Source organism: Choloepus didactylus, chromosome 9 (assembly GCF_015220235.1).
Source record: "Choloepus didactylus isolate mChoDid1 chromosome 9, mChoDid1.pri, whole genome shotgun sequence".
Taxonomy (NCBI): domain Eukaryota; kingdom Metazoa; phylum Chordata; class Mammalia; order Pilosa; family Megalonychidae; genus Choloepus; species Choloepus didactylus.
Window position 1 is genome coordinate 132,941,740 of NC_051315.1, and position 144,179 is coordinate 133,085,918.

Sequence of the window (144,179 nt, forward strand, 5' to 3'; positions counted from 1 at the left end):
CGAGTGCCTGCAGGCTGGGACCATGGCTGCAGCATCTCTGGGTTCACATCATCACACTGATTTGCAAATAAGAGTCATGGGGATGCAGGCTTGGGCAGCGACTGACACCCTAGAGGTGGTCCAAAATGGACGCGGGAGGACAAGCCTCCATCTCTCCCCTGGCCCTGGTAAAAACAGGCAACATGCCCATGCTGAACTTCTAACTGGAGTCCTAGGCTGGGGGCTCACGGAATTGGTTGCCAATCACCCAGAAGACTGGAACATTTGCTCTCCAAGGTCCGAGACCTGGACACTGCTGAAGCCAACCGACATGGGTGGGGCTGCCGATGTCACTCAACGCACAGCTGAGCAATTAGGGTTGGAGGGAGGGAGGGGGCAGCAGACCCCCAGACAGGGGGCGGAAGGGAAGGTCTGATGGTGACACTTCCAGATCCATCGAGAACAAAATGACAGTCTTAGTACTGGAAGCAAGGCAAATTACTTCCAGTCAGTGTCATTAAACAAGCCACTTCTCCAGTAATTAATTCATGAATTAAACAAGCATTATTACTATTATAAAAGTAAACGACACAAGAATATGTTGCTGAAGTTGCATAAGAAGATGGAAGATTTGATATTTCAAGACTGGAATGTACATTGTAAATTCAGTGAATTAGTAGTAAAAGAGGTGTAGAAATTAGTTGAGAATTACAAAAAGGCTGTGGAAGAAGAGAACACTGAACAGCTGGAAGTAAAGAAGGTGGGAAAGCAGATCACATCTTTCATTTGGAGGAACCACTGGATGTAGATTTTACTTCAAAATATCAACCAGTGGTTCCCAGCCATGTCAAAGACCCTCACATTTAAATAGAGCAGAGCAAAGAGGCTGCTGTGAACCTCTGGTTTATGTTCTTGGGCTGTTCCTGAAGTTCACAAAAATCTCGTGTCTGTTTACTGTCTCAAGCATTGTTGGCAGCAGCGACTTCAGTTTCTGTTGGGAAATCATTTGTACCTCTTTGGATAGAACTTTTATAGATTCCAGAGTTGATCAAGAGCCCATCAAAGTGAATGGATTTTGTCAAGTTCCCATTTAATGTTTGAAGAAAGCAGAAGCGCACCTGTATTTGATTGTTACTTATAAAACAAATAAGCTTAGTGCCTTTGAAAATGTCCCTGATAGGTCTCATCCAGTGGTTGAAGAAAGCTGTTCCACTGCAGCGAGCGCTGACACCAAGATTCTGTGATGAAAACAGGGGCTCTTAGTGTGGGGTCCAGGAGCCCCTTGCAATTATATACAAATTTGCTGTTGAAAATACTAGATCAGATCATTACTTCTTTCAATCTTCACATGAACCATAACTTCCATTATTAGTCAACATTCTTTTGTTTACCCAAAGCTCATGTTTGGCCAGGACAAAACCAAAGGCATGCGGAGACTTCTGGTCGACCAATATGGCCGCAGGGTGCCATGGTTCCCCACAGAATCTTTGAACAAGCAAAAGCTGCCGGAGCCATCTTCCTCAAAGCTCCATAAAACAATTAAATAGTGTGGAAACAAGGCAACTGCAGTGTCAACAAACCCCAGCTTTAAAGAACAGTAGGAGAAGCTTATGCCCCTCTTGCTGGCCCGCCCTACCCCCAGCCCCTGCCCAGCAGAGTGTGGAGCCAGCCTGAGCTCCCCTCGTGGGGAGCTGCGTAATCCCTACGCACACACCATGGTGCCTGTGTGGTGGGCCAGTCTCTCAGGGGGCAGCCTAAGGGCCTGGACCAGGTACCTCGGCTCTGGATGTACCTGAGATTGCAAGTGGGTGGAAGGTGCAGGAGAGAACGCACAGGTGCCTCCTAGAAATTCCACTAAAAGTCGCCCCCACTCAGAAACATGCCAGCCTGGCCCAACTCTCCTGCCATTTTGCAACCTGTTTTTTCTTTCTGTAAACTCTTAACCTCCCTGTGTTTTTCACACATGTGCCCCTTCTCCGGGGGCCACGGCCCAGAGCCAGAGTCCTTCCGGCCAGGCTCTGTGAATGACACCTTCCTAACAGGACCTGGAATCAACATTTTGTAGGGTGCTATCTTTGTGGAAAAGTCAACAGCTAGAAGGGAGGGAAAATCCTCCTGTTTTTGTTTTTGAAAATATAGTCTGAATCTTCACTGGAAGATTTTGTGCTGTATCGTGATGCATCAGGAGTTTTGGTTGCATGAAATAGAATGACCCAGGCCATTGTGCAGGGGCTCCTGGAATAGCCTGTAACCCCAAGGACTGGGGCAGACAGGACGGGCTGGGGGCCGGGAAGGGCATGCTGTGGGGGCTGTGGAATGTCTCTCCCCACTATGTGTCTCCTTCACAACCCACCTGAGCCACCCAGAGGACCCGCTCAGCTCTGCCTCCCAGACCAAGGCTGGCCTCTCTCTCTCGGCTCCAGTTCACAGTTCCCATGGGGGATCAGGGTCCCCAGCAATCAGATGGCAAATAAGAGTTTAATAAAGAGATGGGAATAAAGTACTTTCCCCAGGCGAGTAGCAGCAGGGCTGGCAGTACCTCAGTCCTGAGGGGGTGAGGGCAGAGAGCCACGGGAGAGCCGCCTGGAGGGGACCTGTGGGCTGAAGGAGTGAAATGCCAGCTGGGGAGACCAGAAGGAATGGAGCTAACAACAACAAAAACAACCTCCACCTGGGCACACTCTTTCCCCTGTGGTCTCCTGCTGGGGCTCCCAATGGCCAAACCCAACCAGAAGCCAGGAGGCAAGGACACCCAGTGACGTTGTCCAAACAGGTCAGCTTCCCAGGGCAGAGAGCAGAGAGGGCCTGCGGGGGCACAGGGAACCCTCTGGCACAGCAGAACCCCACTGGCCCGGCTTGGATCAGGTGCCTGCCTCTGAACCAACCGGCTGAGCCCAGGGCAGGAGGCCTGGTGTGCCATGGCAGCTCTGGGTGAGGATGTGGATGCCGGGGTGGCAGAGGGCAGGGCAGGGAAAGTTCCTAGACTCAGGAAAGTGGTTCTGGGCACCGCCATCCAATAACAACACCTTCTCGCTGCCTCCCCTCCTCTGCTCCCAGCCACTGCCTCTCCCTAACTCCCCCTACCCCACAGGCACCAAGCAAGGCTGGAGTAACCCACCCAACCCAACGCCCACAGACTGATCACAGACTGATCACAGAGTGATCTCGTCACTCTGCTGGGCAGACAGGGACCTCAGAGGCACAGTTTGGCTCCTGAACATGCCATCCTGTCTTAGGATGAGACAGGATAGTCTCTCTACTGAGGAATCTGATGACGAGAACGCTGATTCTTTCTCTCCATGCTGCTCTCATAGACCACCTGATGTTTTCTGTTCTGATAGGCAAGAACCAGTTATTCCTTCTGATGTAGAAGCATATTTAACAGAACTTTTATCTAAAAACACTCAAGTACAATTTCCAAATGATAATAAATGGAAAGGCCTCACTATAATAGCTGGGACAGATGATTCATATCCTGCAACTCCCATATTAGAAAATTATACTGAAGGAGATGCTAAACAGTCTAAAAAGCTGTGAATATTTTTAAGAAAGCAGAAAGGCCCTCTCAACCTTCTTAGATGTGGATAACATGTAACCACCTGGTCTTCTGTGAAAACAGGATGGGCTGCAGCTGTTACTTTAATCATAGAGAAGTTGTAAATAATGTAGCAATACAGTCCAAATCAAACGTATGTTTATCGATATGATGTAATGGCTAAACTAATCAATAGAATAAAATAAGAAAAACTATATTAACAAGTTAGAGACAAGTAATAGTAATCTCGTTTCTAATTTTTAGTCTTTATACAAGTAAAACTATGTTATATTGCTCTTACAAAAATTATAGCTTAACTAATAAAAATATTATCAGTAGAGTTTTACAGGCATTGAAGGCTAAGTCTCTGATAACGTGGATCTCTTCCTTTGATCTGGAGCCACTCATGGATTGAGATGCTTCGCTTTGTAAGACATTCGTACCCATAAATCATCATTTAATGTAAAAATAGAATGATTTAATTGAATGTAACTCAAAAGTGCTATAACTTCTCTGTAACTCAGACAGGAGGGAGCTCTCTGATCTCATGTTCAGCTATGTCTGGAGGACTGGGGGCTCCCAGGCTCGGTAATGTATCAATTAATTTTTACCTTGTAAACTTGCTCCTTTTGCCTTAAGTGCTCCTTTAGTCAAAATGTGTTGAAGCTGAATTCTTGTCTTGAGAACTCTTTACTTTTAAACTACTGTCTGTCCCTACACTCTTAATTGAGTGGGAGGTTGCTTGAAAGGAGCCCAAACCCATTGAATCACGACCTGATTAGGCTCAGGCCTTTTCTAACGGAGATCACAGGTTTGAGGTGTAAAGAGGTGAACCTGTGACACTCAAAGGAAGCTGGGAGCAAATAATTGATTTGGAAGGTGACCCTAGGAATCACAGAAGGAAGGGAAGCAGGACAGTGCTTGAGCAACGCTACAAACCAGCTGGACCTGAGAGGCGTCTGTACAACACTCCACCCACCCACAGCTGGGCATACTCCTCCTCAGGGGCGCGGGATTGTCCTCCAGGTACACCCTCTGCCAGGCCACCAAACAGGCTCAATAACTGTAGAGGGATTAATGTAACGTGAAATATGTTCTCCAACCACATGGGAGTAAAACTGGAAGTCAAGAACAGAAAGAAATTTTGGAAACTCACAAATATGTGGATATTAAACAACACACTCCTAAATAATCAATAAGCCAAAAAAAATGAGAAAATACTTTGCAATGAATAAAAATGAAGACCCAACCTACTAAAACAAATGGGATACAGCTAAAGCAGGGCTTATAGGGGGAATTTATAGCTGTAAATGCCTGTATTTAAAAAAGAGGAAAGATCTCCAATCAATAACCTAAACTTCTACCTTAAGATACCAAAAAAAAAGAGCAAATTGAACCTAAAGCAAGTAGAGGGAAATAATAAAGATTACAGTGAAAATTAATGAAATGCAGAATACAGAATATAAAAACAATAGAGAAATTCAATGAAACGAAAAGCTGGTTCTTTGAAAAAAGTCAACAAAATTGATGAGCTTTTTACTAGATTGACCAAAAAAAAAAAAAAGAGAGAAAATGGAAATTGCCAGAATCAGAAATAAAAGAGGGTTATTACTACCACTTTAAAAAAGGATTATAAAAGAATACTTTGAACAATTGCATACTAATAAATAAAATAACTTGGATGAAATGGGTAAATTCATAGAAAGACACAAACTACAAAAACTGAAGAAACAGACAATCTGGAAAGACCAAAATCAAATAAGAGATTGAATTAGTCATTTTAAACTATCCACAAAGAAATGCCCAGATCCAGATGACTTCGCTGCTGAATTCAATCAAACATTAAAAGAAGAATTAATACCAGTTCTTCACAAATTCTTCCAAATAATAGAAGAGGAGGGAATTGTTCCCAACTCATTCTATGAAGCCAGTACTATCCTCTAGCAAAACCAGATAAAGAAATCACAAAGAAAGAAAACTACAAACCAATAACCCTTATGAATATGAGGTAAAAAATCATCAACAAAATACTAGCAAAGGAAATCCAGCAAGCAAAAAGATTTATATACCATGGTCAAGTGGGATTTGTCCCAGGAATGCAAGGCTGGTTTACCGTCCTAGAATCAGTTCATAAGACACCATAACAATTGAATAAAGAACAGAAACCACGTTATCGACTTAATAATGCAGAGAAAGCATTTTACACAATCCAACAACCTGTCATCACAAAAACACCCAATGAAACAGTAATAGAAGGAAACTTCCTTGGCCTGGTAAAGACCGTCTGTGAAATACCCACAGCTAACACCGTACCCAATGGTGAAGGATGGAGCTATGTGCTTTCCCTCTAAGCTCAGGATCAAGACAAGGATATCTTCTCTTGAGACATCTATTCAACATTACTGGAAGTTCTATTCAAGGCAATTAAGCAATAAAGAGAAACAAAATGTATCCAGATTGGACAGGAAAAAGTATAACTATCCTTACTTGCAGGTGAATTGATCTTGTATATAGAAAATCCTCAGAAACCCACTAAAAACTATTAGAAGTAATGAGTGAGTTCAGTGAGGCTGCAGGATACAAGATCAATACATAAAAATCAATTGTATTTCAATGTATTTGCAATGAACAATCTGAAAATGAAATTAAGAAAACAATTCTATTTGTAATAGCATTGAAAAGAATAAAATACTTAGGAATAAATTTGTAATTGAATTGAGAGTTCAGAAATAAACCCTCAAATGTATGGCCAATTGATTTGTAACAAAGCTGCCTAGTCCATTCAATTGAGAAAGAATAGTCTCTTCAACAAATGGTGCTGGGAGAATTGGATATCCATAAGAAAAGAGTGAAAGAGGACCCTACTTCACACCATATACAAAAATTAACTCCAAATGGGTCAAAGACCTACATACAAAAAACAGGACCATAAAAGTCCTAGAAGAAAATGTAGGGTCAGGATCTTGTATTAGGCAATGGTTTCTTAGATTTTACACCCAAAGTGCGAGGAACAAAAGGAAAAATAGGTAAATGGGACCTCCTCAAAATTAAAAACTTTTGTGCATCAAAAGACTTTGTCACTAAAGTGAAAAGACGATCTACTCAACGGGAGAAAATATTTGGAAACCACATATCCAATAAGGGTTTAATATCCAGAATGTACAAAGAAATCTTCGGCTCAACAATAAAAAGACAAACAGCCCAATTTTTAAAAAGGCAAAAGACACAAATAGACATGTCTCCAAAGAGGATATACAAATGTCTAAACAGCACATGAAAAGATACACAACATCACTAGCTATTAGGAGAATGCATATCAAAACTGCAATGAGATATCATTTCACACACACTAGAATGGCCTCTATTGAAAAAAAAAACAGAAAACTACAAGTGCTGGAGAGGATGAGGAGAAATTGGAACCCTTATTCACTGCTGGTGGGAAAGTAAAATGGTGCAGCCGCTGTGGAAGACAGTTTGTCAGTTCCTCAGGAGCTAACTGTAGAACTGCCATATGACCCAGCAGCCCTGCTACTAGGTATGTCCCAGAAGAACGGAAAGCAGGGGCTCAAATAGATATTTGTACATTAACATTCATAGCAGCATTATTCCCATTGCCAAAAGATGGAAGCAAACCAAGTGTCCATCAATAACGGATGGATAAACAAATGTAGTATATTATATTATATGATAGAACTTAATTCAGGCATAGAAAGGAATGAAGTCCTGAGGCATGCGATAACATGGATAAACCTTGGGGACACTATGCAGAATGAAATAAGTCACACATAAAAGGACAAATATTTTATGATCTCACTGATATGAACTAATTATAATAAGCAAATTCATTGAGTTAGAATCGAGAATATAGGTTACCAGGAGATAGATTGGGGTTAGAGAATGGAGAGCTGATTTGTGCAGAATTTCTGTCTAGGTTGATTGTAAAGGTTTGGAAATGGATAGTGGTGATGTAGCACATTATTGTGAGTATAATTAAACAGCACTGAATTATATAGGTGAATGTGGTTAAAAGGGGAAAATTTAGATTGTGTATGTGACTAGAATAAAAATTCAATGATAAAGTATAAGGCAGTATAACCCAGTGAACTCTATTGTAGACAGTGGACTAGTTTATAGTACAGGTATAAGAATGTTCTTTCAGGAATTACAACAAATGCACAACACTAATTCAAGGTGCTAATGTGGTGGAATATGGAAAAAATACACCCAATGTGAACTATGGATGTCAGCTAATAGCACTATTTAATAATTTTTCATCAATTGTAATAAAGGTAACTAATGTTTAAAAAATCAGTACAATTACAAAAAAGTGCTATCATCAATTGTAACAAATGTTCCACACCAATGCAAGGTGTTGGGGGGTGGTGGTGGTGTAATTGAAGCTGTCTGTACCCCAGAAAAGATCATGTTCTTAAGATAATCCATTCCTGTGGGTGTGGACCTATTGTGGGTGGGACTGTTGATTAGTGATTTCAGTTGAGGCTGCCCCAGGTGGGTCTTAACCCTCTTACTGAGTCCCTTAGAAGAGGATGAAACACAGAAGCTGAGAGGAGAAGCCAGAAGTTGACAGCAACAAAACCCAGGAGAGAAGAACCAGCAGATGCTGCCATGTGCCTTCCCATGTGACAGAGGTGTCCTGGATGCCGTCAGCCTTTCTTTGGGAAGAAGGTATCGTCCTGTTGGTGCCTTGATTCGGACACTTTCACAGCCTCAGAACTGTAAACTTGTAAGCTGTTAAATCCCTACTGTAAAAGCCAACCCATTTCATCAGCTTTAACAAACTAAAATGGATTTTGGTACCAGGAGAGTGGGGTGCTGACATTGCAAATACCAAAAATGCTGGAATGGCTTTGTGAATGGATAATGAGAGGATTCGGGAAGAACTGTGAGGAGCTTGATAGAAAAGGCCTAGGCTGCTTTGAAGAGACTGTAGTTAGAAATATGGACTCTCAAGATACTTCCATTGAGGCTTTAGAATGATGAATGTGTCATTGCCAACTGGAAGAAGGGCAACCCTTGTTTTAAAGTGGCAGAGAATTTGGCAAAATTGAGTCCTGAGGTTGGATGGAAGGGGGAATTTGAAAGTGATGAGCTCAGATACTTAGCTAAGGAGATTTCCATACTAAACATGGAAAGTGCAGCCTGGATTCTCCTTGCAGCTTGAATCTTTTCCCTTTTCCTTGAGCTTTTCTGGGGCAGTTATGTGGGAAAGTCTCCTGCATACTTGTTGGGGGAATTCCAGGGAGAGGGGCTCTGGGGAAATTTATGCCACAAGGAAAGCACAGGGTAGCCTCCAGAGGAAAAGTCAGGGATTTCCTTGGACCCCAGGGGGAAAGGTTCAGGCTCAAGGGCAATCTGGGAATGAGGTAGTCCCAGGCAGGGGGTCCCACCTGGGGCCCCGTGGGCACTGGCTGGGGAGCTCACTAAGAATTCCAGAGTCCGAGACACACCCACACGATTCTGGAGTCATTGATCTGGGCTGAATCCTGGCCCCATGAATTCAAAGAGCCCCTGGAGGTTCTCAGGAGCACCCTGGGGCAGTGGAGACCCCTGCCAGGGATTCAGGGGCCCTCAACACAGCCTGGGGCAGACAGGCATAAGTGCCCAGCCCTGAGGATGCTCGGCATCTCCTCTCGACTCTTCAGACTTCAGGACACCCACAAGGCCTGATTTTAGCAAGAGCCCCTGGCCCTCCAGCTTGTTGGCTAACATTATCTAGGAAGGTAGTACCTAATTAAAAGTCATTTGATTGCCTACTGCGCAGGCTTTTAGCAGAATTGATGAGCTCTGATGCACCCTTGCTGGCTCCCGAAGGCTCTTGAAGCTCAGGCCATCAACTCCATCCACCCAGGGCTGCCCCATAAAAACTGAACCACAGGGGTTCATAGAACACCCTGAGATCATGAGACACAATTGAGCAGACAGGCTGCATCTGGGACTCTCAACACAGCGCGGACCCACAGGGCTTTGCACGCTGAGTGTGGGTGCAGGAAGGAGAGTTCCTGAAGGCTCTGTCTTAAAAGCCTTTCTATTGGACTCTGCTCCTTTCACAGAGAAAGCAGCAAGAAAGTGTTTAACTCCAACAACAACTAAGATGGCAGAGTTCAGATCAACACGCTGTTATAACAATAAATACAAATGGGACAATCTTCCCATTAACAAATCTCTCTGTATATTCTGGTTTGAGTTTCCCCAGAAGCAGACCCTGGTCAGAAAATTGAGTTAAATAACTCAATTATTCTTCATGGTAAAACCAACTCAATTATCTGCCGAGAATGAGGTACAGAGCACGAGCACAAATGTGGCACCTGCTCTCCCCTCTGAAGCCGACCCCAGGCTGCTGAGCCCACTTTGCCCTTTGCAAAGTGCTGGGGGTGAGCTCCCTAGGAGACACCCTCAAGAACCGACTGCAGGAGTCAGTGGTTCTATCCCCAGCTCACTCACCAGCCCCTATGGGATAGCTCTGGGGCTCAGGTCTTCACTGGCTCCTGCCCAGGGCTGGCCACTCCCCTTCCCCGCCTCTCTGCCCCTCCTCTTGCTGCACCTCCCAGGTAACTACAGGCACTCGAATCCTCGATTTAGGGTCTGCTTCCAGAGAAACACAAACCAAAACTGATGGGCACTAGAGAGATCTAACAAAAACAAAGTGAGCTCTTAATATCAGTGCAAGAGAAGACCAGTGACACTATCATGAGATACAAATGTTGATGCATGTAGTTTTCCAAACAAGCAAGCAAACTCCTTTGTGTCTACTTGCCCAATATGGCAGGAAGGCCTTTATCTCCTTCCTGATGTCTCCCACCTCCTTCCCCAAGAGATGCCTGAAAATCAGAGGTGACTCTGTCCTGAGGGGCAGATACTGCCCTCCAAGGCCAGGTGAGAGTCTGGGAAGGCTGCAAACCCATCAATTCTGCCTGACCACCCAGCCTCTGTTGGAAACCAGATCTGTGCAGTCCAATGGGAGTTTGTCCTCTGCCCCCACCCCCTCCATGGCAGGTGGCCTTGCCAGCTTCTCTGGGCTCTGGCCAGTGAGCTCAGCTGTTCCCCATCCCTGAGTGGACCACTAGGGTGGGCAGACAGACCAGCAGGTGGGAGAACCCCACCCCCATGCACTCCTTCTATTAAGCAAAGAGGACATTTTTCTTCATCCACCTATTAATGTATTAGCATCTGCATTACCTCCGAACAGACAGAAGTCAGAATATCGTGAAACCCTGGGCTTGGCAAGATGTGAGAAATGTTTACCAAAAGAAAACCAGAAGAGAGGTGGGGCAAGAGGGCAGCATAGACAGGTGTGGAATTTAGTTAGTCTCCTGGAGCAACTAATAAACAACTGGGAACAACTAGTAAATAATCTGGAACAACTGCTTGGGGACAACCGTAACTGTCCACACATCGTATGGCAACCTGGTTTGGGTGGAATGGCTGATAACACAGCATAAAATCTGTACAGAACCATGCCAGGAACCCCCTCCCCTATGGCAGGCTGAGCTGCAAGACCTCACTGTAGGAGAAAGCAGCAGTCCCAGAACAAACGAATATAGTCCAGCTCAGCTCCAACTGAGGTTTCAGTTAACAAACGTTGATTGCTGAATACAAGCCACAAACATAGACAAACCCTAACAAGCAGCAAAGTACCCTGAGATCGCTGCCAGGCTCCCAGTGGAAAGGAGGTGGAGCTGACAGAAAAAAAATGGTCAAAAAAAAGAAGGAAAAATATAGAGGCTTTTAGAGACAACTGACCTTAAAGAGCCAGAAAACACCTGTGCCCCAGGAAAGGGAGCCCAGAAGATCAGGTACTCTCTCTGACCCATGGGCGAAACTGGACAGCCATGGACTGGCTCTGAAAAGGGGCTTTCTTTCCCTTTTTCTCTCTGTCATCCTGAGTGGCTCAGTGGAGAGAGCCTCAGCAATTTTTGGTTTGCAGTGCTCTGATCACACAGGGGTGGAGACAATAGAGTCAGAGAGACAAAGGAGCTATTTAAATGTAAATGATAACTCCCTAGGAGGAAGGAGGTGGGGCCAGTTCTAGTGCCAGCCCACCCTTCAGAACTCAGATCCCAGGGCCTTGGGGAAAACAGTCAAAACAGAAACAATTTAAATTGAGAAGTTAATGGGCCACACCTCTTTACACCAGTCGGGAGTGACAGGCTGACAGGCGTCACCTGATGGACAGGTTAGGAAAAGCACAGCAGCTGGAAGTCTCACAGAAAAGTCTGTCAATCTTCTAAGATACACCCTCAGGGAAATTCAAAATGGAATGTAACCCCATTCTGAGACCTGAGTCTGTTCTGGTCTGGGAAAATCTGATTGGGGTAACCAAGCAAACCAGATGCCTAGATAACAGAAAACTACAAAATACACTAGGAAAAATGAAGATATGGCCCAGTCAAAGGAACAAACGTACACCTCAATTAAGATACAATTGAGATATTGTTTCACTTTAATGAAACAATCAATTAAAGATTTTCAAAGAAATATGCTAAATCATATAAAAAACCAAATCAATGAGTTCAGGGAAGATGTGGCAAAAGAGATGAAGGCTATAAAGAAAACACTGGGCAAACATAAGGTAGAAAACAAAAGTTTGAAATAACAACTGGCAGAATCTATGGAAATGAAAGGCACAACAAGAGATTAAAAACACAATGGAGACATACAACAGCAGATCTCAAGAGGCAGAAGAAAACACTCAGGAACTGGAGAACAAGACACCTGAAATTCTACACATAAAAGAACAGATGGGAAAAACAATGGAAAAATATGAGCAATGTCTCAGGGAATTGAATGACAACATGAAGCACATGAATGTACATGTCATGGGTGTCCCAGAAGGAGGAGAGACGGGAAAGAATCAATAATAGAGGAAATAATCAAAGAAAATTTCCCATCTCTTATGAAAGACAAAAAAATTACAGACCCAAGAAGTGCAGCATACCCCAAACAGAATAGATCTGAATAGACCTACTCCAAGACACTTAAAAATCAGATTATCAAATGTCAGAGACAAAGAGAGAATCCTGAAAGCAGCAAGAGAAAAATGATCCATCACATACAAAGGAAACTTGATAAGACTCTGCACGGATTTCTCAGTAGATACCATGGAAGCAAGAAGGAAGTGGTGTGATATATTTAAGATACAGAAAGAGAAAAATCACCAACCAAGAATCCTATATCCAGCAAAACTCTCCTTCAAGTATGTGGGAGAGTTTAAAATATTCTCTAACAAATAGACAATGAGAGAGTTTGTGAACAAGATACCTGCTCTACAGGAAACACTAAAGGAAGCACTACAGACAGATAGGAAAAGACAGGAGTGAGAGGTTTGGAATACAATTTGGGGTGATGGTAGCACAGCAATGTAAGTACACTGAACAAAGATGACTATGAGTACGGTTGAAAGAGGAAGGCTAGTAGTTTATGGGACACCAGAAGGAAAGAGGAAAGATAAAGACTGGGACTGTAAAACTCAGTGAAACCTAGAGTGCTCAACAATTGTGATAAAATGCACAAATATGTTTTCACATGAAGGAGCACAAATGAATGTCAACCTTGCAAGGTGTTAAAAATGGGGTGGTATTGGGGAAAAAATACAATCAATGCAAACTAGAGACTATAGTTAACAGAAGCATTGCATTATGCTTCCTTTGATGTAACAAAGGCAATTTACCAAAGCTAAATGCCTGTAAGAGGGGGACATAAGGGAGGGGTACGGAACTTTCAGCATTGGTGATGTTGTCTGACTCTTTTATTCTACTTTAATTTAATTCTATCTTTCCTTTTGTTTTTTAGCTGTCATTTTTTTCTTTCTTTTTCCTTTCCTTTTATCCCTCTACCTTCTTTCACTTTTCTCCTTCTTTGTGGAAGAAATGGAGATGTCCTTATATAGATAGTGGTGATGGTGGTGAACACATAAATATGTGATTATACAGGGAACCATCAATTGTTTACTTAGGACAGAATGTATGGTGGATGAACAAAACCATCAAAGAAAAAAAAGGGGGGTTGATGAAGAAACTTGAGGGCACTATATTGAGTGAAATAAGTCAGACACACAAGGACAAATATTGTATGGTCTCACTGATATGAACTAATTTTAATATGTAAACTCATAGACATGAAATATAAGTTAACAGGATATAGAATGAGGCTAAAGAATGGGGAGCGGTTGCTAATTACGAGCAGAATGTTTAACTAGGTTGAACTTAAGTGTTTGGAAATGGACAGAGGTGATGGTCACATGTTATTGTGAGAATAACGAACAGTGCTTAATGATGTGTGAATGAGGTGGAAAGGGGAAGCTTAGAGTCACACATGTCACCAGAAGGAAAGCTGGAGGTTAAAAGATGGGAATGTATAAAACAGTGAATCTTGTAGTGGACAATGTCTGTGATTAACTGTACAAATGTTAGAAATTTCTTTCATGAACTAGAACAAATATATGACATATAACTAGAAGTTAATAATAGAGGGGTAGATAGGGAAAAACATACCTATTGCAAACTGTGTACTATAGTTAGTAGTGTTTTAACATTCTTTCATCAACAGTAACAAATGTACTATACCAAAACTATGAATCAGTAATGGAGGGGGAGGGGGGTTAGGGATATGGGAGGATTTTTCTTTCTTGTCTTTATTTCTTTTCTGGAGTAATGAAAATGTTCTAAAAATTGAAAAAAAAATTGTGATGGATGCACAGCTCTATGATGGTGCTGTGGACAACTGATTGTGCACTTTGGATTTTTGGATGATTGTAGGGTAGGTGAACAATCTCAATAAAATTGAATTAAAGAAAAAAGAAAACCAGAAGAAACCAAGTTGACATAGATACAAACACACACACAACACGTGCACGCACACATATACTATCAAATCCTGGAGAAGGAGCCAAAACGCACAGCGAGTCCACCCCGTGGTGGCTCAGCTCAGTCCTTGGCTTGTAATGGACCAGCAGAGACAGTTCAGCGTAGCTGCTCAGGTGTGTTGTGGAGCCCAAGGAGGAGAAAAAGGAGCAGAAAGGGCAGCGAACAGAACACAAGTCCACCCACTTGCAGAATGGAACTGCCTCGATCCCCCGTTTTCTAGGTGCCCCATTTCCCTCCTTGCTGCCCCCCCCCACCCCAGCATAAACCCCACTCCAGCCCCCCACGTCTGTTCTCGGCAGGGGGCTTGTTTTCCATTCGGGGGCCCCTTCTCTCGGTGACTCTGGCCTCTGGGGGCAGGAGGGGCTCCCCGGGCCTCCCAGGAAACGCTCCTCCTGGGCCGGCAAGTTGGGTTTCAGGTCTGGGCTTTGTCACCCTGGGTCCACGGTGATGGCTCCCGGTCCTGAGCTGACGGTGGCAGCAGGGAGGGGCCTCCCGCCAGGTACGGAGGGGCCTGAAGACGGCGTTGGCAGGTGTGGGCCCTGCTTCCCGACAGGACACTGCACTTCTCAAAGCACCAGCCTCCAACGTGGGGCAGACGAGACCCCAGCCGTCAAGAAACCCGCGGCCCCCGAACAGAGGGAGCTGGGGACGAGAAGCCGCCCTCCCCAGCCCTGTGGCCGTCCTCCTCCCAGGGCGGCTCCATCTGTGCTCGCTGAGCCTCTCTCTGCCCAGGGCCCCCTAATGACGGGGAACCGGGCCCAGGGACCCGAGGGGGCCCCTCCTGTCTTCCCACGTGGAAGCATGGATAGTACTTTTTTGACCTTGTCAATGGTTGCGCTGAATTTCTCCCTCTTCCCCCGTGCTCCATTGCTTTCCAGTTGTCACTTTCTCCCCTGGAGTCTGGAAATTCTCACTTAAAACTGTTTCTGGAAAATGCCATCCTGTTCCCATGTCCATCCCAGCCCCCAACCTCTTCTGAGGATTCAGGGTTTTCTCCTGAAGACGTCTCGTGCTAAGCCAGGCCCCCCCGGCCCTGTGTTCCTTGGGCTTCCGGTCGGGGGCGGGGGACAGGTTTGGGGACGGGGCTGGTGCCTTCTCTTGGTCCCCCAGCCCCTGGCAGCCGTGGGGCACGGCCAGACGCGACACCGCAGGCTTGGGCCACTGCCCCGCCCAGCTGTCCTTCGGAGGGCTCACGTGGCCCGGACCGAGTCCTGTACAGTCCTTTCACAGGAGAGGGAGTGAGGGGCAGGGGCCGAGGGGCTCGCCTGCAGTCACAGCCAAGAAGAGGCAGAACCCGAACTTGACGCCCCAACGCTGAGCACCACGGGGCACAGCGATGTCGGGGGACTGCACGGTACAGGGGCGCGCAAGGCGGACACGATGCCCAGAGAGGAACCAGAGACCTGTCACAGGCTCCTGAGCAAGATGGGGTCAGAGTAAGACCAGGGGTGAGAGGACAGGCGGCTGGGGCAGTACGTCAGGGCAGGGTCCGCGGTAAGAGCGGCTTGCGGAGGGGGCTACAATCGGATGGGGGAACGCCTTGGAGCCGGGTCTGCAGTCAGGGCCGTCACACCTTGGGCCTGGGTCTTCAGGTCAGTCGTCAGGAGGCTCAGCAGGGGACAGCCAGGAGAGCTGCAGGAGGCTGAGCCTTGGGGACGGGTCAGGGCACTGCGGAAGGTGATGGAGGGATGGGTCCAGCAGGGTGGCCAGGGCCCTGGGCTGGCTGGATGGGAAAGGGCGAGGGGTCTGCAGCTGGCCAGTGAGGAGGCACCCTGGGAAGATTTAGGCCAAGGAGTGACATGCCCTGATTTGGGGCTACAGCACAGATGGAGGCAGCCTGAACTCAATGGGGTGGGAAGGGGAGATCTGGAATGTTCTGGGGGCGTTCATTCCTTGCTGCTAGTTTGGGACTGAACCACCAGGTCTTGTCCCTCTTTCAGTCTGCTCTGGGCATGTGGCATCCTTGCTCTGAGGAGCGGGCTCCTTAAAGAACTTCCACGGAGAGAGCTCGCTCATTCCCCCACACGGGGTCGAATGCCCGGGACACGGGAAAAACACAGCCGTGAACGTGCTGCCCCTGAGCTTCCAGAAGGGCCCTGAGCCTGGCAGGTGGTGGAGGCCACCGGGAAGGTGACTCAAAGCCACACAGGTGCAGACGCAGCCCCCACCCACCTTGCTCCTGTCCTCAGGGAGCCCCTCCTGGCCCAGCCCCCCCTACAGGCCCTGGCACTGGTGCTCCAGGCACAGGCTGCCCCGGGCCATGAGCCTCCTGCTTCCACCCCACACCATCGGCCACTCCTCCTGCCACCAGCCCATCCCCCAGGGGCCGGCCGAGGTGACAATGAAGGAGCCTCAGGCTTTATTTTCCTCCCAGCTGAAGCAGCAGCTTTGCCCTCAGGGCCCTGGGAGAGCGCCACTCTCCTGAGAGTTCCTTTCCTTGTCCCTCGCCTTGGCAGGGGACGGAGGTGCTGTGTCCCCTTGGGACAGGGGCGGTGTCAGAGCCCACCGGACACGCTGACCGGCCAGCTGCCCGAGCACAACCAAGTCTCCTCCTTCTAACACCTGCGTCCTCGCCACCCGCATGGAGGGGCCTCCAGAGTCACCCCTCCCCAGCTGGGGACTGTCCTGTGGGCTCCCCCTGCTCCCCGAGAGGGCAGACAGCAGGGACCACAAGAACAACCCTGACTGCTCGAGGTCACGTGCAGGGACCCCCTGACCCCACCGTTCTGCAGCAGAGTGAAACAAGCCGGAGGCCTGGGACCCGGACGCCGAATGTCCCTCGTCGGAGCCCAGACACCTACACCTGGGACACTCGTGTCTGCACCGGTGAGAGCGGGTGTCACACCCGGGCAACAAGGCTCATCCTGGGCCCAGATGCCAGCACAGGCTGGGGACATCTGGGACTCGGAAAAGCCAGTGTCCACAGTGCTGCAGACAGCCTTGGGGGGACAAGGACAGGGCCACGTCTGGGAAGGGTATTTCCTCCGGGCCCCTTCCTCCCCCCAGCCTGCTCCGGCTCTGCCCACTGGCCCGTCCACCCCTGCCCACCCTTCCCCAGGGTCACTGGTGGTGGGGCCTTCTCCAGCACCTGCTGAAGCCCAGCCTGCCCCTCTCCCGCTCCCCTCCCCCCGCCAGTCTTTCCTCTAGGGCGCTTTAATACGCCACTTCTGTCTCCTCCTTCCAGAACGTGAGCTCCCAGGGTCAGGAAAATGTCCTCTGTTTCGTTCTATTTCCAGCATCCAGAACAGTCTCTGAGGCCTAATAGGTGTGCAGTGTTGGTTGAACGAATGGAAAAATAAATGAACATGGTCCTAACTGGACACAGTTCTAAGGATTGTACAAACCATAATTCACCAAACTATCAGCAGTGATCGCCGCTGGGTATTGGGCTGCAGGTGTTTTTTTCTATGTTTTCTTACTGCAATCCAAACAGTCCCCGTGAGCTGCAAGCCCAGTCCTGAGAGAGCGTGGCCTCGCAGGAACTCTGTACAGCAACTCCAAATGAGTCCCAGTTTTAATTTGGTCTCAAGAAGATATCTTTCCCCCTGCTGCCCCTCTCTACAAACTTCCCTCTTCCCCACAAACATCTTTTTTTTTAAAGCACTCTGAATTCTCACGCCGTTTGGAGGGAGATGTTGGCTGGAGACTGTTCTTGCAGGAGAGGAACACGGAGCAGACAGGTGGGTAGGTGTGGGGACCAGGCCTCCCGCCGGCCCCAGCCCCTCGCCCGGCCCCTGAGGACAGTGGCCACTAGCAGAGATGCTGGCAAGGCCTCCCAGGTCCTACGAGAGGACCCCAGTCCACGAGGAGAAAGGAGGCAGACGACGGTTCGGCTCACGTGCGCTGGGCCGGGAACCACATGCAGCTCCGTCCAACACGTGTGGGCGAATTCGGAGGCCGAGACTCACGGGAGGCATCAGAGGGAGAGAAAAAGGAACAGGCTTTGGCAGGCAGACAAATCCAACTTGGGGCTGCCGCTGCAGGTTATTTTTAACGTGTTCTCTTCTGAGCAATCCCTAAATAGAACCCCCGTTTGTCAAAAGGAGTTGAGGTCTCCTTAACTTCCCCCGAAGACAGTCTCCAAGTACCGCCCGGTTTCCGGGAGGAAGCCATTCTGAAGCGAAAGCGAGCGAAACAGGCCTGGGAAGAGAAGCGGCTCCGGGTTCCCTTGTGGTGAAGACGATTGAGGCGTCTTTCCCTGCAGCTTCAACCCGCAGCCACCCCCTCACTGAGTCAGCACGCGCGCCAGGAGGCAGGCCCCAGCCCCGAGGAGCAGAAAGGGGGCATTTGAGGCCACTGGTCTCGGCCAATTCCTGGGGCGTCTCCAGCAGGCAGGGGCAAGCAGGGTACCTGGAGAGAGTAATTCCAGGGGGGCAACCCCCACAGGGTTTTGTGTGCAGACAGAGGTCCATGGAGAAGTGCAGCCCCGAGTGACAAGCTGACCTGATCCTGGACAGAGCCGCCACTGGACCAGGCAACATAACGTCACCAAAACACGGGTGCTTTCCTGTCACACACCTGAGACCAGCGCGAACGGCAAGTCAGCACCGCTGGGGCAGGACAGCCAGGAAAGGGACGCGCCAAAGAGGAAAAGCAAGGAAGAGGCCTTCCCTCGTCCCCCCCTCCCTGCTGCCCCCCTCCCTCCTATTCTCCCTCCCTCCTTCCTTGCTTCCTCCATTTCTCCCTCAATTTTGAGCCATTGCTCCTAACCTGTGGCTGAATGTCTTGGGGACCCTCCAACCCCAGGTCCCATTTTTGCTCTGAAGATGCCCATTAGCTTTGAATAACTTGAAAACTGTGCTGAAGGCCAACTTGGCACCTCAGAGGTTGACCCAAGGCTGCAGGATGTGCCAGTCATCCTGCTGGTCACACCACCTCGGCCCGCAGCCCCCAGGCTCTGATGGCCCCAGCAGGACACACAGGCCTGAGGCAGCCGCCGGACCCAGGATGGACAGGATACTTACCGGCCACCTGTCGCTCCCAGGAGAGCTGCACAGAGACGTCTTTATCCTACCCCTGTTGTCCACGAGCCTGCTGGGCTGCCAGGCCCGCCTCAGCCCCAGTGACAGCCATTATTGGACAGCTGTGATTCCAGGAATGTGCTGGAAGAGTCTGCAAGGGCAGGTGGTGAGGGGGTGCCAGTGGCCCTGGAGCCTCAGCCTCTCCGCCCATGTGCCATGATCCCTGAGGTGGGAGGGTTTCTCACCCCACACCTTGGCAAATAGGAAAGGAGAGTGACTGGCACAAGGTTCCCAAGAGGCAGTGAGGAGAGCCTGTACTCCCCATCCAGAGGATCTGTCAGGGTGCTGCTCCTCTGGGTCACCCCACAATCCCGCTGCCCCCAGACCAGCTGTGCCCACCACCCTGTGAGGACAGAAGGGACTGCAAAAGGGCCTGGCCTGAGCCCTGAGTGTCCAAGGCCAGTGGATGGCAGGATGCAAGGGCCCTCCCAGCCTGTGGGAGATCAGATGCAGACCAGGCGTGACCTGGGCAGGAGGCAGGCCCCCGGGAGTGCACCGAGGTTAGGGGGTGGACTAGGGGTGCAGCCAGAGAGTGACATCGTCCAGTCTGGGTCAAAGAGGTGTCAGTGGAGCTGCGTCGGGGCTTGTGGAGGTGGGGTTGGAAAGGGCCACACCCCACAAACTGCTCTCCTTACCCAGGTCCTATTGCCTGGAAGACCCTGAACTCTTTCTTTCGGGCACCTCCATCCCAGGCATCCCAGAGCCTGTGACTGGGACCCTGCCGGACGAGCCTGTCCTGGGGCTGGGGGAGGAGGGAACACCCCTGAGATGGCACCCAAGGAGCACTAGTATTGCCAGGGTGGGTGTAAGGACCCCAAAGCCTGATGGCCTTCACGGGACTCACCCAAATGTGGCCCCGGCCAACCTAAGGGGGCAACAGAACAATGAGGAAAGCCTCTGGGGCCCCCAGGGGAGTTCAGCTGCCAGGCTATCCCAGGGCCCTGGCCTGGCCTGGACTCGGGTGGGGCAGGGACTGCGCTCAGGACACTGAATGACTGTGTCGCCATGGCCTGCCCAGGCCATGGGGTAATAGTTTATATTAGACTTCATTTATGTGCATGCTTTATTTTAAGGGGCGCAAGATTTGAGAGTAAACAGGCTATTTTATATCCATCATATACTGATGATAATTAATACTGAATAATTACACTCATCATTTACAGAGAGCAGTGTAAATTACAGAGAAGCCTAATGTCTCTTTTGTAATTGTGTGTTTTTATTAACTTGGTAAAATATCTTTTCTCAAATTAGTTACTCAAACCCTGATTGGTGAAACTAGATATTACATGGAGGGAAGACTGTCTGAAACTGCAGCCAATTTCCATCTGAAACCATGGAGGCCAGAAGGAATTGGCACAACTTTTTCCAAATGAGAATGACCAACTCCAAATTCTATATCCAGTGAAAAAATCCTTCAGGAATGAAGCAGAAATAAAGGAATTCTTAGATGAAGGGAAACTCAGGAAATTTGTCAGCAACAGACCTACTCTTAAAAGACATTCTCCAAGTGGAGAGGAAGTGATGACAGAGGTGGGTCAGGACTTCAAGAAGGAAGCAAGAATAATGGGACAGATAGAACTAGGAGTGAATAAAACAGACTGTACTTTAACTCGTGAATTTTCAAAATTATGTTTCATAGTTGAAGCAAAATTATGTCACTGATACGGTGCTCAATGTTTGTAGAGGAAAGATTTAAGACAATTATATTTTAAAACCATGTAGGGTATGAGATCAAAATTGAAATAAGGTTTCTACACTATACTCAAGATGGTAAAATGTTTATACCAGTAGACAATGATATATATTGTATATTGTAATATTTGAAGTAGCCACTAAAAAATTCTATGGAGAAATATACTTTAAAAAACTATAGATAAAGCAGAATAAAATTCTAAAAGTGTTCAGTTAACACTTAGGAAGGCAAGAAAAGTGAAACCTAAGAACAAGAAACAAAGGCAAGAAGAGTAAGAAAAAAATGTAAAATGGCAAACTTGGTCTAAATACCCCATTTAAAAAGGGATTGACAGATGTCATAAAAGCAACCAGACAAACAAACCAAAAACAATATAGCACAGGTATATGTTGTCTGCAAGATACTCACTAAAAATATAATAATATAGGTTAGTTGGAAGTAGAAGGATAGACACAAATGTACCATGCAGACATTAATCAAAAAAAAAAAAAAAAAAAAGAAAGAAAGAAAGAAAGAAAGAAAGAAAGAAAGAAAGAAAGAAAGAAAGCAAGCACAAGTGCCTATATAAACTATCAGATACAGTAGACTTCAGAGCAAAGAAAATTACCAGGAACAAAGAGGGACATTACATAATGATGAAAGGATCAGTATACAAGAAGGCATAGCAATGCAAAATGCATATGCACCAAACAACAGAGCTTCCAAATAAACAATGAAAAAACTGAAAGTAGAAATAGACAAATCCACAAATATCGTTTGGGACATTTCAATTGCTACAGCTACAAGACAGAAAACCAGCAAGGATGTGGAAGAACTGGATAACATCACCCACCAAAAAAATCTAACAGGCAGTTATAGAACACTCCACAGTGGCACAGAACACACATTCTGTTCAGACGCCTATGAAATAGTTACTAAGATAGACCCTGTCCCAGGTCATAAGACCAACTGCAACAAATACAAAATAATTGAAATCACACAGAGTATAGTTTCTGAACATAATGGAATCAAAGAAAAAAGTTAACAGAAAGACAACAGGAAAATTTCCAAATGCTTAAAAATTAAAGAACACATTTCCAAATAATACATGAATCTAAGAGAAAATCTAAAAATAAATAAAATAATTCTTATAACTAAAGGAAAATAAAATGCAGTATATCAAAATTTGTAGGATGCAGCTATAGCAGTGCCAAGAATGATATTTCAGAGCTAAATGCTTACATTAGAAAAGAGGAAAGGTCTCAAATTAACAAATAAATAACCTAAGTGCAATAATAATTTAATAATTTATTTTTAAAAAATCAAAATAAACCAAAAACACACAAAAGAGAGAAAATAAAGAAGGGATGCACAGAAATCAATGAAATTGAAATCTGAAAAAATAATAGAGAAAATTAAGACAAAAAATTGGTTCTTTGAAAAGATTAACAAAATTGATAATCCATTAGCAAACACAAAGAGAAAAGACACAAATTACCAACATTGGGAATAAAACAGGGCACATCACTACAGACCCTACAGCCATTATAAGAATAATGAAATATTAAAAACACTTCTGTGAACACCCTGCCCAAAAAATACCCCATCTTCTTCTTTGGTGCACACAAAACAGCTTTTTGGGACCCAAGGGCCTGTTTCCCTACAACAAGTGTAAAGATAACTATGGGAAGCCCAAAGGAGGAAAGGCTTCAACGAGGGACCCTGGGAGAGCCATAACAACCCCCATACCAGCTTCAGCACACCTCCACCAGTGAGCACCTTGGACAGTGAGGCCCTGAAGCTGACCTAGCAGGTGGCAGTGATGCCAACAAGGATGAGGAGGATGGGGGGTCATGGCCATTACAGCTGTGACCACAGCTGCCAGCAACAGGGTGGAGAGTGACATGGACTTGGACAAGAGCAATGACAACAGTGTCCTGAAGTGGAAGGCCTCAGCACTGAAGGGCCAGGACCAGGAATCTACAGCAGGAGCACAGGCCAGCTCTACTCAGAGTGGTGATGAGTGGGGAAGGAGCCAGTCCAGGCACCACCGAATCCCATCACTTTCAAGTAGCCCTTTATTGATTTGGTAAATCCCATTACTACAGTCCTTTAAATGTTTTCTGGGGCTTGGAGAAAGATGTTTTTGCTAGTTCTTTCTGGTTGTTCAAAGCTTCCATGGTGGGGCAGGAGTCCTGAATCATCTCACTCCACTGTCTTGATCAGTGGGGGATGGAACCTAGAACTAATGTCCTCAGAATTTTTGGTCACTGCTCCACTTTTCCATACCCCAGTGTTTTGCTTTATTTTTTCTCTTCTGAGTCCTTTACTGCACATGCTTCTTCTGAGCTCTTATTACAGTTTTATTTTGGCATACATTAATGGGGGGCTGTGTCTTTGCCCCTCTTGCTAGAGGCTTTCTCAAATGCCTGGTGGCCTTTTTGTGCCCATTCATGTTTCACTGAAAATTTTACTGGAAGATTTGAATCTGCATACTGGACTTTCCACTGGTGAGCTTCATTATTGAGTGGCTGAACTGAGGGATGACAGTAGTAGAAGGGGTGTCTCTGAATGTTATTTTCTCAAGGTGTTTTCTCTTGGGTGGTTTACTTTCTTCAGAGAAGAAACCTTCAGTCTTCTGATCAGTGTAAAGATGGGTGGGGATGGAGCTAGCAGCATCCTGGTTTCTAGTTTTCTTGGTGCTAAGAAACCCAAGAGAGTGGAAGGAGGGCCACTATTCACTAGATATTTGCATTTTGATTCCAATTATAACAATAAGTCATATTTGTTATAGAGAAATAGGAAGATGCAAAAAATATAAAATACCAGTAAAAAAAAATTACATGGACTGAGAGGGGGTTCTGAGCCAAGGACTGTTAACATCCTGAGATTTTTTTTTATGGTCTTAAGTGTGCTCCACTCAGAGAGTGTAAGTAAACTGCAGAATAGGCAAGACACACATGTAGTACATGTCTTGACTTTTTCACTTAACATCATATGATGAGCATGCCCTTATCATTAAATATTGTTTTAAATATTGTTTAAATAAATAAATAAGAAGAAAATAAAAACAAAAACACTTCTGCACACATAAATTTCACAACTTAGATGAGATAGATGGGTTACTTGAAAACCACAACTCACCCAATATGAAATAGGTCAATTGAACAGTCCCATAAATATTAAAGAAATTAAATTAGTAATTTAAAAGCTTCTAAATACAAACTACCCAGGCCCAGGTGGTTTCACCAGAGAATTTAACCAAATATTTAAAGAAGAATTGGTACCGATTATACACAATGGCCTCCAGAAAATAGAAGAGTAATGAACATTTCCCTCTCACTTTATGAGATCAGTATTACCTTAATACAAAAACCTGACAAAGAAAGTGCAAGAAAAGAAAAATACAAATCAATATTCTTCATTAACTTAGACACAAAAATCCCCAACAAAATATTAGCAAACCAAATCAAATAATATATAAAAAGAACCACACCCCAACCAAGGAACATCCAGGAATGCAAGGTGGGTTCAATATTTGAAAATCAGTCAATGTATTGCACTTCATAAACTGGCTAAGAAAAATTCACATGATCATATCAATTAATACAGAAAAAGCATCTGACAAAATTTAACACCCATTCAGGGTAAAAAAAGAAACTCTTAGCAATCAAGGAATAGAGGGGACTTCCTCAACTTGATAAAGAGCATCTACAGAAATCACAATTAACATAACACTTAATGATGAAAGACTAAAGATTGATAACAAGGCAAGGACAGCTGCTATCACTACTCTTCTTTAACATAGTACTGGAAGTCCTAGCCAGAGAAATAAGGCAAGAAAAGAAATCAAAAGGCATATAGATTGGAAAGGAAGAAATATAACTCTTCCTATGTGAAGATAACAAGATGGTATATGTAGAAGATCCCCCAGAATTTATGTTTATATGTTTTAATCCTCCTTGAGCTAATAAGTGATTTTATTAAGGTCACAGAATGCAATATTGTATACAAAAATCAATTGTGTTCCTATATACAGCAATGAACATGCAGAAACTGAAGTTAAAATGCAGTATCATTTACATTAACTCAAAAACAAAATGAAATTTCTAGGTGTAAATATAACAAAAAACATAAGGATCTTCATGTTAAGAACTAAAAAATTGAATGAAAGAAATAAAGGAAGATCTAAATATACAGGCATGCCATGTTCACGGAGTGCGAGCTCCAATTCTCCCTCAAATTAATCTACAGGTTTAATATAATCCCAGCAAGAAGTTTTGTATATATAGACAATCAAATTTCCTTTCCATTTATGAAGAAAGGAAAAGAAACTTAAAAAAAAATTTAAACAATTTTTGAAAAGAAGAATAAAATAGGATATTTCAGTTTGCTAAAGCTGCTGGAATGCAATATACCAGAAATGAATTGGCTTTTACAATGGGGGTTTATTTGCTCACAAATTTACAGTTCTCAGGGCATGAAAATGTCCCAATTAAGGCATCAATAGGATGATAACTTCTCTAAAGAAAGCTCGATGGCATCCAGGGTTCCTCTGTCACATGGGAAGGCACATGGCTGACTTTGCTGATCCTTCTCTCCTGGGTTTAGCTTCTGGCTTCAGTGGCTTTCTCCAAAATGTCTCTGGTCTTCTGTCTCAGCTTCTCCCAGAGGCAAACTCTGGATTACATATCTTAGCTTCTCTGAGCTCTCCCTCTCCATGAACTCTTTTAAAGGACCACAGGAAAGGATTAAGACCCAACTGAATTGGGTGGGTCACATCTCCATGGAAACAACCTAATCAAAATGTCCCACCCAGAATAGGTCTTCCCCCACAGGATTTGATTAAAAGAACATAGTCTTTTTGGGGTACATAACTGATCCAAACCAGCACATAGGAGGAATCACTCTAACTGATTTTAAGACTCAATAAACAGATGTCATCTACATGGTAACATGAACAGCTACTGAAAACTTCTCTCCAGAGATTCAATTAAAAAAAAAAAAAGGACAATTCTGAATTGTTTGAAACTCTGGAGGAAGATATAGACTGGAGAAAGACCCTGCAAATGCTGAATTGAAGAAAGAAGAAATAGCAGGTAGGAATCTTCTGTCCTGGACTAGCCAGTCCTCTTCCCTCCCCTTCCCTTGGTCTCAGTGTGGGAAAGGCACAGAATCAGCAGACAGGACCCTCTCACCAATAGCAAAGACTATAAAATCTCTCACATCAGTGAGACATAACCCCATGGTTTGAAGACCTGGGGGATGGGGTAGGACATCTCAAGGCCAAGGTCAGTGAGGGACAAAAAGGATGAGAAAATGTGGACAGAGACTGCATTTCCAGCCCTGGGTCTGAAAGCCCTTCCCCTGTCCTTAAAAGAAGCAGAAGCCAGCAGCCATTTCCTTACCTTGGGGATGGCTGGAGTATGGAGTCAGCTGAGGGAGTACTTTGCCACAGGTGGAGCCCCACATTGAGACACATTTTGGCTGACAAAGTGAGGGAATATGAATCCCGCAGTTTCAGCTCACTTGTGTATCCACAGCCTGTGCTCAGAGGCAAAGCAGCTTCTGAGGACGATTAAGTTACCAAACAGCACCATCTCCTGGATAGTCTGGAAAGTGCAAGGGAATTGAAACAGTTTTTTATAAGATGCTCCGAACCCTTTATTAGGACCACAGGAATTGGTCTACACACCCTGTATGGTAAACTGGATCTGTTTTGGCTGAGAAATACAGAAGACCCAACTGTTAAAGCCAGCAGAAAACAGAGCACCACTGGAAGTTAGCAGAGTTGTATTACCACACACAATGAGCTTTCTGAGGTTCCCAGTGCCTACCTCCTGTGGCAGGCCATGGTAGGCCCATGATTTTGAGGGAATAACTGGGGGGGGGGGCAGAGCCAATCTGACAACTGGCAAGCAAGAGAAGCAAAGAAAAGATAGAGATCAAAGACAACCAACAAGAAAACCCTAGGCAAAAGAGAGAAAGCCACTCTGGAATAAACTAATCAAGAAAATCAGATGCCTAGGTAGCAGAAAATCATGAGCCACAAAAGGAAACATGAAGATATGGCCCAGTCAAAGGAAAAAGCTAACATCTCAACTGAGACTTGGGAGTTGAAACAACTAATTAAAGATGTTCAAACAAATCTCTATATGAAATCAATGAGTTGAAAGAAAATGTGACAGAAGAGATGAAGGATATAAAGAAGATGCTGGGTGACCATAAGGAAGCTTGAAAAAACAAATGGCAGAACTTATGGGAGTGAAAGGCACAATAGAAGAGATGAAAAACATAATGGAGACATACAACAGCAGGATTGGAGAGGCAGAAGAATGAATCAGTGAACTAGAGGACAAGACATCTGAAATCCTACACAGAAAAGAACAGATAGGGAAAAGAATGGAAAAATCTGAGCAGGATCTCAGGGAACTGAATGACAACATGAAGCGCAGAATATGTGTGTTATAGGTGTCCTAGAAGGAGAAGAGAAAAGGGGCCGTACCAGTTTGAATGTATTACATCCCCCAAAACACCATTATCTTTGATGCAATCTTGTGTGGGCAGATGTATTAGTGTTGATTAGATTGTAAATCTTTGACTGTTTCTATGGAGATGCAAGCCACCCAACTATAGGTGATAACTCTGATCAGATAATGTCCATGAAGGTGTGGCCCTGCCCATTCAGCCTGGGTCTTGATTAGTTTACTAGAGCACTATATAAGCTCAGACAGAAGGAGCGAGCTTGCTACAGCCAAGAGGGACACTTTGAAGAACACACAGGAGCTGAGAGAGGAGCTGCAGCTTACAGAGATATTTTGGAAATGGCCTTTGAAAGCAGTCTTTTGCTCCTGAGAACTAAGAGAGGAAGCAACCTGGGAGAAAGCCATTTTGAAACCAGAACTCTGGAGCAGATGCCAGCCACATGCCTTCCAAGCTAACAGAGGTTTTCCGGATGTCATTGGCCATCCTCCAGTGAGGATGTTGATGACTTATCTTGGACAGTTTATGGCCTTAAGACTGTAACTTTGTAACCAAATAAACCCCCTTATAAAAGCCGATCCATTTCTGGTATTTTGCGAAAAGGCAGCATTAGTAAACTGGAACAGGGGTAGAAAAAATAATAGAGGAAATAATCAATGAAAATTTCCCAACTCTTATGAAAGATGTAAAATTACAGGTCCAAGAAGCACAGCATACCCCAAAGAGAATTGATCCAAATAGACCTACTCCAACATACTTACTAATCAGATTGTCAAATGTCAAAGACAGAGAATTCTGAAAGCAGCAAGAGAAAAGTGATCCATCACATAAGAGGGAAGCCTGATAAGACTAAGTGTGGATTTCTCAGCAGAAACCATGGAGGTGAGAAGGCAGTGGTATGATCCATTCAAGATACTGAAAGAGAAAAACTGCCAACCAAGAATCCTGTACCCAGCAAAACAGTCCTTCAAAAATGAGGGAGAGTTAAAAATATTTACAGATAAATACACACTGAGTTTGTGAACAGGAGACCTCCTCTGTAAGAAATACTAAAAGGAGTGCTACAGACAGACAGGAAAAGATAGGTGCGAGAGGTTTGAAGAAGAGTGTAGAAATGAAGATACCAGGAGATAGAAAGAGGGTAGAGATTGGGCATTTGAGGCTGAAGGAGTGTAAAACGTTCAAGAGGATTGATTATGCAGATCCAGAAAAGGATGGTACAATACTGGGTGATGGTAGCACAATAAGTAGAGTGAACAAAGATGGCTGTGAGTATGGTTGAGAGAGGAAGGTTAGAGGTATGTATGACACCAGAAGGAAAGACAGAAGGTAAAGACTGGGACTATATAACTTAGTGAAACCTAGAGTGCTCAATGATTGTGATTAAATGTACAAATATAAGAATGTTTTTACATGAGGGAGAACAAATGAATGACACGTTTGCAAGGTATTGAAAATGGGATGATATTGCGGAAAAATACAATCAATGCAAAATGGAGTCTATAGTTAACATTAACATTGTAATATGCTTTCATTATTTGTAACATAAGCAATACAACAAAGCTAAATGTCTATAAGAGGGGTTTTTAAGGGAAAAGGATGGGATTCTTGGTGTTGATGTTGTCTGACTTTTTATTGTAGTTCATTTTATTTTTATTTTTTTTGTCATTTTTGTCATTTTTGTTTTTTCTTTCTTATTTTTTTCTCCTCTTCCTCTTTATTTGTGGAAGAAATGGAAATGTCCTCACATAGATTGTGATGGTGAATGCATATCTATGTGATTATACTGGGAATGGTGTTTTAAAACTTCATCTTCTGTGTGAGACCAAAGGAAGAGATGTTTATTTGGTGCAAAATCTATATTTTCTTTATTTGGTGCAAAATCTATATTTTCTGTAGCACACTATATGATTTATCTTGCATGGTCAGTTTATTCAAACTCCTTAATTACATGGAACTTTGAATAGGGAGTGAGATCTGGTTGGTTTGTACAGGATAGTGTGAAGCCCTGATACATCCCAAAGTAATCTGGGCAGAGAATAAAAATGTATTTGCCAAACCCCCTTGAGGTGCTGGGGGAAAAAAGACTCAATAATTACAGTAATAAAGACTGAGAGAGAGACAGAATAGAGAACAGCATAAAGAACCTAGAAATAGATTCACAAGAGATCTGATTTCTTATCATGGTGCAAGAGCAATTCCATGGAGGAAAGATAACCTTTTCAGCAAATAGTGCTGGAGCAAGTGAATATCCATTGGGAAAAAAAATATTTTTTAAAGAATAACCTAAATTTCCAACCTGAAACAAAAATGAATACAAACTAGATCACAGACTGAAATGAAAATTTAAAACTATAAAATTTTTAGAAAAAAACACAGGAGAAAACCTTCTGGATCTAGTGTTAGGTTGTCAGGTGAAGAGTTCTTAAACTAGAATCCAAGTGTGATCTAAAAAAGAGAAAAGTTGAAAAAGAGAACCTTATGAAAACATAAACTTGAGTCCTGTGAAGGACCTACCAAGGGAAAGAAAGGACAAGCTGCAGACTGGGAGATCACTTGGCAATGGGCTTGTATCTAGTCTCAAATCTCAACAGGAAAAAATGTCAAATGATCCAATCAGAAAATGGGTAAAAGGCATGTAAAGACATTTCATCAGAGGATATCTGGTATGTAAAAAGATGTTCCATGCCATGAGTAACTAGGGAGACACAAATAAACCGCTCTGAGATCTCACTACACCCCTTTTAGAACAAATAAAATAAAATGCAGAGACAACACCAAATGCCGGTGAGGATGCAGAGACATGGGTCTCTCCTGCACTGCCAGTGGGAATGAAAGGCAGCACCACCACTCTAGAAAATATTTTGGAGTCTCTTAAAGAAAAAGAAGTATACATGTAAGATCACACAACCCAGCAGTCGTACTCCTGGGCATTTTATACCAAAGAAATGAAAACTTAGTCCACACGAAAACCTGCACACAAACATTCACAAGAGCTTTATTATAATCACTGAAATCTGAGAACAACCTAAATTTCTTCCAGTGGGTGAATGGTTAAACAAACTGTGGCACATCCCAAATGACAGAATACAACTCAGCAACAAAAAGGAAGAAACTGTGGGTACATCCAACAGGCTGGATCTGGGACAGTACGCTAAGTGAAAACAGCCAATTTCGAAAGGTCACTTAGTGCATGATTCCATTTATATGATGTTCTGGAAATGACAAAATTATAGAGATGGAGAAGAACTAGTGGTTGCTAGGGGTTACGGGTGAATAGAGAAGGGGAGTGGAGTGGCAACAAAAGGGCAGTGCAAGGCAGATCATTGTGTTGATGAAGCCGTTTGGATCTCGTGGCAGTGGTACATGAATTTGCACAGGTGGGAAACTTGCAAAGAATACACACACTCACACACACCACGAGTGCAGGTAAAACAGCTGAAGTGTCCATAAGGTGCATGGGTTATGTCGGTGTTAATTCCCTGGGCTCGATGTTGTGCCACAGTATACGAGACGCTACCTCTGGGGTGGGTGTGGGGTACATAGAACCTCTCTGCACTGTTGTCAACCTGTGTGACTCTGCAATCATTTCAAAATTCAGAGTGAAAACGAACAAACACCAGTACCCAGCTAACCAGGGACTGGAGTCCAGAAGGATCCAGCCACATTATTTGGGAAAACAGCAGGCCCTAATCCAACAACCCCATCAAGTGTGAGCATCGACTGAAAGGGGTCTCCACAAAGCTACTGCAGAAAGGAAACAAAGAGAAAAAAAGGCACTTAAGAATTCCACTTTGAAGAATAACATGAGTGTTCCAGAAACAGAAGAAAATTTATACCCAAACCGCTTTTATATTTTCAAAGAAATCAAAGAGTACATGAACTCTAGGAATCATGAAAGTAAAGAAGAGATAATAAGAGACGAGACAAAAATAGAGCTGCAGGAGACAAGAAAGCAGACGGGAAAAATCACGGCCACTCAGGTCTGAAAATTATGTTTATTATGTTTTGTGAGGTTGGTCCCGTCTTTGTCTTTCTGAAAATTCCCGGATGTGATGGATGAACCTGTCTGGAAGGTTCCAGAAGAAGGCCTCTCCCGGCCCCAGTAAGACCCGAGCCCCCGAAGCCCTGGATGCAGTGAGCCGGGACTCCCCCCCACCAAATGCCAGGCCCCTCCTGCCCGTCGTGAGGCCCTGCCGGGGGGGACCCTGTTGGTGTGTCCCCCTGGCTCTGCGGCTCCTGCCCCGGCCCACACCTGCCTCTAACTTCCCCCACCTGAAGGCTCAGCCGCCTCCTGGGGAGAGGAGGGTGCAGTGGATGGGAGGACAAGCTCAGTGTTCGGAGCGCCCAGAGGCCTGACGTGGGAAACGCACACCGTGTCCCACACCCCCAGCAGACACCCGTCTCCTCCCACCCTCTCCCACAGGTGACCTCACCCAGGAACCTGGGGGATGGTCTCTCTACTTCCGATGATGGCCGACTTCTCCTCCAGCCCAGCCCTGCCCCAGCTCCAGGGCTGCCTTTAGTGGTTGGCTTTATGTTTCCACTCGGTCACCTGCGGACACCTGGGAGGGCTCTCAAATTGGGCCTGCCGCCTGGGGAGCCGGGTCTTCCAGCACAGCCCGCAGTCTCCCCATCTCAGGAAACGGTGCCACCATCCTCCTCACTGAGGTCCATGGTGGCCTGTGTGTGCCCACATCGGTGAATACTTTCAGCCGTCTCCCCAAAACACGTGTCCTCTCTCATCCCCCATCACACACTGGCCCCCACCACACCCTGGTCCTCGCCTCCAGGGATGCTCCCCCAGACAAGGCCCAGGACCCCCAAATTCTTCCCATCTTCACTTTTGTCCCTCTCCAAAATTCTCCACAGTCACCCAAGAGATCTAAAGACAAAAATCAAAGGGTGCCACCCCTGCACTTCAGTCTTCCAGGTGTCTTCCCGCTGCACTCTAAAAAGTGGCCCCAGGTGCATGGCGGCCACCTGGGCCCAGCAGCAGGCCTGGAGGAGCGGCGGCTGTGCTAGCCTGGGCACCGGAACCTGCAGCGGGGTGACCGTGCCTCGGCAGAGCATTCTGGAGACAACAGAGGGTCCTCCTTCAAGGGTCGCTGTGTCATCCACTCACGGAGGCAGGGAGAACAGTATCGACGGAAACACACAGACATCAGTGACTGAGTTGAAAAGTGATTCAGAAAAGTCAGGCAGAATCTGAAGAGGTTGGGGGAAGATTTAACGACGTCGTTCGCTTGTTCAGACAGATTTGTTCTCATACATCACTCTTGTGCCTACATAAAAAGGAAAAGGTGAGTCAGAGAGAGTTCTCTTTCAGTGAGTGCAAAATAAACGATGACACAATGTTTTCCCGTCTCTCCAAATTATTTAATTGGCAGTGACGTTCCTTCTCGTTAAAGGGCTCGTGCATCTTACAAGCGGGCACCCTGGGTTCGGAGAAATAGCTAACGTCCAACACTCCTCGCCAGCGGCCTGCCCACCTCTCTGTCCCGCGCACGTGTTTTCCAGAACCTGCCCCTCCTGGGAGCGTCTGTCCTTCCCAGCTCGTGCAGATGCCACCTTTTGTGACATCCTCAGAAAGCACCCTCCTAACTGCCTGTCCCCCTCAGTCCCGTCCTGCCCTCCCCTTTGCTCTGAAAGAAATAGCCGGGTCACGGAAAAGATGGTAAACGCACTGCACGTGCAGGCGAGCTCCGTGGGGCAGGGGCCGTGATCTCCACGCACCTGCACTCCCCCCCAGCCCGCACCCCCTGGGACTCCGTGTCGCACCCACTGATGGGAAGGGCAGGTCAAGGGCAGGTCAGCGAGGGCAGCGCAAGCATCGCAGGGCACAGATGGGCTGCTCCCCTAACCCACTCTCCTCTTTGGGGAGGAAACCAACGTGCCCGTGCACAGCCAAGAAGCTGCTACGTGCCAATCAGAGCTTTCCGGCAACCACCTCAGGAGCCTCTGGTGAGCTCGCTGGTACTTACTGAAGAACGAAAGGACGTGTATTTAGCCACCTGTAAAGAACTGGAATTACTGTGTTAGAGGAAGCAGCAAACAGCCAGGTCTATGGGGTCAGCCACCCCCCAGTGGCACTTACGTAAACCTCTTTCGTGGTGGTCCACCAGACTGACCAATCCCTTCAGAAATGTGAACGCGATGGCCCGTCTCGGGCAGGTAAGGGCAGTGATGGCTGCTTCTGCTGCAAATGCTGCCTCCTCTATCCTGCTCGGTCAGCAGTGACCCCAGGGTGCCTGGGAGGAGCATCCCACGGGCAGGGGCGACAGGCTGCCAGGAGGGTGTCCAGTGGCTATTGGGAAAGAGGCAAACGACCCCAGGCCCGGCCCGGGGACCCTGGGTTTATGAACAATGCAGGGCCCCTGGGCAGCGGGTTTTGTGCAATTATTAAAATGCTAGTAGGGGCTCCAACCTTTTCCTCCTCTTCAAGAGCCCTTGTGAGGACATTGGGGATGGAGGGAACAGGGGGCTGTGCAGGTTAGGATACGGAACCCCCCACACGCACTGCACACGCAGATGTGGCGGAGAACGGGCGTCTCGTCTGGTGTCTCCGGCAGCCCTCCCCTCACGTCTCACCATCCAGACCCAGGTCATACAGCCCCTCGACTCAAACCACCAGTGGAGGGCATGGGGACCCCAGGGCCAGCTCGAAGTTGCAGCAGGAAGCAGAGGGAAGAGAAGGAAGCGGAGGCCAGCGGCAGGGAGGATGCCTCAAGAGACAACCCACTCGGCTGTGAGTTAAGACAAGGTCAGCATTTACGAACTTGAGCCCAATAACCCTCTCTCTCTCTGTCTCTTTTAGCAACTCAGCTTTTTAACATTGAGGCACACCTTATGTACTCTGAAATTTGCCCATTTTAACTGTGCAATTCAATGAGTTTTAGTAAATTTACTGCGTCATGTAACCGTCACTGCATCCAACTTTGGAACACGTGCTCTACCCCATAAAGTCCCCTTGTGCCTGATTGCCTCAAGCAGTCTATTTTCGGTCTGTTTGGAGTTGCCTATTCTGTGTATTTCCGTACGTGGAATCCCATAATACATGGTCTTTTGTGACTGGCTTCTTTCATGTAGCAAAATGTTTTCCAGGTGTGTCCCCAAGTTGTAGCATGATCAGTTCATCCCTTTTTATGGCTGAATAATATTCTATTGCATGGAGATGCCACATTTTATTTATCCATTCTTCCGTTGATGGACATTTGGGTTGTTTCCAGTCTTTGGCTGATATGAATAATGCCTCTGTGTACATTTGCTTGCAAGTTTTTGTGTGAACATGCATTTTCGTTTCTCTTGGGTAGAAGTGGAGTTGCGGGCAAATGGTACGTCTATGTTTAACTTTTTGAGAAACTGCCGGGCTGCCTTCCAAAGCGGCACCGGTCTACATTCCCCCGGCAGGGTAGGAAGGCTCCAATGACTCCACAGCCTTGTCTGGATCTTTCGTTATGGCCATTCTGCTGTAAGCCCATTAACTTTAATTGCCACAAATTGTTTGTGACACACCTCACAAGTGGCCGCAGCTGCTCACAGCACCCCAGTATGCCGCATTGTCCCAGGGGGAGCCACCAAGTCACGGCTTAAATCCCTCGAGAGCGGCAACAGACCCCCACCCCATGTTTCTTTTGTGTCTCTCCAGCTCAGAGCCCCCACATATGCAGCCCCCAATCATCACCCCAGGTTTCTGCTCAGCCTCTGTAAATGGCCTTTGTGGGGCCAGCACGCCCTGGTGGGGAGACCGGAGCCGAGTGCTGGGGTGTGGACACCAGCTACTCACTCCCCGGCGTGGCCCCCTTGCTTCTCGGGCCTCAGTCTCCCCACCTGTGGAGTGGGGAAAGGACAGCGGGTGCCCTCAGGGTCGTGTGAGGTTAGAGGCGGCAGCAGGGCTGGGGCCTCCAGAGCTGGCCCGAGCGCGCCCGGTGTGGTCCTCGCTGCGACACGACGGCTGTAGACGCACCTGGACGAACCGGCCGCTGGGACCCTCAGCCGGGCCGCACAGACACAGCCGGAGCAGCTCCTCCGCCCGCCAAGGGGCAGCTCTTCTGCGCGTGGGGGCTGAATTTCCAGTCCGTGACTTGTCGGGCAGGTCGGCCGCTCCCCACTTTGTCCGAGGTTATATAAATAATCGAAAAGGACACCCCTGACCTCGCGAGACCCGCAAAGGGAGTGGCCCTCGCAGCCCACCCTGGTTCTGCCGATGTGTAGCTGGGGCATCGCGCGCCCTCCGTGGCCTGGGCACTGCGGGTCGGCTGCCGTGGGGCGCCGTTGTGTGGGTGATGTCCAGATTCCGCGAGGCGGGCCTGCCAGATCACACCCCAACTAAACAGGGTGGCCGGGAAGGGGGTCTCAGCCACGCGGAGCCTACAGGGGCGGAGAACGGCCAACCCCGCAGAGAAGGCCACGGGGAATGCATTTTCCAGCGTCCGTTCAGAGGTATGTGAGCTTCATAAAACACACACGCCCTCGGCAGTAGGAGAGCTGCCCGCTGACAAAGTGGCTCCCGTTCAGCCAAAAAGATGGAAGAAATATTGCTAAGCGGAAAGTTTTTGCCTCATGGATGACTGATTTCTTTACAGAGCTCTCAGGCGGATGCAAGCCCTGGTATCCCCAGCATCCAGATGTTCGGGGCCGGGAACAGTGTCCCAGCTGCCGGCATTGCGTCCTCCTGGAAGGGATCACCTGACTCTTGCTGGTTCCCAAGTGAGTGGAAACAGGCAGCCGAGTCGCTCGGCACATCTGGGCTTCGGCCTCGGGGGCCCCGGGCCAGCAGCCAGGCGTCTCCCGGCCTTTTACCAAGGAGGAGATTTATTCAAATCCACCCCAGCAGCGACTGCGGGAATGTCTGTGGGTTTGGGGGAAGAAGGCAAGTGGAACTCTGTGGGATGGAAGTATGAATACGAATCAGCCAAGGGCACATATCCAGGGAAGTGTGGCCGTAGGATCCAATAGTTCCCCTGGGCGGCTGCTTACTTTTTCCAAAGTTTCTGCCATCGCTTAAAGCGCATCTGTTCCTGCCACACCTGTTGCTTGCCTGTGAATTTTTAAAGAAGAATATCATTATTGTTCTTGTAAAATTTAAACAAGCCCATTGTAAAGGACTTGAACCAGGCAGAAAAATTCAAGAAACGGGAGGAGATACTTGTGATGCCTGGAAGCCCTGGAATGGAAAAGGCACTCCTCCACCCAGCAAGGAAGGGGCAACGGTCCCGGCCAGAAAGGAGAAACGCTCACATGCAGCAGTGAGCAGGTAATGCACTGAAATGGGCTGTCCTTCCGCCTCTGATGGCGTTAGTCGGGAAGCGGGATGATGCTGAGCTGTCCGAGGGGTGCGGGCAGCGGGCTCTCTCGGAACCGGCTGGGGTGGGTCAGTGCCGCCATCCCGGAGAGCACCGCGGACTCAGTGCTGGACAGGAGGGGCCGGGCCTGCTGCGTCCCACGTCAGCCCCGACCTCCGGCTTTGCAGGCCATAGGCTCTGCCTTTCCGCACAAGAGCGGCCAGAGACAACACACGAATGAATGGGACGTGGCTGTGTTTCAATAAAACTTTATTTACAAAAACAGACGGTAGGTCAGACGTCACCTGTGGGCTGTGGTTTGCCCACAGAAACACTGCCAGTCACCATGCCAGGGAAAAGAGAGCAGGGAGCATCAAGATCTCATCGGCTCTTCTCGGCTTTGACCTGGGAATGAGATACTTTCCCTCTAGGCGTAGCCCACTGGTTAGAACGAGACCCAAAGTGCTGCCTGAAATAAGGGCACCTGGAAGAGTCCAAGGAGCTCCTGGAAGGAGAGAAGAACTGGATATTGGTGAACACCAGTTCGATCTACCCATCCAGTCATTTCATTCTTTGGTATATTTCCAAAGTAAATCCATAAGGGACATGTGTGTAAAAAAAAACTTCCAGGAAAAAGTAAAATCTTGTCTTTGATAGGAGATATAAAAAGGAACACATGTTTGAGGTTTTATTCTACTCATTAATCACTAAAGAAATCAGATAAACATTATAATGGGTAAGTGGTTCAAGAGAGAATCCAAAGAACAGACACATTTACAGATCAGGAATATTTAAATGACTGTGCAAATGGAGACAAAAGTGGGTTTTCTGCCTGGGAAGAAGGGTGTCAATTGGAATTCTACTCGACAGGACAGAAGTTGTATGTTTGTAAGACTTATTTTGCATTGCTGTTGATTACCTAGGACTTGCAGAATTATCAAATAGTTGAAAGACAATGAAAGACTAGAATCAGATAACCTCAAGGAATGGTCTAGACAGGACATGATTTTCCACTTAGGCACGCATTTTCTTCTCCACGTGTGAGGTTCTTGCAGCATTTCGGGCAATTTGGGTGTCCATCAACATGGAAGGGGTGAGTACATGAGACAACGAGGCAGAATGCCACAGAGCATCAGAAACAACCAAGCCAGAAGAATGGCAGCAAGAGAGGATCTCAACAGCTTCAGGCTGAGTAATTAAAACAAGAAACCAAAAGATATCTAGAACCCAGAATCATTTATGTACATGTTCCCATTTACTAATGCTGCCGTTATGCAAAATACCAGAAATGGATGGCTTTTATAAAGAGGTTTTATTTGGCTACAAAGTTCTAAGGCCATATAAGTGTCCAAACTAAGGCATCAACAAGAGGATACCTTCACTGAAGAAAGGCTGATGGTGTCCAGAACACCTCTGTCAGCTGGGAAGGCACGTGGCTGGTGTCTGCTGGTCCCAGGTTGTGTTTCAGCTCCTCTCTCTCACTTAACTTCTCCAGGGCAAACTCTGGGCTTTACCTCTTAGCTTAGCACTTCCAAACGTCCGCCTATCTGCATCTTCAAGTGTCTCCAACTGGGTCTGTTGTCAGCTCTTAGCTTCTCTCTTAAATACTCCAGTGAACTAATCAAGACCCACCCTGAATGAGCGGGGCCACACCTCCATGGGAATAATCTAATTAGAAGTATCACCCACAGTTGGGTGAGCCACATCTCCAGGGAAACATTTAATCAAAAGTTTCCACCTTAATCAAAAGACTAATAAATCTGCCCCCACAAGATTGCATTAAAGAACATGGCTTTTTGGAGGCCATAATATATCCAAACTGGCACAGTAAATTAAAAATACATGCACACAAAACAAAAATGCAGGATGCAAGAACACATGTAAACAAAATGATATATTAAGCCCAAGAAAATGGTTGTCTCTGTTGAGGGGAATGACAGTGGAGAAAAGGGTAAAAAATGAATATATTAACAAAGAGAGAGGAACTTGCATCACCCGATTATGACAATGTGCTAGGAACTTAGAATTGCAGTCATCTCGATCCACAAACACAACAAGGAAACAATTAAGGAAGAAAGGGAAAAAATCCCAAATTCCTCTCTTCAGAAGAACCATCAATTACACAAGTGAACATCATTCTGGGTATTTTTTAATTCACATACACAAATAGAAAGATTGGTACACTTTTAAAAAATGGAAACTTAGTGTAATGTTATGTTTATAGATGCCAATTAAAATTATATTTAATTAGCTTAACTTTAGTTTTAAATGGCGGAAAGTAAATGGAAGTAAAATTAGTGGATTTTCTAAACTTGAGATTTTTCCACACCCCAACAAATAGAAACTCCTTAATATTTCTCTAAGACTGAGAGATTTCAAAACCATGGAAAAGGTTGGTGCCATTTTGGCTCTAGGAGGACTTTGGCACTTCCTATTTCCTCTCGTCTCCCTTCTCTCAGTCTTCCAAGTTCTGATTATTTTTGCATTGTCCAGGTTTCCAGAATCAACTTTTCTATTCTGTATTCATGATTCCCACTCACTGTTACTGACTTTTGCTTTAAACGGACTAATGTTCCCCGTGATATCTCTCACTAAGGCTTGCCTTTCCTGAGTTTTAAATTTTGATCCATCTTTTAACTGGCTGGATGTCACTGATGTTTCACAAAGGCTCTGTGTTTCCTTTGTGCTTGAACGACACCTCGGCTGGGTATATCCTGTGGATCTGTTGGCTCATACTCTCTTTTCCTCAGGGCTGTGTGGCCATCGCCCCATTGCATTTTGACTCTCCTGGTGGTTGTGGAAAAGTCAGGCACTAGTCTAAATTTTCCCCCTTGTCGGTGACTTTTTTTTTCTGCCTGGATACCTGGCTTCCTTTGTCCTTGAAGCTCAGAAATTCAACCTGGGTATATCTGCTTGTTGAGCGATCTGAAGCTTTGCACGCGCGTGTGTGTGTGTGTGTGTGTGTATTTGGACATGGGGTGAGCTTTCAATGGCCACAACCAGCTGTTTCTTCATTTCAATGAATTTTTTTTGTATTTTATTTTGAACATTTTTTCTATTCCATTTGTTGGAATTGCTACTTCCAGAACACCAATTATCCTTATGTTGGAGTCTATATTCTTAATATAAACTAAGTTTATAAATGGAAAGTTCTTAATAAAAAATCTAATTGTTTTAATCTCTGTGTCCTATTTACCTTCTTTACGGTGATTATCTAAAGCCTTTGCTATAGGTCAGTGGTTCTCCCACTTTAGCATCAGAATCACCTGGAGGGCTTGTTGAAATACATATTGCTGGGACCCACCTCCAGAGTTTCTGATTCAGCAGGTCTGGGGTAGGGCCTGAGAATCTGATTTTCTCACAAGTTCCAGATGACACTGACACTGCTGTTCCAGGGATCACACTTTGAGAACCATTTCTCTTTGTTAATCATTTGATTTCAGCCTTGTCTATTTTCTCTCTTAATATTTCTAATTTACTTATTATAACTTTATTGATACAGTTTTTGTTGTGGATTTCTCTCCTGAGGTCTGGAGTCTTATTTTTCTTCCTTAGTCTTGTGATTGATTGATTGCTCTTATCAAACTATTCAGGCAAAGTAGGGTAAAGATTTTTTTCTGTCCAATGGTTATGTTTTTTCTATATTGGGTTATTTATTTATCTTTTACATGCTATGCTCCTTTCTTGTGCATTTGATCATTTATTTTTTGGTGCCATGTTTGTGCATGGCCCCTTCCCCATTTTTTTCCATCTCATTCAAGCTTGAGCAGGAGCTTCTGGGTCTTTTGGTTCTGACATACTATGGGTGAGTTTTAACCCGCTTCCCACAAAACCTAGCAAGTTTGTTTTTGCTTCTGAGCTAGTCTGTGTCTTGGCCACTTCTGGGAACCTTGAGGGCATGGTGGGGGAGTGGGGGCTTAGCTGAGGCTGGGGAGGCTTTGTTAAAAGGCCTAGGCTGTGCTCTTCCTTCTGGAATCCTGTGGAAAGATCAGGACGAGGCTCAACTTCATTAGGGGAGAAAGTTGCACCCCACCCCAGATACCAGACGACTCCCACAGGCCAGCATGCCCCTGGAGCCGTCCGAGAGGGTCAAGCCCATACTTCCTTCTCCCATTTCCCCCGAAGCTGTGGTCCCGACTTACCAGGCTCTGCATCTGACGCTCCCCCAAGGAGGCTCAAGCTCTGACCACTCACCAGCGTGGCTGTGGGGGAGCAGAGAAGCAAAGGCAGGTTGGGACCATCTAACCCAAAGGCAGGCTGTGAAAGCCCAAGTGGGACAGTGGTGGTGCTGCAGCCAGGTTGGGGCACCAGTCCAGGGCCGAGCAGAGATGGGGTAGACACTGGGGCCTCCTCTTCTGCACCCCTCAATGTGGTGGGGCACCTGCCAATCCTCGGAGGTGGTGGGATCCAAGGCAGCACCTCCTTCTCTGCAGCCGTCCCCTCGCTCCCGAGGACTCTGAATGCTTCTTCCCCTTCTCCTTCCAGTTCTGCCGGTCCCAACCAGGTCTCATCACCTTGTCCCAGACCCTCTGGTAGCCTCCCTGGCCCCCAGCTCCCAGCCTCTGCATCCTACTACCAATTGCACGGCTCCTGCAGGCTCTGAGTCACGGATAACATGCAGACCCCCTGCACCGTCCACAGGCCCTGCTGTAGGGCCCCCACCCCAGGTGGCTTCTCAGCTCTCAGATCCTGCTCACTCCAAACTTTTCATGCCTGTTCACCTACTTTCTCTACCAGGGCAGTTTCCTCCCTTCACGTTTCTTCCTGAGACTTGTCAGATCCAGGAGGCTCCTGTGGGCAGCCACGGTCTGCAGCGCCAAGCAGGCCATGTCCAGGCTGTTGCTGAGGGACCCAGCCGCTGGCCCCAACCCAGCCCTGTGCTCCTTCCTTTGTTAGGCCACGCTTAGTGCTCAGGGAGACGCCATGGGAGAGGGGTGCAAAGCTGGGCCTGTGAGGGGGTGGGTGGGCTGACAGCCCTCCCCTCCTCTTCCCCAAGTCAGGCCCTCCAGGGTGGAGGGCCCCTCAGTGAGCACCTCCCCTCCACCCAGCCTGGATTCCAGCCTCCCTCTGCCCCCATGCCTGTCTGGGGCCTCAGCAACCCCACCGCCCCAGCCACCCCTGCCTTCCGCTCCTTCTGGACCCCCACCCAGCCCCCCTCCTCTCTGAAGCCTCCGGGCCTTTTCAAGTCAGACCCAATGGCCTCCTGCTGCAAAGGCCTCAGTGGGTTTCCGGTGCCTGGGCCACGACCTCACTGGCCCGAGACCTGCCTTGCGGGCTGCTGCCTGCACCTTCCACAGGCCCCCAACCCCTTTTGGGCCCCCCAGGGTCATCCGTAGGCCTCCTCCCTCACCTCTCCGGGGCCACGCTCGGGGCCCTGCACACCCCTCTGCTGGGCGCAATCACTTTGCGGGTCTCACTGGGGAGCTGTTTCATTAAGAAGAGGAAGCCTCCTGCCCGGCCCGGCCTCAGCCCCCTGCCCACCTTCCAGCCCCCAGCCTCCTGGCCAGCTTCTCCTCCAGCCTCAAGCTTGGCCCCTCTCCTGTCACACTCCTCGTGCCGGTACTTCCTTGTCTTGGGCCGTCTGTCCAACGTGGTGGCTAGGGTGGCCCGCTCCGCCCCACGCCCTGCCCTGTCCCCTCGGTGCCCAGCGCACAGGGCTTCCTTCTAACTGTCAGCGGGCGAAGGGGTGTGGGTGGGGGTGGGGAGCCAGACACTGCCCAGCGGCCGCTGCACCGCCTTCCCCCCACCTAGCATGTGCTCCACATCGGCCCTGCCCGGAGCCGGGGCCCAGAGGAGACCCGGAGCCCAGGGAGACCTGGAGCTCGCCGCACTAACGCACAGCTTCCTCAGCTGGGGCATGGTTGAAGGTGCTGAGGCCAAGCTGGGGCAGTGAGTGGCCCAGGCCACCAGCTGCCCAGCCCAGTGACTTCAAGGGCTGGATGTCTCCTCCGTCCAGCAGGTCCTGGACCTCACAGCACACCTTGGAGGTCTGATGGTCCGAGGCACAGTCCAGGAGAGGGGGTGCTGGTCCTCTGAGGAGGCAGGGCCAGGGGGCAGGGGGAGCACAGCCGGCACCAGGCTCCTGGGGGGGCAGCCCCTCCGCTGGACCACCTGGCCCCTAGGCTGCCAGGGATGGCCGTGCTCCTCGGGCTTACTTGGGCCACCTGGGCCTTGGTCCCCACCTGGGTCCTGCCGCCCACTTCCCCACCGGGAAGCTTCATGGCTGAGACCCCCGAGACAACCCTCTGGTTGTGATGCCTGTCCCTGGCCGCCTCTCCTGCCGCAGAGTGGTCAGCCAGCCCAGGTGGGGACAGGGACCCTCCTTCTTGGGGACAGCCAAGCTAGGGAGGTGGGGTTGCCACCTCACCTGTCTGGAGGTTTTTGTTTTTTGGATTGCCGGCCTGGATCAAGAAAAATGAACTGCACCACAAAAAACCCAGGTCTCCCCAGGTGGCCGAGCCCGAGGGGGGCTTGAGGACGCCGCGTGGGCTCGGGAGGGGCATGGCTGCATGGTGTCCACCCTGGCAGGCTGGGCCCTTGCTCCACCTGCCCCGCACCCCTCAGCCTCTGGGGCCACCTCAGCTTTGGAGGGAAAGGACCACCCAAGAACACGGAGGCGGACAGCAGAGGTCAGGCTCGCCTTGTCCAGTTGCAGCTGGCTGCCCTGTTTGGGGGTCCTCTGCCCATTTCTGTGTCCCGCCAGCGTTTTTGACCTGCACCACCCTACTACTCTGAGCATGAACATGGGGCGGTGACACCTGAGAACCAAAGATGTTGACAGATGGCCAGAAACTCCTCAGAGCCCTTGGAGGTTCCAGGGAGGCAGCTGGGCACACGCGGGCAGAGGCTGGGGGCCCACACAGGCCAGACAGGTGGCCAGGGGTAGGCTTGGGGTCACTGGGAGACCCGGGACCCTAGCCATCAAGCCCCAGGGCCAAGCCCCACCCCCGAGGCACCAGACCCCCTCCCCTGGCACACACAGCCCTGGGCAGAAATGGGACATGTACGGTGCAGATAGAGAAACTGAGTCCTGAGGCTGGGGGCCAAGGGGGGTTGAGCCTCAGCCTCTGTCTTGGTCCCAGTCCCAGCTCTTTCCAAGACCCTCACAAAGGGGATGGACTCAGTAGAGCACCTCTGCTGACCCCTCATCTCCTAGGGGCTCTGGTGGAGCAGCTGCCCTGGAGGCTTCAAACGGTTGTCAGGCTGCGGCGGCACAAGGAGGGTGGGCTTGGGTCTGTCGGGGAGGGACACACCTGGTTGTCAAAGCCCACCACCCCTCCCAGTCCTGCCCCAACCACTGTCCAGTGCCCACCAACCTCATGCTGGGCCTCGGACAGGGCATTAGGGTCAAAGGGGCCCTGGAGGTAAACACCCCGGGGTGGGCAGGTGCTCTCTGTAAGGAGCTGGATGACTGTGTCCATCTCCTTGGGCCACACCATGTCCCACCCACTGGCTCCACTCTGCAGCTGTAGGGAAAGCAGCCATGGACAGCTGTGAATGGATGGGCGAGTGTCAATAAGGCTTTTTTTTACAAAAACAGGCCACGGCTCTGGTTCCTGAGTCCTGATCTAAACCATGTGACAGACAGGAAGCTGCAAGGCCCCAAGGGAGGAGCACTTGCCACGGCCAACAGGGATGGGGGTGGGGTGGGAGTGGGGAGGCTGCCTCAATTTCCACTTTCCGGACACCTGAGCTGGGCCCTTTGACCAGCACACCTGGGCCTTGGGTGGGCCGGCCCCCCAGACCTGCTCTGGTCTCAGCAGCACCTACGTCTCCCTGCCAGCTCCCTACCACGCCCCTGGGGTGGGTGCGCCTTGCCAGCCCCTGCAGTGGTGCGGTTCTCTGTTGGCTCAGAAGAGCTGCCGGCCTTGGAGCGGGGAGCAGACCAAGGAGACCCTCACTGACTGAGGCCCAGCCAAGCTGGGCATGTGCCCATGCACCCGACAAGCTGACAACACTTGTACCTTACCCTGCTGTGTGCATTTACTGCATTTTCCAAGAACAGGAAGTTGGCTTACAGGTGACCTGTTTCTGGAGATGAGTTGCAAGGGCTGGGATATCGGCCTCTACTCTAAAGACGAGCCAGCAGGCCTCACGGACGTCCTGGTTCTCGCCGCCCGACAAATTTTAAACAATAATGTGCATTTTATGGGAAAGTCGTTAAGGACAGGCTAGCGTGAGTCCAAGTCCTCCTGTGGATGGGGGTTGAGGGGGGCTTGTCATGTCTCAGGGACCAGGTGGGGGGTCCCAGGCTGGGCTGCTGGGGATGGCCTGGGGGTCCTAGTCAGAGCTGGGGAGCATGTCCTTGGATGTCGCAGTGACCCTGTTGGTGCAGCCCCAGCCTTTGGGGGTGTCAGCCCCACAAGTTCCGTGAGCTCCCAGGGACATGTCCTGCCTGGTTTGCATGAGCCCAGTGCTGAGCACGGGACAAAAGGAAAGGGGTGTCCGCGAACGAGAAGGACGGAGGGTATTGCAGGCATGAAGAGCAGGGGCTCCGCGGGCATGCATCTCCCCTTCTCCTTGGGTGACAGGTCCTCAGAGATCCCAGGCTGTCTGCCCCTCACCCCTCCTTGGGACTCACCTCTGCAGAGAATCCGCCCTTGGGTGGCCTTGCTCCAAGGACTTTCCTGCTCCTTGCCTCTTGGAGGGCACCCAAAAGCCCGTCCCCACACCCAGGGCCCTCGGTCAGTGGAAGCTCCCCGGGCCTCACGGCTACTCCCCTGCCATGTTAGTCCCCCTTTTAATCAAGTGAATCCTGGGGGGTGGCAGGCAGGGCTGGAGAGGCTGTGACCACCAGTCCACATCCCTGAGGCTCGCGCCCACCCAGCCTACACTTGAGCTTCCACTGCCAGTGACACCCCACAGCAGATGGGGGAGATGGCGAGGGAGAACGGGAACGTTTTGGGGATGGGGTCTGTCCAGAGGGATTTCGCAGCAGAAGGCCCAGTGAGAGTAAAGCCCCATCCAGGCCTGGGGTGTGAAGGGCCAAGACAGGACCACAGGTTAGGGGCCCAAGCACAGATGGGTGTGGAGGGCAACAGGAGGGTGTGAGGGGCTGGAGGCACCCAGAGAAGAGGAGGCTGATGGTGTCCAGAGAGGAGGGTGCATGGAGCTTGGTGGGGCACAGCCTGTCCTGCTCCCCTTCTCCCAGCTCTGCACGACCTGGCCTGAGGCCCTGGGCTGCCCCCAGACCTTGGGGTCTGATGGGCAGGTCCCAGCTGAGAGACTGGCCAGGCTGGTAGTGCTTAGGCCACAGGCTGTGCCCAAGTGCCAGGCAGGGCTTTCCTTCTCCTCTTTAAATTCCATCCTGAGACAAGGCAAGGAGGAGAAGAGAAAAGGGATCTGAGGGAGGCAGAGTCAACAGCTCCAAACCAAAGGTCAAGCGGACAGTGCACTCTGGTTTCAATGCTAGCGTGACTCCAACCTCAGGGACTAAAGGTGGGAAGGGCAGAATTACGGGGGCAGGTGCTGCTATAGGCTCTGGGTGTCCCATTCTTTAGGGAGAAGCATTTCTGCCAATTCGGCAGGGTGGGTGACAGGGCCAGTCACCCACAGAAGGGGACAGGAAGGAGGGCAAGAAACGGACGTGGCATTAGGAAACATGCCAGGGCCATCCTCGGCACACCAAGTACTGGCTCCCTCAGAAAGACTAATTCTAGAACCACAGCCTGGCACACTGCTGACCAGTGGCTCAAGAACTGGCTGTGCTGGGCCTCCAGAAGCCCCAGGATCTATAGCTCAGAGGTGGGGACTGATTTATGTCCAGGATCATATGTAAGATGCACAGAATTCAAACAGAAAGACTGATATTTTTACTCATGGGGATGACTCCCCTAAGATGAGAGCCAGTGAGCAGCCATCACTGCAGCAGGAAGAAGGCCAAGGCTACTACACTTGCTGCTTGTTTTTCCTCACTTCAGACTTTGCTAGACCCAAGGTATGGGGACCATTTTCCCTACGAACAATGTGGGGCTCCGAAACCACACGGTTGGAGGACTGGGGTCTCCCGGCTTCACTTAGGCTTTAAGAGTGTCTAGTAAAGTAAGATTAAGAGAACCCTTCAGGCTTCCAGATTTTTAAAAACAGTTCATGTTGAAGACTCTACACTGCCATATTAGAGAAATAAAAATGATCCTTACTTCAAGCCTTGGCATTTGTTTTTGTTTCCTTGGCTGCTCAAGCAAATACCATGCAATGGGGCTGCCTTAAACAACGGGAATTTAAGGGCTCATGATTTTGAAGCTAAGAGACATCCAAATCAAGCCATCATCAAGGCGATGCTTTCTCCCTGAAGACTGGCGTTCTGGGGTTGGCTGCAGGAGATCCTTGGTCCTGGGCTCCTCCGTCCCAGGGCAATGCGTATGGCGGCTTCCCTTGGCTGCTCCCTTCTCTTCTGGGTTCCACTGATTCTCAGCTTCTGGCTGCTCCCTCTGTGGCTTTCTCTCTCTCTGCCTGAATTTCATTCTGCTTATAAAGGACTCCAGTAGTAGAATTAAGACCCATCCTGATTGGGTCGGGCCACGCCGTAAGTGAGGTAACCTCATCAAACGGTCCTACGTACAATGGTCCACACCCACAGGAATGGATCAGGTTTAAGAACACGTTTTTCTGGGGTATGGAGCTTCTAACCATCACAGCATTCTTCTCAGTGTGAAAGAATGACTCTCCAGCAACCATAACCCCTTCTTCCGCCTCCAGGAGAGGACGGAGAGGTAGATATGCTGCTTCCTTGCTTACAGTGTCACAGGCTCCTTTCCATCTGTGCTTCCCCAACAACACAACACAACAAGGCTTGATGAGAAAGAACAGGAAAAAAGCAAAAAAAAAAAAAAAAAAAAAAAAAAACCAAAAAAAAAAAACCAGAAAGCCACACAAAAAACAAAAATCCAGGGTTTGAACTACTTTGCTTTTTTGGAGGGGGGAGGGTGGCTTTATAATGGAGATTGACAACAGAAAACTCTTAATTTAATGTGATTCATGCACTCCACTCTTCATTTGTTCCTTTGTTCTTGGCTTAATTTCTACTCTCTTGAATCCACCCCCGATGAGGTTCACCCGTCTCTACCTACACAGCTCGAGCCACCAAGGCACCGTCACAAAGCACAAGAGCCAAGGGCAATTCTGTGCCCTCTTTCCTGACGGGCCTGGCGCCTCTGCCCGGGTCACTGCCCCTCTCCCGCACTCGCCTTCCAAACCCACTGTCTTCTGCTCTTCCTCCTGCCTTCCTGGCAGCCCCTTGGGACTCCGATGGTGGTGTGTCCCAGGCCTGGATTGCTTCAGACCATGTCACCTCGCGGCACTGGTGATTTCGGACAGTCTCACAGCCTCCAAAAGCTTCTACCCTCAAAAACTGTGAGATTCAAGTGTCAGCCCAAGATCGTCCTCTGAGATGCAGCTCCGATTTGTTCCCTTCGCAGCCATCCTTCCTTCTGGGGACACAGGAGGCTCAGCAGGCATTCAGTGTATGAAAGAGCTAATTACCATGTAAAACGCCTGAGGAAAATGCCTTTTCAAAAATAAAAGCCAGAATTTTTAATACAATCTGCAGGCATAGCTTCATAAAAATGTTTGCTCCATGAAGCTATATAGTGATAAGTTGAGTGCTTTCCAAAATGCAACTAACAATTGGGTCTAACCAGGGAGATTCAGAATTTTAATTTAAGAAGCAATCACTTTTGAAAAATTTGTTATTCTTATTAAAATGTTTTTTTCTAATTAAGCAGTTTCAAACACTAATAAGTCAATAGTACACACAAATGAAGAAATTTATTTACATGTTTAAAGAGAAAATTTCAGTGACGTTCATTTGGCTTCCTGTTAGAATAATCCCAACGAGGCTCTTTCAGCGACTTAGGCCGTGTGAGACCCAGTGGCCATCTGCCTCAGGGAGAATTTCTGGGTTGAGCACACCACTGCCCTTCTGGGGGATGAGTGTCTAACTGGAGCTCTGTGGCCAGCATTTCCAGCCTAGCACAAGTCTCCAACCCTAGCAGATCCACCAAAACCCACAGAACCCAACACCCAGAGCAGGCAGGCCAAAGGCCCCAAGGCCCCTCTACCCTGCGGGAAACTTGCCTACAAGTGGGAGCAGGTCTCAGACATATCACTTTTGTTGAAAGAGTACTTTCCTTTGTAAAAGTCAAGGCGGAAATGATCTCCAGCACAGGCTGTTTCTGCCGAACGTTGTCTCCTGTGCATCTTCCGGCTCGTGATTTTCCTAGACTAAAGCTAACAGTTTTCCAGCTTTTATTTATATCCAGATGTAAACCCCAAAATTACTTGGGCACGTGCTTCCATTCATCTAATTCTGACCAGACTCGGTGGATGCTGCCTACACACGCTTTTCTTCTCAAAGCCCAAATGCACGACAGTAATTGCTGCTTTCTCTCCACTCCCTCTGCCAAGCCCCCAGATCATGCAGATTTGTACCCAGTTTGAGCATGCACTGTGCTTCCTTACAAGAAAACAGCTGCCTGCTTACTTCTTTGTTTTGACATGAGCACTGCTAAGAACAACTAAACCAGCAATGTGTAACTGGTAAACAGGACATAGAGAGATTAAAAGCCAAATTTCACTAGTTGCCACTGTAATTTTGGAAAAAGGGACAAATATCAAGCAGCACAATAGCTTCTTTCATTTCTGTTGTATTTTGGCCACACTTGAAGGTGAACTAGAACAACATAACTGGAAGTCTTCTGAACACGTGTGCTGTCTGAAGTTGGAGGACTCTCGACTGTGTCACACCAAGGCTGCGTGTACCACACTGGAAGCCTGCTCACGCAGCCGCTAGTTAACAAGCCTGAGACGGAAGGCTGCAGCCATGTGCTGGCTGAGGGGATGTAAGCAACTGTAAGTGATTTTCTCTAAGGAGTGAAATATTCTTAAAAAACATTTAGTTATTCAATGGCAATGTATACAAAGTTAACTTAGAAAAAAGGAAATGAGTGGTTTCTCTTCAATGCAAAACTCTCATACCTATGAGAAAAAAATGCAGGCATAAAACCACATCAGCCACACCATATTTAGTTCCTGATCCTCAAAGCATATAGTATTCCAACACAGATTATCTGAAAATGCAGTTTTATTTCAATATTGGGTTTCCCCTCTCCCCCTCAAGGACTGTAAGCATTTTTGTGAAACTAAATTGTGTACTGTTCTGAAACAAGGCGATTAGGGGTGTCTACTAAACTCTTCTTCAGTTTCAAGTGAAGAGAAGGCGTGAATAATGTTTCCTTGCCTTTGTCTACCAGCATCATATACACGAAAACACCAGATAATCATGTGGCTTAACTTCTTCAGCTCTACAAATTATGCTGCACAATCCACCAAGGGAAATGTGCAGCCCAGGTTTTGACAGATTTGTGTGGATGAGAGTCTCAGTGTCCACACGGCACTAAAATAAACAAGGATGACTTTGAAAGAGATCTGCGTCTCACAAAAGTAACCTGCCCACTCGGGAAGCCATCCCCCGATTGTGGATGAGCCAGCAGTGCAGTCAGCAGAAGACCAAGGCTCCTTCTTTTCCCTCTCCTCACGGGTCTTAGGCTCTGACCAGGACACGCTCGGCTGGCCTAGTGCTGGACCCTGGCTGCACTCTCAATTAAGGGTTAAGGACTGAACTGAAGCTTCAGCCACTTAGCTCTGGACTCCAACTCACATCTGCAGGGAAACCATTTTCACTCCTTACAACCTAGGAAGAAACCTGCATCCTCGAGCATGTGGACAGCAGCGCTGCCCAGCAGAACCTCCTGCGGCAACGAAAACTGCTCTCTCCTGCATGGCCCATCACTGAGCTCACCAACCGTGGCTGCCGAGCACTTGAAATGTGGCCAGTGGGACCGAGGACTGGAATGTTAGTTGGCACTTGACTTAAATGGCCGCACGTGGCTAAGAGCTGCCGTACGGCACAGCAGAGCACCACAGCTTAACTCCTGGACCGACACCGAACTCTACAAATCGTTTGCAAGAAGACTTTAATTTTACTTTTGTTTTCTAAGTGTCAGTAGAGGTGAATAGAGAAAAATGTTTTTCTTTCTCATTACCTATTTTTGATTAACAACTTGATTTTTAGGGAAATGAAGATAGTGGTATATTATTTTGCATTTTAACCCATCAATGTTCGTAGTACTAATCTCCTTTCAGAGGAAGGAGTTGAGACCAGCTGATGATGGTTATCATGATAATTTTCTGAAATTTATTTTAAAACAAATTCATTATTCTATAAATCTATGGAGAATTTCTTCCTCCTTTTGGTCTTTTATCCTCATTATTTTTCTTTTTGCTCCAATGTGATAAATTGCTAAGACAAACAGAATAAGCACTTCAGAAAAATGCTTCAACTCTAATATGTCTGAATAAACTAAACCACATCAAATCAAACCAGAAGGGCAATGGTGAGAGTACATGATGTGTGTGCGTGTGATTATGCGTACACGAGTGCAGGTGGATCATAAGGAGGTGTCCCGGAAACTTTTATTTCTTCACATCTGAAGAGACAATGTACAAAATCTTCATGATACAGAGCACAAACCTGAAGAGAAGAAATTCTTCTGGTGACATTGGGTCTTTCATAGCTGACACATTTGTTTTCACAGTAATACTTATGGATCATTCAAAACAAAGCCAGAAAGTTTAAAACCTTTTAAGTGGAATCCATTTCCTCCAACTCTGTTAACTAAACTACAGCACAGGTGGTTTCTGCTAGGCCGTTTCTTCTGCAAGGTTGTCAGGTCATTCGCTTTTTCAGCTCTGTGGAGCCCAGGTGGAGTCAGGCCGCTCACTTCAGCCAAATCCACTTGTCCCCCACATCGGCGTTATAGCCGGGCTGGTATTTTCTGCCGGGCAGCTGCGGGAGGGGAAAGCCACTGTTACAGCGTGTCGACAAGGCCCGGGCGCCCTCCCTTAGGTCACCACAGCCTTCTCCTGCTCAGGCATTTATTCAGCAAATCCTCTGCTCTGAGCACAAGGGATACCAGGAGGAATAACCAAAACAAAGCACAACGCTGCCCTCAGGGAGCCCCCACCACGTGGAGGGAGACATAAACATAAAGAATAAGACAGCACTTCTCACTAACGCCAGGAGGGCGCCATGGTGACAGTGGGGACAGGAAACACTGAGCCCATCCTTGGGCCTTCACAACCACTGTCTGAAAACCACCCAAAGCCTTGGGCACTGGGGGGACACCCATCCTGACCCTCGGACACCAGGAGACAAGAGCCCTGACCCTTAGTCACCAGGAGAAAGCTGTCCTGACTCTTGGACACCGGGACACAGCCGTCCTGACCCTCGGTCACCAGCCATCCTGACCCTGTGTCACCAGGAGACAGCCGTCCTGATCCTCGGGGACTGGCTGCAGCGGTGTGAAGCAGCCAACACCTCGCTATGCAAGGGCTGCCCACCATGCAAGCATCCCCTCCCAGGGCTGCAGGACAGAGTGGGGTCACCCTCTATGGGGTCTGTATCAAAGATCTGAGATCATACCCGGCACACCCCTCAAGGCTGCAAGCCTGGGTGGGTACAAGGAACATGAGCTCTCGTAGGCAAAAAATGAAGAAGGCTGCAGGGACTGGTGTTGTACTTTTGCAAATATCCCCTGAGAATTCAAATCCTTACAAATCAATTAAAAAAATACAAAACTGTTCCCAAGTCGGCCTGAGAACACCTCTGTCTTGTGGCCTGTGCTGGGGTGGACAGAGTCCCTGAAACTCATGCCCACCAAGAACCTCAACCACGACCTTCTTTGGGAACAGGGTGTTTTCAGGTGTCACTAGTTCTGAGGAGGCAACAACGGATTAGGGTGCCCTAGTGAAGGCCACGTAAGGACAGAGGCACAGACTGGGGGGTCAAAGGACAATAGGCAGAGGCTGGAGCGTAGCAGGTGCAAGCCCAGAACACCGGGGCCTGCTGGCTATCCCCAATGCTGGAAGAGGCAAGAAGGGTTCTTTCCTAATGCCTTCAGAAGGAACACGGCCTGCAGACACCTGCATTTCGAACTTCCAGCCCCCAGAACTGTGAGAACAGAACTCCTGTGGTCTGCACGCCTCAGTCTGCAGTACGTTGTTACAGCAGCCCCAGGAGCCTAAAACAGGGGGCACCAAAAATGTCATGGAAACACTAAATAATCGTAACTTCACCTGAACAACTACTTATAAGAGTTCTATTATTCACGCTTCTTAGCCTGGATCACAAGCCGTGTGGCCCTAAAGAGCACTGCATTATGAGCCCTCTTCCCAGAAGGCCCACGAGCACCAGCGTAGGAGCAGAGAACACCGCACGTCATGGAGGACTGGACAGGGTTTGGGGATCCCTCCCGAATCCTCTCAGAGGCGGCAGCAGGGACCAGGGAGGGGGCCCCACACAGCACCAACCAGCAGGTGGCACCCGGTGGAGCCCGAGTCTAGGCACAAATGACCACTCATCCAGGACAGACGTGTCACCCCTGGTCCAGGCTTGATTGTCTAATGGGAGCCTAAGAAACACAAGATTCTCAACAATTAACCTTGGTGAAACCTTTCCCCTCACCAATGTTAATCTCATTTAATCCTTTCAACCCACAAACTACTGCTATCTCCACTGTGCAAACTAGGAAGCTTAGAATTAAAAAAAGCAGTAAACGTACTGATTAAACTCACACAAAAGGACGTGGCCAGGACTTCTCCAAACGTCACAGTGCAGAGGAAGGAGCAGTGGGCCTCACGCCCTGAGACAGCCCAGCTCTTGTCCCCAGCCCCCGAGCGAGCAATGGGGGCCAGACCCTGCTTGCCCGGCCAGCCTGAGAGGGACAGGAGGGTCTGCTCGGCCCGAGGGGCCTGTCCCCTGCACTCAGGCTGCGTTTCGGACCACTCAGGTTAGCAAGGCGTGCCGGCCCAGGTGAGGGATGGCCTGACACCTGCGTGGGCTGGGCCTACAAGGGGCATTAGGCTTCTGCAAAGTCTGCGGCAAGCTTCACTCTCCACAATGGTGAGCACTGGTGATGCTTTGGGCCCTGCACCACTCGTAGCTGCTTGGGGAACGCTGCTGCCGTCTCTGATGTGCTCACTGATGGATTTGGTAGCCTTCTCTATATGTGACATAAAGAAATTTCCACCAACCCATACCTAATACGGACATCTGTCAAAATGGGAGACTGGCACTCATTGTTCTTAATGCTGTCTTACAGAGACATCTTTATGTTTGTGAACCCATGCTTACCAATGTTTTTAATGGAGCCGTGGTCTTGCATTGTGCTTATTCTGCTACATTTCCTTCTGAAGTTTAACCCTTCAGTCGATTTGAATTTATTGTTATGCCTGTTATGAGGCTGGAATTTTAATTTAATTTGTTTCTAATTGCATAGTGATGAAGGGGGCATTTTCCCCCTAAATGATGTGTGCCACTTCTGCCATATACTAAATCGTCTAATATCCTTCATACTCTACAAATCCCATGAGCCTGCCCCCTTGTTTATCCATGCAGGAACACTAAATTCATGTCAAAAAAACCATTGACAGATGAGCCAGGGTCTTAGCAGGAAACAGCACACTCAAAAGGGGGACTTTAAAGTGCTTATAATAAAGGGACTTTAAAAATAGGTGTGGGCAGGGCCAAGGAAAACTGAAGAAGGAGGGTGAAGCCCTTGAGGACTAATGACAACACGGAGCCAGTGCAGCCTCCAGGCTGAAGGGGCAACGGGAGGAGACAGCTCCTGGAATCCAGGAAGAGTGCTGGCTGCGGGAGAAGGCCCTGTGGGATATGCAGCTTGGCAATGACGGGGCTAGAAGGGTAAGTATCCCAGCCTCTGTCCCTCCCCTCCTTCCAATCTCTGGCCAGCACCTCCCACCAGCCATACCCACCTGGAAGCCAGAGGGCCACCGAGAGGGCAGCATCCCGGGGCACAGGGCAGGGTGTGGGCCAGGAGGGGCAAACGGGGGAGTTTTTAACGCAGCCGCAAAAACGTTCCCATCAACAGAAAGTAGACGTTATGGAAACCAAGTTGGGCGGCAGGACTTTGGATGGCAAGGCCAGAAGAGGAAGCACCTGTTTCAGATGACTGCCCCCCCACCCCACCCCCTATGAGGAGCGGAGGATGTGGTACATTTAAAAACCTCAGGGAGGTTTTGCTATACAACTTGAGAAACATCCAAGCATGACGCTTTGTCAAATCATAGTAAGTGGGAACAAAATACTGCATTTTCTTTTTTATACTTTCAAATCAATATGGACAAACACTGGATCTGTACCGACTACAGAGATACCCACAAAATCTTCCTAATTTTGCACATAAGAGATCCTGAATCTAAAAAAAAAAGGAAAAAAAATCAACCTTCTCCTTTCTTCTAATCAGCAAAAGGCATTCAAGAGCCAACCACAAAGTAACAACTCAGCCTCTATCATAAATCAGTGCCATGTGCTCCTAATTGACCTGGCAAAGATGGCGATGATGTGCTGATACAAATATAAAGGACATGTGTATCTCTCAACTCTTGAGTCGCCTAATGCAAAGCAGCACTGGGGAGTCTCTTAAGCTCATTTCCAAGCCTAATGAGTCTCAAGAAAAAAGAAAAAAAGAAGACAGATCTGCTGATATTCTTTGAGGCCCAAGACCTCCCCTCCATCCTTCCAGCTGCTCTAGTCAATATCTCCCTTTCTGTTTCCACAGGCTTGACTTGGGGCTCCCGAACTCACAGGAGGCAGGATACAGAAAGGCCCGGATGACTCAGGGATCATTCCGAGTAGGTCACTGGTGAAGGGTCAAAGAGAGAAGTTCAGCCTAACCCTGGCTCCCTGGCCCAGGGAACCATGTCAGTGATGATTTCATTTTGGTGCTGGAAGTATTCTGGAAATACAAAAGGAAGAAGAAAATCCCCAGCTCCTCCAGGAGTGTATAATTTCAGGAAGGGCCTGGGAAGGGCACCCCACCCACAACTCCAGAGAGCGCAGTGCACATACTGTAGGGGCCCTGCAGGGAGCGTGTGCAGGTGTCTGGCAAAGGGAGGGGAGATGCCAAAAGAGAGCAGGGGGTGCTCTGGGGGAGGACTCAGCACTGCTGCTCGGCCCACAGGAGGCCTGCGGGAGGCCAGGGGTGTGGAGTGCGGAGACTGTCGGTCAGGGGTGAGCTTGCACTCTGCTCTCCTGGCTCTGACCACAACTATGGCATAAGGTGGTCACTAGGCCAGAGCAGCTGCAGGACAGTCCCTGTGCTGGGGAAGCAACGTTAGCACCAGAGAATGTCTTCCGAGGTGCTGAGCGTCAGGAAATGTAGGCGACCGTAGATGGGGTATAAAGGAGAGGAGGAGGATGCAATCCCCAGGAAGACTGCAGAAATGTGGAATGGGTACAGCCTGTGATCACCAGGTAAGATAACCCCACAGGCATGATTGGGGGCAAGCAGGTATGTGCTCAAGATCAACAGATGAGAGGCCATCACCCAGTACCCAGAAAGTGAGAGGAGGGGAGACCATCAGGTATTGATGAGCTTGCCCAGCATCAACTGGAGAAGAGAAGACATCTGTGGAAAAACAAGGCTTAATGGACAAAGGAAAGCCTCGCTACAGAGACTGACAACGAGTGGTCAGAGAAGTGAAACTGAGAGCAAGCAGCTTGAGCAGGCCCCGGAAGGAGTCTGAAGAAGGGGGCATCTGAATCCCTGTAAATGGGGTAATCCTTAAGGTCTCAAGATCATGCCCCAGCCAACACACACGCTCAGAAAAGACAGACAAGACCTTGTATTTTGACCTTGGCTGATCTTGGGAGGAGGGCTAACCCCTGAAGGAGAGCACCAGCAGACACAGAGCCAATGTGCTAATCTGTGAAAGGTGTTTTTTTCTGTTGGTTTGCTTGTTTTTGTTAGCTCTTGGCACTTAAGGAAACCTCTGTCATATCACAAGATGGATACAAACTGAAGTAAAATGACAACTCAGGGACTAAATTCCAGAGTTGCCACATTAAAATATTAAAAGGTACAATGTACAACAAAAGATTCCAAGACAAACAAACAGGAAATGATGGTCCATCCAAAGGACTAACATAAAACTTCAGAAACCATCAATGAAGACCCAGGCTTTGGACATACCAGACAAAGACTTTAAAAAAATGGTCTTCAACATGAAAAGCACTAAAGGGAAACAGAGAAAGAAGTAAAGGGTAACAAGAAAATGATAAATGAAAAAAATGACAATCTCAATAAAGATAGAATTTATAAAAAGGAACTGAACAGAAATACTGGAGTTGAAGACCATTGTGACTAAAATCAAAATTTCCTAGAGAAAAAGCTGCAAGAGAAAAGCAACATGTCACGAATGAGGAGCCCCAACTAAGATTAAGGGCTGATTTCTCATCAGAAGCCATGGAGGCAGGGTGGCACTGGGATAAAATATTTAATGTGTGAAAGAAAACTGCCAACCAAGAGTTTTATATACAACAAAAGCATCTTTCAAAAATGAGAGATCGAGACGGGGCAAGATGGCGGCATAGAGAGGAGTGGAAGCTAAGCAGTCCCCATGGAACAACCACAAAAAACCAGAAACAAATAGTAAATAATCCAGAATAACTGCGGGGGGACAAACGAGACCATCCACTCATCATACACCAACCTGAATTGGGAGGAATGCCCGAGAACACAGCATAAAATCTGTAAGTAAAACCTGCGGAACCAGGTCGGGAGACCCCCTCCCCCATAGCCTGAGCTGCGGAGCCGCGTGGTGTCAGAGAGAAGCTCTCTCCCAGCAAGCGAATATAGCTCAGCTGAGCTCCAACTGGGGTTTTAAGTAGCGAGTGTGAACTGCTCACTACAGGTACGCAGCCCCAAAAAACAGACAGAGGCTTTGGATGACGACTGACCTTGGGAGAGCCGGAGGGTCGCCTTGAATGGTTCTGAAGGGGACTATCTGTTTCTTTTTCAGCTCAGTGGAGAAAGCCCCAGTCATTTTAAGTTTCCAGGGCTGTGACTCAGGGAAGGGCGGAGACAGCACAAGCAGAGAGCAAGACTATTGAAATGCTAATGACCTCCACCTGGGGGGTCTGTCTTCTCTAAGAGGAAAGGGGTGGGGCCCTTTCCATTCAGAACCAGACCCCAGAGCCTGGGGGAACACGGCCACACCTCCTCACACCAGTCAAGAATTATAGGCTAACAGGCATCACCTGCTGGGCAGAAAAGCACAGTGACCTGAGGCATCAAAGGGTGGAGCAATTTTCTAAGACACACCCACAGGGAAACCAGATACTGAATATTTCTTCCCTCTGGGACCTGAGCCTGTTCTGGTCTGGGAAAACCTGATTTGGATAACCAAGGAAACCATGCCTAGACAACAGAAAATTACAACCTACACTAAGAAAAACAAAGTTATGGCCCAGTCAAAGGAACAAACGTACACTTCAACTGAGATACAGGAATTTAAACAACTAATGCTAAATCAATTCAAAAAGTTTAGAGAAGATATTGCAAAAGAGATAGAGGCTGTAAAGGAAGCACTGGACATGTACACGGCAGAAATCAAAAGTTCAAAAAACCTACTAGTAGAATCTATGGGAATGAAAGGCACAACACAAGAGATGAAAGACACAATGGAAGCATACAACAGCAGATCTCAAGAGGCAGAAGAAAACATTCAGGAACTGGAGAACAAAACACCTGAAAGCCTACACACAAAGGAGCAGATGGAGAAAAGAATGAAAAAATATGAGCAACGTCTCCGGGAACTCAAGGATGAAACAAAGTACAGTAATGTACGTATCATTGGTGTCCCAGAAGGAGAAGAGAAGGGAAAGGGGGCAGAAGCAATAACAGAGGAAATAATTAATGAAAATTTCCCATCTCTTATGAAAGACATAAAATTACAGATCCAAGAAGTGCAGCGTACTCCAAACAGAAGAGATATGAATAGGTCTACGCCAAGACACTTAATAATCAGATTATCAAATGTCAAAGACAAAGAGAGAATCCTGAAAGCAGCAAGAGAAAAGCAATCCATTACATACAAAGGAAGCTTAATAAGACTATGTGCGGATCTTTCAGCAGAAACCATGGAGGCAAGAAGGAAGTGGTGTGATATATTTAAGATACTGAAAGAGAAAAACCACCAACCAAGAATCCTGTATCCAGCAAAGCTGTCCTTCAAATATGAGGGAGAGCTCAAAATATTTTCTGACAAACAGACAATGAGAGACTTTGTGAACAAGACACCTGCCCTACAGGAAATACTAAAGGGAGCACTACCGGGTGATAGAAGACAGGAGTGCGTGGTTTGGAACACAATTTTTGGAGATGGTAGCACAACAATGTAAGTACACTGAACAAAGGTAACTATGAATACGGTTGAGAGAGGAAGGTGGGGAGCATGTGAGACATCACAAGAAAGGAGGAAAGATAAAGACTGGGACTGTGTAACTTGGTGAAATCTAGAGTATTCAACAATTGTGATAAAATGTACAAATATGTTGTTTTACGAGGGAGAACAAGCAAATGTCAACCTTGCAAGGTGTTAAAAATGGGGAGGCATTGGGGGACGGATGCGATCAGCATAAACTAGAGACTGTAACTAATAGAATCACTGTATTATGCTTCCTTTAATGTAACAAAGGTGATATACCAAGGTGAATGCAGATAAGAGGGGGGGATAGGGGAGGCATGTTAGACACTTGACATTGGTGGTATTGTCTGATTCTTTATTCTAGTTTGATTTAAGGTTATTTTTCCTTTTGCTGCTTCCTAGCTGTCATTTTCTTTTTTTCCTCTTTCTTTTGCCTCTCTACCTTCTTTGACTCTCCCTCCTGCCTTGTGGAAGAAATGTAGATGCTCTTATATAGATAGTGGTGAAGGTGGTGAACACATAAATGTATGACCATGCAGAAAACCATCGAGTATTTACTTGGGATGGAATGTATGGTGAGTGAACAAAACCATATTAAAAAAAAATGGGTTGATGACAAACCTCGAGGGCAATATACTGAGTGAAATAAGCCAGACACATTAGGACAATTATTGCAGGGTCTCACTGATAGGAACTAATTACAATATGTAAACTCATAGACATGAAATATAAGGTACCAGGATATAGGACGAGGCTTAAGAATGGGGAGTGGTTGCTTAGTATGAGCAGAATGTTCAATTGGGATGAACTTAAATGTTTGGAAATGAACAGGGGTGTTGGTAGCAAGACGTGAGAATAACTAACAGCACCGAATGGTGTGTGAATGAGGTGGAAAGGGGAAGCTCAGAGTCATATATGTCACCAGAAGGAAAGTTGGAGGTCAAAAGATGGAAATGTATAAAACTGAATCCTATGGTGGGCAATGTCCATGATCAACTGTACAAATACTAGAAATCACTTCATGAACCAGAACAAATGTATGACGATACAATTAGAAGATAATAATAGAGGGGCATATAGGAAAGAACTATATACCTATTACAAACTATATACTACAGTTAGCAGTATTTCAACATTTTTTCATAAACAGTAACAAATGTACTATATCAATACTAGGAGTCAACAATTGAGGGGGGTTGGTTAGGAATAGGGGAGGATTAGAGTTTCCTTTTCTTTTTTTCTTTTTTCATCTTTCACTTTATTTCTTTTCTGGAGTAATGAAAAGTTTCTAAAAATTGAACAAAAATTAAGTGTGATGGATGCACAGCTGTATGAGGGTACCCAGGGGCAAGTGATTGTACACTTTGGATCTTTGGATAATTGTATGGTATCTGAACAATCTCAATAAAAATGAAAAAAAAAATGAAAAAAAAATGAGACAGATCATGAACATTCCCAGAATAACAAAAGTTGAGGCAGTCCGTAGACCTGCCCATGAGCAACGCTAAAGGGAGTTTTTCAGATTGAAAGGAATGGACACCAGGCAGTACAGCAAAGCCCAATAAAGAAATAACGCTCTCCAGTAAAGGTAACCACAAGAGTAATTTGAATGCCAGTACTACTAGTGGATTGTGTATTTTTGGTATGTAACTCCACCTTTTACTTCTTATAGGTTCTAAAAGGCACATGCATAAAAATAATGATAAATCTATGGTTTGGGACACACAATGTAGGAAGATATCAGTAGTATATATTATGTAATAGTAAAAAAGATAGAGGGACAAAGGGGTACAGGAACATAGTTGGAGTACGCTATTAAAGTTAAGTTGGTCTCAAATCAAACATGATGGTTTTAGGTTTAGGATATTAATTTTAAGCCCCATGGTCACCACAAAGAAAATATCTGAAGAATTTACACTGAAAAAAAAGAAAAGAGACTCTAAAGAAAAAAAAAAGAAAAAAAAGAAAATGAAAGCAGGCAGTAATGGAAGAATTGAAGGACAAAAAGAGGTATAAGACTTAAAAAACTGAACAGTGAAATGGCAGAAGAACTCCTGCGTTATCAGTAGCAATTTAAAATATAAATGGACTAAACTCTCCAGTCCAAAGGCAGAGACTGGAAGAATGGATAAACAACCATGACCCAACTACATGCTATTTACAAGAGACTCACCCTAAATTCAAAGACACAAGTAGGCTGAAAGTGAAAGGATGGAAAAAATATACCATGTAAACAGTAACCAAAACAGAGCTGAGGTAGCTATACTAATAGCAGATAGAAATAAACTTTAGGTCAAAAACTGTTAGAAGGGACAGAGAAGGATAATATGATAAAGAGAAGGGTCAATTCAACAAGATATAACAATCAGAAACATGTTTGCACCTAACAGCAGAGCCCTGGAATACACAAAGCAAATATTGACGGATTTGAAGGGAGTTAGATGGTTCTACTTCATAACAGGAGACTTCATAATGGAGAGAACATCTAGACAGAAGATCAAGGAGGAAACACAGGACTTGAGCAACACTATAAACCAACTAGACCTAACAGACATATAGAGAGTACATCGTGCAAAACAGCAGAATACCCATTCTTCTTGGGTGCACATGGCTCATTCTCTGGATAGACACATTATATCATAAAACAAATCTAAATAAATTTTAAAAGAATAAAATCAATATACCTTCTCTGAACAAAAACAAAATGAAGTTAGAAATCAACAGAGAAAAAAGTCACAAACGTGGAAATTAAACAACCAATCCAAAGAAGAATTCACACCAATCCTGCTCAAACTCTTAAAAAAAAAAAGAAAAAAAAATTTTTTTTTTTTTGATGAGCAGGGAACACTTCCTAACTTACTCTATAAGGTCAGCATCACCCAAAGCCAGATAAATATACCACAAGAAAAGAAAATTACAGACCAATATCCTCATGAATTTGGATGCAAAAATCCTCAAAAACTTCTAGCAAACTGAATCCATAGGACATATGGGACATTAAAAGAATTATACACCATGACCAAGTGGGATTTATCCCAGAAATGCAACGGTGGTTTAACACATGAAAATTAATTAACGTAATATACTACATCAACCGAACAAAGGAAAAAAACACACAATCATCTCAACTGACACAGAAAGGCACCCCTTCTTGATAAAAACACTCAGAAAACCAGGAATAGAAGGAACTATCCTACACATGAGAAGGATAAATATGAAAAAACCAGTTAACATCGTCAGTGGTGAAACACTGAAAGCTTTCCCCCTAAGATCGGGAACAAGATAGGGATGCCCACTGCCACCACCATAATTCAACACTGTACTGGAAGTTCCAGCCAGAGCAATTAGGCAAGAAAAAAATAAATTAAAGGCATCCATATTGGAACGGAAGAATTAAAATTTTCCATATTTGCAGATGACATGATCCTGTATATAAAAAATACTGAAATAATACTGAACCATGACAAGGCTACTAGAACTAATAAATGAATTCAATAACAATGTGGCAGGGTACAAGATCAACATGCAAAAATCAGTGGTGTTTCTATACACTAATAAGGAACAATCTGAATAGGAAATCAAGAAAAAAAATTACATTTACAAAAGTAACTAAGAGAATCAAATACCTGGGAATAAATTTAACCAAGAATGTAAAGGATTTGTAAAAGGAAAACTACAAAACATTGTTGAGAGAAATTAAAGACCTAAATTTAGAAATGGAAGGACATTGCATTTTCATGGATTGAAGACTAAATATTAAGCCATCAATTCCACTCAAATTGACGTACACATTCAACACAATCTCCATCAAAATTCCAACAGCCTTCTTTGCAAGAAATGGACAAGCAAATCTTCAAATTCATATGGAAGGGTAAGGGGCCCAAAATAGTCGAAGACACCTTGAGAAATAAGAAAAAAATTGGAGGACTCACCCATCTCAATTTTAAAACTTACTACAAAGCTTGAGTAATCAAAATAGCATGGTACTTGCACAAGGACAGACATAGCCCAATGGAATCGAATTGGGAGTTCAGAAATAAACCCTCATATCTATGGCCAATTGATTTTTGACAAGGGTGCCAAGTCCACTCGATGGGGAAAGAATAGTCTCTTCAAGAACTGGTGCTGGGAAAACTGGATGCCCATATGCAAAAGAATGAAGGTGGACCCTAAACCCCACACCATATGCAGAAGTTAAAATAGGATCAAAGACCTAATCATAAGAACCAACACTATAAAAACTCCTAGAAGAAAACATAGGAAACATCTTCAGGTCCTTGTGTTAGGAAAGGGTTTCTTTTCACCAAAAACACGGGCCACAAAAGGAAAAATAGATAAACGGGATCTCATCAAAATTAAAAACTTTAGTGCATCAAAGAACTTTATCAAGAAAGTAGAAAGACAACCTACATAATGGGAGAAAATATTTGGAAAGGTAAGTATGACCTGGCAATCCAACTTCTAGCTACTATAGCCAAAGGAACTGGAAGCAGGATATTTGATATTAACAAATATCAGCACACTGATGTTCAAAGTGGCATTATTCACAATTGCCAAAAGTCGGAAGCAATGCAAGTGTCCATCAACAATCAAATGGATCAACAAAATGTGATACTGCAATACAATGGAATATTATTTGGCCTTTAATATAAAGGAATGTTTTGTTGCATGCTACAAAAATGGTGAACCCTGAAGACATCATGTTGAGTGAAATAAGCCAGACACAAAAGGGCAAATATTGTATGATCTCACTTATATGAAATTATTAGAATATGCAATTTCTGAGTCAGAAACCAGAAGACAGGTTACCTAGAACTTGGTTGGGGTGAGAGTAGGGAACAAGGGGCGAATACTTAACTGGTGTGGCGTTTCTGTTGAGGTGATAGGAAAGTTTTGGTAATGGATGGTGGTGATGGTGGCACAACATTGTGAATGTTGTGAATATAATTAACACCACTGAACTGTATATTTGAAAGTGGATAAAATGGGAAATTTGGGGTTGTATATATGCAACCAGAATAAAAAACGAAAAGAAGAAAAGCCATAGAACTATACAATACCAAGAGTGAATCCTAATGTAAAGTATGGACAATTGTTAATATAATTATAATAATACTGTTTCATTGATTATTAAAAAAAGTACCACATAGCTACAAAATGTTAGTAACAGGGAAGACTGGGTGTGAGAAGGGGTATATGGGAACTCTGTACTATCTGCATTATTTTTCTGTAAGCCTACAGCTGCTTTTATTTAAAAATGAAAAAAAAAATTCATTGAGCTATACATTGACAATCAGAGCACTTTATGCATGTTACTGTATGTATGTTTTCCTCAATGAAAACCAATCCCCAGACTGTGTGTGGGGGGTAAAAAAAAGATCATCTGAAAAGTTTTCAAGTTTCCCAATACCCACTGCAACCCACACAATGGGCAGTTGGCGCCTGTGTTAAGACCCCTTCAATCAGCTTTCCCAGGGTTTCCAAATTAAAGTTGTGCTTTAATGTTTTACCCAAACATAGGAGCAACCATGCAGGTCTGCTAATAGCAGCCCCTACTGAGGACAAGTGGACATGTGACAATTTGTGTTCCTCTTGGCAAATTGAATTTTAAACCAGAGGACAGAATTAAAGCCAGCAGAGTAACAAGCCTGCTGGGTCCCTTAACTGCCTCACAAAACCTGCTGGCTGGACTTCTCGGGTGGCATTTAACTGGCCTTTGATAATCAGGGAGGGAGTCTCCATTCATCTCAGGTCACGAGGATCCAGCAGACCCACAGGGAGGGTTTCCACTGGGAACTTTTCTCAGGGAGAGAATGCCAATCAGCGTCCATGTCTGCATCTGCTAATTTAAAATAAACCTCATGCCACCAAAACCCAGCTCCCACAGATCACGCACGAAGTGCACCCTGAAGCCCCAGAGAAAGCAGTTTCCCGAACAGTTCTCCCGAGCTGGGGAACCCCACTGCAGCACCAACTCTTCCAGCCTCGAGAGCAGAGCTTTCTGCTTCTGGATACTCTGCATCTGACTATTCACTGCTGGACATGTTCCTAAAAGTGTTTATAAATGTTTAAATGGAAAAGTTATACAATTAAATATCCCAGTAGCAGACCACACATCCACTTTAAAAAATAAAAATATTCTAATCTTGTTAGAAGTTTGAGAATATGCTGAATGTTTACAGGGCCAGCAAACCAAGAATCTTCAAGGAATGAACGAGAGAGGAGCAACTAACTTAGAGAATTAAAACCCTTCCAGTGCTTGTTTCTTTAGAAATTCTACTTTGCATATATAATGGGAAAATGATTTTAAGCTTATTCATGGTACTTAGGTATAAGTTTAATGCTTTCAGGAGGCTGTTTCCCCACCCTTTCTACTCCCCATTAAATATTTAAACAGTAAATTTACTAAAGTAGGGGCAAATTATAAAAAAAAAAAGCAAATTACAAGCACAAGCATTGAAAGTGCTCTCCCTGAGCTGCACGGCTGACCAGCCTCCTTTCACTGGAATCTCCACGAGCACGCAACCCCCTCCAGGGCCTGCCAAGCGCTTCAGAGCCAGGAAGGAGTTTGGAGCAGTGTGTGGTAGGCCCTTCCCCAGCGAACCTCCCATCTGGGCCGATCCCTCCTGAGGGCTCCCAGGCAGCAACGGCTGGACAGGAACCAGTCCTGGGGCCCTTGGGGGTGCAGCTGTCCTGAGGGAGGCAAGGGCCCCTTCTCCTGGGCTCCTGCCTCCCTGCCTTCCCGGCAGCCTACGCTATTCCATGACGACAGTGGGAATGAGCGGGGCGGTCCGTGCACCTGCCTGCTTCTTTGGGCAAAACCAACTGGACTGCATCTTGCCCTGTTCCCTCTGGCACCACACTGGGCTTATATGCATGTAGGAGATTAGAGAAGGCACAATACTGTGGCGTTTGCAAAGCTATTATCACTTCCCCTGAAATATTTATAGTTTTGTATGTCTGTCAGGGTGTCATGCTTTATTTTAAGTAGTATTCAAACCAAAGGGCACTGTGATATTCCTGGCCCACCTGCTTCACAGCCACCCAGCAGCCTGCTGGATACTTCTCTCTCATACCCACACAAAAGGCTGATGTACCCTGGAAGGATACATAAAAACTTAAACAAGGGCTGCGGCCACCATGGGGAACTCGGTGGCTAGGGGAGAGTTACACTTAATCTGTCCACTCTCCTATTCCTTCTGGGTTTTACAGAACACGTACACACTTCCTTTTTAACAAGGAGAGAGGCTAAGTAACTTGCCCAAGGTTACTCGGCTAGTACCTTCAGGAGCTGGAGTTCAAACCAGGGTCTGGCTCCAGGGCCCACTGCTCCAGGATGGCGGGCTGTGTACCCAATCTCCTGCTGCTCGAATCTTCCCTGTTACAAAGAACGTTCTGACGTGCCCTCCACATCTGTGTGCTGAAGCATAAATTCCTAGAAATGGAACTGCTTGCTTAAGGGAAAACAATAAGCAGTAAACAGAGATGGATGCTGACGCAGCAACCGAGCCCTGCTCGCGTTTGCTGGCGCAGAAGACAGGCCCAGGCTGTGAGGGTGCTGCCTTTGCGTGGGGCCTCAGGACTTCGGGGTCTCTGTGTGTGTCTTCATCCCCTCATGGCCTTTCACTGCCCAGTGTGGGGTCAGCCAAGGATGGCCTGTAGCTCAACCTGGCCCACGGCCTGTTTCTGTAGGTGAGGTTTCACTGAAGCTGCATCCATTTGTTTCGTGATCTCTGTGTCTGCTTTTGCAATATGACAGGAGAGTAAATAGTTAAGACAAGGGCTACATGGCCTGCAAACCTTCTGGCTTTTTACCGAAAAAGTGTGCCAGCCCCTGGCTTGAAAGTGACCACAGGACACTCAAGCTTCCAGAAAATACTTATTAGGTGTCTCCTGCACCAAGCACGGTTTAGAATGGGAGCAAGGGCATGAACGGAGTGGCTCGCAAGGCTCCAGTAAGGTTTCAGAGCAGCCGAAATATGTTCTTTTTTGTATCCAAAGTGATGCTGCTGATTTTGATTGTGGCTGTATTTCAACTCCGGGTGAGTCTGATTTTAGAAAAAGGTGCCTTATCTCTAAATGCAGCCAGGATAGATTTGTGCCACGAGGGCTGAGGTCACCCAGGAGGCCTCCACCATCCATTTGTGTGGCAAATGCTGGCTGCTGAGACAGCAATCTCTCAAGAAAAAACATATATTCACTCATTCGCTCAGAAGAAATGTGAATTCCTTCTACATAAGAGGCATTGCATACTAGCTGCTTTGAGAAATATGAATTAAAGGCAGCCCCATCTTCTGCTAACCTGATAAAATATATGGAACACATTTGGCAAGTCAGAGAGTGGAAGAGTCCAGAGCAGAAGGCTAAAGACAGGGGCCTGGGCAGATGGAGAGACCTGACCTGCCCAAAGGGAGCAGAGAAGAGAGGAGGAGGGAGGGCAAAGCATGCCCTGCAGCAGGGCCACCAGAGCAGAGCCCCCCTCTCCCCCTCCACCCCCCACCCCCAAGACCACACTGGGCTTTAGGCAACTTGTTCAGAGTTAGACAGCTGTGGACTGACTTCATGGGCGCTACTGGCCCAATCTATGCCACGTGGCCATCTGCAAACTTCCCACCAGGAGGCAGTAACAGGGTCTGGGCTGACCCTCTGACCACACACATCTAGATAAGACTAACTGAGGCTGGTGTTCTCGCTAAGTTGAGGAGATAGAGATCTGAGCTAGAATTTGTAGGATAGAGCACCAGAAAGGAGGGACTTACACAGAAAAACGAGCTCCAGAAATCTACACAAGGATATATTTGGTCTCTGGCCGAACACCCTTCTGCACACGAGTGGAGTGAAACCCTGTGAGGCTGGCAAAGAACAAGTGTCAGGGACTGAACAATTCCAAGAGCTCACCAAGGACCGACCACTCACAGAAAACATGGGGCACTCGGCAGAGACCCTAACAGTCACACCTCAGCAAGAGACTCTACCTTCCCCAAAAGAAAGGTTGCTCTAGACTTGCCAAGAAAGCTTAAACGTCAAGCTTCAAAAGGCTTAAAGGGCTTCATCAGTAACATGATTGCCTGCCGGAACCAATTCTTACGCTCTTTAAAGAAACAGAACAAAATGTAGCACTCAAACACATAAAATTCACAATGGAAGGCAAACAATAAAAAATGTCAAGATGTGAAGATGGAGGAAAATATAACCCATAACCAGGAGGAAAAATCAGTCAGCATCAGAAACGACAAATGTGATGAATTAGGAAACAAGGGCATTAAAATAGTTATAAATACACTTGATATGCTCAAGGAATTAAAAGAAAAATTAAAACAGTAAAGAGAACTGGAAAACATACCAAATAGAATGTCTAGAGATAAAAAAACAAAGCCTATCTGAAATCAGAATTCCATTGGTGAGTGTGGTGGCCATGGACATGTGCTGCTCGTACTTCCTGCTGTCAGGGGGAATAACTTTCCGTTCTCCCCTCTCCCTGGGCCCTGGTAACTTCTAATCTACTTTGTCTCTATTAATTTGCTTATTTTGGATTTTTATTTAAGTGGAATCATAACATGTTCACCCTTTTCTATCTGGCTTATTTCACGCAACATAATGCTTCCAAGGTTCGTCCATGTTGTAGTGTGCATCAGAACTTCATTCCTTTTACAGCTGAACTGCATGTGTACACCACGTGATTCAACATTTCATCTGTCAGTGGGCATTTGGGCTGGTCCCACTTTTGGCGAGGGTGCCTACAGCTGCAGTGAACACTGGGGTCCGAGTGTCTGTCTGAGTACCTGCTTCCAATGCTTTTGTGCAGATGAGCAGGTGTGGAATTGCCACCCAGCCTCTTTTTTGGACCCTAAGTAAACACATGTTCAGTGACTTGATAGTACCTCAAAGGTCACTGAGGCTCTGTTTATTTTCATTCTTTTTCTCTGGGGGCTGGGTTTTTAACTTCTCTAATCTCTTCTGTGGCATTTACTGTGCTGCTGACTTCACTGTGTTAGTGTGGGTCATCCCAGAGGCCAAAACGGAAACACTGTGAAGGAGAAAGTAGAGAGCCAAAACACATGGGGCGAGCCTTTGGTCCTTGCGGCAGCTCCAACACCTTCGACAGGCAACGGGGAGGAAGGAGGACTGGGAAGGAAGAGTCTAAGAGAGATCTGGCCAGGTTGACGGAATTCAGAGGTAGAGAGCTTCTAACGGGTCATGAAAAAGTCTTCGCAATGGATGCTAATGGTAATACACTGTGACTGTAATTAATACCATTAAAGTGTACACTTAAAAATGGATAACGGGAAATTTTGTGTGACATATATATTACCACAATTAATAAAAAACAGAAGCAGAAAAAATTCTGAAGAAATAATGATCCAGCATTTTTCAAGTGTGCTGAAAACTATAAACCCTCATCTTCCAAAAGCTCAATAGACTTTCAGCAGGATAAACGAAAGGAAATCACACTGAGGCACATCATAATTAAGCTGTTGAAAACTAGTGATTAAGAGATAAAGAGAAAATCTTAAAAGCAGCCACGGGAAAAAAGGTCCATTATGTACAAGGAACAAAGCATAACTGGTGACTTCTTATAAAAATCTATGCAAGACATGAGAAAATGGAATAGCTTTAGTGAAAGAAAAAGCTGTCAACCTAGAATTCTATATCCATTTTAAATGGACTTCAAAAGCTAAGTTGAAATATACTTGTAACGACAAACAACAGCTAACAGAATTCATGGCCACCAGCCCTGTACTAGAAGAACCTTTAAAGGGAGTTCTCTAGGCAGAGAGAAAATGATACCAGGTGGAAACTGGGTCTACACACTAGAAACAGTCGTTATGGGAGAAAACATGAAAAATTAAAAGAAATTATGTTTAAATTTTTTTTAAAGACACCTGTTTAAAGCCAAAATACTAATAATACATTGTGAGGTTTATAAAATGTATAGAATTAAAATACATAAAAATAATAAGCACAGGACTGAGGAGCTGGGAAGAGAAATGTACTCTTATAAGGAACCTACATTACATGGGAAGAGGTATATCATTTGATTATTTGTGGGCAGACTGTGATTAAGTTAAAGATGCATACTGTTAAACTCCAGAGCAAACAACTCCAAAGAAATAAAGAGGTGTAGTTAAGGAGTCAAAAAAGGAGATAAAATTGAATTACAGAAAGTATTTAATCCAAAAGGAGGCATGAAAAGAGTAAAAAATATATAAATTTGAACCTCACTTATTACAGGGTTGAAGGTGAGGTAAGTAAGAGCAAGACACTCAGCTAGAGGGGACCTAGCCTCTAATTAAGAAAGCTCCTCTATGAAAACTAGCTAATAAGAACAGAAATGATTCACTCATTTAAATGGAAGACCTTCTCTGTACCAGTCATCCAGTTTTTGCAAAGACAGCTTCTGATTCTTACAGCTCTAGCCACTATGCCATGCAGTTACTTATGACATAGAGAATTACTCTTCTGAAAGAAGTATCTTAAAAAAAAAAAAAAAAATTGGTGCTTTATGAAAATAATCTTTAAGTAGGAAAGAACATTTAATAACTGCAATTAACTTGATGGAAGAATGTCTTGAAAAAACATGCCATGTGGGAGAAAGCCAACCTCCTGAACAAGCATTTCTCTATCAGATAAAATCTATGGATCCTCAGAGGTCACCAGGCAGATCTTTCTTAAAAATAGCCACTGACTTGCTATATGCCATGTCTTTACTCTACTTCATACCTCTGCTGATGATCCTTCTTGAAACGCTTTCCTGAGCTGCCTCTTCCTCCTGAAATCCTGACATGGAAACAATGCCCCTGTCTCCAAGAAGCCTTTCCTGATACAAAGAGGAATTAGTTTATTCTCCTTGCAACTCCCCTGATCCTCTGTATTTTCTTTTTGGCACTCAAAGTGCTGACCAATGTAATCATTTATATACTTATCTATTCAGTGGACAGTCTACAAAGTCCTTTCATTAGTGACTCCACGTGATCCTGGCAGCCCTACAGGTGAGCAAACAGGCACTGTCTCTATTTTTAAATGAGGGTGTTAAGTGACTTGCCCAAGGTCACTTGGCCAGGAAATGGCAGGATGCAACTTGAGCCTAGATGTTTTAATTTTCAAGTCCAACAATCTTTTTTCCTACTGTATCAACTAAATATCAGTTGCATTAAATGGCTGTGTGCTTTTGAAAATATTGTAATAGCTTTGTCTTCTCTCAGTCACATACTACCTTTATTGGGTTTTACTGAATTTTACTTATTCCCATGAATTTCCTGTTTATCTGTTAGTCAGTATAAATTAAAAGGCATGCTGCTTAGGTTTCCGGCTGTGAGATTTCCTGCGCAGCACATGTGGTCCACAATCCCATGGAGACCAGGTAAAGCTGCCTACAGTCTGTAACTGTGCCCTTTGATGTGTATTTCAGCAGCATGTCATTTGGGAACTTTAAGTCCTGGTAGGTAGGTATGTATTTATGTAAACATGTGTTTGTTTATACAGACATGCAAACACTATATAACTTTTATATCATCAGGAACATTTAATAGTTTTTTAGTAGGAGTTTTCCTGGTGGACTAAAAATGCATAACACCAGCAGCAAATCCTCTGCTGTATTACTGTAAATAGGTAAATTAAAACAACAACAACAACAACAGATCGAATGAAACCCTGACTATTTTGGAGTTGCTTCACTCCCCTGGGGGTGGGAAATGCGGTAGGTCAGGTATGATTATCTCTGCTTTCTCTAGATGCTCTGAGGAGCCTTAAAACTACTGAAAAGTTCTGGGGTGATTTGGAGATTTCAAATTTCCAACTCCCATTTGTCATTATTGCACATAAATAAAAATGGGCCCTGCTTAGAATTTTTCATTAATTTTAAAGAAGAGCATTATAAAATAATTTATGAAAGTCATTTTTTGATACACACCTCTACATTTCCATTGCTGTTAAGCATAAATCGTGTAACAAAACTGAAGCCAATTTAAAAAAAACTTTTAATTTTATCAAATTCAATTAAAAAAATCTTTTTATTTTAAAAATATCTTCTATTTTTAACAAATGCCATAACCTTTTACAAATATATCCATCCTTAGCTGACATATCACTGCCATAAAATATCATATAGTTTAAATGTCTTAATCCCTTGTAACTCTTGCCAGCTGTAAAAAATAGAAAAGAAACTCTCTTAATCCAAGTATTTTGTTTAAATACCTGAAAACAGTAGGTTTTCTAAAAATTCTAAAATAAATAAAAGTAATAATCCAACACATAGCAAAAAAAGAGTATGCTTGGTTTTCAGATTGTATGCAAGATATCATAACACTTAATTCCTTAAGTCCATGGATAACCCACTACAAACAGAAATTACAAACAAATCGTTGGAACCAATCAAGTTCACCTTTTATGCTAATTTTCTTCTTAAAATGATATATTCAAGTAATTTTGCACACATAGAGATATAAATACCCAAGGGGCACACAGATTCAACGCAAATCTTAACCTATTTTCCAGCCCTAACGAATGGAGGGTGTCATGGGTTGGACTGTGTCCCCCAAAATGTTATTTTAAAGCCTTAATCACCAGTACCTCCGGACATGGCCTTATCTGAAAACAGGGTCATTACTGACGGAACTGGACACGTCTTTACTCCAATATGACAAGAGTCCCCCTACGACAGGCAGAGGACACAGAGAGGACCGCCACGCAGAGACTGCAGAGACTGCGTGTGTCACACCTCAAGCCAAGGGCTGCCAAGACTGCCAGCACCACCAGGGGCCAGGAGAAAGGCAGACTTCAGGGGGAGCAGGGCCCTGCCCACACCTTGATTTCACATGTCGCGGCACTGAGACTGAGAGAGAATACATTTCCGCTGCTTTGTGCCACCTTGTTTGCAGTCCCGTTACCTCAACCCCAGGACACTAAGACAGAGGGTACACTGAAGGCATCATGCATTTACGTTCAAACTCAAATGACATTATTTTAGCATAATAAATAGATATCAAATTGAATTCTAAGGTTTGAATGTCAAAAGGAAATTTATTTTAAAGAGTCAGATCTGTACCTTTCTTCAGCTTGCCTAAATACCTTTGGTTATCCTATTACTTTTCTATTTATTGCAAATCTGGCTTCATTAAAGTGACTTTCATAAAGGCAAGAACATAAAGTGTTAACCTACTAAAGCTAATAAGCATCTCTATTAAAAAAACGGTAACAGAGAACTTGATACTGAAAATGAAAATGAGCTGAGATAGTAAAGAAATAAAAATCGCAGAGGAGGGAAAAGGGCAGAGGCTGTTGTCCTAGCAACTGTCCAGGACCGGCCGGATTCCTGGAGAGGTGTGGTGCCGTAACAGCATCTGGCCTCCTGACACTTAAAGGGAGACCGAATTGGTAAAGTGAAAACCAGTTTGCTGTTTACCTACTACAAGGAAGGTCCATACAGAAATCAAGTGACTTTATACACTGTTTGAAAAACGGCTTTCATACACTGGTTCAGTGTTTTCACAAACATTTACATGGTCAATTTCAGCTACAGGATATGGGGGCAGGGGAAATGCAAATGAAAATTATGTTGATAAACACTGTTCAGACTCCACTGATAAAACACTGCTCTCTGGAAACATCACCTGGATGAAACCTTGGGATTCCTGTGGCTCATGCTTCAGTACGAGGCAGCCACCTGAAGCACTGGTGGGCATTTGGCATCTGAAAGCCACCAGGATTTCTGCCAGACTAGCGGCAGGACTAATGAAAACTCCATGGCCACAGGGTCAAACAAGAAAACAAAATCAGAAAACTCAATCTTCCTCTTCAAATGAGAATCTAAGGCCCCTTCTCTCCTGGATGGTCTTTCTTCTCTAGTGTGTGCCCCTGCGGCATCAACAATGAGTTAAGCAGGAAACACACTCCACATAAACCATCACCTACGGATCCCCGAGCCCAGTCTGAGCTCCGTGCTCATGGCAGGGCCCATGCTCAGGAAGGCTGGGCAGAGCCCTGAGCAGGCAGGCCGCGTGGCCAGCAGCATGCCCCTGCACCCCCGTGCCAGGCCTCCCAGAGGTGAGCCCTGCCAGCTCACGGAGCTGTGCAACCTGGGCTGCTCATCAGTAAACAGGGATGAGGAAAACAGAGCTGGTCTGTCCTGAGGATGAAGGGGGATGATGTACAGAAAGGAGCAGCATGGTGCTCTGTACACAGGAGGCACCCAGTAGAAGTCACCTGGCACTGTGCCCTGCATGACCATCAGCAGAAGCAGCGTCCTCTACTCTCCTCCCTTCCCCTGGGGTCCTGCTCATGCCCGTGGCACTCGAACTCGTCCTACCATTCTCTCCTCTCCCGTCCATCTTGCAGCCCAAAACAGCCAGATAAATCAGAAGTACTTTCTACTGCCCACAAGAGCTTCAAGATCTCCCAGGAATCTATCCCACTGAGCTGTATCTCCGGCTGTGCCCAAAAAGAAGCCACTCACCAGGTGAGAAAACGTCTTCTCCACCACCTTCTGTCCTCTACCTCTTCCACTTAGCAGTGGGTTCCTTGAGCAAATGGCTGAACTCTTCTGGCCCTCACTTGGTTTCCTAGCTGGAAAGCTCACCTCAAAGGGTTTGTTGTGGTAAATGAGTGATTCTGAAGAAAGCCCATAACTCATCAAAGTCTCAGATATCTTAAACCCTGGCTCAAATTCTAGCCCCTCTGAGAACTATTCTTACTTATTCCATCAACACTGACAAAGTCCTTCCTTATCAAGCATTCAGGACTTGATCATACGCCCAGATGCAACGCTCTCTATTTTTGTTATGTTCGCACCCCGTGGGTTAAGGTTATACTCATGAGCCTCCTCCCTGGCTCAGCCCAGCTTCCTGACCTCAGCTCCTCTCCTTTGCCTTCATGTAACACATTCTCCACCAAAGGCGTTACATGGCCCTAATCTGCCATAAATGCTGTCCCTTCTCCTCAGTTGCCCTCTAAGACCCTTATCTACTTGGCAATCTTCTATTCATCCTGTAAAATTCTTGAAATTCCTGAAATCTCAGACACACTGCCCACCACCACGAGCCAGACTTCTGTTTCTGATCCCAGAGTACTCTGGAATGATGCTACATCCTGTGCCCACATGTCTGCTGTTCCTATAGCTGGTCAGCGAGTGTCTGGAGGCAGGCACCAGGGCTTCCTCGTCCCTGACGCTCAGAGCAGTGCCTGTGCTGAGAGTGCAGTGATGGCCAGATGGGCACACGGAAGGGATGGGGCTCCCACCAGCAGGCTGAAGCCTTTTAACTGCACTGTGGAGGGACAGATAGTTGCCACCACAGAAATGCATTATGATTCCACAACAGGAGCTTGATTCGGAGACTATACAAGGTGAGATGGCTCCATGAGGATGTTCCAGGAAAAACAGGACCAATCCCCTCCATAAAATCAGCTCCCAGGGTATCAGGAACTTCCAGAGCCCTAATTGATTTAGTATGCTGTGCTCCGAATATGAGTTGTGTACCTCTTACAATTAATTATACAAGGTTAAGCAAGTGTGAAAAGTAACGCCAAGAAGCCCCAAGCAGCGAGACAAGCTGGCTGGACCCCGTGGCTTGCAGAGCCCTTCTTTGCCGCGGGGCCCAGTGCTGACTCTGCACTGCTACAGAAGGAGTTGGGACACGTCACCCTTGGGGTCTCCCTGGGCTCCCCCTAGAAATAAGGCACAGGGTCAAGGGAAGACCAGAGAGACAGAAGCCTAGACCAGGTAGCTGGGTCGCCTTCCAGTGAGGAAGGCTGCTGGCCCCTGCAGCCTTCCTACCTTCCTCCTGCTATAATTCCTCATCGAATGTCTGTCAACACACACACAGGCAGTCAAAGACCCCGAGATTCAGACAGCCCACTCAGAGTCACTTTCCCGTCACACACTGCCCACGCTGATGCGAGCTGGCACTATTTCCAACCTTCCCCGGGTGCTATTCCTCGAGTCTCCATTGACAGGAAAGAACAAGCTTCGAAGAGACCTTGAAAAGGCATTTGTGGTCCTTACACCGATGATACAGATTAACAGAGATAAAAACCAATAGCTCTAAGGCTGTGAACTCGTAACAGCTAGTCAAGACCTCTTCCAGAAGAACCTGCTCCCCAGAGACTCACAGCAAAGGTGTCTGCGGTACTCGGTCGTGTGCATCACACGTACAGTGCTTCTCTTGTACTATGAGATGTACATGTGAGCAAACAGCTCTCATCCACTGCTGGAGACTGGCCCTGTCACCAGCACCAGTGGATGTTGATTAAGGAACAGAATGGTTTTGATGACAATGGCTAACAGGCACTGAGTAGTCACCGCATGCCAGGCACTGTTCTAGGCCGTCAGTGTATCTACTCATTGTCCCCGCAGCTGCCTGCCAGGAAGGTTCTATGTCTCCGTTTCCCACAATAGCAAATTCACCTGGGGAGGGTCTCTCTGGTATAAAAAGAAAGATCAGATCATCTTCAGAGCCTAGTCTGCTATTGTACCACCTTCCTCAGAAGACAGGGTGCCTCCCACTTTGCTAAGTTCGAGGCCTTATAAAACGAGTTCTCTCCCTTCAGGGACTCCTGCTTCTGGCCAGAATGGCCTGTGAGGACTTCTTGACTCCTTCAGACAGTGGGTCATGTCCTGGTTGGTGATGCCATGACCCTCTATTCCCATGAGTCTAGAGATCATTCTCTGCCTTTGGAATCCCTGCTCCATCAACTGTCTCCTTTCCCTCTTACACCTGCTCTCTGGCACTTTCTACTGGCACTTTCCCTTTTGCCTATATACACACTGGGCTTCTCCTAGCCTTTAAAAACCAAACAAAATAAGATGCTAACAAAAGGTAGGAAAGCCAAACCCCTCCTCTCAAGGTTCACCAATGATACGGTCATCAGATCCAATGGCCTGCGCTTGCTCAATCTTCACCACCCTTGATCTTCCTGCAGCATCTGGAACGGATGCCACTTGTTTGCTGTGCTGGTACTTAGGGCCCGGAATCATCTGGCTTGCCTCCTAGCACTCTGCTCAGCTTAGCATTCTTCATTAGCTCCTCTTCCTCCCCCCAGCAGCCTCCACTCAATCTCTTCAGCAGTGACCCCTGCCAACACACGGCAAGAGAGGAGGGCTTACATGCTGGGGGGCCGCTCTCCCTCACCTGCTGGCATTCCCACTCCTGCACATGGAGCAGAGTTGGTGTCTGTCCCCGAACAGTTATGTTCCAGTACTCGTTACTGGAACAGCAGAATTTAATTAAATTTAACGAAAGCTGACGAAGTAACAGTCTGAAAAGAAAGAGCTGCCATTCTATTAAAACTAGTTTGAAATGCTTTGAAATGATTTGATAAAGGTGAGTCTCTAAAACAAAGTCTGTTGAAATAGGCATGCACGTGCTCCCTGTAAAAGATCAGCCGGGGAAGAATTCTGTCTTCTCACTGGTTACTGTTCTTTTAAAAACCTATGAAGTAAGTCTCTGCCTATGAAAGAATTTGAGCTCTAATGAAAAGTGTAAACTTAAATGACATGAAACTCTCTGCCTAGATGAAAATTAGAATAACAGCCTCATTTCAATGTGGAAAACACCAAGCAGATATTATAGGAGTGTTCCAACTGAGGTTGGACAGGCTTCCCGGTATTCAAATTACTCCCTAGAAAGTTCTCTTCTGAGTAACCCTTCCTGGGCTCATTCAATAAATCATCAGATTAAATTAAATATAAGGGTTAATAAAACATAGGAATACGTGTGCCTGGGGCCCCCAAATTAAAGCCAATAACAGAGTGCATTAGTCATAAAGAGCAATTTCCCATCTGAAAACCCTCCCATGGCCTCCCATTGCCCCCAGCTACTACTTCATTTCTCTTAAGCCACTTTGTAACTCCTGTTTGTTGTCTGTACCTGTTCCACACCTGTCTTCCCAGCACCATACACATCATGTAAAAGAACAGCAACAAGACAAACACCCACCCCCAGGTGGAGAGACAGTACACCACCAGTGCCTTAGAAGCCCGCTCCTCACCCCCCTCCCAAATCACACCTCCTCCCTCTCCCACCAACAACCTCTCCTTGTCTACCCACTTAAACTATGAATGTTTCAACAAAAGTTTGCTGAGTTCTGAAAACCTAAGGAGCAAGAACAAATCTAGCTGTGGAAGGAAAGGGCACTACTGCCCATAGTTAACGAGGGCCTCAAGAGGAGGAAAGCTGAAAGAGCCTCCAGGTCATGGGCTGACTTCCACTTCCTGTACGTTTACCAATGCTCCTCCTGGGGAAGTCTGTGGACTCAATTCTTGGCAATTCAAGGACTCCACTGTCCCAGAGCCCGGAGAGCTCGGGGCTGGAGAAGTGGTGGGCTGTCTGGCATTGTCATCTGCCTCCAGCCTCACTGGGGCCCACTAACCTCCAGATCTCAGGAATGAGTCAAAGCAGAACCTGTCCAGGGGTGCAAGGAGGGGTCCTCAAGACAGCAGCTGCACTCGACACAGGGGAGAGGAAAATGAATGTAAAGGGTTCTAAAGTCTTTGCATTTTTCAGATGTAGAAAAATTATTAATGTAAGGAGGAGTCTAATAAGTTAAGGATGCATGGCATTGTATCTGGTAAAACAACTAAAATAGTAAAAAGAATGACAAGCCAATAGAGAGAGAAAATTGAATAAAAACTACTTGATTAATAAAAAAGGAAAGGAAGGAAAAAGGGACAAAGAACAGAGACAAACAGAAAACTAACAGTAAGATACTAGATTTAAATAAATTCACTAGTTATTTCAATAAATATAAATGGACTAAATATACCAATTCAAAGATGATTGTCAGACTGGGAAGCAAAATAATCAAAACTCAATTATATACTATGTAAAACAGAATCACCTTAAATAAAAGACAAAGAAAGAATAAAAGCACAAAGGAAAACAAATGTATACTATGCAAACAACACCCAAAGGAAAACGGTTATAGGCAGACAAATGAGAAAAAGTGGATTTTTAAGAAAAGAACAATTACTAAGTAAAAACATTTCATGAAAGGTATATATACCTAACTATACTTGTTCAATCTATATAAAGCAAAAGCTAGGAAAAAAAAAGAAAAATAGACAAATCTACAATCACAGAAATTTTCACATCCTAATTCCAGTAAATGATAGAACAATCATTAAGTACATGGAAGATTTGAATCACATGATTAAGAAAATTAACTTCATTGACATACAAAAACCACTGTATCTAACTACAGAATACACATTCTTTTCTAGCACACATGGGGCATTCATTAAAAGACAATATGCTAAAGCAAGACTCAGCAAAGTTCAATGATTTGAATTCATATTGAATTTTCTCTGACCACTGCAGAATTAAATTAGAAATGGGTAAAATAAAGTAATTTGAACATCCCAAAGTGTGTGGAAATAAACCATAAACTACAAAATGAGCAATGGCTCAAGGGATAAATCGCAGTGAAATTAGAAAGAATTGAGCTGCATATATTGAAGTTTGTGAGATGCAAGCTAAAGCCATGCTTCCAAGGAATGCTATAGACTCTGGGCAAAGGATCAGCAAAACTCTTTCCCCTTTTGGGTTAAGAATGTGACCTTTAGTTAACTTCCTTACTCTTCCTTACTTGATAACTAGATTAAAATGGCATATAAATTACATTGCTTTGACTGGGAGAACTCTAAATCCCTAATGGGGATGCTAGGAGACCCTGGAAGCATATCTATGGAGCTTTTGGCTCCTCTCAGGTATGAGCCTGTTAAGTCAGAGCAGTTCCTGAACCCACTGGCATGAATATTGTCTCCTTGCATCTGAGCTGTGTGTGCGGACTGCTGCAGTCTCTGAGAGAAACGAAAGCCCTGTACTGCTGCCCTGCTGGCTTCTGTGTCACGTCCTCCTGAGCATCCAGCCCTAAATGTGCTCTGTTGTAGTCTGTGAGTCTGAATCTTTAGTTGAACCTCAGAAAGAACCCTCAGTAGATGTTATGATGTTATATAACCATATGTGTGTGTGTGTGTGTGTGTGTGTGTGTGTGTGTGTGTGTGTGTGTGTACACAAATGTGTGTACGTATATTAAAAAAGAGCTGGGAACCAATATGTTTCCTTCTCCAAAAGCTAGAAAATGAATAACAAATTAAAAGTAAAGGTAAGAAAATGTATATAATAAAGACTACAGTAGAATTCAATGACATAAAGGACTTCCACTTCCCGTCAAAATGGTGCACTTGGGGCTAGATTTACCTTCTTGCCTAAAACAACCAAAAATCTGGAAAAAACAAATGAAACACCAGTTTGCAAGACACTGGAACTTGGGCAGCAAAATACAGTGATCCTTTACGGACAGGAAACCAACAGGGTGGGCCCTACAATTGCCCCAGCTTGCTGCCTTGAGTTTCAAGACCACGGTACAGGGAGAGGAAACCCAGATGGAGCCCAGTGGGCTCTGTGAATTGAGAAGGTAAGTTGGGAGTCCATGGGACAAAGGCAGCTAGGGTTTGCAGAAAGGGAAGAGCTGCACACTCTGAGAAAAGTTGTGAGGTCTGCAGAGGGTCCCCCTCACATGTTCAACAGAGAACTGATTTGCACATGTGGGTGAGGAAACTACCGCAGGCCAAGGGAAAAACACCCAAAGGGCAAGAGAGAACTGTGCCTGACTGTCAAACAAGGCAGGGAATAGTGCCTGTTCCACCAGCCAGGCAGGAAGCCTCATGCTCTGTAGGGCACTGTGCAAAGTATGCAGCTGTGGGGCAAAATTAGCCTGAGATCAAAAGCATCTCTTGTCCTGCCTAACAAACTTTAAAAGCAAGATCTGAAAGAATTAAGTCATGTCCAAGTAACATAACTGCATTATGGAAGAACACTCAGAAATGTATACAGGAACACAAAAATATCCAGCACCCAACAAGGTAAAATCCACACTATTTGGCATCCAATCAAAAATGACCAGGCATGCCAAAAGAAGCAGGAAGACACAACCCACAACAAAGAGAAAATCAAGCAATCAAAACCGATCCAGAACTGACAAAGATGTTTCAGTGAGCAGCAAGAAGATATAGAGTTATCAGAACTGCATTGCCTAGTTTCAAAAAGTTCAGTAGAGACAGGGAAGATAAGAAAAAGACCCAAATCAAGCTTCTAGACAAGAAAATTGCAATGTGTTAGATGAAAAATACATTTCATTAGAATTAATGGCAGATTAGACATTGAAAAAGAATAGTGAATTTAAACACACAGTAATAGAAACTATCCAAAATGAAACAGAGAGAGAAAAAAGAACTTAAAAAAATATGAGATCGGTCAGCTGTGGGACAACTTCAGGTAGCCTAATATAGAGAGAGGAGAGAGAAAGAGAGGACAGAAAAATTATTTGAAGAAAGTTTTCCAAATTTGGTATGAAATAAAAACACACAGATCCAAGACACCCAAGAACCCCAAGCACAGAAACATGAGGGAAACTACAATAAGGCACACAACAACCAAATTACTTAAAACCAGTGACGAAGAGAAAATCTTAAAGCAACCAGAGAAACATGACTTTATGTCCAGAAGAACAAAAGTAAGAATGATCACGTTTCTCAGAGGAAACAATGCAAACAAGAAGACAGTGAAGCAACATCTTTTAATACTGAAATATAAAACCCACCAACCCAGAATTCTATATCTAACAAAAACATCTTCCAAAAACAAAAGTGCAGTAAGGGCTTTTCACATATACAAAAGCTGAAAGAATTCATCACCAGGACATCTGTGCAAAAGTCCTTCACACAGAAGGAAAACAAAATCAGACAGAAATACAGATCAACACCAATGAACGAAGAGTGCTAGAATAGTAACTCTATGGGTGAACATATGGGAATTTTCTCTTTATTATTTAAATCTCTTTAAAAGGCAACTGACGGTTCACACAAAAACACCAACAATCCAGTGCAGTGTTTTAGAGCACACATAAAAGCAAAGGCCTGAACAAAGGTGGGGAGAGGGAAGAGGGAATGGAGTTGCACTGTCACAAGGCTCTCACGTGCTCCATGAAGCAGCACAGCAGCACGTGAGGGGAGACTGTGATAAGTCAAAGACGCACACTAGACATGCTAAAACAGCCAGGAAAATAATGCTGAAAGAGTAATGAAGGGGACAGAATGAAATCACATTATATAATTAATCCAAAAGAAGACAGAAAACGGGTGGGAAGGGAAGAACGGACAGGACAAATAGAAAACAAACATCAAAATGAGACATTTAACTCTAGATGCATCAATGATTATATTAAATAAAATAGTGTGAACACCCCTTAAATTAAAAGGCACAAACTGTCAGACTGCATATGAAATCCATCCCTAACCATATGCTGCCTAGAAGAAATATATTTTATATATCAAGACAGTTTAAAGGAAACGAATGGAAGACGATATATCATATTAACACTAATCAAAAGAAAGCTAGAGTGGCATATTAATATCAGGCAGAGCAGATTTCAGATAAAATAATATCACTAGGGATAAAGAAGGTCATTTTATAATGCAGGTCAATTCATTAAGAGTATATAGCAATACTAAATATTTATTCACCCAGTAACAGGGCTTCAAAATACATGAAGCAAAAACTGACAGACCTACAAGGAAAAACAGACAAATCAACGATTATAGTCAGAGATTTCAATACCCCTCTCAAAATAATTAATAGAACAAATACTCAATAACACACTTCTAAATAACCCATGGGTCAAAGAAGAAATCAAGAGAGATATCAGAGTGTAGTTTGAACTGAACAAAAACGAAAATGCAATATAAAGTTTTGTGGAATGCTGCTAAAGCAGGACCCCAGGGAACGTACAGCAGCATTAGCCACAGCTGATCACTCCTTCCTCAAAATCGTTCTTCATTTAGCCTATGGGGCCAACACTCTCCTGCATTACTGACCGTTCCATCTTGAATTCCTCTGCAGGTGCTTCACCTCTCTGCCTCCAAGCACTAGGCTGCCCTGCACCTTAGTCCTGCAGCATCTCTCTTCGCTTTTCCTTCTTGCTAGTTAACTCATCCAGTCCTATGGACTCAAATGCCACTTACTGCTGATTATTCACACATTTAGATTGTTAGCCTTGACTTCACCCTTGAACTGCAGACTCATAGATGCAAATGGTCTACTCAATAGAATCAACTAGACTTCTCAAACTTAATACATCCAAAACCAAACCCTTGATTTTCTCTAAAACCCTCCCTTCTTCATTCTTTGCTACATAAGTTATTGACAACTCCACTGCTCAGGACCTAAATCTTGGAATATCAGAATCTTACAGCTTCTTACTACCTCCACTACTTCCATCTCAATCCATGTCACCATCATTTTCTCACCTGGACTATGGAAATAACTTCCTAATTGTTTCTCTGCCTCCTTCTTAGTCCCCTATAGTCAATATTCAACATGGCAAGCAGAACAATTGTCTTAACATGCAATTCAATTATGTCACTTTTGCAAAATACTCCAGTGACTTAATCCCACTGAGAGTTCAATCCAAAGTCTCTAGAGCTTACAACCTAACAGTTCAATCCAAAGTCTCCAGCAGCTTACAACTTCACTGAGAGTTCAATCCAAAGTCTCCAGTGGCTTACAGTCCTACTGAGACTGCAATCCAAGGCCCCACACCATGGCCTACAGTCCCTCTTTGATGTGGCCCCTTCTATCCCTTTAACCTCACCTTCAGCTCTACCTGCCTCCTCCACCTCTTCACATTCCATTCTCTTTCACCACGTTGTAATCTTCTATTCCTAGAAAGCGCCAAGCATACTCTCACCTAAGAATCTCTGCACTTGCTTTTTCTCTGCCTGAAGGAGTGGTTCACCCACTCCTTTGGGTCTTGTTGTACAACTTCTCTCTATAGAACAGCTCCCACCTTAGCTTCATTTTTTTCCATAGCACTTAGATACCCTGATGTATATTTCTTTGATTATTACCTGTCTCCCCCTACTAGAATGCAAGCTCCTTGAGAGCAGGACTTTGTTTTCTTCACTGGTGTAGCCCCAATGCTTAGAACAGTGCCCAGCAAAATAAATATTTGCTGAGCGATAGACAAATACATGGAAAAATACTGAGATGACAATGTCTGGAGTGTGTGTGTGTATGTAATGTCAGGCTTAGCAGCAAGTGCTAGGGCGTTAGGGGCAAAATGTCATTCCCCATATTTCTAGAGCACAAGATGCCTGAATAGGATTTTCTGATTATAATGTAAGACAAGAATTCTCTATCAGACAGGTTTCCCTGCCTTGAGGGTTGGGGATTTAATGAATTCTCCATCCTGGGCAATTGATCACTGGGCAAATACCTACTGAGCATATAAATACACAGAACTTCCAACTCAGTTCCTCTGAAGAATGGGTATAGGGAGAACCAGCACCAAAAGAGACTTTCAGATTACAAAGGCCAAACAAGAAGTCTTCCATTTCTAGCAGAACAGCAGCCTTGATCACCTGAAAAGCCTCTTGATACAAAACCTCTAGAAATGCTTTTTAATGCATTGCTGAGCTCTGCAAGAAATCTCAAGGGGCTAAACATGAGGAGTGAGTTGAAAACCAGAGTGGTTAGCTGAAGCCTTCTCTGTCCTGGGAACATTCTAAGAGCTGTTGAGACAAAAGACAAAGCTGTGAGAGGGGGGCTGTGCCTGAGGCTCCTCTGTAGGACTGTAGGACCGGAGCTCCTGAAGAAGTGGGGCTGTCAGGGTGGCGGGAGTGACCCTTCCTTGACAACTCACAGCCAGAAGCCTGGCCTCATGCAGTCTGGGGGATCAAATGCGCACTACCTGCAGGGCCTGGGAGACTGTGAGCCACAAGGTCACTTAAAGTGACCCCCACTCCAAAGGAACTGGGGGGCCTGTCAGCAGCTAACAATCCTTTGTGGGGGAGGACTGCAAAGTCAGCAGATAAAAAGACAGGAGGCCCAGTTCCAGGAAAAATTAGGGACATATTTATAATAGAAAAGTATCTGTTGTTTACCTGAAATTCAGCTTAACTGGCATCCTGTATCTGATCTTGCCACCCTACTCAAGAGAGACTCACCCTCACCAGATGCCCAGGAATAAAACCTCAGTCTCCAAAGCACAGAAGGAAGCAAGCCTCTATGGGCAAGGATCAGACAAACAATAAACGGCAGAACAGCCCTCCAACCTGAGGGCTAGATATGGAGTAAAAATACCTATATTTAAAATATTTAAAGAAATACAAGCAACTGAAAATTTAAGCAAGGAGTGAGATTCTATCAACAAGCATCAGAAAGCACTTGCTAAGTAAAAAATAAAAATAAAAAAATTCAAATCTAGACCCATCTTGGTTAAATTGCAAAACACCAAACACAGAAAGAGCGGAAAGATTCTAAAAGAGAAAAGAAGATAATACTTAATTTAAAAACAAAAGTCAAAGCACTATTCCTTTTTCCAAGAATCAGAAGTGCTACCAAATAATTCCTAACCACAAAGTATCAACAAATTCAGTATCTACTAAAAAACATGCATAAGTAATGGATGTATTATAAGATGCAAAACCCACCCTCCTCATGGCCTCACTTTTGACAAAGGCTCAGTGCAAATACACTTTAAGTCTCTCAAGAAATTATGAGGGGTGTTTGCAGTAATTTTATTACCCCTATAACATTAATCAAGATTATATAAACTAGTTTTCCAGGTGGAATTGGGCAAAATCATATAATTTCAACATTTAAAAAAAAAAAATTCCTAGAAAGTGAGAAGCTTCCTACCACGGCAGTCAGGTTCTAAGGTCTGTAACCACTGACACCCCCTTGAACTAACAGGCGAAGAACAAACACCTTCTGCCTCTAACACTGGACAATCTTTCCTCTTTTGAGATGTCCCCAGCTGCTCACTTGCTCCCTTGGAGCAAACCAACAACTGTCACATACACCTGAAGGCCAAAAAGAAGGACTCCCCTCTGCCAAAACACCCACCTTGGCAGACACTTGCCAATCAGATGCTGGCTGAGTGCCTCCACTTTCACTCGGTGAAAGGCACTCTCCTTGAACCCTTGCTGGAACGGCAGATGGGTCCCTGGCTGCCAGTTTTTGAACGTACAGCCTTTGTTCATTTTTTTCCCAGGTTTAATTTTGCTATTGACAAAAGGCTGATCTTTATTTTATTGAGTCACTCATCATTTGTAATGTATATACTTATAGAAAAACCTAAATCCTTTTCTAAAAAGTTTTGTTCTTTTCAGATCATCCTTATTTTCTATTTCTTATAATTATAACATGTAATTCCGGAAAACAGAAATTCAAATTTAATTTTGTTAGCAGTTCAAAATCATATTTTCATAGTGATTTTCACTAAACGTCAGAACTTCAAACTCTTGGACAGCTTGCCAGTGCCCAGTGGCCTCGGAGGAGTCTGGGGTTTCCAGGGGACAGAACAGGGTTCCTGCCTGCTTCAGGGAGTTGAAATGCACCCCCATCCTGTCCAGGTTCCTGTCCCAGGTCCTCGCCAAGCCCACCCATTCTCCACCTTCCTAAGTCACATCTGTACCTCCAGCTGAATATATATTATATATGTATATATACAAAACATCGTGAAGGTTGAACAGAGTCCCCCTACTGCCTGCACCCGGTTTTCCCGATTAACATATTTCCTTAGTGCAGCCCTTGGGTCACAAAGAATGAACCACTATGGGTGTGCGATATGAACTAAAGGACTTGGTTTACTCACAGGGCCTTACTTTCCACCTGTGCTCCTTTGCCCCAGGACCCCATCCAGGGCACCACGTTACATTGGTTGTCACATCTCCTTAGGCTCCTCGGGGCCTTGACAGTTTCTCAGACTTGCTTTGTTTTTGATGCCTGGACAGTTTTGAGGAGGACTGGTCAGGTCCTTGGCAGAACGGCCCTCAGTCTGGGCTTGCCTGATGTTCTTTCATGATTACCCTGGGGTTATGGGTTTGGGGAGGAAGACCACAGCGGTAAGGTGCCATTTTCATCAGTCACGTCAAAGGTGCATGCCGTCAACCGTGGCCGATGTGGGCCCTGACCCCCTGGTTGCTGGCCAGGCTTCCCAGCTGTGTGGACACTCTTCCCCCTTCCCAGGGAGTCCCTGTGGGTAGCCGAAGCTTTATATTTGTTAGTTGACTAAAAATTGGGTAAACATTTAGAGGAACTTTTTTAAAAGGAAATTCAGTTGCTAAATAAGATAAATTAGAGTTAAATAGAGTATAAGTAATAGTGATCATTCCTCTTCAAGCACAGAATTCCCTTTGGACATTAGAGTCTTGAGCAACAATTACCACCAAATTTCCCTCAGAAATAGCATGATGGGGGTATAAAGTTGAATAAATAAAGCCCTTCTGCAGATCTCATATGTAGCTGTTTAATGTCTGGAAAGATATGCAGCCTTTCAAAAAAGGTTCCCTAGCTCCCCAGCTCTACTCACCCTTCCCCACCTGCTCCCATTCTTCCCAAACACATTCTGCAGAAGCAGGGGCACTCGTTATTTAGAGATGTACTATGAAAGTAAGGGGATACCAGAAGGAAAATTTGACATTAAAGACACGTAGATAAAAGCTAAAGAACAGAGGCTGTTTTTTCATTAAGATAACGTGCCTGGCAAAGGACACGCAGCCCAGGGCACTTGCTGCGCAGGGAACTGCCTCTTGAGGCTGTGCATCAGCTTCACAGTAACGAGAACAGGGGAAAAGGAAGAGTATTTCCATGAAAAAGAAGCTCTTTCACTAAAAAGCAAAACAACAACAACAAATGTACTTAAATGATTATAAGTGATTTTAACCATTAGCTGTTTCTGGCCCACCGATCAGTCAGCTACTTCCACTGCAACAAGCCCTTACCTCATTGAATTTCTGGAAGATACGGTCAGTCTGGTGAGCTCCAACTGTGATTTCTGGGAGATAGATAGGAATGGTGGTGTAATTCAGCACTTTGAATTTATTCTGAACCCTAAAAAATAAGAAAAATGCAATCGCACCAAATCATCAAAATAAACACCAAATAAACTATAACGCTGATTTTATTTTTTAACATTCATAGAAAAAATCCATACATACCCAAGCAGGCACCTTGAAAGCAAAATATTCACCTCAAAGACCATCAAGTATATTTATAGTGGCCCTTCAGAACTTACTTTTAGAACTGGAGGCACAGACTTTTAAAAGCCTCAACGGCCACAGGTGACTGTGGACACAGTTTGGGAATCACAAAAAAAGGAGCAGAAATGGGCTTTAAACACAGGAATGGCAGGAATAAAAAGCAATAAATAAATGGCTATGTTATAGCACTATGTACATAGTGTGCCCTCATTAAGAATTTGCCAAATTGATGAAAGTTGAGGAAAAAAGCAGTGAGTCGAAAAGCCCCCAGGGTGACAGCTCGGCATCTTGAGCCTTTGCTCTGTGTGCTGGCCTCATCTCAGGAGCTGGGGGCAGAAGGAAAGGCCCGCACCGAATCAAGGACATGAGGGAGGCCTGTGTGGGATGACAATGGTCCCTGGTAGGATCGCTTTAAAAGCCTAATTCTCCAATTTTCTTGGCACTGAAAAATACAAATCATGGGATTCTCTCTGTTTCACCACTGTATTCTGTTGAATGCTGAAATATTTATACTGTTACAATTTGCTTATTTTGTATTAGAGTTAGTCTGAATATAACCACTGTACTTGAATAGGAAAAGCATTTTTTAAGCTTTTAGAAAGAAACATTATAAAGTCTTCTTTCTTAAGGGCTCAAACAAAGAAAATAATGCTTTTAAATGGCCACTTTCCCAACAGTGAGTTACACAGGCAGTAGATGTTTCTTGTTTTTAATGGCTTGAATAGAAATTCTTTAAATGTATTGGCTCTCAGCCAGACTTTGCGAGAAAGAACCCAGACCCACAAAGCAAAAAAAAAAAAAAAAAAAAAAAAAAAACCACAAAACACCAGTTTCCCACAGTATCCCATTCAAGTCTGCCTCAGACAGAACACTCCATTCGAGTTTGAGGCCCATGTAGTCCATGGGTCACTACTCTCCATAGGAACCTCTGTGGCAGGTGGAAAACAAGCAGCCGGTGTCACCAATATGAACTGTATCAATCACACAACAGCTAACATTCTAACAACCCAAATAACACCCCAAGGAAATGCTGCCAGGATGACTGCCTTTGTTTTCCTAAGTGCTTTACATGCTCTTCCATAGGGTTACACAGATGATGGCTAAAATGCACATATTCAAAGATAAGGTTTTTTCTTAGTTTATTAGCTGGTTTTACTCACCAATTCAAATTCAAGCAAGCAAATCAGAAAGTTTTTAAAGGGCATAGCATTTTCTTATTTTGTAAGAATGCAATATAGGTGTTTTTAAAACCTTTAAACAGTACCTAAGCAAGTCTTCAACATCCCCCCACCTCCATATTTCTTCTCTGTAGAATCCCCCTCATCAGGGGTAAACACGATCAACTTTCCTTATGTATTCTTTCACATATAGTCTATGCAGGTGTCAGCAATGAAGTGCACACCTTTTTATTTTTAACAGAAACAGAATTATTCTATAACTATTATAAAACATAAGGGTAATTTCTTAGTGATTCCACAATAAACAATAAGTTCGTATTTTAAATGTTGAACAAATATTAAGGCAGTGGGGGTTTGATCTGCTTTTTTTATAATGTGAAAAACCTAAGAAAATGCTGGAAAATTTGAAAGAACTTGGAGTGGCACAGTGTGTGGCACAGACAGAGCAACATCGCCATCTATGCCTAACTTGGTGGAAATGCAGTTTACACATGATCGCCAAAAGGACTGATTATTTAACAAATATGCTTCAAACTTTTTGAAGATTAAAAAAATAATCTGCTGCCAGTGCTCTACAAAGTATTCAAACTTGACTAAACTGCTCTTTCAGTGTATCACTCCAGGCTTACCCAATGACGAAAAAGAGCCTGTTAGCTAGCTCCAGTAAACCCCACAAGTCTTGCCCGCTAATAAACAGCAGATACAATCTGACTGAAGATAAGAGAGGAATGGAGACAACAGGAAGCCTTTTATGACTCAGGAAATGTAGAGTGGTAAAAGAAAACAGTCTGTTCACAGAGCACTTGGTGTCATTAAGGAGAGCTCAAAAACTGACTAAGAATATATGTCCTTTAACATCATAGGCCAAAGTGCCCAAACTAGAAGCTAAAAACATCCAATCATTTGGTTTGCAAATGTGTGAGGTGCTATGCCCATGTTTTAAAACAAAAGAGTGAGGCAGGAAAAGACTGAATAAAATAAGATGGTAAACTATGTTTTATGGCTCAAGCTGTTTCCCAATTAATAGAATGTCTGCACTTTCTCCTAAAACATGTTCAAAAGCTTGTTTTTTGAAGTTTCTCATAAATTACCAAGTTCTGTTTGAGACACTACGATTCTGATCCCAAACTCACAGTGCATAGTTTTTGTCATACAGGAATTTTATATAACACATTTTCCAGGAATTCCACAAAACAGAATTCTCTGGGATGAGGCCAACCAGGGAGAGCCAGGAAGCAGGGGCTCTTGGGAAGCAGGCCCAAGAGGCTGGGTCAGAGCCCAGCCCTGGAAGACCTAATTGCACTCAGAGACACTAACACAGGAAGGCTCTCAACCAGGGGGACCCTGGATAGGATCAGAAAATGCTGTCAAGATTGAAAAATATAACTACTGACTCTCAGTTTAAACAGAAACACATAATCATACACAGATACACATAACTGAGATGGTACAAAAATGTCCAAAACCAGTAACTTGGTCAAGTTCTAGACACAATGAAGTATAACTGGTAAGTGGCATGTTTAAAATAATTATCTCAGAAAACTGCCATAATCTTCACTTGAGTGTCCCAAATTAAGAAATGGTACTCAAATGAAAATAAATACAATTACCATTGTTAATGTTCAGAAATATGCCTGGGGATGGGAGCAAGCAAAAGAGAAGACTATAAATAGTAAACTAAATTAAAACAGATACTTGAATGCTGTAATTTGTAAACTTTTGGGGGAAATCATAGGATCCTTCTCTCATGTTGTTAACCACATAACTAAATAACTACTAAAATTAGGATTTATTTTAAGACATCAATTAAAATCAACTAATTAACTCTAAGACCATAGACCTATTTAGAAAAGAAAAGGAAATACAACTAAGTGTTGTTTTGCACTGTTAACAGCTAACCTGAAACATTATTTTTTAGAAATTAAGTACGTTTTTACAGCATGAGAGTAGACTCATATATACTCAAAAAAATCAATCCACCTTCCACTCCTCCGTCTGCAGTGCACCACCACTCAACTTACAGCATGCGCAGGTGGTGGAAGGTGCGATCATCTTGTTTAAGCCAAGGTCCTTTGTCATACTTGAGGTACTCAATATCTTCAACCACCTAAGATAGAAAACATTTCAACTTCAATGGTGAGTTTCATTTTAGAAATTTAAATGAAACAACACTTTAATACATATGAACTATGATTACTTGGCAGGAAGAATCATGCCAGGAAAGCTGGATAAACTTCACTGAAAATAGTGGGACTAATGTTTATCCTTCAACATGAAAATTCCCCTGCCCACCTAATTCCCTGGGGTCATGGAGTGGTACTGAAATGACTTTGGAGGCTGGAACAAGAAAGATCGGTGAGAAAAAGAATCGAGACTAGAGGGGAGAAACCAGCATTCATGATGGACTACTCATTTCTTTCCAAATCAATTCAGTCCAGAAGGCAAGACCCAGCCACCAAAAGAACAAAAGAAGAAAGTAAACACAGTTCCTGAGAGACCCAACACATCTAAGTTTCCCAGCCCAAAGCCTGTCTCCCACATTGGTAGTCTTTTTTCATACTCATTGTCTCTCAAAAATATATGCCAAACTGGGGGAGCTATCTTTAAGTTTCAAGAATTTGTGTATCTTCAATAATATACTCAAATAATGACATAGTCTTAGAGATAAAATATATTGTTCTTCTTCTAAGATGTGTGCCATCCATACATTCTGTCAAAGGGAATAAAAATCTAAAAACAAAACTAATCACTGTCACCTAAAAAGCAGTTTGGGAAGGAAATGAAGTGTAATTTGCTTAATCTAAGTAGAATGAACCAAGGTCTAACAGGAATTCCTGCAGATGGTAGCAGTGGTTGGATCTAGACTGTCATTCTCTATAACACAGCCTGCCTCAGTTACCAGCCCCATCCTCCCCCAACCTCAACCACAAGGGGTTTTATTAACTTGGCCAACTCTATGATGCTCTTTTTGTTATGACAGGACCACCCACACCTCACCACAGGTCATGAAACCCGTTTTTTTTTTCCTAGAATTTTTGTATATTTTGTTGCTGTTTTCTTAGTAATACTTTATGTTTCATACAGAATATAAAATGGGGAACTATTTTCCTTTAACCAAATGGATGGTCAATTGTCTCAATACCATATAAAAGGAAATATTTTCCTCTACCGCATTCTTTTATTAACCTCTGAAGTACTGACTTTACCAAACTGAAGTCATACCCACCCTCATCACCCACGGATACATGCACACACATGCCTGTTTCTGGACTCTTTCTTCCATTAAGCTATTTTATTAATTCTTGTATTAGCATTACATTTCTTTCATTACTATAAATTTGCAGTATGTTTTGAATCTGTGAAGACACAAGTTCTCATTATTCTCTTTAAAAATTTTTTTGACTATTACTCATTAAGTTCCCCTGAAAATTCCACTGAGCTGGCTTGGAATTTCAAAAAATGCTCTGATGAATATGGGGAAAACTGATGTCTTTGCAATACTAAATCTTTCCCATTAATTAATCCAACTTTCAATTTTACCATCTGTTAAATAGAAATGCTGGAACAGAAGATTCCGAGGTTCTTTTGCAGCTTCACTATTCTATTATTTAGAGATCACAGAAACTGAATTATTTGGAAGAAAATCAACACCACACGACCAGACCTACCCAGCAGGAGCTGCTTTCAGATAACAAAATACAGATGTCTCTAAGACCCACAGGAACCGAAATGATGATGTGATTTGCAAGAACCTTATAAGTGAATCAAATTTAATAATAATTACAAACTTTTCAACCATTCTCATTACCTTTTCTGCATCTTGAGCTTCCCTTGCACTATACTGTAAAATCTCACATTTTTCTCTGTAAGAAAAAAGCAAGATGAAATTCAATGTAAACTTTTCCAAAATTAAAGTTAATTACAAATGAATACGTGACATTATGCATCTCCTGCTATAAATGTTAAAACTTCACATTCTTCCAACTGGTGCTCTTTGATGGGCACATAATGGCTTATTATAGCTTGACTGCTTGAGGAGGAATTGTTAGAAGAAGTGGAAATGTGCTCATGGCTTGATGCTACCATTAGTGATCTGTTTCTTCGCTTCCTTCTCTCTGACTACGCTGCTACCCCAAGGGCAGGAGAGACCACAGCTACCAGTGTCCACGGCGGAAAAGGCACACAGGTCATCTCCCACTGATGCCACGCAAATCACCCGCATCTGCATTCCTCATCACAGCAAAGTACCAGGGAAACAGGCCTACCAAGACACGTGGCACGACAAGTAGCAAGAAACTCCTGGAAGCGCAGGTGACACACACAGATGACTTAAGCTGTCAGAATTTAGAATCTGGGAGATCAATGAAACCATCAAATTAACCAACTTAACTATGCAACATGGTAGCAGCAACTCAGTTCCCTTGGTCTCTTACTCTGGACATTGAAAAACTGTAACTGTAGACCCCAAAAAAGGGGGTAGCAGATAACACTTTCCAGCATGTTTGCCAGTTTCTTCCTCATGTACACAATGGCCAGTTACAGACACGGCTGCCCAGCCAGGAGACAACTGGGCAGTAGGCTGGTAAGTCTGAACCTTATGAGATGAAGGAGGTACCTCTCCCATCACCCCCCAAATCACCAGAGGGAGCTACCCAAACCATAACGCTCCCCAGAGGCCACCTGCGTGGCATAAGCAAGGGACATTTTCTCATTTAGGTATCTTTATAGCAGAATTTATAAGTTATCCTCTGACTGAAATTCACACATGACTAATGGTATATCAAACTTCACCAACTCTGCTGATCATCTTCAAGAGACTGAGTTAGTGTCATGACTATTAGCTCATATTAACATACAAGTGTAAGAAAAAGAAGTTTTAAGCACTATAATTATTTGACAATTCCTCTGTTCTACATAAGCCTAAACTATGTCATTCAAATACAGTCTTCCAACTGGATTACTGCAACTAGATCCCTGCATTTCTCATTTTACTATTAAGATAAATGTTAATGATGCAAAACTGCAAGAACAATGAACAATTACTCCATAAAGTGGGGAAAAATAATCTCATGCCTTTGCCATTATGGCTGAAGTAGAAGGTCCCTTTAATTGCAGGCCTTATTTTGTGTCTTCCTCACTGGCCCAGAGCAATCCATTGTTATGAAAAGAAAGTGCTCTCTGCCTTCACAGGAACAAAGTGGCAAAGTTGGGAAAAACTGTCTCTGCAAGTCCAGTAAGTCAGTATGAAACTAAAGGACAGAGGAGACAAAGTTTTTAAACACTCCTTGCGGATTAAGAGGATGGGGAAAGCACTGGAACATCACTTCTCACGCAGCAACATGAAGAGTCCCAAATGATTTGACATTCTCACATGCGCAGAGGCGACTGACAGTAATTACTTCACCGGGGACACTAAGAGACGAAGCACATGAGAGGGCATAAGACATAAGGAAAATGTGTGACAGGTACTTTCAACTCACACTGAACAGATGCTACTGCACTGCCACCGTGAGGAAGGCTCCTGCGGGGTGCAGGTGACCGAGACAAGGTTCCTGCCCTGAAAGAACTCCAGGCCCCACTCCCTCTGCTGAAAGCCGCCTACGGTTCCAACTTCAGAGCCTCTTCCAGGCCCTCATGTGCCTTAGAACAACTTTAACAAGCAGATACTTAGAAACCTGCACTAAATGTTGGGTGATCATGCAACCACCTTATCTTCACCAAGTGCTGTCCCACATATCTCTGCAAGCTCAGCTTGAAAGTCTCTTCCTCAGAGAGGCCTACCCTACTCAGCCTGCCTTATGAACCACAGTATCTCCACCACTGACAGCTACTATTTATTGAACTGAATATTTGTTGAATGAGTGGACTAATGTCTGCTAACCTATACTATAGGTTATATAGTTTATATATCATAGATCATATTTCTTTATGATACTTTCATAATCAAGAGAATGAAGAATAATATGCACCCCTAGGATTCTGGTCATTAATACTGACAAAGTCAGAAAATATATATTCACATGGTGGCTCACTCACTGTACCTCTTAAAATCTCACAATATAAAAATTTTGCAAAAGGCTGCAATGTTCTTTTGACATTCATAAACAGTACAGACAAAGACACTGAAGCAAAGCTGAAAGGCCATCATATGCTGGACAGAAGAGCTAACACAGGAAAATCAACAGACGAGACATGAGGCCCTCAGAACTTATCCAACAGCAGCTGTCAGTCCTGTCAAGTGAATTTGCTCTGCCTCAAACACCAGCATTTGTTAAAGAAAGATGGAGAGAAGGAGGGAGGGAAGGAGAGGGAAAGGAAAGGGAAGGGAGAAAGAAAAAAGGTCTGGCATGTTATTTACATCTAATCCAAACACCTTTTAAGGATATCAACTAAATGCATCTACAGATACTGTTTATTCTTCATGAACTTTCTCTGTGGATACACTGAGCACTTTCAAGCAATTCCTCTAGATAATGTGAATGTTAATTGCCAACAGAAGTAAAAATATGCATTTTCTAATGCTAAAACCTGCCATGGAATCTAGCTTGGGTTTACTGCTAGCATCAAAAACTTTAAAAATATACCATGAAAATGAAGGAAAAAAAAGTACTAATAAGCAAACAAAAAAAACACACAAAAAACCACAAATCAGAATCCAGTGTCTGCTGCGGATCTTGCTTATAAGCATCAGACTGGAGCTTTGCAGGCAATGTGCACTGCAGAAAACACGAGCAAAAACTCCCCTGGTTGCTGGGGCACAAGAACCTAGACCTATGCAGGCGGGCAATTGCCCTGCTCTCCAAGTTTTACTCACATAGATAAATCCAGTACTTGGCTCACCTCATTTCAGGGAGAAAAGTATTCTTGTAGGCATTCTCAATGTCCTGGAGATAGGCAGACGTGATCTTCATTTCATGTGGCTGAACAAAAGCAGAAAAGTAACTGTGACACTCTAAGACTTCTTTTTTTAAGAACATGAAAAAAGTCATTGAGCACCATTTTCTTTGATTCTTAGAACCAATCGTGCTGGGCATTGTAAACACCTTGGAGTGTTACAGAAGGGCCTCAGTTTCTGTTAGAATTATTCTCATTCTAAAATAATTAATACCAGTTTCTGTTAGAATTATTCTCATTCTAAAATAATTAATACCTAAGTGTGCCGGGTGAACCCATGGCTTTTGACTTTTTCCCAGGCTCTAAGATACACTCTTAGAATATAGCAAGAAAGCACACCCTTTTATACAGCGACATCGTCTGTCTTGCCTGTGCCTGGTGTGGCATTTGTTTGAGTGCAGGGATGAGCAATTACGAAGCATGGGGGCACTAGAAAGGGAAAGTGGCCAGTTCCTCCATCTGTCCTCGGCATAATTGTCTCCCCTTCCTTCCCCTCTCCCCTCCTCTGCCAGCCTCTTCCCCAACCACCTCTCCTACTTCCTCCACCTCTCACTTCCCTTACCACCCGAAGTTGACTAAGTTGATTTCACAAATTTAGCAATCCAATTATGAGTGGCACGCTTTAATACTGAAAACCTCGTAGTGTTTAGCAACACTAAAATCTAGGTTATATTATCTTCTTTACCCTGTTTTAGCTTCTTCATGGCATTAACCTCTATGTGATATGTTTCTTAGTTACTCTTTACAATCTGTCTCCCCCATTGGAATTCAGGCTCAAGAGGGCAAGGACTCCAGCCCCTCGCTCACACATAGGTCCCAAGCACCATCAGTGTCTGGCACAAAGTGGACGCTTGATAAATATTTGTGGGAGAGTGAAGAAAGGGGGACAGAGAGAGCAAAGGAAATGACTGTGCCTACTGTTTTGACTTAAAGATGATGAAAACATTTTAAAACTGGATAGTGATTTTGTTTAACTTAGTCAATTTACTAAAACTCATTACTTTATATACTCTAAATGGGTGAATTTTACGGAGTATAAATTATATCTCAATAAAGTTGTTAAAATTATTCAAAACGTATTTACTAAATGCCTACAGAAATGCTAACACTGAGAACAGGGACTAGGAAACATAAGATACAGGCCACTGTGCAATTGCATCACACTCACAAATAAGCGGATCGCATTTTCCTATGGGAAAAAGACTATAATTTGGACTTGGTCTAAGCACAGAGCCATCTCTGTTAATCTCTGTATTCCCCAAGATGCCTGGCACAGAGGTTCCAGATTCCAAGAGAAATGAATCAACAAAGTGTGATCAAAATAGGTGATATGAGTAGAAATCTCTATCATTAGATGCACTCCAAATAAAATGAGATTAAATGTTCACTCATCAAAAAGGGACTCCAAGGCACTATGAACAACGTGCAATGTTAAAACACAACCACCTCTGAAACACCACCCTCAAACATTAGATAAAATATTTAGCTATCAAAAATTTTGCCTATTTACTTAAAGTTTAGGAAAAAAAGTTCTGGACATTCACAATAATATCAGCTTAAAAGTTGCACCACAGAGGCACGGTTATCACAGGCAGCACTGAGATAAAAACCAAAATGAGTGCACACGCTTATTGATGATATAACGTCTTTCTGATGCTAAAATTCTCTTTTCTTATACACAGCATTAATTTTAGCTGGTGAAGTATTCTTCTAACACTTTTCTTGGAAAAATTATGAAGAGCAGGTCCTTGTTACTCTTGTCCCCCCAACACCACCTATGCGGCTGCTGAGGGTCACACTGCAACCCCAAGATGTGGTGTTTCTATGCCACCCATTAAGTCTCAGCCAAAACAAGAGGACTAAATGGATTCCCATGAAGATCATGGCTCTACTGTTCCAGCATCAAGTAGGAAAAAGAGGAAGAGGAGCAAGATTTGAGTTAAAAAGATGGGAGTGGAGAACTGAAAGGATATAAGAAATCGCTTTCAATTTGCAGGAAAATAGGACATGAAATCCCCACTAGGGAATAAAAGCATACATGGCAGAGGGATGCTCTTTAAGACGATCTTCCCTATCCTCAAGAGAATGGTTCAGGTGATAGGAACGGGAGACGAGGTGGAATGGCTGCAGAATGGAGACGGCTGGTAGAAAGCACAGCAGCTATTCACTAGGAACAGTGCTGGGCCAACCCTTGGATCCTCCTTTGACTCAGGCTCACAGGGGCTCCCCCTCAGCCAGAAACCCCTGTAAATGGTGCCCATTCCGGTGCGGACCATCAGTAACAAGTACCCTAGTGCAAACAAGACTTCTAAGTCATGTTTAAAAAAATAATGGGACACATCCAAAGATCAGCCTTGGATTTAAGAGCTGAATTACATCTCCCTTCTTCTGAATCCGACTCTGGATCTCTGGAACGGGCACATCGACAAAGATGACTACATGGGGAGGCAAGTACTCGCAGCATGTGATCTTCTTCACCTCGTAGTAGTGGTCCACACCTGACAACAGAAATGCCACAGGTCATACACTGTCCCCGATGGGCCCCCAGCAGGCCCCCGACAGGAGGGCACAAGGTAGCTGACACTCCTGGACCCACAAACCAATGAGCAGCTCATCCAACAGTAATCGCTGCACACCAGGGGCCGTGAGTACTTCACAGACAGCAAGCATATTGCTACCCACAGCAAACCTGCAAAACAGTACTTCTCATCCCCATTTTTGCAGACCAAAAGTGACAGGCTCTTATGAATCAGGCAACTTACATAAAATGAAACACTAGGATTGAAACCCTGAACTTCACAGTGCTTGAAGGTCCAGAGACGCAGCGTAACTAACCATGTAAGTTGTTTAACCCCTGTTCCTGCCGCCCCAGCACTGTGGGAGCCTTGTCTTACCTATCTTTGTATCCCTGGCACCTCAGAGCCTGGCACACAGCTGGCACTCAGAAATGCTGGGTGACTGATTTAAACTGTTGCTCAGAATGCCCAGAAACACTCAGTACCTGTCGGAGGTAAGGGCCACAAGCACAGGGGCAGACCACCACCGAACGAGGACACACGAGCAGAGCAGAGGCCTCAGCCTCAGAATCAGCACCTGACTGGCCTCAGGCTCCCCCCAGTTCCTAACCAACAACTGTCACTCTAATCTCCAGATTGCACCCTCCTGCTGCTCCATCTGCCCAAGCCCACAGGGGAGAAAGACCCTTGAGACCCACTAGACACACTGAACCCCAATCCACTCCCAGAGCAGACCCGCCAATTCCACCTGGACATCATTTTCATTTCTCCCATGTTCAGTCTACTTTTAACCAGAGAGATCTGTATTATTTTCCACTGCCAATTGTCAGACTTTGGGCGATACCCCAACACAACGCTACTGCCTCTGAAAACATCAGCACAGCAACATGGGCTACGAAGACAGAAAGGAGTAGGATAGTCCTGGCAGCGACAGTGCAGGGACAAAAAAAATAAGACATCCTGATTGCATAAAAAACAATAAACTAAAACTTGAATACTTTAGTAAAATTAAATCCAGAGAGCAACGAAAAATGGTTTAGGTATTGCATGGAGGGCTAGGAGAAGCTTCTAGTGGGTGGATTGAGTGGTAGCCATGGGTTAAGCTGGTTGTGGTCAAGGATCCAGGGCCTCTGCTCTGGATGGGTGTGGAAGCACCAATATACCTAAAATAGGGGAAAAGAGGGCAGGAACGCCTTCATTAAATTCTTTAACATGGTTTGTTCTGTGGAAATTTAGTAAGTGATAGCACTGATTCATCTATTTAACAAGACATTTTATAAAGCAGTGTGAATCTGTGAGATACTTTACAGAGTTACCCAGTACACCCAGAAATGCTCGTCTGGGACAGTGACTTACATGCCTTTCGGATGAATCCTTGCTTGTACATCGCCTCCAAGAAAACAAAGTCGCTGAAGATGGAGCGTTCCAGTACAACTCCTTGTCCTGTTTGAAAACAGGTAAACAGAAATTAAGAATCAGACATAGTACTTAAAGCACTGGAAACTAGTCATTTCACCTTAGAAAGGGGAAAAAACTATTTACAATTCTGTATTATACCAATATATTCAAGACAGCATGTGAACACTTATAAAATTATGACACTTTTTTCAGTCTTTGACAACATGACATTGTTTCACTCAGGCAGCCACAATCAGAGCAGCCGGTTAATCTAGAGAGTGTTTCTCTAGAAGCCATAGATCTGACACCCTGCCACACCTGTCCCAGTCCTGCTCCTCCACCTACTGCTTGGTTCCATCACCTTCAACACCCCTTCTCTTACGCCCAAACCCCACTCACCAGCAAATCCACCAATTCTGTCTCCAGCCACACCCCGAATCCGACCACCTCACTGCGCTGCCACCCTGGCCTCCTTAGTGCCTGGCGTGACCACCTCGGTATGGACCACACAACAGCCACTGACACACTCATCCACCCCTGTCCCAGTCCCTTTTCCTCCAGCAGGGTGACATTTTCAAAGCTCGAGCCAGGTGGTGCTGCTCCTCTGGTCAAACCTCCCCATGGCTTCCATCTCCTTCAGAGAAAAGCCAAAGCCCCTGCTGTGGCCTCTAGCCCCCTATCCTGCTGAGACTGCCTTCCCAACCCCATCTCCATCTGCTCAGCCTCACTCAATGTGCTGACCCACAGACGGCCACGGACCCACACGAGCACAATCGCACCTACTCGGGCTACAAGGCCCCCAGTGTTCCCTGGCTGCTCCCACTGCAGTTGGACCTCCTGCGCAGAGGCCTTCCCTGACCTCCTGGTCCGGGAGAGTGGCCCCAGCCCGCCCCTCCTCTCCCCTCCTCACAGCACCTACCACTCAGCACCTGACAGCCATCTACCCGATCTCCATGGGGTCTTCCTCTCCCCTCCTAAAATGTGAGCTCCATGAGGGTGCCACACCATACCTACTGCAGGACCCCGGGCTCCCAGGATAGTGTCTGGCACATAGCAGGCGCTCAACCCACATCTGATGAACGAACCAGTGTCACGAAAGGGAACAAATAAGTTTTCATTCAGTAAGTACAATGTATCTTTCTAATTTTAAGAAATGGAGTGGCATGACATAGGGTTGAGATCCTCTACAAAAGCAGTCTAGAATAAACCTAAATGGCAGGGTGAACTCCAAGCTACTGCAGGCAGTCAGCTTTTTTGGTGGAAATTGGTTCCTATGACTTGGGTCTTGGCACAGAACATCAAAAAGTAGACCACATTTTTTTTTAAGAGCAACACTAGCCAAAATTAGGGCTTACATTAATATAAGAACAAAGCATCACTTATAAAATGCCAGAAATGCAAGACGGTAACTAGAACCCTCTGTGAGAGAACATACACAGGGCATCCCAGCTCGCACTGCAGAAGGCGACTCCCCATGTGGCAGCAGAGCTTGCTTGAACTAAACTGTCCAGGGAGCTCTGCTGATTGACCAGGTCTGGCAACACTGCCACAGAAAGTAGACAAGAAGCCCAGGAAATCAATTAGCTGTCCCCTCTCTCACATACACACACACGCTCTTTACTTCTACCCATGAATTCAGGACCACCATGGCACAGCTTGGCTTTGGCAAGAAACTGCAGGATATTTGGTGACGAACTCCCAGGAAGTTTGGGGGAGAGTACCAGGATTCACATGCACTGCTGGTTCCCAAAGGATGAAGCAGCCTGTCAGGATTCTGACCTCGTTCTGCAAACTCACACACTATGCTCCTGCCCAATGTCCTCCCTCCTCACCTCCTGTTTCCTCCTCCCTAGTGCCTGTACCCCCGGACTCTGGGCCTGACCTGTCCAAAAACACAGTCCTTGACCATTTCTTCCCAGCTCAGATGACTTCTAGGGACACACCCTCTCTTGCTATATGGACCCCTGGGACCTGGTTTGTTCTACTTCCTCCCGACCTCTACCATCTTTTCAAGGTTTAACTACTATCCTGTGGACAGAGGTAAATTCAGCCTGTCTCGGAGCCCTCCTCAACAACCCTATCTTGTTGCCACCCACAGCTCTAAGACACACACCCTCTCTTCCTGAACATGACCCTGCTTCTTTCTAGGCATTTATATATGCTCTCTCTCCTCTATGGTTTTGACACATTTCTTTTATTGTTTACAGAAGTGGCATGAAAATTCCATATAATCCATATCTCTCACTCCACTACATAATTCTAATCCGAAGCAAGAGTAACTTGGATCTCAGGGTAAATTCCCTGAGATAAATTTGACCCTACTGGAAAGACAGAACCTGCACCCATGAAATGCTCTTAAGGAAAAGCTCTACTTAATGGCAAGACAAAATGGCTGAATTCCAGAGTAGTGTTCAAATGCAGAATGTGCCCCAACAGCTGCTTCACCACAACACTGAACCTGTGCTTAGCAGGTGCTCCAAGGCATCTGCGTACTGCAGGAGGCGGCTGGTGTACAACCAAGACTGCAGGCGGTAACTGTTTCCATCATTACTTTTCGGATCATCATAGAATTTCTCCAAACTGCAGTTGCCACTAAACTCTATATCCAGTTCTTTTCCATCTCCTGTGGTACTGTCTGCATAATGTATACCAGCTTCAGGAAAGTGCTTTAAACCTGAGAAGAGAAATAACCAGAGGAAATGTGATATGCACCACTCACTTCCCATTAGCAAGCAGCACAGACTAAAAGAAAAAACATGCAGGTGCCAGGCAGTCACAGACAGAACCCACAGGTGAGCATCGATCTGTTAAGTACTGCAAGAGGGAGCAATGGACAAACATCTGTACTAGGAGTTAGGAGACAAAGTTCCAAGCTCCGCCTTGCCACTAACCAGCTGTGCAACATCAGCATTTATCTAAGTTTGCCCATCTGTAAAATGACAGCAATAATAATAAAAGAAGCCTGTTACAGAGTCCAAATAAGATGGCTCACATGAAAGTGTTCTGCTGACCCTGTCAAGATAAAATTCCAATTCAAGATGACAACCAGCATGTATTTTTTTTTTTTTCTTTTGGGAAAGCTTTACAAAGCTCAAAGATTAAAAACAGCTTTTTCAATAAATATTTAAACAATTTAAACTACCCATAATTAGGCCCAGTTCTACCTGGTCAATATTAAAATAAAATCAACCTGAGATAATCAACTATATACCTAAGAACAAGTTGCCATTCAACATGACATAAGTTCATACCTAGTTTTTCTGTTATTTCTTTTGCAAGTTTGCCTTTTCCGGAACGAATATTGCCGTCTACAGTTATCACTTTGCTGTATTCTGTCAATTTTTTAGTTGTTTTTTCACCAAGTATGAAGGACAAAGGACCGTACCGCAGCTTGTGCTGTAGGCTTGTATGAATTCCTTCCTGAAAAACACAATGGCTGGATGTAAGCAGTCCCGTTACCACAGGTGTTCACACCTCTTAGCTAGAAACTAAAAACCCTTAGCAACAAAACTGCCAACAGAGTATCTGCACTTCTAGGATCTGAACTCCTTTAACTGTGCATCTCTCACCTCCCTACCTCCCCACCCCCAGCGTAAGCTCCATAGGGGCATGTGTCTGGTCAGTTTGTTCATTGTTAAATTCCCAGGACCTGGAACAGCCCAGAAACACACATCTACTATGTAAAAAAAAAAAAAAAAAAAAAAAAAGCAAAGGATGGGTGGAAGGATGGATGGAAGAAGCAGGGAAGGGGGACTGAGAGGAAGGGAGGAAGGAGAGAAATGGAAAATCAGTTCTCTAAACCAGGCCCTGTCCTGAGTTGACTGAGCTATCCCACTGCCTATTAAACAGCTCCATCTGGTTGACCCAAAGGTGCCCGAAAGTTAACAGACTTAAAACTGAAATTTAACATCCATCCCCGATCCTCAAACCTGCTCTCCCTCACATGCTCCCTGTGCACAAGCCACCAAACAAAACAGGGCAAACACAAGTCATCTTTGATATCTTCCTCCTTCCTCCACTCCATAATCACTCACAAAACCCTAGGGATCTAACTCCTATGTATCTCCGGAATGTAACGTCACCTCCCCACCCCACCGCACTGATTCTGCAGACACCCTCACGTCCCGGCATCCCCTATCGGGTTTCTACACTGAAGCCGGAACTCATGTGCTCTTTCCTGGGATAAGGACCCATAACAGCAAAGAAAAAAAAGAAAAAGAGAGGAAAGAAAGACAAACAATTGAGATAAACCTTTTCAACATACAGTATGGAATAGAACCTTAATGTGTACAAAGGTCTGACAGATCAATAAGACAAAGAATAGGAATGCTCAGCTTACTGAAAAAGTATTAATAGCCAATAATCTTGTGAAAAAAATGTTCAACCTTGCCACAAAAACAAACTACTGACAAGGAGAAAAAACATTTTCAAGAATCAAATTGCTTGTGTGCAGTGTTGGGACAGGAGCTAATGGAAGTGTAAATCTAAAGATACTGGGCCTATCTGCACCAGGAATCCAGCCTAAGGGAACACACGTGGATCTGTCCAAAGAAGTCCCTACAAGGACACTCAATGAAATGTGGCTTACAATATCCAAAATATAAATAGAAACTTTTAATGGACAACAGAGGAGTAGTTAAAAAAATTAACGTATTTCCACATATATTATGGAATACTAAGTACTCACTAGTAAGAATATAGGAGAATATAAAATACCAAGGTTTTCTTCAGTCAACTGAAGAATGGGTTAAAAAAAAGTTTACAAAGAAGGCAAGGAAAACAAACAACCCAATTAAAAAGCAAGCAAAATGTAAGACCAAACCTCATCAAAGATGATATACAGATGACAAATAAGCAATTGAAAGATGCTCAACATCATTTGTCAATAGAGAATTACAAATTAAAACAGTGAGATACCACCACACACCTATTCAACCAGCTAAAATGCAAAATCCTGACACCGATCCTAACAAGACTCAGAGCAGGAGCTCTTGTTGTTGGCTGGTGGGGACGCAAAATGGTACGGCCACTTCAGAAGACTGGTTTGAGAGGGTAAGCTCAACAAGATCTCACCATATGAGCCAGCAATCACATGCCTAGGTATTACGCAGCTGATATGAAAACTTATATCCACAAAAAAGACCTGCACCCAAATGCTTATAGCAGCTTTATTCACAAGCACCAAAAATGGAAAGCAAACAAGAGGTCCTTCAACAGGCAAACTGATTTATAAGCAAACTGTGGTATATCTACACAATGGATTATTCAGTGATAAAAAGAAATGAGCTATCAAGCCAGGAAAAGACATGGCTGTACCTTAAATGCATATTGCTGAGTGAAAGAAGTCAGTGTCTAAAAAGAAGGCACACATATGATTCTAATTACATGGAAGTCTAGAAAATGTAAAACATAAAGACATAAAAAGATCAGTGGTTTCTGGGGCAAGGAAGGAGAGATGACAGGTGAAGTACGGAGGATTTTTTAGGGTGGTGAAACTACACAGTATACTACATTACTCATTTCTCAAAATCCAGAGAACTTTACGCTAAGAGTGAAGCTTAATGTAGGCAAATTTTAAAAAAAATCATTTAATAGGTTGGGGGATCCCAGGATGAAATGCAAAATGTGAGGAAAAAACACTAAAACTATGTTACAAATGTATGAAACAACCTCGCCGAAGGGTGTACATAGTGCTAACTTTTGGAAATAGAGTCTGTAAAACTCAAGAAAAAAGTAACTGTAAATCAGCACTGTACTCTAGTTAACAAAGAAGTTTCCACCAGGGATACAGGTTAACAGTTCTGATACCACTGCACATGTGCACTGGAACTGAACAATTAATAAGTGCATGGCAGACAGCAGGAGCCAGGTTTCTCACCGTCAGAGTGGGAGGTCACAGAGCAAAGGGAGGAGGTTGGAATGATCCATGTGATAAAGGACTGGAGATGTAGACATCAGTATGAACTCATGTTTGGCTTAATACAGATAGACTGTTACGTACAGAACTATTTATAGATATGTGTATATATACAGTTAACGTATCTTCTTGCTCTGTCAGTTGAAAGGGCCTCAAAGCATGATACTCCAGTTACAACGAGCACATCTTGCAGTCAGATCTTGGTTTCTAATAACATTCTCCCAGAAAAGAAACCAGATCTCCTTGGAGAAATGGCTGATTCTAGGACTGAAGCAGGAAATATACAAGATGAGACTGGAGCATCTTGTAGTGACACAAAGTAAGGAAGAGCTCCACAAAATGAAACAAAACACAATGAGGGACTTCAAAGGAATTCAAGAGCCAAAAGAAAGAGCTCCCAATGGCCAAAGCTAGAACAATTTGACCAACAGAATAGAGCAGTATTGGGTTATAACCCAAAGTATAAAATAAATATCCATGAGTCCATACTAATGTAAATAATGACTGAATGTTCACATAAATAAATGGGAAAGAAAAGTCTAATTTCCAGTGCAGATAATTTAGGTAGACACTCCACTCTCAAGGCAGTGGAGCAAAACTCCCCACTCCTTGGACTTCTTTCTAAAGACTATAACATGGAAAGGGAAGAAAAAAAGAGTGACTTTAAAGTGAAGAAACCTGACAAACACTATCTCTGCCAGGTGGTCACAGTTACATTGACAGTGATAAGTCATGTTGCTAGTATGAACCTTGATATGATGTGATGCAAAAGGCACTTTCCCTCTGGGGTCTTCCTCCCCAAAACACATTAACCCAATCTAATCATGAGAAAAACATCAGACCAATCTCATTAAGGAACATTCTACAAAGTACCTGACTGGCCCCCTCAAAACTGTCAGGGTCATCAAAAACAAGGAAAGCCTGAAAAATTGTCACAGCCAGAGTTGCCTAAGGAGACTTGAGTACTAAATGTGATGGGGGTGTCCTGGCTGGGTTGCTGGGACAGAAAAAGGACATTAGGAAAAAGTAAGGACAACTTAATAATTAAGAATAGACCAGTTATGGGTGGTGGTGGTGGTGGTGGGGTGCTTGCACCTTATGGTCCCATTTTTTGTCAATAAAAACCACATAGACACATTCATAGAAAATAAAAAGGGTATTTATCAAAATGCTCACAGGTTAAAAACAAATTGCTCACAGGGTTAATTCTGCAATAGCAAATTGGAACCACTGAAAGGCCCATCGACGGAACAGGTTAGTAAATGGCAGTACATCCTCTATAGAGCCCCCAAAGCCCAAACTCAGTTTCCAAGTACCTAGTTTACTTCTGTGACATTAATTAAACAAGTATTTATTAAAGGTCTACTATACGCCAGGCACTTTTTACCTAGACACTGGGGATATCACAGTGAGTCAAAGAGACAAAACTCACATGGATTTCAGTAAAAAAAGACAGACAAAAACTAAGTAAGTAAATTACATAGTATACTAAATAAGTGTTGTGGAGAAACACAGAGCAGAGGAGGGGAGCATGACAAATGGGATGGGTTGTAATGTTAAAACGAATGGTCGTGAAAACACTGGGCGTACATAAGACAGAAATCAAAAGTTTGAAAAAAAACTGTCAGAATCTACGGAAATGAAAGACACAACACAAGAGATGAAAAACACAATGGAGACCTACAACAGCAGATCTCAAGAGGCAGAAGAAAACACTCAGGAACTGGAGAACAAGGCACCTGAAAGCCTACACACGGAAGAACAGATGGGGAAAACAATAGAAAAAATATGAGCAATGTCTCAGGGAATTGAATGACAACAGGCAATGCTTGAATGTAGGTGTCATGGGTGTCCCAGAGGGAGAAGAGAAGGGAAAAGAGACAGAAACAATAATAGAGGAAATAATCAATGAAAATTTCCCTTCTTTTATGAAAGACATAAAATTACAGATCCAAGAAGTGCAAACAGAATAGATCTGAATAGGCCTATGCCAAGACACTTAATAATCAGATTTTCAAACGTCAAAGACAAAGACAGAATTCTGAAAGCAGCACGAGAAAAGCTATCCATCACATACAAAGGAAGCAGAAACCATGGAGGCAAGAAGGAAGTGGGGTGATATATTTGAGATACTTAAAGAGAAAACCCACCAACCAAGAATCCTATATCCGGCAAAGCTGCCCTTCAATATGAGGGAGAGTTTAAAATATTCTCTGACAAACAGACAATGACAGAGTTTGAGAATAAGATCCCTGCTCTACAGGAAATACTAAAGGGAGCACTACGGACAGATAGGAAAAGACAGGAGAGGTTTGGAGCACAATTTTGGGTGATGGTAGCACAACAATGTAAGTACACTGAACAAAGATGACTGTGAGTATGGCTGAAAGAAGGTTAGGAGCAAGTGGGACACGAGAATGCAAGAGGAAAGATAAAGGCTGGGGCTGTATAACTCAGTGAAACCTAGGGTGCTCAACAATTGCGATAAAATGTACAAATATGTTTTTTCATGACGGAAAACAAATAAACGTCAACCTTGCAAGGTGTTAAAAATAGGGAGGTATTGGAGGAAAAATACAATCAATGCAAACTAGAGACCATAATTAACAGAAACATTGTATTATGGTTCGTTTACTATAACAAGGGCAATATACCAAAGCTAAATGCATATGGGGGGTGGGGATAGGGGAAGGGTATGGGACTCCTGGCATTGGTGATGTTGTCTGATTCTTTATTCTACTTTATTTTAATGCTATCCTTCCTTTTGTTGCTTTCTAGCTGTCCTGTTTGTTTCTCTCTCTCTTTCGTCTCTCTGCCTTCTTTGACTCTTCCTCCTGCTTTGTGGAAGAAATGGAGATGTCCTTATACAGACAGTAGTGATGGTGGTGAATACATAAATACATGACTATACAGGGAACCATCAATTGTTTACTCAGGACAGAATGTATGGTGTGTGAACAAAACTGTCTTTAAAAAAATGGGTTGATGAAGAAACCTTGAGGGCACTATACTGAATGAAATAAATCAGATACATAAGGACAAATATTGCAGGATCTCACTGATATGAACTAATTATAATATGTAAACCATAGACAAGAAATATAAGTTACCAGGATATAGAACAAGGCTAAAGAACAGGGAGCGGTTGCTTATTATGAGCAGAATATTCAACTAGGGTGAACTTAAACATTTGGAAATGGACAGAGATGACGGTAGCACATTGTGAGAATAACTAACAGTGCTGAATAGTGTGCGAATGTGGTAGAAAGGGGAAGTTCAGAGTCACATATGTCACCAGAAGCGAAGTTGGAGGTTAAAAGATGGGACTGTATAAAACAGTGAACCCTGTGGTGGACAATGTCTGTGATTAACTGTACAAATATTAGAAATCTCTTTCACGAACCAGAACAAACATATGACACTATAACTAGAAGTTAACAATAGAGGGGCATATAGGGAAAAAATATACCTATTGCAAACTATATACTACAGTTAGTAGTATTTTAATGTTCTTTCATCAACAGTAACAAATGTACTATACCAATACTGTGAGTCAACAATGGAGGGGGTTTGTTAGGGGTATGGGAGGATTTGAGTTTCCTTTTTTTGTCTTTATTTCTTTTCTGAAGTAATGAAAATGTTCTAAAAATTGAAAAAAAAATAATTGTGGTGATCGATGCACAGCTGTATGATGGTACCTGGGGTAACAGATTGTACACTTTGGAACTTTGGACACTTATATGGTATGTGAACAATCTCAATAAAAAAATAAAATTAAAAAAAATAAAAATGTTCGCTTAATCCTCTCCAAGAGTGTAACATCTGAACAAAGTCTCAAAGTTGGTGAGGGAACTCATCAAGTGGACTTGGAGGAGGGTCTTTCAAGCAGATGGAATAGGACATGCAAATGCTCTGAGACAGGACAAGCCTGGGGCCCGGAGAAGGGCAGTCTAGCTGACAAAAGTGGGTCTGGGAAGAGTAGGAGATGGGGTCAGGCAGGTACAGGGAGTGTAAATCACATAGGTATCCTGTACCCCAGAAATCAATCACTCTCTCCTATAAGCTACCTCTGAGCCACGTGTAATTTGTTTCCCCATCTGTATCGACAGTGAGCATATAGCACAGGTCTGGCACAAAGCAGGTGCACAGATGTTCGAATCAAGTCATTTCTTGACTTCCAAATCGTTAGAAAGGATTTCTTAATAAAGTAGTTTTCTCCAAAATTTCCCAACTCAGTCTTGTTCTTCAGCTCTCTGGACTCACACCGAATAACTGACCTTTCATGGTTGTTATGGGTTGAACTGTATCCCCAAAATGATATATCCAAGACCTAACTCCTGGTCCCATGAATGTGTCCTTGAAGATGTGATTAGTTAGACCTCAAACTGGATAAGTCTGAGCCCCAATACAATATGACTGGTGTCTCTGTAGAAAGAAATTTTGACAAAGTCTGAGAAGACAGTCATGTGAAAAAGGAGGCAGAGATTAGAATTATGTGGCCACAGCCAAGGAACCCCAAGGATTACCAGCAAACACCAGAAAACCTCCAAAAGGCAAGCAAAGACCATTCCCTAAAGCCTTCAGAGAGAGCACAGCCCTGTTAACACCTTGCTTTTGAACTTACAGCCTTCAGAATTGATAGACAATACATTTTTGATGTTTTAAGCTACCTAGTCAGTGGGACATTTCCAATTCCTTCAATTAGTCCACAAGGAACAAGATATATACTCTTTTCATCGTGTTAACTCATTTTTGTCTGGACCTATTGAAGTTTTTCTATATACCCTTCAGAGTGTAGCACCCAGAAGTGAACACGCTGTTTGTTGTAGGTGAGTCTGCCCAGTGGGTGGATTACACAATATCACCACCTCTCTTATCGAATCTCACTGTCACTAACACATACTTGACCATCTTTCTTTTATTTTCTCTTCTTTGCAGGCTGTATTATTTCCTTAAAACAGTTATATGACTTTTTATTAAGCATATGACTTTGTGGTCAGAATCCTTTGCTGATCAAAATCCTTAGCATGGAGGTCAAGTTCCTTTAAAATTTTACACCAATGTACCTATGGACACTAGCAAACAAAGAATCTATGATCCACCCACGGTCAGTCTTGCGAACATTTTCTTAATGTTTCCAGCCACAGCGCTTTTGATTCTCCTGTTCCCTCCTCATGCAATATCATCCCACTGTTCTCTACAATAGGAGGGTCTCCTAATCCTTCCAAGTCTAACCCAAATGCGTCCTCTTCTGACGTACTCAACATTACATCCCCTCGGCGCCTCGCAGGGCCTAACCCTCAATTGACGTTTGATAGAGCTGCTACATACGTTAGTGAATGAACGAACACGCGTGCCCCAGCCTCTTGTGGTCTCATGCCACACCTGCTGGTACGTCTCGTGTAACAACTGCACTAGGGTATGGTATCTTCAAGTTGGTCTCCCACACTAGGGCAGGCAGGTGACCGATTCACCTCCGTGCCCTAGCGCTCTCCCTGGAGCTGAGATAAAACCGCCTGGAGACGATCCCGGCCACTATGAGGTCTACCCACAACTCGGGACATCCGGAAGGCAGTGGAGTCCCCAGAAAGGGACTCTGGGGACAGCCGCCCAGACACCCGGGGGCATGAAGAGGCCGCGCCGGAAGGACAGGCCCGCACCCCACCCGAGTCGGCCCGCGGGCCCCCCGCCCTCCGTCCCTCACTCCTCACCACGCGCTGGACGCCCGCCGCGAGGCCCCGCGCCACCGGGGACGCGGAGGCCAGTCTCAGGAGCCTCAAGGCCATAGCTATGCGTGACCCGAGGGGACGCGGCGGCGACGGGGACCTCTTCTGCGGCCGGCGCGCCAACGTGACGTCACGGCCGGGCTGCCCGCGCGACGCCTGTCGGGACCTTCCGGACAGCGTCCCCCGCGAGGGGCGGGGCGCCGCGGCCGGCGTATCTACCGCTCTCGGGGTTCCAAGCTCCCCGCGGCCGAGTGGCCCGTGGCCGGTCTCCCTCGTCTTCCGCCCGCCCGGCCTCGTCGTCCCTCGGCGAGGTTCCAGAGGGCGGCCCGCTGGGCGTTCAGTGCCGAGTTCGCGCAGCGCATGCTGCTGAGGCCACCCGGGGCTTGTGGCTGCTGCTGGGCCTGGTGTGTGTGTCCATGGCGTCCCCAGCCTCCCAGCTTCCTCAGGCCCGCAGGTGTCACCTTTCCAGACCACCGCCTCGTAAACATCTCTGTAGCTTCGAGGCCATCCGAGGCTAGGCAGATGGCCTGGGACTGGGGTGGGGGTGGAGAAAGGGCCCAAGAAAGGAGGGACCTTGTATTACTGGACACTGGCGGAGTGCTGGGCGGCCAAACTGAGTGGGGGTCTGGGGACAGACCTTTCCGACCCAGGGTGTGTGCCAAGTGCCAGGTGGGGGCGGCCTGGCCAAGTCCCATCTCCCAGCCCACGGACCCCTCCCATTCCCCTCTCCTTGGCCAGGATCACCTTCCGTGATTCCCACCCCTTGGCCGAGGGTCCCCTCCGTGAGTCTCTTCTCCCTGCCCACAATCACAACCCCTGCCAGCCAGCCACCCCCACCCCACCCAGGAACCCCTTCATTGACACCCCTCAACCCCAGGGTTCCCTCCCCGAGTCCCCTCTCTCTGCACCGGACCCCTCTCTAAGTACCCTTTTCCTGTCTAGGATCACCCTCCCCGACACCCTGAGTCTTGTCCCCGTCCCAGGGTCACCCTTTTCCGAGTTCCATTTCCTGTCTCAGAGTTACAGAGGTTCCCAGTTCTAGCAGGTGTCACGGTTGGGGGGAGAACCTGGGGTTATTAACAGTTGGCAGCTGACTGCCCGGAAGGCTCTGCAAGTGCAGCCTGGCTAGGTGTGCCTGGGAACGGGCACCAGCATCTCTTATTTTGACACTTCCGAGGTTGCCTTTTATAAATGACTAAAGAATCTGCAAACCTTTTTTGGAAGGTATGCATAATGTACGTAGATCTTATATGTACCCTCTCCTGGAAAAAAAAATTCAGGGAAAGACAATATTAAAATTAAATTTAAAAATCTTAAAAACAAAAACATAGTATTCCATATGTCAGAACCACTCAGTGCCTTCTTGGATGGCCGGTCCGCAGTCCTGTCAAATTAGCCCTAGTCATGCTTTATTGCAAGATCCCATTCCCTTTTAAAAGAAAGGTTATGTTCCTCAGGGCATTTATTTTCTTCCTTTCTTTCCTTAACCCCTTAAATTTTCTTTCATTGAACTTTCATTTGTTTTTCACCCTTCTAGAATTATTGTGGAATTGTAAAGCAGTGGTGATGCGGTTGTAAAAACTAAGACCCTTTCAGCAAATGTTCTCAAATTTCAGTTGCATATGGGAATTACTGCTTGTCCCCAAGACCAGGGGTTCTGACTTTGTCCGTCTGGGTTGGGCCCTAGAATCTGTTTAATGAGTTGCCCACTAATTTTGAAATAAATGGCCCGGAAATACTGTTCTAGACCCAACATTTTCTGGGAGTATGCCCGTGTCCTTCAGGGCCTAATCCCCAGACCTGTGCCTGGTGCCTGCACGTCACAGGGGCCCCACAAATACGTATTAGAAGTCAAATGAACACACCTTCAACCAGCAGGTGGAACCAGATTTCCCTCATTCCTCCTGCCCCATGGAATCACTACTTTAATATCTAAATAATTCTGCATCTCTGGGAGGCCCGGAGTCCTTCTATGGTTTCTGAGAAGGCTTCCAGGTAGTGCAGGGTGGAGGTAAGGGGGACTCCCTGCAGATTTTTTGCATCTTGCTTAAATACTCCTCATTTGCATCTTACCTGCAGTGCTACAATTGTCTTTCCCAACTTTACTCCAGGTGAAGACACTGTCTTTTATCTCATGTCCTAAGAAAAGGGTCTTGTGTTTAACAACTTTCAGTGATGGCATAATGAAAGCAGGAGAGAGGTTACAGTAGGGGAAAAAATAACCTTAAATGAAGTATTAAATAGCACTGCTTTAAAATTTCTTGAATATCCCTGGCATTTGGAGTTATGGGCAGTCTCTCTCCTCAGCCCTTTCTCTACTGCTCTATTGTTTTGTTTTGTTTTTTTGTTTTTTATTAAGTTTATCAAAAAAGTAGAAAACATTTCCAGACAAAATAAAATAAAGGAATAGGAAAAACAAATATACTGAAATAACTTCATTGCTTCCAATATGCTCATACCATACCACAAGAAAATTGACAAACCATAGTCATTCTTGAGCATTCCCATATCTTTAAGATTACCCTCAATATCTTATCTGTTCTTATTAGTTTATCATTCCCCCTTCACTAACTGCTGTCTGTCTCTAGGTCCCCTATATTCTACAATAAGAGTTCACATTAGTGGTAACAGACAGAGTCTCTCCTTTTGTATCTGACTTATTTCACTCAACATTTTGTCCTCAGGGTTCATCCATGTCGTATGCGTCACTACCCCATTCCTGCTCACTGCTGCATAGTATTCCATCGTATGTATGTACCACATTTTATTTATCCATTCATCTGATGTAGGACATTTAGGTTGTTTCCATGAACAATGCTGCTATGAACATCGGTGTGCAAATATCTGTTCATATCACTGCTTTCAGGTCTTCTGTGTAAATACCAAGAAGTGAAATTGCTGAATCATAGGGTAACTCAATACCTAGTTTTCTAAGGAACTGCCAAACTGTCTTCCAGAGTGGCTGAATCATTGTACAGTCCCACAAGCAATGAATGAGAGTTCCAATTTCTCCACGTCGTCTCCAGCATTTATAGTTACCTGTTTGTTTAATGACAGCTGTTCTAATTCGTGTGAGATGATATCTCACTGTAGTCTTGATTTCCATCTCCCTAATAGCTAGTGAAGATGAACATTTTTTCATGTGTTTTTTAGCCATTTGTATTTCCTCTTCAGGGAAATGACTTTTTCATATCTTTTGTCCATTTTATAATTGGGCTGTTTGTACTATTGCCATCAAGTTGTAAGTTTTCTTTATGTATACAAGATATCAGTCTCTTATCAGATAAATGGTTTCCAAATATTTTCTCCCATTGAGTTGGCTGTTTCTTTACCTTTTTGACAAATTCCTTTGAGGTACAGAAGCTTTTGATTCTGAGGAGTTACCATTTACTTATTTTTTTCTTTCGTTGCTTGTGCATTAGGTGTAAGGTCTGAGAACCAACCTCCTATACGAGGTCTTGAAGATGTTTCCCTACATTATCTTCCAGGAGCTTTACGGTACAGTCTCTTATATTGAGATCTTTAATCCATGCTGAATTAATTTTTGTATAGGGTGAGAGGTAGGTGTCCTCTTTCATTCTTTTGGATATGATTATCCAATTCTCCCAGCCCCATTTGATGAAGAGGCTGTTTTGTCCAAATTCAGTGGATTTGGGGACCTTATCAAAAATCAGTTGACTATAGATCTGGGGGTCTACTTCTGAATTCCCAATTTGATTCCATTGATCAACAGGTCTATCTTTGTATCAATACCATGCTGTTTTGACTATTGTGGCTTTATAGTAGGCTTCAAAGTCAGGTAGTGTAAGTCCTCCCACTTTGTTTTTCTTTTTTAGAATATTTTTGGCAATTCAAGTCATCTTTCCCTTCCAAATAAATTTGATGACTAATGTTTCCAAATATGCAAAGTAGATTGTTGGAATTTTGATGGTAATTGTATTAAATTTTAGGTCAGTTTGGGTAAAACTGACACCTTAACTACGTTTACCCTTCCTATCCATGAACACAGAATATCTATCCACCTCGTTAGGTCCCTTTTTATTTCTTTTAGAAAAATTATGTGATTTTCTGTGTAGAGGTCTTTTACATCCTTGGTTAAGTTTATTCCTAGGTACTTAATATTTTTAGTTTCTATTGAGAATTGAGCCATTTTCTTGAGAGTCTCTTCAGGTATGTCATCTCTACTGCATAGAAACATTACTGACATGTGCAATTAATCTTATATCCTGCCACTTTGCTGAATTTGTTTATTAGCTCATGCAGGTGTGTCATTGATTTCTCAGGGTTTTCCAAGTATAAGATTATATCATTTGCAAATAATGAGTGTTTTGCTTCTTCCTTTCCAATTTGGATGCCATTTCTTTCTTTTTCTTGCCAAATTGCTCTTGCTAGAACTTCTAGCACAATGTTGAGTAATACTGGTGACAATGGGCATCCTTGTCTCATTCCTGGTCTTAGAAGGAAGGCTTTCAGTTTCTCACCATTGAGTACTATACTGGCTGTGGGTTTTTCATATATGCCCTTTATCATATTGAGGAAGTTTCCCTCAATTTCTACCTTTTGAAGTGCTTTTTTATTGTGTGTGTGCTTGTGTATTTTTTTTAATTGAGATTGTTCACATACCATGCAACTATTCAAAGATCCAAAGTGTACCATCAGTTGCCTATGGTACCGTCATATAGCTGCGCATCCGTCACCACAATTGATTTCCTTCCCCAACCTCTAGAACATTTTCATTACTACAGAAAAGAAATAAAGAGAAAAAAAAGGAAACTCCAATCCTTCCATACACCTAACCACCCCCTTCCATCATCGAATCACAGCCTTGGTATAGTACGTTTGTTACTGTCAATGAAAGAATGCCAAAATATTACTAATTGTAGTATATATTTTTTTCCTATATGCCCCTCTATTATTACCTTCTAGTTATAGTGTCATACATTTGTTCTAGTTCATGAGAGGGATTTCTAATATTTGTAAAGTTAATCATGGATACTGTCCACCACAAGATTCACTGCTCTATACATTCCCATCTTTTAACTCCAACTTTCCTCCTGGTGAAATACATAACTCTGAGCTTATCCTTTCCACCACATTCACAAACCATTCAGCACTGTTAATTATTGTCACAATGTGCTACCATCACCTCTGTCCATTTCCAAATGTTTAAGTTCACCCTAGTTGAACATTCTGCTCATGATAAGCAACCGCTCCCCATTCTTTAGCCTCATTCTATATCCTGGTAACTTATATTTCATGTCTATGAGTTTACATATTATAATTAGTTTGTATCAGTAAGACCCTGCAATATTTGTCCTTATGTGTCTGTCTTATTTCACTCAATATAGTGCCCTCAAGCTTTCTTCATCAACCCATTTTTTTGACATGGTTTTGTTCACACACCATACATTCCATCCTAAGTAAACAATCATTGATTCCCTTATAGCCACATATTTATGTATTCAGCACCATTGCCACTATCTATATAAGGACATCTCCATTTCTTCCACAAAGCAGGACGAAGAGTCAAAGAAGGTAGAGAAACAAAAGAAAAAGAGAGAGAGAAAAATTCATGACAGCTAGAAAGCAACTAAAGGAAAGATATCATTAAACTAAAGTAGAATAAAGAGTCAGACAACATCACCAATGCTAGGAGTCCCATATCCTTCCCCTATCCCCCTGCCCCAAATGCATTTAGCTTTGGTATATTGCCTTTGTTATATTAAAAGAAGCTTAATACAATGTTTCTGTTAATTATAGTCTCTAGTTTGCATTGATTGTATTTTCCCCCCAATCCCACCCTATTTTTAACATCTTGCAAGGTTGATGTTCATTTGTTCTACCTCATGTAAAAACATATTTGTACCTTTTATCACAGTTGTTGACCATCTTAGGTTTCACTGAGTTAACCAGTCCCAGCCTTTTTCTCTCTTCTTTTGTCCTAGTGTCCCACATGCTCCTAACCTTCCTCTTTCAACCATACTCAGTCATCTTTGTTCAGTTTACTTACATTGTTGTGCAACTATCTCCCAAAATTGTTTTCCAGACTTCTCACTCCTGTCTTTTCCTTTCTGTCTGCAGTGCTTCCTTTAGTGTCTCCTGTAAAGCAGGTATCTTCTTCACAAACTCTGTCATTGTGTGTTTGTCAGAGAATATTTTAAGCTCTCCCTCATATTTGAAGGACAGTTTTGCCAGATGTAGGATTCTTGGTTGGTGATTTTTCTCTTTCCCTATCTTAAATATGTCACCCCACTTCCTCTTGCCTCCATGGTTTCTATTGAGAAATCCGCACATAGTCTTATCAAGCTTCCTTTGTATGTGATGGATCATTTTCTCTTGCTGCTTTCAGGATTCTCTCTTTATCTTTAACATTTGATAATGTCAAATTAAGTGTTTTGGTGTAGGCCTATTCAGATCTATTTTGTTTGGGGTGTGCTGCGCTTATTGTATCCGTAATTTTATGTCTTTCATAAGAGATGGGAAATTTTCATTGATTATTTCCTCTATTATTGCTTCTGCCCCCTTTCCCTTCTCTTCTTCTGGGACACCAATGACACATACATTCCTGTATTTCATTTTGTCCTTAAGTTCCCAGAGACATTGCTCATTTCTCCATTCTTTTCTCTATCTGTTTTTTTGTGTGTAGGCTTTCAGCTGCATTGTTCTCCAGTTTCTGAGTGTTTTATTCTGTCTCTTGAGATCTGCTATTGTGTGTTTCCATTGTGTCTTTCATCTCTTGTGTTGTGCCTTTCATTTCCATAGATTCTGCTAGTTGTTTTTATGAACTTTTGATTTCTACCCTATGTACGCCCAGTGTTTTCATTATACATTTCACCTCTTTTGCCATATCTTCCCTAAACTTTTTCAATTGATTTAGTATTAGTTGTTTAAATTCCTGTGTCTCAGTTGAAGTGTAAGTTTATTACTTTGACTGGGCTATAACTTTGTTTATCTTAGTGTAGGTTGTAGTTTTCTGTTGTCTAAGCATCTGGTTTCCTTGTTTACCCCAATCTGGTTTTCCCAGACTAGAACAGGCTCAGGTCTCAGAAGGAGGCAATATTATCATCATGTCTCCCTGAGGGTGGGTCTTAGAAGACTGATGCACCCTGTGAGGCCTCAGGTCACTGTGCTTTTCTGCCCAGCAGGTGGCGCCTGTCAGCCTCTCACTCCAGACTGGTGTAAGGAGGTGTGGCCTGTGGCTGTTTTCCCCCAGGCTCTGGGGTCTGGTTCTGAATGGAAGGCAGGCAGTAGAGCTGGGTCCCACCTCTTTCTTCTTAGGGAAGATACTCCACCTAGGGAGAGGTCGTTAGCATTTGAATAGTCTCTCTGCCTGTGCTATCTCCACCCTTGTCTGGGTCAGAGTGCTGGGAACTGACAATGGCTGAGGCTTTCTCCACTGAGCTGAAAAAGGTACAGAAAGCCCCCTTCAGGGCCAGTCCATGGCCACCCTATGGCTCTCCAAGGTCAGTCATCACCAAAAGCCTCTGTCTGCTTGTTGGGGATTCATAGCTTGTATCGAGCAGTCCACATTTGTTAATTAAAACCCCCGTGTGGAGCTCAGCTGAGCTATATTTGCTTGCTTGGAGAGAGCTGCTCTCTAGCACCGTGAGGCTTTGCAGTTCAGGCCATGGGGGGAGGGGTCACCCAGCTTGTATCCATAATTTTTACTTACAGATTTTATGCTGCAATCTCGGGCATTCCTCCCAATTCAGGTTGGTGTATTGTGAGTGGACAGTCACGTTTGTCCCCCTGCAGTTATTCCAGATTATTTATTAGTTGTCCCTGGTTGTTTATTAGTTGTTCCAGGGGGACATATTAGCTTCCACTCCTCTCTATGCCACCATCTTCTTCCATCCCTCTTGAAATGTTTTTATCATAAAAGGATGTTGGATTTTGTCAAATGCTTTTTCAGCATCTATGGAGATGATCATTTGATTTTTCCCTTCTGATTTATTAATGTGTTGTATTATGTTGATTGATTTTCTTATGTTGAACCACCCTGGCATAACTGGGATGTACCCCACTTGGTCAGGGTGTATAATTTTTTTAATGTGTCTTTGAATTTGATTTGTAACTATTTTGTTGAGAATGTATGCATCTATATTCATTAAGGAAATTAGCCCTTAGTTTCCCTTTTTTGTAGCAACTTTATCTGGTTTTGGTATTAAAGCAAAGTTGGCTTCATAAAATGAATTAGGTAGTGTTCCATTTTCTTCAATTTTTTGAAAGAGTTTAAGTGGGAATGGTGTCAGTTCTTTTTGGAAAGCTTGATAGAATTTCCACGTGAAGCCATCTGGCCCTGGGATTTTACTTGTAGGAAGCTTTTTGATAAGTGATTTGGTCTCTTTACTTGTGATTGGTTTGTTGAGTTCCTCTATTTCTTCTTTATTCAGTGTGGGTTGTTCATGTGTTTCCAGGAAATTATCCATTTCCTCTAAATTATCTGGTTTGTTGGCACAGAGCTGTTCATAGTATCCTCTTATGATATTTTTGATTTCTTCAGGATCCATAGTAGTATGCCCCCTCTTGTTCACTAGTTTGTTTATTTGGGCCTTCTCTCCTTTTGACTTTGTCAGTCTAGCTAAGGGTTTGTGCGGTCGCGGTTACTACTTCTAGGGGGAGAGGCGGCCGGTAGCCGAGCCCTCAGCTCTCGGGGCTGCTCAAGGGGTACCGGTGGCGGGGGCTCTTTCCCGGAGGCGAGGGCGAGGCGGAGGACGTGGCCAGGGTCCTCGGCGAGAGGCGTGCAAGGAGGGCGGCGATAGGGACAAGACACTCTTTATCCAGTAGGAGTATGCGCCAAAGAGAGTTATTCAGGGGTGATTACAGGTTATATAGGCTGGTAAGAAGGGCAGGGCTGGAAAGGAGGTGAAGCAGCCTTAAATGGCAATATTGAAGGGATAGGGGCTAGGATTGGTTCTGAGAGAACGCCGGAACCGTTGCAGCGGGGCGGGGGTTGTTCTGGCCACGGTGCATGCGCGCTGGCGGTGGCAGGAGTGGCCTTGGCACCAGGGAGTGAGTGGGTAAGATAAGGAAGTGGGGAAAGGGCAGTTGGGAGAAAGGCGGTTTCCTCCGGCAAGCCTCCCCTGCCAGTGGCATTTTGGGTGAGGAAAAGGGAGCTGCCTTGACCTCGCTCCCCAGGCTCGGGGGGGGCTGCAGAGGGCACTCACGCCCGTACCTACTACCCTCCCCAGGGGGTGATATCAGGTCCCCTGGCCCAGGCCTGGTAAGTTGAGGTACAAGCTCAGACACCCGCAATTCCCCTTTCTTTTCTAATTAGAGGAAGAGGCTTTACCGGAGAGGTCCGCTACGGGTGAGGGAAGGGGGAGGTTAGGGAAGGGAAAAAGGGGTTGACGGTGGCTCAGCGAGGCTGGAGCTCAGTGTTGGTGTGGTGCCCGGGCGCTTGACAATGGCTTCGCTGCAGCGGGCTGGGCGAAGGTGAGGGGTTTAAAGTTCAGGGGTTCAGAGAAGCTGGAACTCGAGGCGAGAACGATGTTCAGGTGATTGAGAAGGGCCTCGCGGTTGGCGAGTTGACCGGTGGCGTTGAGGTCGCGGAGGGTTGGTTGTCATCTTGGAGTGGGGGGCGTCAGAGGTGGCGAGTCGCTGATACTGGATTTGCACGAACGAGGAAAAAATGGCATCCGTTTGTTTTCTTACAAGCTGGACAATTTTGCGGATGAGGCAGGGTCCTAAGATGAGAGCTAGAATAATTATTAATAAGGGGCCAAGAAAAGGAAGGATGTATGGGAGGATGGGAGTGAAAAAACTGGACCAATAACTGGTGGCTTCATGATTTCTTTTACGCTTTTCTAGTCCTTCTCGGACCCTTTTCAGGCTGTCCTCGACGAGACCTGTGGAGTTGGCATAAACACAGCATTCTTCTCCTAGGGCGGCGCAGAGGCCTCCCTCTTTGAGGAGGAGAAGGTCAAGACCTCGGCGGTTTTGGAGCACTACTTCAGAGAGGGAATTGACAGAATTTTTTAGATGGTGAATAGCGTTTTGTAAGTGATGAATGTCTTCGTCAACAGCCGCCCTGAGGTGAGTTAGGGCGGAGTCTTGACTGGCTAGTGCAGCGATTCCGGTGCCAGCGCCGGCAAGACCTAGGAGGGAGGCAATTGTAAGGACGGTGATGGGCTCTCGCTTTTGCAATGGGGCAGGAGCTGCAGTTTTTTCTAGACGGAGGAAGAAGTCTTCTTCGCTGTGGTATAAGACCCTAGGGATAAGGACAATTAGGAGGCAAGTTTCTTTATATTCATTGATGACATTCGTGCTGAGACAGGGGGTAAGTCCTGTAGAGGAGCAGAGCCATTGGGAGGAGTTATGAGGAATGAGAAATTTGGCAGAGCTGCTGGGAGATGAGTAGCTGGCACAGGCAGTGAGGTCGGGAGAGTTACTGGAGCGAGGGCGGACGCACTTTCCCGTATAGGAGACTGAATGAAAGGTCAGGGGGACGGCAGAGGTATTCCAATTGCATTCCAAGGGGCTGTTTTCTGTGCTTTCTGAAAAGGAGAGGTTGGAGGCAACGGGCTCGTATAGAGAGGAAGAGGTAGAGAGGCAGAGCCAGCAGGATGAGGTAAAATTGGGGTTGGAGGAGTTTACTGAGGTAAAGGCGGCTTGGATGAGGCTGAGGAGGGGAGAGGAATAATGAGAGGGGGGCAGAAAAGGTTGGGGTGGTGGGGTTGGCGATGCGTTGTTTGCAGCTGAGGTGCGGCCTCCGGATGCGCTGCTTGTACTTGAAGTGTGGCTGGAGGGCTGTGGAAAAAGGGGGTTAATGACTTGGTTGGAACCTATGCTAGAGGGTGTTTTCAATGCAGTATTTTGGCCTGGTTGGTATACAGCCTCCTTTTTTATAAGAATAAGTGATTCTCGGTCGGCTCCTTTCTCATAGATTCTGAAGCCTCAAGTTTGACCGAGTAACCAGGAGGGATCAGTGGGGAGCTGCACTGTAAGATTAAGATGTGTGCAGGATCTCTTACTTTTTTGGCCGAGCCAGTTAACAGTAGGGAGTTTGCACCCTGTAGGGGCCCACTTTAGGGTAAGGTAATGATTAGGAACAGGAGGCTTCCAATTAGTGATTAGTGTTTTACACCCCCAGTATGCACAGTAGTACTCGTTGGGGGAATTACAGTACGATTTTCCAGGATTTGAGGATGGGCACATGTAATATTGGGCCTGGGGATCACTTACCTTTTGAGCGCAGGTTTCTTCGACTCTGGAGACAAAGGTGGCGAAAGGCTTACTCGGCTCCTGGAAGAGCTTGGTGAATTTATTAGGCCGACAGGCAGAGCAGTTGGCAAACGCGCGTAAGGCGATGCCTCTGAGGACAGTCCAGAAGGTGGCAGGGACATTAATATAAGCAGACGCATTTAGAAATGCTCCAGTGCCCAAATAGGCTTCAGGGGGATGATAGACTCCGAGGGCTGCGTCTTGCTCACTTTGCTGAGCAGCTTCTGCCTGGAAGTGAGCACGCCAGTCAACAAACTGACCAGGGTTAAGAATGGAACGGGCAAGCGAGGCCCAGTCTTGGGGGATGCAATAGTCCATGCCGAGATCCTGCAGTATTTGGGAAGCGTATGGGCTACCTAACCCGTCCTCCTTGACGGCCCTGCGAAGCTGCTTGATAGTATCTGAGTCAATGGGATACCAGTCATACGGTTTCTGTGGGGTGGGGGCAAGGTTAAGAGGAAAGCAGCGAAAAGCACGAGAGAAAGGAGGACGCGCTTGCAAAGGGCTTGGCGCGGAAGTGAGGGTAGGGGGAGCGTTGCCCCAAGGGTTGCCTTGAGGTGTAGAAGGCAGCCAGGGGTTGTTAGTCGGTGGGGTGGAAGGAGCGGCGGCAGCTGCCGGTAGCGGCTCCGAGGGGGAGCTCGCCGAAGGGGGAGACGGAAGTGGGAGGCCCCAAGCGTCGCAAGATGGCGGCGCGGTGGGCGTGGCTAAGACACAAGATGGTGGATCAGCCCCGCCCTGTGAAAGGGTGGGGCCCAAGGCATAAGATGGCGGACTAGCTCCGCCCTGTGGAAGGGCTGGGTAAAGCGTATGCAGTTTCCGGCTCAGCTTAGGGCTGATGTCATCGCTTGGATTTAACGGGGCCTCGATCAGGGGGGAGGGAGCCTTGAAGGCAGGAGCGGATGGTTATCAAGGTGGGGAGCAAGCCGGGAGGGAAGCGCTTGCTCTCATGTTCCATGGCGTTGGTGACCCGATCAATAAGATGATCATAAGTAACAGGGTCCCAAAGATGGCAAGTGGTGAGCCATGGGTTAAAAGGCAGCAGGAGGTCCCAGTACACCTGCAGCTGCCGGACAGACACTTTGCAGCGATGCGTATCTAGGAGACCCGCTAGAGCACGAACTTGAGGTGCCTGACATGTAGATATACGATTGCCCATAGCTGAGGGGGGAGGAGGGGGGATTGCTCCCGAGCCGGGCCGGCCGGCTGGCAGGGAGGAGGAGGAGGAGTTGTTTACCGAGCAGAGAGAATGAGATAAGCTGTGGCCGCAAGGCCGAAGGAGACGGCGAGAGCAGAAAGCAGTGCCCTTTGGCAACGAGAGCAGTCAGGGGGGGCGGTTGCAAAGAGGCACACGGCACCAAATGAGGAAATAAAAATACAAAGAACTACAGCAAAGTAATGGAGGGGAAGAGGGAGAGTGTTAGGAGGAACGGGGGTCATAGAAGTGCGCATACAAAAGGACGCAGAGAGCGTAGGGGAAGGGAGGAGTTCCTACTGGATGAAGAGAGCGTGGGGGAAGGGATGAGCGGCTTCGGAGCAGGGAACCTCCCACGGCTCCAGAAGCGGCGAAGGAGAGGCGGCCCTTACCTTGCAGGCGAGGAAACGGGAAGCTGGAGAGGCGTCCGGGCGAGCAATCGACCTGCTGAACTGTTGTGTGGAGACGTTCCTCACACGGGGCACCAGTTGCGGTCGCGGTTACTACTTCTAGGGGGAGAGGCGGCCGGTAGCCGAGCCCTCAGCTCTCGGGGCTGCTCAAGGGGTACCGGCGGCGGGGGCTCTTTCCCGGAGGCGAGGGCGAGGCGGAGGACGTGGCCAGGGTCCTCGGCGAGAGGCGTGCAAGGAGGGCGGCGATAGGGACAAGACACTCTTTATCCAGTAGGAGTATGCGCCAAAGAGAGTTATTCAGGGGTGATTACAGGTTATATAGGCTGGTAAGAAGGGCAGGGCTGGAAAGGAGGTGAAGCAGCCTTAAATGGCAATATTGAAGGGATAGGGGCTAGGATTGGTTCTGAGAGAACGCCGGAACCGTTGCAGCGGGGCGGGGGTTGTTCTGGCCACGGTGCATGCGCGCTGGCGGTGGCAGGAGTGGCCTTGGCACCAGGGAGTGAGTGGGTAAGATAAGGAAGTGGGGAAAGGGCAGTTGGGAGAAAGGCGGTTTCCTCCGGCAAGCCTCCCCTGCCAGTGGCATTTTGGGTGAGGAAAAGGGAGCTGCCTTGACCTCGCTCCCCAGGCTCGGGGGGGCTGCAGAGGGCACTCACGCCCGTACCTACTACCCTCCCCAGGGGGTGATATCAGGTCCCCTGGCCCAGGCCTGGTAAGTTGAGGTACAAGCTCAGACACCCGCAGGTTTGTTGATCTTGTTGATCTTCTCAAAGAAACAACTTTTGGTTTTATTTATTCTCTCTGTTGTGTTTTTTGTTTCCCATATCATTTATTTCTGCCTTAAACCTTGTTATTTCTTTTCTTCTACTTGCTTTAGGATTAGTTTGCTGATCATTTTCTAGCTTCTTCAGTTGCTGGTTTGTATATATTATGTCCCCCAGAAAAACCCATATTCTATAATGCAGTCTTGTGGGGGTAGATGTATTAGTGTTGATTAGATTGGAATCCTTTGATTGACTGTTTCCATGGAGATATGACTCAATCAACTGTGAGTGAAATGTTTGATTGGATAATTCCCATGGAGGTGTTATCCCTCCCATTCAGTGGGTGTTAATTGGATCACTGGAGTCGTATAAAGGAGTTCATAGAAGGACCTCAGAGCAACTGAGAGTGAGGTTTTGAAGAGCAGCTGCAGCTAAGAGAGGACAAAACACCCCAAGAGCAACACTTTGGAGAATGCCATTTTGAAACGCAACCTGGGAGCAAGCAGACAACAGCCATGTGCTTTCTCAGCTAACAGAGGTTTTCTGGATGCCAGTTGCCATCTTTCAATGAGGGTACCCAATTGTTGATGCCTTACCTTGGACACTTTATGGCCTTCAGACTTTAACTTTGTAAGCAAATAAACCTGTTTTTTAAAAGCCAATCCATTTCTGGTATTTTGCTTAATGACAGCATTAGCAAACTGGAACAATTAGTTCTTTGATTTTAGCTCTTTCTTCCTTTTTAATGTATGCATTTAGAGCTATAAATTTCCCTCTCAATACTACCTTTGAAGCATCCCATAAATGTTGATATGTTGTGTTCTCATTTTCATTCATCTCTGGATATTTAGCAATTTCTCTTGCAATGTCTTCTTTGACCTGCTGATTCTTTAAGAGTGTATTGTTTAACCTCCATGTATTTGTGAGTGTTCTGGTTCTTTGATAGTTATTAACTTCTAGTTGTATTCCATTGTGGTCAGAGAATGTGTTTTGAATAATTTTAATCTTTCTAAATTTGTTGAGGCTTGTTTTATGCCCCAGCGTATGATCTATCCTAGAGGAAGTTCCGTAAGCACTAGAGAAGCATGTATATCCTTGTAATTTGGGATGTAATGTTCTATATATATAATCTGTTAAGACTAATTCATTTGTTACTCTGTTTGGGAGCTGCCTGTCCCTGTCAAGGTGCTCTCCATATCCTGTCTTGTCTGCTACAGTTGCTATAGTTGCCCTGGGTGTCCTTGCCCAGAGCTGGATTCCAGGGCTGAAGGCCTGAAGGAGCGGTCAACCCCCTCACACTCGTGGAAATAGTGAAGAAATGTTTTGCCATATGGAATAATTCCCAAATTACTTCTTTTAATGCCCAAAACTTACTTATTTAGACTTACTATGTACATCCAGCTCTTGGTACCCAGAAGAAAACTGTGCTTCCAGGTCTTGTAGTTGCGAGAGGGCTCACCCAAACTCTTCCCACAGTTCCTGCACAGAGGCCCTGGTGGTGGCCACCAGCCAAATCCTGTCCTTTCCCTGTCCAGAAACGGAAGAGGAATCCAAGAATTCAGGAATGCACTTCCAAAGGCGCTCCAGTTATGAATCTCTATCCTGAGAATTATAAATTCTGTCAAGCTTCAATTCGAACACTTGTGTAATCATTTAGCCACAGCTGTGAAACCAAATGAGAGGAAATTCAAAAGTACTTTATAACAGAGGCAGAAATTGGTGTTTCTGGATCAATAAAAGGTACTCTTGAGTTTTTTGGTTTTTTTTTTTGCAATGTCAAAAATTTTATACTGGCAATATCCTGAAATCACCTAAGGTGTAAGGTGATGTAGGTAGTAAGATTCACATTTCTATACTGTATGTTTATAAACCAGTAACATAAAGTCATAATCCCACCAAGTCTCCATTTGAGATATTGCATAATCCCTGAAATAATAACAATAAAACCAAAAGAGGAACAAATCAAATTTAGTGATAAGAATGACAAATTTCTTGTTTTTTAAAAAAAATTTATTAGATTTATTAACAGCAAAGATATGGTAACTACATTTCCTACAAATAAATAAAATGGAATCATAATGTATGAGTTACAGATATGAGTTACATTCTATGACTGTAGAAACATAATATGATTCTACAGTCATAGAATATTATCTAAGAATTATAGTCATATTTTTATTTGAGCCACTGAATAATTGAATAATCACTTAGTAACAAACTAGAAGAAAAAAGTCAAAATTGTTTTACCAGGGAGAAAAACACACTGTGCCCTGGCTCTTGGTCTTCAGAAGCTGGCTCCTTGGAGGGTGGGTGGGTGCGGAGGTAGCTCTCTCCTGCCCTCAGGCTGTGTGGGCAGCGCTTGGTGAAGAGTCATTTCTTGTGGCCAGTGGAGGACGTCAGGCCAGGGGGGGCCCTCGGGGAGAAGACTCCTGGGCAGCATCTTCCTCCCTTTCTGGAATTGGGGAGTAGGACAGTGTCCTCTCTGGCCCCCCCTGGAGCCTCTGACATCCAACAAGGGGATGAGGTGAGCACCGGAGCTTAGGCCACGGCACACGTTCCAGTGGGAAGGTTGGACCAGAGATAGTCTGAACTGCTGCCAGCACCAGGAGCCCTGGGACCTACTCTCTGGGCTCTTATGAGGAGCTACTGTGCCAGATGGAGCTGGCCCCATGGAGCTCTCTCTCCTGGGCCCTGACCCAGGAGGGTGGCACCTGCTCTGCCCATGTCCTGGACAGGGGACCTCCACTTGTTAGTATGGTGAATTATTTATTTTGATTGATATTCAAATACTGAACCACACTTGCACCCCTGGAATAAGTCCCACTTGGTCATGTTGTGTGATTATTTTTATTTATTGCAGAATTCTACTTGCAAATATTTCATTATGAATGTTTGCATCTCTGTTTATGAGAGATAATTGCCTGTCATTTTATTTTTTGGCTTATATTTGTCTGGTTTTGATATCAGGGCTTCATAAAATTATCTAAGAAGTGTTCTCTTTTATTTGGGGGGAAGAAATTGTGTAGAATTGGGTTTTATTTTTCTTTTCAAACAGTTTGTATTAAGTTATAAATACTTATGTCAAGCACACAGATCTTAAGTGTACTATTACATGGATTTTCATCCAGGTAACCACCGCCAGCATCAAGACACAGAGTATTTCCAAGCCCCAAAAGGCTCTCACATGCCTCTGTGCAGTCAGTTCCTCCACCGGAGGGAACAATCTTCTGATGTTGTCACCATCTATTAAGCCTATTCTCTTTTCTCTTTCCTTTCCTTTCCTTTCCTTTCCTTTCCTTTCCTTTCCTTTCCTTTCCTTTCCTTTCCTTTCCCTTTCTTTCTTTCTTTCTTTCTTTCTTTCTTTCTTTCTTTCTTTCTTTCTTTCTTTCTTTCTTTCTTTCTTTCTTTCTCCTTCCTTCTTCCTTCCTTCCTTCCTTCCTTCCTTCCTTCCTTCCTTCCTTCCTTCCTTCCTTCTTCCAGTTTTTTTTGTTTTTTTTTTTTTGAGATTCATCAAAACTTTGTTAGCGGGAATTCCGGTATCTACCTCTTTTTTTCTTAAGGAAGTTTATTGAGATATATTCACATACCGTACACTCCATCCAAAGTGTACAATCTATGGCTTTTAGCATAATCACATATTATGCAGAGGTGAGCATTCATCACCACAATTAATTTTAGAACATTTTCATTTACTCTAAAAAGAAAAGCCCCACACCCCTTAATGGTCACCTCTCAATCCCTCTAACCTTCTCCAGTCCTACATTACCACTAATCTATTTCTTTCTATATAGATTTATTTATATTTACATTTTATGCAAATGAAATCATACCATATGTAGTACTTTGTGTCTGGTTTCTTTTCACCTAGCATAATAGTATTATTTTTAATTAGAGTAGTTGTAGGTTTACATGAAAGCCATGTAAAAAACACAACAATCCCATATACCCCCCATGGTACCTTTGTTACAATTGATGAAAGAATATTAAAATAGTACTACTAACTATAGTCCATAGTTTGATCTTTTCCCATAAACCACCTATTTATAATACCTTGTAATAGCGATGTACATTTGTTATAGTTCATGAATGAACATTCTTATATTTGTACTATTAACTACTGCCATTGTCTACAACAGGGTTCACTGTGTTATACAGTTCCATGTGTTATCCTCTAGCTTTCCTTCAAGTAACACACATGATCCAAAACTTCTCCTTTCAATCACATTCACACACATAATTCAGTGCTGTTAATTACACTCATGATAATGTGCTACTGTCACCACTACCCATTTCCAAATATTTACAATCAACCTAATTAAAAATTCTGCACAAATTAAGCATCTCCACATTCTCTACCCCAATTCTCTTTGGTAACCTATATTCTAGACTTTAATTCCATGTATTTGCTTATTATAATTAGTTCATATTAGTGAAATCATACTATATTTGTCTTTTTGTGTCTGGCTTATTTCACTCAACATAATGTCCTCAAGATTCATGTTGTCTCATGCATAAGGACTTCATTCCTTCTTACTGCTGAATAATAATCAATCATATGTATATTCCACATTGTGTTATCCTTCCATCAGTTGATGGACACTTGGGTTGCTTCTATATTTTGGCAATTGTAAATAATGCCACTATAAGCATCAGTGTGCCAATGTCAGTTTGCTTCCCTGCTTTCAGTTCTCCTGGGTATACCCAGTACTGGGATTGGCAGATCATATGGCATTTCTAACATAGTTCCTGAGGAACCACCAAACTGTTTTCCACAGTGGCTACACCATTTTAAATTCCCACTGGCAGAGAATGAGTGTTCTTATTTCTCTGCATCCTCTCTAATAATTGTCATTTTCCATTTTTTAATAGCAACCATTCTAATGGGCATGAAATGATATCTTGTGGTTTTGATTTGTGTTTTCCTAATAGCTAGTGATGTTGAGCATCTTTTCATGTGCTTTTTAGACATTTGTATTTCCTCTTTGGAAAAATGTCTGTTCATGTATTTTGCCCAATTTTTCATTCTGTTGCTTCTTTTTTTATTGTTGTGTTGAAGTATTTCGTTGTGTATTCTGGATATTAAACCTGTATCCAGTATGTGGTTTCCAAATATTTTCTCTCATTGGGTAGGCTGCACTTTCACTTTCTTGAAAAAGTCCTTTGAAGCACAGAACGGTTCAATCTTGACGAGTTCCCATTTATCTATTTTTCTTTCATTGCTTGTGCTTTAGGTATAGAGTCTAAGGAAACACTGCCTACAAGATCTTGAAGATGCTTCCCTACATTTTCTTCTAGGAGTTTTATGGTCCTGGTTCTTGTATTTAGGTCTTTGATCCACTTTGAGTTAATTTTTGTATATGGTGTGAGGTAGGGGTCCTCTTACATTCTTTTGGATATGGATATCCAGTTCTCCCATCTCCATTTGTTGAAGAAACTATTCTGTCCCAGTTGAGTGCACTTACCAGCCTTATCAAAAATCAATTGACCATAGATCTGAGGGTATATTTGTAAACTCTCTGTTCAATTCCATTAATCAATATGTCTATCTTTATGCTAGTACCATACTGTTTTGACCACTGTGGCATTATAATATGCTTTAGAGTTCAGAAACATGAGTCCTCCCACTTCATTCTTCTTTTTCAAGATATTTTTGGCTATTCGGGACCCTTATCCTTCCAAATAAATTTCATAACTGGCTTTTCCTTTTCTGAAGAGTAGGCTGTTGAAATTTTAATTGGGATTGTGTTGAATCTATAAGTCAATTTGGGTAGAATAGAAATTTTAACATTATTTAGTCTTCCAATCCATGAACACAGAATATCCTTCCATTTATTTAGGACTTTTGGTTTCTTTTAGCAATGTTTTGTAGACTTCTGTGTACAACTCTTTTAAATCCTTGGTTAATTTTATTCCTAGATAATTGTTTCTTATAGGTACTATTGTAAATGGAATTTTTTTCTTGGTTTCCTCCTCAGATTACTCATTGCTAGCATATAGAAACACTTCTGATTTTTGTGTGTTGATCTTGTATCCTTCCTCTTGGCTGAACTCATTTATTAGCTCTAGTAACTTTGTTACATAGTTTTTGGATTTTCTTTGTATATAACCATGTCATCTGTAAATAGTAAAAGTTTTACATTTCCTTTCCAATTTTGATGCCTTTATTTTTTTTCTTGCCTAATTGCTCTGTCTAGAACTGCTAGCACAATGTTGACTCACAGTGGTGACAGTGGATATCCTCGTCTTGTTCCCAAACTTAGAGGGAAAGCTTTCAGTCTTTCACAATTTAGTACAATGTTAGCTGTGGGTTTTTCATATATGCCCTTTATCATGTTGAGTAAGTTTTCTTTTATTCCTATCTTTTGAAATGTTTTTATCAAGAAAGGATGCTGGATTTTGTCAAGTGCCTTTTCTATGTCAATTGTGATGACCATTTGGTTTTTCCCCTTTGATTTATAAATGTGGTGCTTTACATTAATTAGTTTTCCTGTGACGAGCCACTTTTGCATATTTGGGATAAAACCCACTTGATTGTGGTGTATAATTCTTTTAATGTGATGTTGTATTCAGTTTGTGAGTATTTAGTAATGCATCTATATACAGTAAGAAATTGGTCTGTAATTTTATTTCTTGTAGTATCTTTACCTGGCTTTGGTATAAGGTTGATGTTGGCTTCATAAAACTAGTTAGGTAATGTTCCCTCTTCTTCAAATCTATTGTTTTTTTAAAAAAAAATTCTCAATTTCATTCAATTCTACTCTAATCTTTGTTATTTCTATCCTTCTGATTGCTTTAGGTTTAGTTTGGGATTTTTTTTGTAGTTCTCCTGGTGTGCAGTTATATGTTTTCTTTTTAAATGTAGGCATTTGGGGCTATAAATTTCCCTCTCAGCACTGCCTTGCCTGCATCCTGTGAGTTTTGATATATTCTGTTCTCACTTTCATTTGTCTCAAGATATTTACTGTTTTCTCTTGCATTCCTTCTTAAACCTACTGATTGTTTAACAGTGTGTTATTTAACCTCAATATATTTGTAAAATTTCCAGTTCTCCTCCTGTTATTAATTTCCAGTTCCATTCCATTATGGTTGGAGGAAGTGGTTGTATAATTTCCATCTTTTTAAATTTATTGATACTTGTTTTGTGACCAACATATGGTCTATCCTGGAGAACAATTCATGAGCACCTGAGAAGAATGTATATCCTGCTGTTTTGGGGTACAATGTTCTGTATATGCCTGCTGGGTTTAGTTCATTTATCATATTATTCAAGTTCTCTGTTTCCATGTTGATCCTCTGTCTAAATTTTCTATCTACTGATGAGAGTAGTGTATTGATGTATCCAACTGTTACTGTAGAGACATCTATTTCTCCCTTCAGTTTTGCCAGTATTTGCCTCATGTATTTTGGGGCACCATGGTTAGATGCATAAATATTTATGATTGTTATTTCTTCTTGGTAGATTGCCCCTTTAATTAATATATAGTATCCTTCTTTGTCTCTTATAACAGTTTTGCATTTAAAGTCTATTTTGTCTGATATTAATACCCCAGCTCTTTGTTGTTTACTCTTTGTGTAGATCATCTTTTTCCAACCTTTCATTTACAACTTATCTGTGTTTTGGGGTCAAAGTTGAGTCTCTTGTAGATAGCATATAGGTGGATCAAACATTTATATTCATTCTTCCAATATGTTTCTTTTGATTGTGGGGTTTATTCCGTTAACATTCAATGTTATTACTATAAAGGTAGTGCTTACTTCAACCATTTTGTCTTTTGGTTTTTATATGTCATATCTTATTTTTGTCTCATTTTTTACCCTTTTAGTTACACTTATTGATAATCTTCATTTCTACACACTCCTCCAAGCCTCCTTATGTCTTTTCCTTTCAGTCTGCAGAATTCCCTTCAGTATTTCTTGTAAGGTAGGTCTCTGGTTGACAAACCCCCTCAGTTTCTGTTTATCTGTGAATATTTTAAATGCTACCCCATTTTTAATGCAATTTTATTGAGATACATTCACATACTAGATAATCATCCAAAGTGTACAATCAGTGGTTCACAGTATCATCATACAGTTCTGCATTCATCACCACAGTCAATTTTAGAATGCTTTTATTACTCCAAAAAAAGAGTAAAATAAAAAAGAACATCTAAAACATCCCTTACACCCTTATCCTCCCTATTATTTATTAATATTTTGTCTTTGTTTTCTTACTCATCTGCCCATACACTGGATAAAGGGAGTGTCAGCCACAAGTTTTTCACAATTGCACAATCACACCTTAAGAGCTATATAGTTATACGGTCATCTAGAAGAATCAAGGCTATTGGGTTACAATTCAACAGTTTCAGGTATTTTCTTCTTGCTATTCCAATACACTAAAAATTACAAAGGGGTATCTATATAATGCATAAGAATAACCTCCAGAATGACCTCTCAACTGTATTTGAAATCTCTCAGTCACTGAAATTCTATTTTGTTTCATTTCTCTTCCCTCCTTTGGTCAAGAAGCCTTTCTCAATCCCACTATGCCAGGGCCAAGATCATCCCTGGCAGTCATGTCCCTCATTGCTAGGGAGGCTTACACAACTGTGAGTCATGTTTCACATGGTGGGGAGGGCAGCAAGTTTATCTGCAGAGTTGGCTTAGAGAAAAAGGCCACATCTGAGCAACAAAAGAGGTTCTCTGGGGTGACTCTTAGGCATAATTGTAAGTAGTCTTAGCTTCTCCTTTGCAGGAATATGTTTCATAAGGGCAATTCCCAAGCCTATTAAATTGGTAGTTCCCTATGCTTGCAATAATATCAGGTATTCCCCAGGTAGGGAGGTTTAATATTTCCAAAATTTTCCCCAATCTCTCAAGGGGGCTTTGCAAATACGTTTTTATTCTTTGCCTAAATTACTCTGGGATAAATTGGGGCATCACACTAACCCGCTCATATAAACATGATCTCACTCCCTATTCAAGGTTCCATGTAATTATGGTGTTCGAATAAACTGACCATACAAGTTAAACTAGATAGTGTGCTAGAGCAGATACAAATTTTTGCCCCAAATAAACATCTTTTCCTTTGGTTTCACACAGAAGTTGTAGATTTAAAACACAGTCAATGTCATCCTTCACCCTTTAGTCTGATTCACCCTACTCCTAACAAAGTCCATTTCATTCATATCTCTAATTGAAGTCTGATCTCTTTTTCAGCATTTTTAGCCATTGCTGCAAGGGTAATGCTGACTTTCATAACTGCAGAACTCTAACTCTGAGTCTCAGGTGTCACACAGATACCTGAAGTTCCAGAGAATTGCCAGGTAGTATACAAAGAGCCCAGCATCTCAGAATTTAGAAATAACTGTAACAACTCAGGAATAGATGTGACTGCTGTAAAAGCTTACAACAGAGGAACCTTTATAATAAGCCTTCCCCTGATAACCAATGCTCTTGAATTCAATTCTCAGAGTTAGCACATTATATTTACCCCATATTAGTGAGGCAATATAATATTAGTCTTTTCATTTCTGGCTTATTTCACTCACATACTGTCCTCAAGGTTCATTCACCTAGCTGCATGTCTCACAACTTCATTCCTTCTTTCGGCTGCTCAGTATTCCATTGTATGCATACACCACAGTTCACCCATCATTTCATTCATAAGTTGATGTACCCTTAGCCACCACCCATTGCAAATCATGAATACTGCCACCATAAACACTAGTATGCAAACGTCCATTCATGTCCCAATTGTCAGTTCTTCCAAGTATATTCCTAATAATGTGGTTGCAAGATCATATGGCAACCCTATACTTAGCCTCCTGTGAAATCACCACATTGCCCTCCAGATGGACTACACCATGCTACTTCCCTACAAACAGTGAATAGGTACATCCCTCACACCACATTTTCTCCAGCACTTGTATATTTGTGTTTATTTTTTAAAACAGTTTATTCAGACAGCATACAATCCATCCTAAGTAAACAATCAGTGGTTCCTGGTATAATCACATATTTAAGCATTCACCACCACAATCTGTGTGAGGATATTTCCAATTCTCCTGCAAAGAAAGAAGAAGAGGAAAAAATGAAGAATAAAAATAAAAAAAAAGAAAAAGGAGAAACAACAAAAATACCACCAAGAACCCCATAACCCTACCTTATATGCCCTCTTATTGACATTTAGTTTTGTATATTGCCTTTGTTACATTTCATGGAAGTATATTACTATTGTTACTTTTATATAATAACAATAGTGTATAATATACTATATAATAGTATAGTAACAATAGTATATAATATATATAAGTATATATAAAGTATATATATAGTATATATATAGTATATAATATATACGAAGTATATAATATATTGTTATTGTTAACTAGAGAACCTAATTTGAATTGATTGTATTTTTCCATACACCATGTGTTACAGCCCATGAGGGCCATGTCAGTCTAGAGGTCAAAGAAGACAGCCAGCATTTTCTGACAGGGTGAGAAGTCATGGAGAGATCATGACAGCTCTCTCAGTCTGGGCAGGCATCGCATTTGCAGGGAAGTCATCCGTGTGATGCAAAGAGGACAGCAAGCCATTTATAAGGGTTTAAGACAAAGGCATTCCTAAGGGTGGGGGAGCATAGATGTGGGAACAGGTCACTGTGACCTGGGAGGTGGTGCAGGATGGGAAGAATTATAGGAAGGGGCTTTGTAAATAACCACAGGAGTGTTAACACTTGGGGGCCAGGAAGCAGGTAGACTAGATTAACCTCCTGCCTCCTCCCCGTTCCACATTTTAAAGTTACATTTTAAGGTCAATTTACCCTTTTTCTCTTTACTGGCTTAAAAGACAATAGGTTATACATTAGCTGCCTAGGTCATGCAGACTGCTGTGCACCAAGATCTGCAGGCCTGTCTTATATTTATACATTTAATCACTGTCATTGTCCATTCTAGGTTTCTGTACCAGTTTGTATATATTATGTCCCCCAGAAAAAGCCACATGGGAGATGTGACCCACCCAACTATAGGTGTTGACTCTGATTAGATGATTTCCATGGAGGTGTGGCCCTGCCCGTTCAGCCTGGGCCTTGATTAGTTTACTAGAGCACTATATAAGCTCAGACAGAAGGAGTGAGCTTGCTACAGCCAAGAGGGACACTTTGAAGAATGCACAGGAGCTGAGAGAGGAGCTGCAATTTACAGAGACATTTTGAAGACAGCCATTGAAAGCAGTGTTGCTGATGTTTTGGAGGTACTAGCCCAAAGTTTGCCCTGAGAAGCAGATACAGAGGCACTCTGGAAAATGTCATTTTGAAACACAAACTGGGAGCAAGCAGACACCAGCCACATGCCTTCCCAGCTAACAGGTTTTCCAGATGCCAGTGGCCTTTCTCCAGTGAAGGTACTCCATTGTTAATGCCTTAGCTTGGACACTTTATGGCCTTAAGACTGTAACTTTGTAACCAGATAAACCCCCTTTATAAAAGCCAATCCATTTCTGGTGTTTTGCATTCTGGCAGTGTTAACAAACTGGAACAGATTTTGGTACAAGAGAAGTGGGATGCTGAGCTTGCAAATATCGAACATGTTGGAACAGCTTTTTTTAATGGATACGGGGAAGATTCTAGAAGAATTGTGAGGAGCTTGATAGAGAAGTCCTAGACTGCTTGAAGAGACTGTTGGTAGAAATATGTACTCTAGAGATACTTCTGATGGGGCCTTGAGCAGAAATGATGAATGTGTCATTGCCAACTGGAAGAAAGGTGATCCCTGTTTTAAAGTGGCAGAGAATATGGCAAAATTATGTCCTGGTGTCAGATGGAAGACAGAGTTTGAAAATGAAAACCTGGGTTACTTAGCTGAAGAGTTTTTGACACAAATATTGAGAGTGTTGCCTGGCTTCTCCTTGTAGCTTACAGTAAAATGTGACAGGACAGAGATAAGCTAAGAAGTGAACTCTTGGGTACAAAGAATCCAGAATTTGAGAGTTTGGAATATTCTGGGCTTCCAGAAAGTGAGACCCCAGAGGTTACATGAGGATTTAACCAAACATGGAAACTGCCAGTACAAGCCGGGATTGGAAATGGAGTTGTCCAGAAAGGATTTGTGGAAAGTCCTATTGTCTGACAATTTTGACCCCTGTGTACTTCATGCCAAGCCAATGGGATTTTTGAGAGAACTGTACAGCCAGAGCCATGGCTGGTCTTGACTAGAGGGAAAAGAGGAACAAGTTGAAGGAAAAATTTCTTCAAAGACAGAGCTATGGAGACTGAGGTCTGGAGTCAAGAAGTCTTGGGCAGGGAGAATGGAGCAGTCCACACAGATGGAAAGGGTGATTTTGCCCCAGAGGTCGAGGGCAGGCCTTCCACACCTTGATGCTCAGGAACAGTGCTGCCACTCCAGGCCCCAGAGAAAGTAGAGCATATTCCATGGAGATTGGGGAAAGCCTGGCTGCCACCCCACTCTTCATAGAGAAGAGAGCCTTTGCCACAGAGTGGCAGAGTCCAGGTGGCACCCCAATGTTTGAGGAGGGTGGGGCTGAGAATAAGGTGGTATCCCCAAGGTGTGGATAATGTTGGAGCACTCACTCCAGCATTTGGAGAGAAAAGGGCTATTGCATTTGCCTTTGGAAAGTGTGGGATTGCTGCTCTCTCAAGCCCCAAGGATAAATGACTCTCAGAATTTGAAATCTAATGGAGTTTGCCCTGAAGGTTTTAGGAACTCTTTTGGTCTCTTAAACCCTGCTTTCCTTACTGTTTCTCCTTATGGCAATGGGAATGTTTATCTTATGATTGTCCCTTCTTTGTTTATTGGAAGCAGATAACTAGTTATAAGTTTCACAGGTCCACAGCCAGAGGGGAATTTTGCTTTAGGACAGACCATGCCTATAACTGATTTTGATGGGATCTTGTACTTACTTATTGTTACTGAAATGATTTAAGTTTTTTGTGATACTGTGATGGGATGAATCTATTTTGTATTTGATATGTGATGGGATGAATCTATTTTGTATTTGCTGTCCAGGGGGTGGAATGCACCAGTTTGTATATACCATGCCCCCCCAAAAAAGCCATATTCTGAAATGCAGTCTTGTGGGGGTAGACGTATTAGTGTTGATTAAGTTGAAAACTTTGGATTAGGTTGTTTTCATGGAGATGTGAACCACCCAACTGTGGGTGATAACTGTTTAGATAATTTCCATGGAAGTGTGGCCCTGCCCATTCAGCATGGGCCTTGAGTAGTTTACTAGAGCAGTATAGAAGCTCAGACAGAAGGAGTGAGCTTGCTACAGCCAAGAGGGACCCTTTGAAGAATGCACAGGAGCTGAGCGAGGAGCTACAACATACAGAGACACTTTTAAGATGGCTGTTGAAAGCAGAGTTTTGCTGATGTTTTGGAGGTACTAGCCCAGAGTTTGCCCTGATAAGCTGACACAGAGACATTCTGGAGCATGCCATTTTGAAACACAACACAGGAGCAAGCAGATGCCAGCCACATGCCTTCCCAGCTAACAGAAGTTTTCTGGATGCTAATGGCCTCTCTCCAGTGAAGGTACCCTAATGTTGATGGACAATTTATGTCCTAAAGACTGTAACTTTGTAACAAATAAACCCCCTTTACAAAAGCCAATCCATCTCTGGTGCTTTGCATTCCAGCAGCATTAACAAACTGGAACAGTTTCATTAAGTTATACAATCCCAGTGCTTATCTTCTACCTTTCCTTCTGGTGTCTGCTATATATGCCCCTAGCCTTTCTCTTCCAACCTTACTCACACTCAGCTTTGTTCAATGTACTTATAATATTATGCTACTGTCTACCATTTTGTCTTCTAGATTTTCTATGTCCTAATTTTTATTTTTATTTTTTGCCTCTCTCTCTCTTTTTACCCTAAATGATAGTATTCCTTTCTGTACTCATCTCCAGACATCTCTCTCCTGTCTTTTCCTATCTGCCAGTAGGCTCCCTTTCGTTTTTCTTGTGGAGCAGGTATCTTGTTCACAAACTCAGTACCTGCTTGTATGAAAATATTTAAAACTCTCCCTCATTTTTGAAAGACAGCTTTGCCAGATACAGAATTCTTGGTCAGCAGTTTTTCTCTTTCAGTATCTTAAATATATCATACCACTGCCTTCTTGCCTGCATAGTTTCTGCTGAGACATCCACACATAGTCTTATTGATCTTCCCTTGTATGTGATGGATCACTTTTCTCTTGCTGCTTTCAGAATTCTCTCTTTGTCTTTGACATTTGAAAATCTGATTAGTAAGTGTCTTGGAGTCAGTCTATTTGGGCTTATTCTGTTTGGGGTATGCTGCACTTCTTGGATCTGTAATTGTATGTCTTTCATAAGAGATGGGAAATTTTCAGTGATTATTTCCTCCATTATTCTTTCTGCCCCCGTTCCCCTTCTCTTCTCCTGGGACACCCATGACATGTATATTCATGTGCTTTATCTTGTCATTCAATTTCCTGGACCCTGCTCATATTTTTCCATTCCTTTCCCTATCTGTTCTTTTATGTGTAGGATTTCAGATATTCTGTCCTCTAATTCACTAATCCTTTCTTCTGCCTCTTCAAATCTGCTGTTGTATGACTCCATTGTGTTTTTCATCTCTTCTATTGTACCTTTCATTCCCATAAGTTCTGCCAATTATTTTTTCCAACCTCAAGTTCTTCCTTATGTTTGCCCAATGTCTTCTTTATATTGTTCATCACTTTTGCCATATCTTCCCTCAACTCATTGATTTGATTTTTGAATTGATGTAGCATGTTTGTTTGAACATCTTTAATTAGTTGTTTCAGTTCTTGTATCTCATTTGAAGTGTTTGTTTGTTCCTTTGAATGGGCCATATCTTCACTTTTCCTACTGTGACTTGTAATTTTTGTTGGTATCTAGGCATCTGGTTTCCTTGAATACTTTATTCTAGAGGTTAATTTCACCTAGGATTTTCTTGTTGGTTTGGTTGGCTTTGTTCTCTAACTGTTCTTTGGTGTTCAGTTCAACTTATTCTAGACTTCTAGCATGGCTTCTGTTTAACTGATCAGAATTTTTCAGCTCCTGTTATTTGGGTTTTTGTGTTGCCTGTATAGAACCATTTTTTTTTTTTTGAGGATGGTCTGTCCAGATATGTTCAACCCCTAACAGGTTCTCCCAGAGCAGACAGGCCCAGGTCTCAGGAAGAGGGTGTAATCAGTATCATTTCCTTAAGGATGAGACCCAGAAGATTTTCAGATTTTCCGATGAGGCTCCTAGACTCTGTGCTTTTCCTGTCCTTCCCAGAAGGTGGCACTTGTCAGCCTGCAGCTCCCCACAAGCATAAAGAGGTGCAGTGCCGTTAATTCTCAGCAGACCATGTCCCTGCCAGGGGTGTAGTTGAGACTGAGGATGAGTCAGAAGTCAAGCTAAGTTGTTTCTGCTTTTTCTCCCACCCCTGGGGTCTGAATTCTCTGAAGGAGGGCCGCCACTTGAGTTGGCCCTACTCCCCTTTTCTTGGGGAGGTATTCTGTTTTTCTTGAGCTGCTATTGTGCAAAATACAAGAAATGGATTGACTTTTATAAAGGGGATTTATTAGGTTACAAATTTACAGTTCTAAGGCCATGAAAATGTCCAAATTAAGGCATGAACAAAAGGGTACCTTCAATGAAGAATGGCTGATGGTGTCCAGAACACCTCTGTCAGCTGAGAAGACACATGGCTGGTGTCTGCTGGTCCTTTGTTCCCAGGTTGCTTCCTCCAAAATGTCTCTGGGTCTCTCTTAGCTTCTCTTGGGCAAACTCTGGGCTTCATCTCTTAGCTTAGCATCTCCAAACATCCTTCTGTCCACATCTCCAACCATCTCTAAGTGTCAGCAAGCAACTGTGTTGGCTCTCAAGCTCTCTTATGTAGTCCAGTGAACTAATCAAGACCCACCCAGAATGGGCATGGCCAGACCTCCATGGAAATAATCTAATCAAAAGTATCACTCACAGCTGGATGAGTCACATCTCTATGGAAACAATAAAAAATGTTCTACCCTAATCAAAAGACTAATAAATCTGCCCCCCCCACAAGTTTTCATTAAAAAACTTGGCCTTTTGGGTGACAATATATCCAAACTGGCACAGGAAGACAAATCTTTTAGGGAATTTTCTCCTTCACTTTACTCCTGTCTCTCAGACCTATCTTAACTCCACCCTTGCCTGGGTTAACACTGACAATTGAAAATTCCTGAGGTTTTCTCTAATGAGTTACTGAGAATAGTTTTAAAAAGAGAGAGAAAAATCCCCTTTTCAGATCTGGTCCCCAGCCCCCCAGTTTCACCAATCAAGGCTGGAGTTGTTACTGGATCTATGTGTCCCTTTTCTTGGGGCACAGCCCTTTTCCAGGGCTTGGCTGACTCCAATAATAAAAACTAAATAAAAACTAAATAAAATAACTAAATGACTAAATAAAAAGTAATTTTTTTTCCATCAGCTCCACCTCATTTCTGCAGAGAGAGACCTCAGGGTTCCTTTCCTGCCTGATCTGGGTTTATCTGTGCTTGTAGCTTGTTTTCAGTAGTCCAAATTTGTTAATTAAATCTGCAGTTGGAGCTTAGTGAGCTCCCTTCCCTTGCTCCCACAGAGATGGCTTCCTTTTCCCACAGGGAAGTGTTGCAGCTCAGCCTGCCATACCAGTGGGGGGTGGGCACCAGCTCTGCAGTTTGGGGCTTTAATTACAGTTCTGTGCTGTGGTCTCAGCTCTTTCATCCATTCCAAATTGGTGTATGATGTCTGTCCTTTCATGTATGTCCTCAAACAGTTGTTACTGGCTGCTCTAGACTCTAAATTCCACACCCCCCAAGATGCCATCTTGCCCTTCATCCCTCTCCCTCAATTTTGAAGAGCAGTTTTTTCAGATAAAGAATTTTGTGCTGGCAGTTTTTCTCTTTCAGTGCCTTAAATATATCTTGCCGCTGCCTTCTTGCCTCCATTGTTTCTGATGAGAAATCAGCACTTAATCTTATTGTGTTCCCTTGTATGTTACCAATTGCTTTTCTCTTGCTGCTTTCAGGATTCTCTCCTTATCTTTGGCATTTGACATTCTGATTAGTATGTATCTTGATATGTCTATTATGATTTATTCTGTTTGGAGAACATTGCACTTCTTGGAGATATATATTTGTGTGTTTCATAAGAGTTGGGAAATTTTCAGCCATAATTACCTCAAATATTCTCTGCCCCTTTCCCTTCACTTCTATTTCTGAGACATCCATGACATGTATGTTTGGGTGCTTTGTGCTGTCATTCAATTCCCTGAGACCCTGTTCAATTTTTTCCATTCTTTTTTTTTTTCTATCTGTTTTTCCGTCTGTAATATTTCAATTGTCCTATCTTCTAGTAACTTACTCTTTCTTCTACCTGTTTAAATGTGGTGTGGTATGCCTCTATGGTATTTTTACTCTCTTCTATTGTGCCTTTTATTCTTATAAGTTATGTTTTGTTTCTTTCCATACTGTCAAATTCTTCTTTATGCTAACCCAGTGTCTTCTTAATATTCCTTATCTCTTAAGCTGTATCTCCTTCATATCCTTGAAATGATTTAGGAGACTAGTGGTTCCAAATTCTGTGTCTCCTCCAAAGTTTTCATTAATTCCTTTGACTGGGCCATGGAATTCTGAAAATATACAAATTACCCACACAAAGGCAAGAAAAAAGAAGCAGACTTAAACCTTAATATCAATAATTACTTGATAAACTGAATAGTATATAACCATTAAAGCTATTGAACGTGTAATTAACTCCCCCCAAAGGTGCTTCAGGTCCAGATAGTTTCACTGGAAACTTTTACCAAACATTTAAAGAAGAGATTTAACAAAAATTTTACACAATCTTCTCCAGAATATGGAAGAGAAGGGAACACTTCCCAGAACCAAAATCTAAGACAGTACAAAAATAGGAAATTACAGAACAATATCTCTAATGAACATGGACACAAAACTCATCAACAAAATATTATCAAATAGAATCCAGAAACGTAAAATGAATAATATGCCATATCCAAATGGGATTTATTTGAAGGATGCAAGGCTAGTTCTGTATTCAAAAATCAATTAATGGAATCCTTCTTACCAAGAGGACAAAGAAGAAAAATATCACTGGATGCAGAGGAAGCATTTGATAAAATCCAACATCCATTCATGCTAAAAATTTTCAACAAAGAATAGAGGGAAACTACTTTAACTTGATAGCATCTACAAAAATCTTACAGATATCATAATACTTAATGGTGAAAATATGAATGCTTTCCCCCACAATCAGACACAAGGCAAAGATGTCTGCTCTCACCACTCTTATTCAACTTAGTGCAAGAAGATCTAGCCAGAGCAATGAGGCTATATATATATATATATATATATACACACACACATATATTCTTCAGATTAGAAAGGAAGAAATAATACTGTCTCTATTTGCAGGTGATGCAATTATTATCTACATATAAACCACAAAGAAATGTATTTTTTAAAAACTTTTAGAAATAATAAGTGCATTCACCAAGGCTGCATGGTACAACATCAACACAGAAAAGCACCTGCCTTTCTATATACTCCACTAGTAACTAACAAGTTGAGACCAAAATAAAAAAATACAATGCCATTTATGATTGCTCCAAAGAAAATGGAATAAACCTAACAAAACATGTTTAGAGTCTGTATACTGAAAACCAAAAACACTGATAAAAGAAATCAGAGAAGACCTCAGTATTTGGAGAGACTTACCATGTTTGTGGATTGGAAGATTCAACCTGGCAACGATGTTAATTCTCTCCAAAT

At 44.2% G+C, this 144,179-nt stretch overlaps 1 protein-coding gene across 1 annotated transcript; it reads right to left on the reverse strand.

Moving 5' to 3' along the window:
- Nucleotides 1-49,920: 49,920 nt before the first annotated feature.
- On the reverse strand, nt 49,921-111,933 carry NDUFA10 (NADH:ubiquinone oxidoreductase subunit A10). The gene is made up of 10 exons (XM_037849428.1): nt 111,794-111,933; nt 103,417-103,585; nt 102,624-102,839; nt 100,124-100,210; nt 98,628-98,749; nt 96,198-96,277; nt 93,166-93,220; nt 91,379-91,464; nt 87,922-88,030; nt 49,921-51,702 (listed from the first exon to the last, which is right to left on the reverse strand). The coding sequence occupies exons 1-10, from the start codon at nt 111,866-111,868 to the stop codon at nt 51,634-51,636; spliced, it is 1,068 nt and encodes a 355-aa protein (XP_037705356.1). The 5' UTR covers nt 111,869-111,933; the 3' UTR covers nt 49,921-51,633.
- Between the last annotated feature and the right edge of the window lie 32,246 nt (nt 111,934-144,179).

Coding starts and splice junctions, on each gene's coding strand:
- NDUFA10 (XM_037849428.1), bottom strand. CDS start 111,868: ATGGCCTTGAGGCTCCTGAGACTGGCCTCCGCGTCCCCGGTGGCGCGG. Junction 103,586..111,793: donor CGGCGGGCGTCCAGCGCGTG/GTGAGGAGTGAG, acceptor TGTGTTTTTCAG/GAAGGAATTCATACAAGCCT. Junction 51,703..87,921: donor TCTTCCAGAAATTCAATGAG/GTAAGGGCTTGT, acceptor CCCCTCCCGCAG/CTGCCCGGCAGAAAATACCA.